Genomic DNA, 138,612 nt, shown 5'->3' with positions numbered 1-138,612 from the left:
CTCTGTGTGTGTGTGTGTGTGTGTTAGTTGATCAGAAGTGTCTAACTCTCTGAGACCCCCATGGACTGCAGCCCACCAGGCTCCTCTGTCCATGGAATTCTGCAGGCATGAATACCGGAGTGGGTTCCCATTCCTTTCTCCAGAGGATCTTCCTCACCCGGGGTTACTCTAAGGCGGGGGGGGGGTTTCATCTTGTGCCCTGTCTGGAGAAAGTCCTCAAGTGAAAATGCTTGTCAAGCAGGTGGACGTTTCTCTTTTCAGCTCATTTTGAGGATCTTACCTCAAGACGTCAAGAGGACGGAAATGATTTGCCAACAGGTTCCTAAGGGAGATCGGGGTGGCTGGCACTACGAGAGCCCACCTCAGAGGCTCCTAATCTAGCCATGTGTGTGCATGTGTGTGTGTGTGTGTATACAGGGTTGGGACATCAGAAAAGGGGACTGAGCTGAGCTGTGGAGGATGAGGACGGTTGAAGAAGTTGGGGAAAGGTATTTGTAGAAGAAGGACGAGCATGTTCAACTTCATGGAAGAAGGAAATGCGGTGGAGCAGTGGCTGTGTGGTTGGAGCAGAAGCTGGCTCAGGGGCTGCCAGCTAGGGTTTACCTAGCTGGAGGGTGCCAGACCCAGAGTACATGCTGCCTTGCACCCAAGAAGGACTCTGGAGTCCTGATTTAGCCTGCAGAGCTACTTCCCTAGCACCTCTGAGAAAAAAGATGACCCCCAGCATCACTGCTGGCCCAGTCACACCCACACTCCAAGGCCTTGCCTCCTCCTGAGCTGCCTGATCCCTCTTCCCTTCCTTTAAAACCATTGCCTTCAGGAATTTCCTGGCGTCCCAGTGGCCGAGACTCTAAGCTCCCAATGCAGGAGGCCCCGGTTCCATCCTGGTCAGTGACCTAGATCCCACATGCCGCTCCAAAGAGTTTGCATGCCCCAACTCAAGATCCCATGTGCCGCAACAAAGACAATCCCGCATGCTATAGCTGAGACCTGGTGCAGCCAAATGAATAAATATTAAAACAGAACAAAACAAAAAAACCTGTTGCCTTAGCCTTGATCCCATCCTTTTTATGGGACTCTCAGCACCAAGAACAGTGCCTGGCACATACTCACGGACTGTTGGCCTAAATCACGGTGAAGTTAGTCAAAGATCTAGTTTTTAGTCTCAGTTCTGCCACGAACACCTGAGACACTGAAAGACCCAAGCCAAGGCACGTAACTTCTCTGAGCTTCAGTTTACCCATCTGGAAAATGGGGATAATGTTCCCCCATCTCCCCTTCATTAGTGAGGATCATAAGACAGAAACGGGACTGGTCCTCTAGGGTGGTAGGAGATGCAAGCCCACTGCAGATCAAGACATCAGCCTGGGAGTCATCAATAACAATTGCTGATAGTTTTGCTGTTAATAATGACCTACTTACTTGAAGGAAATCCCCTCTCCCTTTCTCCAGGATGGTTGGTCTTGTCCTAACCCAGTTCCATGACCTGCCTGAAGATAAAGCCAGGCTTCCTCCTCCATACCCCCTTGTCTCAGAGGTTTCCTAAGACCTCAGAAGGTCCTTCAAAAGTCTGACCCACATTCTTCCTGTTGCAGCTCTGCCCCCTCCCCTCCTCATGTAAGAGCAAAGTCCTGCGTATGAATCTTCGACGAGCCTGAGGCCCCATCACATTATAAGGCTTATTCTTCTGAAGTTGATGTTCCCACTGCCACTGCCAATACAGAGCGAGAGACAAGAGAAAGGGTGAGGAAGGGAAGCCCCAGTCTGGAGTGAGGGCGTGGAGAAAGAATCAGGAGGGATGGAGATAAGACAGCAGCATACCCAGACACACAACGACACAAACACCACACCACCACCACCTTCAGCGCCTGGCTTCCGGGGGAGGGACAACTGTCTTACGGCTTTCCATGACGCGAGTCCTCCGCGAGGGCTAGGGCTGTGGGTGAGGCGACATTTCCTGCCCCAGGGGGCTGGGGTGAGAGGAGAGATGAGTTGCTGAGTATGCACACCTTTTGAGAGCCCATACACACACACACTGCTCCAGGGGCTCCTTTCTCAGGCTGCCCCCCATGGAGTTTCCCCTGGCCCAGATATGCCCCCAAGGTAAGTGTGAAGTTGGAGAACGTGGTGGGAGGGAACCTCAAGACCCCCACGACCCCTGCTCTACTCCCCTCTGGGCCTAAGCTCCCACCTCGGAGGTGAGGGGCCACAGCCTGGCCACACGCCTTGCCACACTCTGGCAAGGCTGACTGGCAGGAGGCCCACAGCCCCTGCTCCTCCACCTCGGGTGCCACTTCCACGCAGCCCTGAGGATAAAGGGGACAGGGTCTGCTGAGAGCTTCTTCGACAGGAGAGAGGAGGAAGCAGGAGAATGAAGTGGGGTGGGAGGCAGAGGACCCTGCTCCAGAAGAGGGGCCTTCACTGAAGCAATCTGCCTCCATTCCCGGATTCCGGAACTGCTGGGCCAGCTGGCTTCCCTGCGCTCCTCCCTGGGCCCAATTTCCCGGACAAGCGCCTCTGTCACCTCAGCCCTCTAGGCCTCCTGGGCTCCTTACTCCTCCTCCCTGAGAAACAATCTCCGCATCCCTCCTGCATTTCTCCTGCTGTCATGACTGTACCTATCCTTCAGGTTCCCCATGACTGGACTGCCGGGGCCGCAGGGGAAGTGGAGGGCCTGAGCCTGAGCCTGGGAGAGTGGTGGGAGGCAGAGAGAGACGCAGGCCCTGACCGAGAAACCTCTCTGTGTTAACAGGGAGCCGAGAAGCCCCGGCCATAACCTTCAGCACCTTCCAGCCCCTGGGCTTGAACCGCAGGAGCTGCCAGGGCCCGGGCTTGCTTCTGGGACCACGACTCCAGGCCCCTGAGGAAGCCTGGCCCAGCCCCAGGGGCCCAGCTGGCCAGGCTGTGGTGAGTGGAAATCTGCGGGGTGCAGCTCCCTCCTCTACTCCTGCCCTCCCCCGGGGGTGGGCTTGCAGGTGGACAGAGGCCAAAGCAGGAATGAGCAGGGGCTGCCACCATGGCCGGGGGCCCAGAGGAAGGGCAAGGAGATGAGGAGCACCTCCTCCAGGTGCTGAATGGCCCACTCGCTTCTCCTCTGTCCCTGGGAAGCTCAGGGTGAGTCCACAAGTGATGGGTACAGTGGACTCCAGAAGTAGGCGTCCACAGCTCGGTCTGCGGCCTTCATTTGCCCATCCTCATCTCAGTCCTCCTCACCCATCCGTCAGTAGGAAACCCTCCCTGTGAACTAGCTCGGTCCCTCCTACTGTATGTAGGGCGAGCCCTTCCTCATTCTGGCCTCTGGTGCTCCCTTCACCCCTCAGGCCAGGGAATGCTTTCTGTCCATCTGGAAGGCCCCACTCCCATTTAAGCACAGTTTAACAGCTCACTGCTACTGGAATAAAGACCCACAGGACCCAGAGGGAAGTGGAAGGAAATTCCCTGGAAACAAAAACAGCTTGAGCTAAACAAGTCAGGCGTTGGGAAGGACTTTCTGGGAAACGATACCCTAAAAGAGGCAACTGGAAAGGGGACAGGGAGCTTTCTCCACAAGTCGAAGAGCGAGTAGGTGTAAGGATAAGGAGGCAGCAGCTGCCTTAGAGTCAGAGGAAGGGCTACTGATCACAGCCACCTCTCCACTCCTTGAATTCTTCTCTCATGCAGGCACCTCTCCAGGCCCCAGGAGCTGCCTGCAATCCAAAGGATGTTGGGAAGGAGGAGGTGCCAAGGGAAGAAGCTCTGTTCCTACAGGCCGAGACTCGGGCTTGGTTCCAGAAGACCCAGGCCCATGAGCTCCTACAGCACGGGGCGGCCCCCATCTGGTTCCACGGTTTCATCACCCGGAGGTGAGTCACAGAGGAAGAAACAGGCTCAAAGCAGGGCAGGGGCCAGTCCTGGGTCCTGCCGTCAATCAGGAGTAGATTGAGGCTACAAGCCAGGTTATGACTCCTGGAGGTTCTGAGGCTACTTGCTAAGGCAGCTCTCCTGGGGAAGACCACCGAAGAGGCACAAGCCCAAAGCCCCTACCCCTCGCCTCCACTTTCCTCCTGTCTCTAAGGCTTCTAGTGCTCATTCTCCTCCTCAGCCTCCGTCTCTCTCCCTCCATGTCTCCCTCCATCTTTACCTCGGGCTTTCTCCAGCCCTCTTCTCTGTCTTCCCTCCCTTGCAGTTCCTCCCTTCTCCTCCACTTCTCAGCTTCACTTCTCCTATATCTATCTTTATGCTTACCTCCTCCATGCAACTTGTGACTTCTGAAGTCTAGAAATCTAATACCATCCCGGTTGCTGCTGCCACAGCGCTGACCCCCTGAACTCCCCACTCCAGGCTGCCCTTCCAGGATGGGGCCAGGAGGAGGATGCAGGGCTGGGAGGTCTCTTGAGTGGAACCCCTGGTCCGTGTCCACGCCCAGTCCCTGCAGCGCGAGTACTGGAGTACGGTGACCACATCCTCTCTCTCCCGCCTCCACCCTTCTCTGTCCACTTAAGCAGGCTTGGTTGGGCAGGGGTCCCCTATGAGAGCCGGGGAGACAGGAGGTGAGGCTGGAAAAGTCTGAGCAGCCCTCCGTGTCTTCTCCATCATCCTCAGAGAGGCCGAGAGGCTGCTGGAGACTAAGCCTCAGGGATGCTACTTGGTGCGTTTCAGCGAGAGCGCCGTGACCTTTGTGCTGACTTACAGGTGAGGGGCCCGCACTGCGCGAGGGGGGGGGGGGTGTGGGAGGCAACAAGGAGGCGGGACTTTGGGCTAATCAGGGGGCGGGACCTGGTGCTGAAGAACGTGTGAGGGGCAGAACTTCATGATGACCCCCAGCAGGGGCGGAGGGGTCTAAGCCCAGCCGCCGGGCTACTAAGGATGGGAGACCCCGCGCATTCGGGAGGATAGAGATCACGCCTCGTGCTGGTGTCCTGGCCAGAAAAAGGGAGCAGATCTGATCCTGCCTGGTGTCTCCAGGAGCCGGACTTGCTGCCGCCACTTCCTGCTGGCCCAGCTAGGGGACGGGCGCCACGTGGTGTTGGGCGAGGACAGCGCCCACGCGCGGCTGCAGGATCTACTGCTGCACTACACTGCGTGCCCGCTCAGCCCGTATGGGGAGACACTTACCGAACCCCTCGCCCGCCAGGTACGCCATCCCCACCCCTGGCCCCGACACTGACCCTGACCCGGGGACCCAGGCCAGGGCCCCCACCCCCACCCCACACAGCACTCAGGCCGCAGGACCTCGCCAGGCACTTTCCTATTCCCACGGAGGACGCAGACATCCCTTTTCCACACATCTCCGCTGGTTGCCCTTCCAGAAATATGCGTGCTGGTGGAGGGGTCCTTGAGAAACCAGCTCAGTCACACAAAGACTGGAGGGACTGGGAGTGGTCAGCTAGGCCCAGAAGTCATTTGTTTTTGTGGTTTTATTTTGGCCTTGCTGCCTGGTTTGTGAGATCTTGGTTCCCAGACCAGGGATTGAAGTCTGCAGTGAAAGCGCCAAGTCCTAACCATTGGACCAGCAGGGAATTCCCGGGGCCATTTGTTTTTTTAATTAAGAGATATTTACCGAGACAAGACAGATGGGTGTCAAACCCACAAAACTTACTTACCAGCGGCAAAGACAAATAATAGGAATCAAGTGTGAGAGTGTGATGAGAGAGGAAATGCAGAGTGGTGTGCCATTGGGCTCGCATGGTGGGGAGCCATGTCAGACAGTGCCTCCCCCAGGACGTTCAGGCAGTTCTGAGGGCCCACTCTGTGCCAGTCATTGGTCTGGACACTGGGAAATAGCGCCAAACAAAATTGGCCCAAATGTCCCTACCTTCATGGAGCTTTCAGTCTAGTGACAGGAGACAGACAATGAATGCATAATACAGATGACAAGCAGAGAATACAGAAACAAGGAGTGACGGAGTTGGGGTTATTTTACACAGGGACTTTAGGGAAGGCTACTCTGGTAAGAGGACATTTGAACAGAGGTCTGAATAAAGTGAGGGGGAAAGGCATGCAGATAACTAGAGAAAAAATTCTCGGTAGATGGCACAGCAGGTGCAAAGGCCCTAAGGTAGAAGGATCCTTGATGTGTGTGAATAAGAATAACAGCACTGAGGAAGCTAACATGAGCAGAGAGGTAGAAAATGAAATCACACGGGTGAAGGGCTGCCCGGTGGACTCTTGTAGGATTCGGGATTGTATTCTACATGAGATGCACTAGGCACTTACAAGCTAAAGAGTGACATGATCTGGAAGTTTGGGAGGGGCATAGATAATCAGATGGAGGCCACTACAATACTCCAGGAGAGAAGACAGCAGCCTAGACCATGTTGGTAGAGGTGAAGGGGTGGGGAGGTAGAACACTGGGTCTGTTTGAAAGGTGGACCTAAGAGGGTTTTTGCAGGATTGAGTGAGGGATGTTAAAAGATGGGGTTGTATTGACTGAGATGAGGAAGACTACAAGAAGACTAAGTCTGGGAGAGATGGGAGATCATGAGTTAGTTCAGTTTTGACATTCATGGTTTGAGACATTCATTCAGTATCCAAATGGAGATGTCAGTTAGGCAGTTGCAATAGATGGACTGGGATTTGAGGACAGAAGTCTAGTTTGGAAATCAACATTTGGGAGCCATCAGTATGTAGATGGATTGATTCTAAAGCCTTCAGGAGGAAAGAAATCTCAGAAATGAGCATAGATGGAAAAGAAAAGATACCAAGTCTCCAGCATTGAGAGTTTGCAGAAATGAGGGAGAACCTACAAAGAAAAACCACAAAGAAAATTGAGAAGGAGCAGCCAGAGAGAAAGGGGAAGAACCAGGAGTGTGATGCTCTAGACACCAAGCAAAAAAAAATCCATCAGGGAAGAGCAGATGCCAGAGGGTCTAGAATTAACCATTGGATTTGGCCAACAGAAGGTCATTGTTGACCTGGGCAAGAATAGTCTCCTGAAGCTTGGTTGGAATCCGTTCAAAGAAGTTGTTAAGGGACTGTGCCTAGCAATAACTACTGTATGGAATTTTGTGAGGAATAAGCAGAGACCTGAAGATTCCTAAGCAGTGGGAACAGGATGTAGGAAAGACTGGTGGACAGGGGAGCCAGCTGGAGTTGTGAGAACCAAGGGCACAGCTGTCAGAGACCAAGCTCTATGACCAGCCCTCAGAGGGTCTTGTCACTCACATTCTCTGGAGTTTGGGCTTTATCCTGGAGCAACGGGCAGCCATGGAAGGATTGCTAGAGGAACTTCTGCAGGTTCATTCTGCTCACGGAGTGGAGAATGGGTTGGCAGGGCAAGATAATGCAGGAGGAGGTGATGGACTTAGGAGGCCTGAACGGGATCAGCAGCTGTGGGCAGGGAGAACGTGGGCAGATGTGAAGATATTTAGGCAGTAGAAGGAGCAGGGCTTGTGCTCCATAAGATGTGGGGAGGAAGGGAGGGAGGTGTCCGGGTTGACTCCTAAGGTGCTGCTGTTTCAGCAGCAGGGTAGAGCTGCTTTTTTTTGGCTGTGCCAGGTCTTAGTTGCAACATGTTAGATCTAGTTCCCCGAATTAAACCCAGGTCTCCTGCATTAGGAGCGCAGAGTCTTAGCCACTGGACCACCAGGGAAGTCCCAGAGGTGCTACATTCATAAAGGGAATGCTAAGACCTCTTAGGGGGTTAGGGCAGGGAAAAAGAATTCTGATTTGAATCCATGCAGTAAGCGCCTGAACACCGTCAGATGGAGACACGCACTTGGCAGATTGCAGAAAAATTAGAAAAGCCCTATGGGCTGAGCCTCCCAAAACTATCACACATGTGGAGAACATTCGTGAACCCAGTGATAAATGCTGAGGTAAAAGCACACCTAACATGGGAAGGAACCCTATAAGGCTCATCTCCCCTGAGGCAGTGTCTCTGTCCCTAAAATATCTAGCTGTTAGCTGTATAATGTACTCCTCTTGCAGCTGCAGAAGTAAACATAGGCATGGAAGTCTTGGAGATCTATCCCCAAGCTGAAAAATTTTAGGCTAAAGACTTGTAAAGTCTGGTTGCAGTTTTACAACCAAATGGTGACTGGTCTGGGCCTGTGTTCCAGATGAAGTTAACTTAAATGCTAAATATAGCCTGTGATCAGAGCAACTGTCCCACCTCCCAGTCTCCTTGCCATCTCCATGCCCTCTGCCTCACTTAGAAACCCAGCGCCACCCAAATTTCCCTGCTGCACCCCCACCCCGACATTCTCCACATGGACCAGATTATTTTGCCCTCCTTGGATCACCTGTCCACTCCCACCAGCCATCCCTCCGGCACCACATCCCCAAGGCCTCTTTCTTCTCTCCACCCGTCCCCACCCCGTTCTCCCCCTCTTCCCTTCCCCCCCCCGCAGACTCCTGAGCCCGCAGGACTGTCCCTAAGGACCGAAGAATCAGACTTTGGAAGCAAAAGCCAGGACTCACCGTTTCAGTATAGCCCGATTCTCAAAAAGGAGCGAAGTATAGCCCCCACGCAGAGAGATGGATCTGGGGAGCCAAAGCAGGTATGTGACCCAAAGCGCTGGGAGAGAAGGCGGGGTCTGAGGGAGGGGCGGAGCCGGGGGACGAAAAGGAGGGCGCGGCCTGTGTGAGGGGGCGGGGCCAGTGGGGTAGGAAGACGGCCTGCAGGGGGCGGAGGCTCAGCCTGGGTTCCAGCTCTGGCACTGCCTGGGTTAGGGTGACCCACTCTCTGCCTTGGCATCACTAACTCAGTGGACATGAGTTTCACCAAACTCTGGGAGATAGTGAAGGACAGGGAAACCTGGCGTGCTGCAGTCCACGGGGTCGCAAAGAGTCGCGACTGAACAACAACAATTCTCCTCCCTGCTCGCCTTCTCTCCTAGCCCTCCCAGTCGCCCAGGCCCAAGCCGCCCATCCCCGCCAAACCTCAGCTGCAGCCCGAAGTCTACACAAGCCCTGCTCCGAGACCTCGCCCAGCCCTGCCGCCCAAGCCCTCCAACCCCATCTACAACGAACCTGATGAACCCATCGACTTCTACGCCATGGGCCGTGGCAGCCCTGGGGAAGCCCCCAGCAACATTTATGCCGAGGTGGAGGTGAGGGAGCCTGATTCAAGGAGTGAGGACCCGCAGTGCATCCTCAGGCATGAAGTCCTACGGAAATGCCAGTCCAGGCCTGTCCTAGGCAGCCAGGTAAATGGGGGTGCAGGGAAAAGTGAGACCCCTAAGAAAGACTTCCTGAAAGCTAGATTGAGAGGGTGGAGAACGTGTTCAGACTGGATGTCTAGGTCAGGGTGAATGAAGGTCAGAGATGGGAAGAACAGAGCATTGATACTGCCAACAACCCTCTTCCAGGCCCCTCTGTATTTGGAGTTACTGAGACCTGCCTCCCCTGTGTCAAGTTCCCACCCTCTCCACTTCTCAGAGAAAGCAGAGGGCCCTGCAGGTCCCCTCGGCCTTCGCCCACCTGCGCCTGTGTCCCTCTCACCAGGCTGGCCCTCTTCAGAACCCCCTGAGATTGACCCCACCCTATGGCGGGGATTTTGGCCTCCACCTTGCCTCTCCTCCCCAGTCTGAACTTGGGCCTCTCTCATTCTGGCCCCCTCCCCTCAGCCTTGAGGGCCCTGCCTTCCTGAAGAAGAGCACCTGAAGATGAGCTCAGGGGAACGGGTGCCTGCATGTCCCCTCCTGCACATGCCCCCTCTCCTGCAATCCTCACACCTGCCTGGTCTTCTCACTGATCAAGTGAGATCTTGTTTCTTTAGACTGTAGCTCCCACCCAGTCCCTCTGCCTCTGCCCCCTTCTTCCATTCCCCGTCCCAATGCTGGCACCTCAGGTTCCCCCTCAGCCCTTGTGCCTGCTCACACTTATCCACACCCCTGACTGCCATCCTAGAGCTGATGTCAGCAATCTACGTCTCTATGTGAATTTCTCTCCAGGCTTCTGCTTAGCTCCCCAACATCTCACAGCCTTCTGGACTCAGCACAGCCAAGTATCCTCACCTGCCTCCCCTGATTGTTCCCTCCTGTGTTCCCTCTCCCAGTTGGTATCTCATCCAACTATTCAAGCCGGGTTCACAGGGCTGCCTTGACATCTCCCCGCTCTTCACCCTCACTCCCCTATAAGTACTGATTCCTGCTGGGTCTTTTCCTAAATATATTTTTCCTTTCCTCAGTTTTAGCTCCCATCATCTCTCATCAGGACTTTCCAAGAGCTTCTTACGTGATCTCCTGGCCAACAATCTTGCCACTTCTGATCCACTGCTCCAAGAAAGTCAGAATGGTCTTTCTAAAACAGCTACCAGGCCCACAAAGCTCTCCATAATCAGGTGGGGTGGGGAGCCACCCCCTTGGTCTTACTACCAGCTACACCATCCACCCTGAACTGGTCACATTTCTCCAAACTCATCAAGTGATTTCAAACCTTGCAAGGTTTTACACACGCCATTCCCTCTGCCTATAGCTACTTCCTACAAACGTACCTTCCTACTGCCCAGCAACCTTCTAATCCTCCTCCAGCTTGCCCACCCTTCCCCGCTTCTGCAAAGACTTCCCAGACCTCACCACAGAAGCTTTCTACATACCTGTCACGTCATTGATTGTTGATACCCATCCCCCCCTCCCCCAGCAGAGTATTAGCTCCCTGAGGGCAGGGATGGGACTTGTTCATCTCGTTTCCAGAGCACCAGGCACAGTGCCTGGCAAACAGCAGGTGTTCAGGAAATGTTTGTTGAATGGATGAGAGAGGTTTAGACTTCCTCTTTGCAGGCCAATTTCTGTTAAGATCAGAGGCTGCAGGTTAAGTCTAGGAGGCAGAAGGTAGAGGGTGTGACCTGGGACCATCCTTCTCTCCACAGAATCCAGGTGGCCAACAACTGCATTCTGAGAACTCCGTGGCTGAACAAGGCCGTACTGTGCCCCACCAGCCCCTACCCCGCTGGGGGCACACTCTCCCCCACAACCTTTCTAGACAAGTGCTTCAGGACAGAGGACAGGCATGGCTCCCCCTGGGGCCTCCTCAGTAGCTGGTCTGAGCTGGGGAAGGATAACTTGGAACAGCGGGTCCAGAGACCTTCACACATACCCAGCCATCCTTCTCAGGAAATGTGAATGGAACAAACTGTAAGTGATCAAAGCTGGAAAGGACCTCAGCCATCATCTATTGCAAAGACGGCGAAAAAGTGTCACCTTGGATGCCAACTCCAATCCATTGATTGTGGCTGCCTAGAGCACTGCTTTGGAAAGGATGCTAAGGTCATATCTGAACTCAGCAGAAAAGAACGCCGTGATTGATTAGTGATGTCTGCCATGGGTGAGAGAAGAGGCGCAGCACCTCCTTTGCCCTTACTGATCAAGTCCAACTCCAGCTTTGTTTTTAGAAACAAACCCAGAGAGGGATGGTGGCTTAGTCAAGGTCAAGGACTAGAACCCAGGCTTCCTGATTCTTCTGTTTAGTGCTCTGTTCTGTACCCCACTCTACTAACTCTTCTCCATGGGAAATGTCTGAGATTTCCTCAGATAAGAAATCTGGCTGCTTTCCAGAGTTCTGCTGCATGGGGGCCTGGGTGCTGGTTCCCTTCCTCCAGATCCCAGCTTAGCCCTGTTCCCCTAACTGGTCTGGGCCCACACAAAGAAACCTGGAGGCAGGAGGAGCAAATGTGGGGTCTGCTTCCTTTCAGGGACATACCCTCTGGTTCCCTCCCAAGAATCTCCAAGAATCCAGTGGCCCAGTGCTTGCCTCTAAGGAAGAGGGCTAGGAGGGCCCTGCTGCCTCCCACTGCCCTGGTTTCCCCTCCTGGAGTCTGATTTCCTTGGCCCTCAAGCCTTTGAGTCTGGGCCCTGGTCCAGTGCTGCTGCTGTCTGAGGGATGGTTTGGCGAGAACAGATGTTAGAACTTGTTTGTTGATTCTTGTCTGGCTAATAAATCATCACCAACCACCTCCCCCAACAGGGATTCAAGTACTCCAGGCTCCTTCTGTTCTGACACTCTTATATTGTGGAAGGCAAGTTGTCAAACGGCCATCGCATTCGGGGGGCAAACGTCCGGTGGTTGAAAGATACCTGGGCAAGGGTCACAGATCTATGGGCTGGGGGTGGGAAGACACCAAGCAAGGGACACAGACTGCTCTCTGAAAAGTATTCCTTCCCTAACGGGTGGGCTAGGCAGCTAGCCAGGGGCAGAGGGGTGACTACATCGCCTGGGGGCTGCCAGGCAAGAAAGAGGGGCAGGGAGGGGAGTGGTTGAAAGGTAGCCCCCACACCTCCTTCCTCAACCCCCCTGCCAAGCACAGGACTGGAAGGGGGAGGGGGCATTCTTAACCTTTGTGTGTGAGCCCCTTAGAAGGATAGGGGGCCCCTTTGCAGCGGCTACCCCCTCCTGGGCTTAGGCCTCCCCCGTTCCTCTTATGAGGCTTCCTCTTCTCTCCCAGACCCACTTCAGGGCCTCTCGCCTCTGTGGCCAAGCTCCATACTCTAAGCTTCAACCACCTAGAAGAATCTGTCTTGGGTTGTCTTTTTGTCTCAGATGGAGGACTCTCTGAGGCAGGGCTGTGTCTGCCCCTGGATCGCCCTGAGGACTCAGAGCAGAGACTGCCCCCCACCCCCACCCCGGGAACCACTCACAAGGCTTCTGGTACTCCTGTGATCCCACCCTGTTCTTACCCTCATTTCTAGGACAGTTCAGTCAAGACTCTCAGTGTCCATCAGGGTCTCTCTCCCTCCCAAGGGCCGCTGTGAACTTGCCAGAATCACAGAAGTCCCCCAGACCCCTCCCTGAAGACACATTCCCTAGGTCTAGGTGCTGCCACCACCATGCCACCCCCAGCCTGGGGCAGGGCCAGCCCCAGTGACTAGTGAATTCCCCTCCTTTCCACTCAGTGCTAATCAGCTCAAGGAGAAATACAGTTGCTGAGTCAACAGAGTGGGGTTCCACTTCCTTCTGTCTATAGGTCTAAACTCCCTCCTGAGCAAGAGAAGAGGTGGGAGGGAAAACGGGGTGGGCGGGGGTGGGGGGAAGGTGGGGGGTGTGGAGGGGAGGGGAGGGGAGCAGATGGCTTTGGGGAGAGGCTCAAAGTGCAAGAAAGGTCTTAGACTCAGGGAGTCACCTGGTGGCTGATTCCTTGTGGCAGCAGAGGAGGTAGAAAAAGGAGAGGCTTGCTGTATAGCAAGAGCCGGGAATCAAAGTCAGCAGATGAGATTTCCTTAGACTTCATGACAGAACAGGATGGGCAGGCTTGGGGAGGGGACAGGAATGCCTAGTGACCCACTCAGTGTCTCTGAAGGAGCAGAGCCTGCTTTAGGAAGGGGTGAGTGCTCCTCTCCGCTAGGGGCAGCTCAGCAGCGCGGGTGGGGAGACCCTGACCACCAGCATTGCCAGGTTTCTGCCCTGCTTCTTTGCTAACACACTGCCCAACCTTTAACAGGGAAGCTTTTTTCTGCGCCACTGTTCCCTACATTCCTTTGAAATGGAAGGAATGTCATATTTGCCTATGGGGCTGCTGTACTGATCAGATGAGACCAGGCAAGCAAGGGGCTTGGCAGAGCAGGACTGTGGGGCTAGAAGGGACTTCGAATCCTTTGTGACTGACTTTTTGGTTCAACCAAATGAGAAAATGAGTTCTAGAGAGGGGAAATGACAGGGAACTGGAGGTAGTCAGGGCGGATCTTGTCATCCCAAGCACTTGCTTCCCCTTACACCGTAGGGCCTCTCCCAGGCCCTAGGATAAGGCCCGGGTCCTCTCCAGGGCTCCAGCTGCAGGCCCAGCCTTGATGACGCGGGCAGTGCAGCCTCCCTTCTCCCCGCTCCCCACAGCCATGGGCACCTCCACACCATCCTGCTGATTTCACTCCCTCGGAGGCCCAGGGCTACAGTGAGACCTCAGATGGAGAAGCTGAGTAACATACAGGAAAGGGAGCCTTGCAATTGTGCTGGGCAGGTTACTCTGCCCCAGTAGGGACCACTCAGGCCAGGAGGGGAAGGGCATTTCCCAGCTGACTCAATCTCCCCATGGTTATTCCATCCTGCCAGCCTCCTCTAGACAGGGCTCCCTCGGGCTCAAAACCCTCTTATATCAGAGAGGAGTCTCCTCCCCTGAGCCCCACATCCCCTTCAGAGCCCGCAGAAGGCCCTGTGGCAAGTGAAGTTTCCAGCTTTGTCCTCTGGTTCCAGTCCCTTGAGCACCATCGCCTCCGCTGATGCCTTTTTTTTTTTTCCAGCCCTTGTCTCCCTTAAGCTGTCCCCTTTATCAGGTCAGCTCCCTCAGCTAATGTAGTAGACAGTCTCAGTAAGGTGCCCTGTAACTCGGGCTCAGGGGACCAAGGGCAGGGGCAGGGGGCTGAACGATGTTAACCCCCCAACCCTAGCTATCCTAATTCTACAGCATGAACCCACTTAAGGAGGGCTAGGGGCAGTTACCACTTAGGCTCTACCCCTCAGCTACCCCTACTGGACTTAGAACATCTGCCCCACCTGAAATGAAGCTGAGCAGAGGAAGAGGGGGTACAAAAAAGGTTGGGAGCAGGCAGCAGAGCATTCTACCACCCTGCTGCTGCTGCTGCTAAGTTGCTTCAGTCGTGTCTGACTCCGTGCGACCCCATAGACGGCAGCCCACCAGGCTCCCCCGTCCCTGGGATTCTCCAGGCAAGAACACTGGAGTGGGTTGCCATTGTCTTCTCCAATGCATGAAAGTGAAAAGTGAAAGTGAAGTCGCTCAGTCATGTCCGACTCTTCGTGAACCCATGGACTGCAGCCTACCAGGCTCCCCCATCCATGGGATTTTCCAGGCAAGAGTACTGGAGTGGGGTGCCATTGCCTTCTCCATCTACCACCCTGCCACCCCTCAAAACTTCAGCCATCCCTTCAAAAGACTTCGGCTTCCTGGTCAGTAAGTTCAGCACCCAGCTGGAACAAAGATGTGGCAGGGTTCCTGCCCAGGGGTCAGAGCATTGGGGTAGGAGCTGAAATGCCCTCTTCTGTGACAGCTGAGCCATCTCCGTGTAGTTCCTAAGTCTGCTCCTGTGGATCCCAGCTTCCTGGTCAACTTGGGCTTTGCCCCAGGCCCATCCAACACCTTGCTGGGCCATTTGAATCCATTTCTGACCAGCAGCTCCACCACCCTTCCCCCCACCGCAGTCCCTCAGCTGTTGCTGCCATGCCAATTTTAGCCAAGTTATCCCTCTTGCCTCCTTTGGTCTCCCTCATCCCTGTCTTCTCTTTCCTATTTATGACGACTTGAGGTTATTACCTCAGGAAGCCCTCCCAAATAGAGTCTGTCCATTTTCTAACTTTTATTTCTCTCGGTGACCAGGAAATTCCAACCATCAAGTAAAATGTCATCTTATAGTAGGAATAAAAAGTCACTTGGAACTTCCCTGGTGGTAGGTATTCTGTGCTTCTACTGCAGGGGGCATGGGTTCAATCCCTGGTCGGGGAACTAGGATCCCCCATGCTGCTCTGCAGTTTAAAAAATAAAAAGGTTTACTACTTGTGGAGAACCAAAGGAGATGGGACACAGGAGGATGCTGAAAGACGTCTAGCTTAAATCTGTCCATTTGCAGAAGACACCAGGACTCTCCCTACCCACATGCCTCACCTCCCAACCCAGAGCACTGCCAGGTCCGTCATGACACAGCCCCTAAAGTGACAAAGTTGAACCACTGAATCCCAGGAGTATGGCAACTCGGGAAGGAGTGTGGCAACCCCATCTACAGAGCCCTGGATACAGGAAGAGCAGCTGACTCCTTGGGACCTCAGCCTTTGGGGCCCTGCTGAGCCTACCTCACCACCTCACTTCATTGTGACACCCCAGGGGTGACCTTAGTCCTCAGTGCCTCTGTGGATGGTGGGAGTGGTGGTACCGGCTGAAGGTTCCTTGCTGAAGGCTGGCTGGATGCAGTGACTTGGACAACTCCTGCCTGCGTGTCCCTGTGGGATGCAGGAGCCCTGTCTGGCTCCAACCCGAAGTAGGTCAGATTTCAGATAAGCGGGTGGTTTTCCTGTAAGTGATGAAACCCTCCTCTGTACTTAATGAGAAACAGACTCCTCAACTTACCCCAGCTCACAAGACCTGGTGAGATTCCTCACTTCCTTCTCATCCCCAAGTCCCTACCACACACTTCAAAACTGCCCCTCGGGTCTCAGCCTTCCTCTCTGTCACCAGGACTGTCAAACACCAATTTCTCCCAGTGTTTTTCCTGTCCAGAACCTGCATCTTCATTCAGTCAGCGTTCCTTGCCTGGCATCCAAGGCCTTTCTTTCCACAGGAGTTTAACACTCCGTTCCTGCGTGAAGTCACTGCAATTAAGTCCTACTGAAGTTCCAAGTCCCCTCAGTGTCTACAGTAGGATGTGCTTGCTGCTTTGTGACCAATATTCAGTATCTTCCATCTCTATCTGAACCGTGCTCTGAGGAGGAGGAATCATGACACTATCTTGAGGCTTGTGGGCACCTTGGTGCCCTACAACCAACTCAAGTCCACAGACCCTGCCACCTCCCTCCCTCATCCACCACTTTCCCCCAACCTACCCCATCCGCTCAAGCAAAAAGCTCAGAGTCCCAAGGGAGGCTTCAAGGATATCCGTCTAGCCCCCAATCTCCGTGCAAAGCTTCCAAACCAGTCCAGGCCAATAACAACCAGTAAAAATTTGAGTCATCTTTAGGGACAGGCATTTCACTACTTTTTCATGTCCAACAACTCTTTCACATCCCAGAAACAATCTCCTTGACTTCAAGATACCTGAGATCAGCAATACTTTCCATATTTGGGGTCACAGGCCCCTGTCCCAAACAAAACTGTACATACACTTCCTAGAGTCTTCAGTGGCCAGGACCCCAGTTAAGATGGTCAGAACTCAGAAAAAATACAAAGTAATCACAAGATAGCTCACAACAGTTTGGAGGCTGCTTTACCCAAGGTAAAAACTAAGATATAAGGACAGGACAACAAAAAAGAAGCGTCCAAACAAAAAAAAAAAAAAAGAGAGAGAGAGAGAGAGACCTCACTTAAAAGTAGGAAAAGGTTCAGGGCACACAGTGTCTGTTGGACTGAATATTTTATTTCAACAGACATCCCTGGTTTTAAAAAAAAAAAAAAATGGAGGGAGGGGGGGATATCATCACACCCAACAGGGAGCAAAACTCCCATCCAAGAACTCAGAGCCTCTTCTGAGGCATCACTTGAGTCTTTGCTAGCTCCAAGACAGAAAGGAGCTGAATTTTCTAACTTTTGTTAAGAAAAATCTATCAAATATGTTCATTCTCGCAGAGGCGAGGGCTGGGTCCTCAAGGAAAGAGATCCTGGGCTCGGATCAGCTGGGGTCCCAGAGATGAAGCTGGGGGCCGAGCCAGCTGGGCTGCAGGAGATCCAGAGGCAGTCAGGTCCAGAGCCCTAGAATCCGTATTTGGCTTGGGTCTGCCGGCGGCTGAGCTTGTTCTCCGACCAGGTGTTCTTCAGCTCCAGCTCCCGCTCCTTAGCCTGTGCAAGGGAGAGGGGGAAGGGGAGAGTCACACCAAGGCTCTAAGAAACGAGCTTCTCTTGCCTCTGTGTGCTTCCCAGTTTAAAGTCTTTCTGCCATCAAAACAATTATGAGGAAAAAGTAAATCCCTTGAAGGATTTAATTTTCTTATTCAAGCAGAAGGGGAGGACCCTCAGAAAGCAAAGGAATAGGGTTCAAGCAGAATTTCAAGAATGCTGGTCCTGGGACTTCCCTGGTGGCCCAGTGGCTAAGACTCCATGCTCTCAATGCAGGAGGCCAGAGTTCAATCCCTGGTCAAGGAACTAGACACCACATGCTGCAACCAAGAAGCTGCATGCCACAACTAAACCCTGCATGCGCAACGAAGGCCTGTTGTAGTCAAATACATAAATAAATATTAAAAAAAGAATGCTGGTCCTTCCTCAGCTAGATTTAAAACGGAAATGCTCAAATGGGAAATGGACAAATGAGAACTTGAATTTGGCGTCTGAAAGGAACACAATCCGCTGCCTTGGATACCTAACAAGCCACGTGGGGGAAGACAGCGTTGAAGACCTGGACAGGTCCAAATAGGACACCTACCAACAGTAACTTAGTCTGGAGCCGCTGTGTCGCTGTTGTGTTGAATACAGTATATATGGCACCCGAGAAATTCACACCACTTTAGAGCACAAATTGAAGCTGAAAAACTGACTGGAAGGTACAAGAATTGATGCTTTCCCCTCCTGACTGTGGCAGCTCCTAGCTCTAGACTGCATTCTGGGAATGTACAAACACCACCCTAGAAGAGGGGCTCCTCAACCCCACCCCCACCTACTCCCCTGGGTGGAGGAGGGTGCTGAGAGTTCAGATTTAAAAAAAGACCCTACAGGGGAACAGCAAGCAAAAAATAATTTAAAAATAAAAACAAAAAATTTAAAGACACTACCCTTAAATTCTTTCCCTACAAATAACAAGATAGGGTAAGGGTACAAAGGAGTCAATGAAAAAGAAGGTGAAAATATGGTAAGAACAATGAATGCAAGTTCTGGCACTGAAATCGCCAACCAGCATATACACTATCTGAAAATGACCAGGAAAGAGTCTCACTCCTTCTGTACTTTTGACAGCATTTAGTACACTAGATCTCAAAAAAATATTTAATGACACAATAAATATTTGAAAGCTGCCAGGTCCTATCAAATAAATACCAAGAAATATTCCAATTCCAAAAGATATTTTTAGATTATCTGTAAATCTGAATTACTTGCACTGATGTTTCCTGCCACAGAAATGAAGAACACAAAACCAACCTTACCTCCTCATGAGGTGTATGTTCTGCTAAAAGTCGCTGAACCAATTTTTCTTTCGTTTTTTAAATTATCAGATGAACTTGTATTTAAAAGAACCTTATAAGAAACATTTCACCCCCTCTCTTATGTTTTAAATACCTGAATGTTCATTTACAGTTTATTCCAAGCACCTGTACTTGAGTCTTACATGAAGTGAGCCTGAGGCAGAGTAGGATAATTCTGAAGGACACATCCCCACCTAGTGACCATGTGGAGAACTGCGGAGGGTGCCCGCTGGAAGCAGGTTGTCTGACAGGCTTCTAGCCAAGATCTCAGCCTTCAAATCCCCAGGTTTACAGGGATCCTGCCTAGCAGGCCAGGGCCCTCAGGCCTCTCACCTGATGAATCAGGTACGTAATCTGGTGTTTCCGCCGCTGCTGGCCTGTTGGCTGCTCACCTTTCTTCTGTAAGGGAAGAGAACAATCATTAACACATTGAAAGAAAAGTGGAAGTTTCTCACTTGCCCCAATGCAACAAGGACGGGTATTAAGAAAAAAACTACACAGCCCAAATCCCAGGGGGAAGAAGTCAGCTTGGAGCAGTTTTTAAGTCTGTATACTTACAAGATAGTTATTTTTACTAAAGTTATTATGCAAAAATCTCAAGCTCAGAATACTTGCCTACAAGAGTCTGCCAATATCCTCATTAGACTGGAAATACTTTGCGGTCAGGGCTGTCTTCTGTATCTTTGGTAACCCACCACCCTCAGCACCAAGAATGGGGCTCTGCCCACAGTGGACAGCTGACACCAGCTTTACTGCCTGCAGTCCATCTAAAGCAGTTTAAAGGTCCAGGAGACCTCCCTCCCTTCTTACCTCCCGCCACCTCCTCTGCCCTTAAGGGCCCCTTCATCTCTGTCCACTTCTCCCCAGTCAGGCCAGATGTCTAGCCTATCTCCTGCCTGCTGCTTACTAAGCTCTCTCCCATCCATCACCTTGGGCTGAAACCCTACTCCCTCATTCTAGTAAGTACCAACAAGCAGCTTCCCTGGAATTAGGTTTTCACAATCACCACACCTCTCCAATTCTCAGCCTTCACCCGTAACTGCGCTGAACCCCTACCCCAACTGTGATGCAAATGATTTACTGTCAAAGTCTGTATTGGTCTGGGCTTTCACTCTGCGGTTTTCCTGTCCTCTGCCAGTGCTAGTCTCAGACTAGAAGCTTCCCAATCAGCCCCACCCAACTCCCAAAACTCCTCTCTGGAGCCTCCTCGGCACTTATGTAATCAATTTGCACCATAATCATTTATACTCAAGTGTCCTTAAAACTCTTTTTCTCAACTACACTCTAAACCTGTCAAGGACAGGAACTGCATCCTTCTCTTCTTTTTTTAAAATCTAGCTCAACACAATGAGATAGTGGGGAAAATAATAAAAGACTTAAACCTGGGAAAACAGCAGACTCCAATTCCCTGATGCTGTTTAATGTCATTTAATATGACGGTTAAAGATGACAAACATAAATCGTCCAGCTCCATTCCTGGTCCACAGTGAGCACCAACAGCAGCTGTTACTATGTGAGGATGCCTCTCCACCCAGTTAGTGGAGCATGCTCTCCTAAGTGGCTTTTCCGGTAAACAGTGATGGATCTATGCTGATCTAACCACAATCCTTTGCTCTGTCCTGTACGACCGCCAGCACTCAGTTAAAACAAATGGCTGGGGCTCAGATGGCCATCTGTGGCCAAAAAACAAAGCAAAGAAAATGGGGGGAGAAGGGCATAAAATGCCCGACCTTGGCCTTGCTGGTGCTGGGCTAGAATCCAGGCTCCCCCACATCTTCCCCGCTGTGGCAGGCTCATCAATGTCCACATTTGCTGTACTCAGCTAGTAGGTGAAGAGATGTTCATCATACTGACTGAAGAAAACTAGCACAGAGAAGGTAGGAGTGTGGTGTGGGAACTGTGAGAAATAAAGCATCTGCAAAGACCACAGCTGGGTTCAATAAATAAGAGAAAGAAAGGGGAGAGAAAGGGATGCACACTCAGAACCCAGGACCCCAGGACTTCGGAGGCTCTGTTGTGCCCACACCTCAATGACGTGCTGCACCAGATCCCAACTTAACAGGCTGGAGAGGGGGTAGGACAGCAGGAAGGAGCCACACATACTGAGACCTTCCCAACTGCAGGACAGGAAATGGCTCCAGCCGTCCAGTCTCAGCAACCAGACTACCATCTAGATAGAGAGCGAAGTGCTGCAAAATTCTGGGAAGTAGAAGCTGTGTCTGGGAGGCTTGGTGTACACTCCAGTACCAAGGGGAACACGTGTTTGCTAAAGGTGTAGGGACAGTAACAATGAGGTGAGGGGTCAGATTCTGCTTTGGGGACTCCCAAGGGGGCCACCCAGCAGACCTTTCTTTCCCACTTACTTTGCTGAATGACTTCATGGTTTTCTCTTCTGTCAATGACTTGGTCATCCACTGCTGGGCCCCACTGAGCTGGTCGTCACCTTTGATCTCCACAAAGTTGATCTCCTCCCTCCCTCGGTTCCTTTTGCCCTGCAGCCGCTTAAACTGGAAAAGGGGGGAGAAATTCAGGAGTCGAGGGTCTGGGTAGGGGATCAGCAGATGTCACCAAGGACCCAGAGTTCAGGGAATGATTTTGGGGCTCCCCAATTCCACTGCACCCTTAATTCTCTCTGTGCAGTATGTCCTTTCACCATGCCACCTCCCAAGCTGACAGGTGAAAGGCTACTTCTCACAAGCTCTCCTGGCCTCAGGAAAAAGAAGGCCAAAATGTATTCCCAAACGTGAGTGCAGAGATTCACTGGTATGAATTTTACTCAAATTGTGTATAAATTGTATATGCCTAAAAGAACTGCACACTATTTTCAAATTAAGAATTAAAGGTACAAAAACAATCCTAGGATCTCTCTTCTAAAAATCAGTTCTTTTAACATGTCTGTTCTTTCTTATTGGTTCAGTATCACCAAATCAGCAGACCACACACCAGATTAGACATTAGAGGAGAAGGTAATTCGAGATGGAGAGAGAGGAAGCCTCAAAAAAGAGCCTGGCAAAATTTCCAGGAGACTGCTACTCTTTCCCCTTCCTCCGAAAGAAAGAAAAAGTATCACACTGTTAAGTCACCAGAAGATGTGCTGAGGAGTGTAGGGGAAGAGGAATTAAATTCAAGAACACTTGGAAATCTGCAGTGAAGCCTAGGTTGTGGTCTGAGCCATCAGCAAGGCCTCTCTCTACCCATAAGGAGCTGACTTTTGCCACTGGATAAGTTCCCTGCTGCCTCCTAGGCTTAGAACAAAAAGGGCCTAACTACTGAACTTGTCAAGGAGGACATACACAGGAAAGTGGACGAACACAGGACGAACCACAGGCAGAAGTTTGCAAAGTTTCTGTGAAAAGGTGAGGAGAATGTTATTTTTATAAGACCTTGCATCCCCTATTTCTCCAACCCACTCCTGGTAGGCTGCAGCCTCCCTACAGATGGAATACTTTATCTCCTGAACATGCCTGGACGGTCGCAGAACACGAGGTTTTTATCTTCCCTTGTGCCGAGTTGGGGAGAGGCTCAGCAATAGGGAATAATACAGTGATGTGAAACACAAGGTTATTTACTGTGGCTGCTGTTCCCTCCCCAAAATTCACTCTCCCCGTCTCTGTCAGTATGATTGAACCCAACATTTTGGCTGGGCATAGTACCACCCAATGAAAAGACTACTGCGTTCTCTTGCAACTAAATATGGCCATATGACAGGTTCTAGTCAGTAAGATAGAAGGAAAAGTATTCTCAGGAACTTTCAGGAAGTCTCCTAAAGGGGGAGGTGACTTTCTGTTTCCACTCTGCTGCCTGGTGTGCAATAATGATGGCAGTGGCCTTAGCTACATTCTTATTTTATCGAAGGGGGCTGGATCTTGACAACTTTTTGAAGCTGCCATACCAGCCTTGGCCTGCCTACCTCTAGCCTTCTTTTATAAAGAAAAAAGTTAACCTCCCTTACATATGCCATTATTACCTGAAGTTTCTCAATTATATGTTCAAACCGAATCCCAAATGAATACAGCTTTTTTGCTTTTTTTTAAAAAAAGAATTTCCTTTAGCTTCAGACTTGAAACCTGGTGTCTAGGGGTCAAAGATGGTCACTTTGGCTTTATTAACTTACTGCTTCGTCATCAATGAAGGACGCATCTGGGGCAATTTCCTGGGGGGGGACCAGAGCCGGGTCCTGTGCGGGATAGTAGCCACCACTGTAATAATCCTGTAGTCAAGGAGGAGAGAAAACACACCAGCTGAGGGCACAGTGCAGAGAACTGAGAAAACCTCATCCAAGAGGCAGTGGTGATACCCACACCACAGACCCCTCAAGCGGACCAGCCAAAGCACAGATCCTAAGGACCTACCCTACAACTCAAGAACCAGAGTTTTTTCTGATCTACACCATCCAGACAGATGGATTTTTTTTCTAGGGAAGAGATACAAGAAATAAAGACATTCTCTCCTGCTTCAATTCACAGCCTGCTCCCTTAGCTGCTTCCCCAGCATGACTCCTTCTGCTGACCTCTACCGTGCCTCAGCCGGGCTCCTCCTGCTCAGAAGACCCCAGGACGCTCCAGTGTGAGCAGAGAGGAGAAGGCATGAGGCATGCTTCCTGCTCCTCGTTGGATCTAGCAGCCCTGGGCATGGGGGACTCCCTCCCCTAGAAGGCAGGGAGGTTGCAGATCTCTGATAAAAATAAACCACCATAAGGGTGGTATGGAATTGACAAAACTGGGAACAAACCAGGTTTGCATTACCAGATTTTCAGTTCAGGAATTGATGACGCCCCTTTAGAGGTGAGCTGGCCAGATGTTGCTGTGGACCGTAGAGGAACAGGGGTGAAGGCAAGGGCAAGGCCCCTACTGTGGCCAACTCAGGCAACTGCAGGGCTGAGAAACTATTTCCTCCCTGCCTGCACTTTTTCCTAATTCTTCCACTTTTGCCCAAAACTCCAAGAAATGCTCCTCTAAGAACATTCATTTTATATATGAAAAATAAGGTTTAATATTAAATCAAAATAATACATTAAAAAACAGAATAATTAAAGCATTAATTTTCATTTAAAGTATTGACAAAAAACATACATTTAAATTGAAGGGCCCCCTAGAGTAATTAGAGTGCTTTAATTTGCACTGACTGCCTTCATGGTATCTGTAACTGCATACAAAATCCCAACTGTTATTCATTGGCTGGATATAAACTAGTGGTTTCTTACATTTTTCTCTTTCTTTGCTAATGAGGTCAAAACATTCATCTTCCTCCTTCCAACAACACTGAGGGGAGACACACTGTCCCTGGTCAGTCTACAGGACACAGCAAGGCTTAATGGCAAATAGTTTTCAAAGTCTTTGATCAGAACAGAGAGCCCTCAAAGTCCACCTACCATGGGTCCCTACGCAGGCCTAGATTGTAGATAAGAGTAACAATGACCACTCAGAGAATCACTGAAGTCTTGAAACCATCACACACTAGCAGGAAAACTTCCTAAGGCTGCCCAGCCACAGCTGCCTCTGATCAACAACCACCATGGCTGTGAGTCCCCGGACTCCTTCGAGCCCTCTCCATCTAAGCAAGCTCTGACCACTGGAAGTCTGTCTTAAACTACTCACAACCTGGCCTCATTATATTCTCACCCTCTGAAGCCCTGGAGAACAATTTAAACAGCTCTTCCACATAACATTTGAATAAAATTTCTCATAACCATTTACTGAGCATTTGCTATGTTACCAATATAACCCTTGTAGCAACCCTGAAGTTCTATCATTCTCCCCATCTTAGAGCTGAGAAATCTGAGATTCAGAGGGGCAGATAAGTAATTTGCTCCAACTCACACAGCTTGAGATTCAAAATCTAAACCCCACTTCCTGTCTCTGCCTAAACTATGGTCCCCCAGTGTCTTCTCTCCAGAGACTGACGTTAGTCCTTTGACTTCTCATGTCTCAGTCAAGGCCTCTCACCATTCTCCTATTCCCTTTGCATTCAACTCTCCAGACTCCCTCCTCTCCCTCCCCACTTGCTATGTTCTCAGCACTCCCCACCTCCAGAACTCTCCTTGGACTCACTGCTATCGAGTCGTCTATGCCAAAGCTCTCACATCCTCCTCACCCACATGTGCAGAAGTTACCCGGGATCTCTAGGATTAGAGACTGCTCTTCTTCCACTTTCTCCCTATACCTCTCATCAGCTCCTACAATGACATTTTGTGTTCAGAATAAAGGGATTAATTGTGTGGTTCAACCTGTCAGGCTTCGAGACTTCGGCAATTTTAGATCAGTATGGTTCAGCATAAAGGCATAATGTTTTGAGACCCGATAAGGAAAACCAAGACACCAGAAGACTCATTAATTCAGCCAAAGTGATGCCAGAGAGGCCGATCACAGGCTCAAAACTCTCCCGGACTGCCAAACTCCAATATTCCCTGGCCTGCCCTCCATGCCGCCTACCCACCTGATAGTAAGCACCAGCGGCATTGGCATCGCCATATGTGGAAAACTGATTGTAGCTGTAGTCATCCCCAGGCTTAGGCATCCAAGGGGCCCCACTTGAGCCTGCTGCCATCTTGAATTCCAAGGGGGCATTGGCTGCATCGTCCTGGAAGGCCGGCTCTGGTTCTGTGCCTGGAGGCAGCTCTTCGGGGACAGTGGGAACGGGGTAAGGGTATGGCTCAACTCCAGGCGGCTCGGCCTTCTCAGGGAGGGAGAAAAAGTTCTCAGGGGCTACTTCCTCATCACTGTCGTCCTCCTCCTGCGTGATCTGCTTTGTCACCTGCAGGGCAGCACTCTTGGCGGCAGCCTTGATAGCTGAGGGCGACGGAGTGGTGGTTGTGGTGCCCACAACGGGGGCAAGAGAAGAGGACTTGGTCTTAGAAGCTTGCCTGGAGGGCTTAGTGTCAGAGGAGCCATCCGAGGGTTTCCGGGAGAAGGCATGGGGCAGGAGCAACCTGTTAGTCTCTTTCACAGTCAGGTTTTTAGGTTGGGGAAGCAAGGCGGACAAGCCAGCCCCCTCACTGGATCCCTGGTGACCCAAGTTTGGGTAAGGAGGGAAGAAAGGTGGCAAGTGAGGTGTTATGATACATGCTACTGACATTAAGAACAAGCATTACAGTTACATGCTCCAGCCTAAAATCTTACCAGCCCTGTTCTGCCTGACCTTTGCCCACTAAGGTCATCCAAAGTGGACTGGACTCCTCCTACCTCAGGCCCTTCTACTGTCCACTTCTCCCAGCTCCTCTATCACAAAACCTTTCCTGATTTTTTTTTTTTTTTTTGCTAATATGATACGTTTAGTAAATACATTGTCTTTCTTCTCCAAAAGCCCAGGGCTCTCTCCAGCTTATCAATGAACATCTCTCAATATCTTGAAGGTTCCTCTTAAGCATGGCAACTCCCTGCTTCCTTTGGATTGCCACTCAAAGTCAATAGCAAGGCTCTGTCCTAAAAAGACATTCATACATCCCGCCCAAAGTTCCCTCCCTGCCCAAGGAAAGCCCTAGAGATGTGGTATATCCAGCTTGTTTATGCCAGAGTCAAGCATTTAACTTATCAATTTGTAAGCTAACTGGCTCAGTCCATCCAGAGTTGCTGTTACTCCTAAGAATCTTTCGGATTCTGCTTTATGTAAAACAAGGCCAGCTGGCCTACCTGTAGGGCTGAGGGAGGCACTGGTTTGAAAAAGGAGATGGAGTTGGTGTCACTTATGGACACTGTGTCACTGTCCTGGAGTAACCATGTACTTCAGCACTCTCGGCCAAGAAATGCCCAGAGTGAGTAAACTAGGGCTTCTGAATCAAGCAGTCCAGGCAGAACTGTTCACCCAGAAAATGGGCTCTTCTCCCTGCTGTCTGTGTTCACAGACTTAGGTCATTCTATCTTGGCAGACGCCAAAGGCTCAGGCTCATAAAAACCAGACTGAGATGGAAGATGGAGCACATACATCCTTCAGGCTCCCTTCGAAGCGTGTGACTTCTTAGCCACATCTGGGATCATGGCTACATCCCTCTGCAGTGCTTGGTCCACACTCTGCCTCATCAGCTCAGAGGTTCTCTATGCATGCATCTCTTCCTACCGTCTGGAAGGCTGCTCTTTACTCCTAGAGTGCGTTCTGAGCCAGAGTCCTCCACCTCTTTAGTTGCCAGTTCACTTCCTCCAGGAAGCCATTCTGACAACAGGCGACAACTGGCTTCATTCAGTCTCAGCAAGTGAGTGTCTTTCATGATTCTTCCTCCGTATCCCACTACAGACATGGACACGGCATCACTCTCATCAGTTATCTAACTTCCATGTGAATTTGTCCTTCCAGGACCTCCCAACATGGGATATGACGCCTTAACAGACTCAGGGAAGGGGCAACCTCAGGATCATGTACTGAATTAGGAGACAACGACCTTACAAAGCAAGAGCCGCTTTTGCTCTTCCTGAGACATACAATTGACATGAGGTCAGAGGGCGTGTAAATCACTGAGTGTGGAGCTGAATAGGAAGAAATTCCTGGGAGGCAGAATAGAGGCCCTGGGACAGGGGAAACAGGAAATGGCAGTGTGAGCATCTCCCAGCACTGTCTGGTTAAGGACTTCTGGTCTTTATGACAAAGCAGCGGCTGAAGGCTGCAGGCAAGAGCATGGACTCAACAGTCAGACCGCCTCAGCCTGACCTCAGCTCTGTCCCCATGAGTTGTCTGACCCTGGGCAAGTTCCTCAAGGTCTCATTCTCCTCATATACAATACAGGAATGACAGTAACACTCTGATTTAGGTACTATTAAGAGGATAAAATCAGTTAAACACTGGTATAGCACTTGGTACTATTTAAGTTTCTTTTCCAGGTTAAAAATAAGACTGGGAGAAGATGGATAATTTTAAAGTTCAGATGTCCCATAACACCATTTTGACCAATCCATTTATTCTACTGTTCCTAAATAATCCTTTTACCTGAAATGTAATAAATCAAACTGAGTTCCAATTCATCTCCCTACCACGCCTGTCCTCTAGGAGAGGCGACGCCAGCACACTAAAGTCAGTGAACAGTGAGGGGAGGGGAGAAAAGCACAAGGTCTGATGTTACCTGGAAAACAAAACTACACTCAAATAGGCAGTCCTCGGTATCAATATCTGCATTTGCTCAAGCTTGATTTGGAAACTTCCCATCTTCCAGGAAGCAATATGGGAAGAAATGGCTTCTGTCACAAAGCTTACCTGAAGGACAGTTTTCTTCTTTGTGGGTTCATCTTCCTCAGAATCTGACTAAGAGAAAAAGAAACAAAGTAAGGCCTCGCTGTTTAAGGACAATAGGGAAAGCACTCACCTTAAATGAAGCAGAAATAAAGGCCTGGACAACAGTGGCTATCATCTTGTCTGGGCCCTTCCTCTGTGTGAGGGATGTATCTCCCAGGACCAGCCAAACAGCTTCAGAGAATGAGGCAGGCATTGACCTCCCCTGGTCACTCATTCTCAAACCCCCAGACCTGCTCCAGAGCCTTTTGCATCAATTTTGTCCTTTAAATTAAGACTACTTCCTCTCATTCAGTCTTTGGTGGAAAGAAAAAGCTATACCCATTCTTCTTCCTATAAATCTGTCCACTAGAAGATAAATGGCATTTGGCCCACAATCTCACCCAATCTCAGCTTCACTTCTAAAACCACTTATATAGACTACATAACCACAGGGCCGGGGCACTCCTATGGGATTAAGTGGTGTGTTAACTACTCTTCTATGAGACATTAAAGGTCAAAGCCATTGGAGAAATCCATTCCTCTCCAAGTATGATCTATTGTTTAAGTATGCCAGACAGAGTCGTTCACGTCCAGGAAGAAGGCAAGTAAATGATGACTGTGAGAATTTGGGGCAAGAAGGGAGGTCCCTCTGTGTTATCCCTCTTGATTCATCAGGATTGTTTCTAAAACAAGCTCTCACACTGAAAAATGGCCAAACTTTTAGTTCAACATCAGCTCCTCAGCCATCTTCAACTATCAGAAAGATGCAAGGCATATGAAAAACGAGCTGTAACATTTTATTTTAAAAAATTAATATCCAAACTGAGAACTTTAAAAGTTTTGCATTTGTTGTTAAGACCCTGGTTTGGGGCACCTGTAAATAAAGGTGATTAGGCAGAAATCTAAGATCCTTTCCATCCCCAAGATTTTAAACAAGTAAAATTCTCTGCCTATTTTTTTCAACAGAACCTCATATGTCACAAGTTCCCCACAGGATTCATCTGCTACAAGGACCTTTTGGTCATCATTACTCAGAACCTACTGTATGCAAGACACTGTGCCAGGCACTATAGACACGGCTCCAACTGGTGTCCTGTGGCTGGGCTATACATATACTACGATGCTATTCATCCACTCAGGCAGCAGGACAGGACTTGCAGCAGGCGGAGTCCTGGCCCACTGATTTCCAGAGGCACAGCCTGGACTACTTTCTCCACTGTGCTTCAAAGAGTTTCTTATATACCAAGACATGGAAAAAGTACCAGCCCTCAAAAAACTTGAGTCCAGTAAGAAGAAAGACAAGTACCCAAATAATTGTAATAAAAGCAGTTAAGGATAAGGGCATCAACTGTGACTCCAAAATCTCCTCAAAGAACCAGCCAAGCCTCCATGTGTACTTCTTCCACGGAAGTCCCCCACCTTGTCACTCCTCCTGCAGGTTCCTGGATGACTGCCACCTCTCACTCTCCTGTCAGTCTGCACTCTGCTCCTCCTGACCTGAAACTCTGAAGTCTTCCTAAAGCAGCTCACCTTGCTCTCCTCACTGTGTCCCTGTGTTATTTATTGTCTGGGGTGGCATCAGGCTAACAATGATTCATCTGTGCTTGCTCTGTAAATCCTGCATTTTTCATGTGCATATATACTTGCCTTACTAGAACTAACACCCAAAAAAGAAGTCCTTTTCATTATGGGGCACTGGAATGCAAAAGTAGGAAGTCAAGAGACAGCTGGAGTAACAGGCAAATTTGGCCTTGGAGTACAAAATGAAGCAGGCCAAAGGCTAACAAAGTTTTGCCAAGAGAACATTCTGGTCATAGCAAACACCCTCTTCCGACAACACAAGAGAAGACTCTACACATGGACGTCACCAGATGGTCAACACCGAAATCAGATTGATTATATTCTTTGCAGCCAAAGATGGAGAAGCTCTATACAGACAGCAAAAACAAGACGGGGAGCTGACTGTGGCTCAGATCATGAACTCCTTATTGCCAAATTCAGACTTAAATTGAAAAAAGTAAGGAAAACCACTGGACCATTCAGGTATGACCTAAATCAAATCCCTTATGATTATACAGAGGAAGTGACAAATAGACTCAAGGGATTAGATCTGATAGACAGAGTGCCAGAAGAACTATGGATGGAGGTTCATGACATTGTATAGGAGGCAGTGATCAAGACCATTCCCAAGAAAAAGAAATACAAAAAGGCAAAATGGTTGTCTGAAGAGGCCTTACAAATAGCTGAGAAAAGGAAACAAGCAAAAGACAAAAGAGAAAAGGAAAGATATACCCATTTGAATGCAGAGTTCCAAAGAATAGCAAGGAGAGAGATAAAGCTTTCTTGGTGATCAATGCAAAGAAATAGAGGAAAGCAATAGAACGGGAATGACTAGAGATCTCTTCAAGAAAATTACAGATACCAAGGGAACATTTCATGCAAAAATGGGCACAATAAAGGACAGAAATGGTATGGACCTAACGGAAACAGAAGATATTAAGAAGAGGTGGCAAGAATACACAGAAGAACTATATAAAAAAGATCTTCATGACTCAGATAACTATCATGGTGTGATCACTCACCTAGAACCAGACTGCGCATCCTGGAATGCGCAGTCAAGTGGGCCTTAGGAAGGATCACTAGGAACAAAGCTAGTGGAGGTGATGGAATTCCAGTTGAGCTATTTCAAATCCTAAAAGATGATGCTGTTAAAGTGTACTCAATATGCCAGCAAATTTGGAAAACTCAGCAGTGGCCACAGGACTGGAAAAGGTCAGTTTTCATTCCAATCTCAAAGAAAGGCAATGCCAAAGAATGTTCAAACTACTGCACAACTGCACTCATCTCACACGCTAGCAAAGTAATACTCAAACCAAGTGAGGCTTCAACAGTACGTGAATCGAGAACTTCCAGATGTTCAAGCTGGATTTAGAAAAGGTAGAGGAACCAGAGATCAAACTGCCAACATCCACTGGATCATCAAAAAAGCAAGAGAGTTCCAGAAAAACATCTACTTCTGCTTTACTGACTACACCAAAGCCTTTGACTGTGTGGGTCACAACAAACTGTGGAAACTTCTTAAAGAGATGGGAATACCAGACCACCTTACCTGCCTCTTGAGAAATCTGTATGTAGGTCAAGAAGCAAATTAGAACTGGACATGGAACAACGGAAAATGAGGTTGGAAAATGAGTACAAGATTGTATATTGTCACCCTGCTTGTTTAACTTATATGCAGAGTACATCATGCAAAATCCTGGGCTGGGTGAAGCTCAAGCTAGAATCAAGACTGCAGGAAGAAATATCAATAACCTCAGATATGCACATGACACCACCCTTATGGCAGAAAGCGAAGCGGAACTAAAGTGGAGACTGAAAAAGTTGGCTTAAAACTCAATTCAAAAACCTAAGATCGTGGCATCCAGTCCCATCACTTCAAGGCAAACAGATGGGGAAACAATGGAAACAGTGAGAGACTTTATTTTCTTGGGCTCCAAAATCCCTGCAGATGGTGACTGCAGCCATGAAATTGAAAAGACGCTTGCTCCTTGGAAGAAAAGCTATGACCAACCTAGACAGCATTTTAGAAAGCAGAGACATTACTTTGCTGATAAAGGTCTGCCTAGTCAAAGCTATGGTTTTTCTAGTAGTCATGTATGGATGTGAGAGCTGGACCATAAAGAAAGCTGAGTGCCGAAGAATTGATGCTTTTGAACTATGGTGTTGGAAAAGACTCTTGAAAGAGTTCCTTTGACTGCAAGGAGATCCAACCAGTTCATCCTAAAGGAAATCAGTCCAGAATATTCATTGGAAGAACTGATGCTGAAGCTAAAGCTCCAATACTTTGGCCACCTGATGCAAAGAAATGACTCCTTAGAAAAGACCCTGATGCTGGGAAAGATTGAAGGCAGGAGAAGGGGATGACAGAGGATGAGATGGTTGGATGGCATCACTGACTTGATGGACATGAGTTTGAGCAAGCTCCAGGAGTTGGTGATAGATAGGGAAACCTGGCGTGCTGCAGTCCATGGAGTTGCAGAGTCAGACACGACTAAGCGACTGAACTGAACTGATCCGTGAAAATGCAAAAAATGTATACTAACTAAAATTTTTTAACAGAATTCAAGAATTATTATTCTCTCTGGTCTGCCACGAGGTCAAACACAATCCAAGAAAAGCCTTAAGCCCCAAACACCCAAGCATTTTTGACCTTTTCTCTCTGTTCCAAACTCCACTGCCTCAGGGTTTACTGACCATTTCCCTTTTCTTTTTTTTCCCCTCACTCCTCCTTCCCTTGTTTTTTGACTATGAAGACTTTCTCCTTTTCAGCAGACCACACAGAACCACCTTACTGTGGGGTACACAAGGCTGTCATGAAGTCCCCAAGGCATGTTTAAACTTTAACATCTTAGGCAATATGTCCAATGGAAACAATCTGAAAAGAAAATGTTATCAAGTTTAAGACGATTACATTCATAAAACCATACAAGCATATTTTTATTTTTCAGATCTGTGACAAACAAAAAGTGGCTACTCTGAAATTGTAGGCAAACTGTCCTATGGCTAATAGAATTGAAGGCCAGATCAGCTGGGGGAAGAAAATTCAATTTTTCCTTAAATGTCACAGACTGTTTCCATTATACTGTCAACCTAAGTTTAAAGCTTAAAAGCACACACACGAAAAACTGTACAAAGATTTTAAGAACACCTTATTAATTCCGGATTTAGAGGACTGCTACGGTTACTCACAATCATCCTTCTCTCTTTGAACATCCTGTACTAATCTACTGAGCCCCATTATAAATCATCTCATGATGGGCACAAATAGGACTCCCTAAAACAGAACACTAAGACCCTCAAAAAATGTGCTGAACCCCTAAGCCCTTCTTAAGACTATTCATCTTTGAGAGAGGGGCAGAAATAAATCTTTACCTCTTAAAGCTGACTAACAGGGCTCTGAGACATTCAGTACCACACCTGGGCCACAGAGGAAGTCCAGGGCCCTTGGGAGAGCAGGGAAGCAGAATGAGAACCACTCGCCCTCTGAGTTAACTTTAGCCAACCAAAGAGGCTGGAAACATGGAACTCACTGGTTCATTATGGGAAAGAGGCTGAGAGGCCACTCAAAGGACTTACGGGCATGTGTGGGCTTGGATGAAAACAGGAAACCAAAGAAAGCTCAGCAAGGAATTATCCAAATACCTCACACACAAAAATAAATTTCAGTTCAGAGTACTATAAAGGAGGAGATGAGTAATCCAAGATGTGCCATATATCTACCAGTCATGGGGTCAGGGGCTCTCTTAGAGAATTTAAAAGGAAAATTAATTCAGCTTCTATCAGGAACCAACTGGAGGCAACAGGATCAGCCTAAGCACAGTATTTAATTTAGACACAACGAGAACTTCCTTGATGGTGAAAGGTACATGACCACACTTGGGTTTTTTTCCCCTTTATCATGGTAAAGCATATATAACATAAAATGTATCATTTTAACCATTTATAAACATACAATTCAGTAGCATTAAGCACATTCATAATATTGTATAACCATCACCACTATCTGTCTCCAGAACTTCTCCTCATCCCAAACAGTAACTCTGTACCTATTAACAATAATTCCCCATTCCCCAGTAACCTCTATACTACTTTCAATCTCTTCATTTGCCTACTCTAGGTACCTCATACAAATGGAATCATATAATGTGTCCTTTTGTGTCGAGCTTATCTTACTGAGCATGTCTGCAAAGTCCATCCATATTGTAACATGTATCAGACTGCATTCCTTTTTAAGGTTGAGTAATATTCCACTGTATGTACATACCACTCTTTGTGTATCCACTCATCTGTTGCTGAAAATGTGGGTTATTGCCACCTTTTGGCTACTGTGAACAGGGCTGCTATGAACACTGCTGCTGCTGCTAAGTCGCTCTAGTCGTATCCGACTCTGTGCGACCCCATAGCCGGCAGCCCACCAGGCTCCCCCATCCCTGGGATTGTCCAGGCAAGAACACTGGAGTGGGTTGCCATTTCCTTCTCCAATGCATGAAAATGAAAAGTGAAAGTAGCATACAAGTATTTGTTTGAGTCCTGTTTTCAATTATTTTCACCTAGGAGTGAAACTGCTGGATCATTCTAATTAACTTTTTGAGAACCCACCAAACTGTCCTCCACAGGACTATATTAAAAGGTCAACTCCTAGAGTGCTGAAGACCAGCGAAAGGCGATCTAAGTGGGTCTGTGTCATCTGACCCAGAGAGGATGATGATGCTAGAGATACAGGAGCCCCCAGGGCTGGAAGAAGTAGGCTGGGCTAGAAAAGGCATTCCCAGGTTTTCGAGACACAAACTGGCCGTGTCTCTTAAGAAGGAAGTGCTGCATTTCTTTTTGGCCTCCTAAGAGCCTGCGCCTCAGTGGCCACCACTGTCCTCTCTGTTCCAGCTGCCAAGAGTGACAAGACACACACCGCCCGAGACTGCTGAGCAAGAACGGAAACAGACATTTCCCATTAGGCCAGGCCCAGCGGGATCTGCTCACTCCCCATGGCAGCTCCCTCTTATCTCCCAGGCTCTGGTTCTGACAGACTCCCTTTCCAAAAAGCAATCACTAGTTGCCAGGGCCAGAGGCCAAGAAGGAAATCTGAGCCCAAGCACAGACCACCGCCCCACCACCAACCCCCAGGCTCCAAACTCTAATCACTTACACACTCCTCTCTGCTATTATCCCAATTAGCTACATTGATCAACGGTTTTCCCCTTTGGTCTCAAATATGTTCTTACACCTGCCCGTTCAGTTAGGGCATCATTTTCGCTTCCACTTTTGCACTCCTCATAGTACCATTTTCCTAGTTCTGGTTGCTCAAGACTCTTCTATCTTTTGGTAGGAACTATGATAGAAAATGTGGAAAACTCAGCAGTGGCCACAGGACTGGAAAAGGTCAGTTTTCATTCCAATCCCAAAGAAAGGCAATGCCAAAGAATGCTCAAACTACCACACAATTGCACTCATCTCACACGCTAGTAAAGTAATGCTCAAAATTCTCCAAGCCAGGCTTCAGCAGTACGTGAACCATAAACTTCCAGATGTTCAAGCTGGTTTTAGAAGAGGCAGAGAAACCAGAGACCAAATTGCCAACATCCGCTGGATCATGGAAAAAGCAAGAAGAGTTCCAGAAAAACATCTATTTCTGTTTTACTGACTATGCCAAAGCCTTTGACCATGTAGATCACAAATGAACTGTGGAAAATTCCGAAAGAGATGGGAATACCAGACCACCTGATTTGCCTCTTGAGAAACCTATATGCAGGTCAGGAAGCAACAGTTAGAACTGGACATGGAACAACAGACTGGTTCCAAATAGGAAAAGGAGTACATCAAGGCTGTATATTGTCACCCTGCTTATTTAACTTATATGCAGAGTACATCATGAGAAACGCTGGGCTGGAAGAAGCACAAGCTGGAATCAAGATTGCCCGGAGAAATATCAATAACCTCAGATACGCAGATGACACCACCCTTATGGCAGAAAGTGAAGAGGAACTAAAAACCTCTTGTTGAAAGTGAAAGAGGAGAGTGAAAAAGTTGGCTTAAAGCTCAACATTCAGAAAACTAAGATCATGGCATCTGGTCCCATCCCTTCATGGGAAATAGATGGGGAAACAGTGGAAACAGTGGCTGATTTTATTTTTGGGGGCTCCAAAATCACTGCAGATGGTGATTGCAGCCATGAAATTAAAAGACGCTTACTCCTTGGAAGGAAAGTTGTGACCAACCTAGACAGCACATTAAAAAGCAAAGACATTACTTTGCCAACAAAGGTCCATCTAGTCAAGGCTAGGGTTTTTCCAGTGGTCACGTATGGATGTGAGAGTTGGACTGTGAAGAAGGCTGAGTGCCGAAGAATTAATGCTTTTGAACTGTGGTGTTGGAGAAGACTCTTGAGAGTCCCTTGGACTGCAAGGAGATCCAACCAGTCCATCCTAAAGGAGATCAGTCCTGGGTGTTCATTGGAAGGACTGATGCTGAGGTTGAAACTCCAATACTTTGGCCACCTCATGCAAAGAGTTGACCCATTGGAAAAGACCCTGATGCTGGGAGGAGGGATTGGGGGCAGGAGGAGAAGAGGACGACAGAGGATGAGATGGCTGGATGGCATCACCGACTCGATGGACATGAGTCTGAGTGAACTCCGGGAGTTGGTGATGGACAGGGAGGCCTGGCGTGCTGCAATTCATGGGGTCGCAAAGAGTCGGACACGACTGAGTGACTGAACTGAACTGATGATAGAAAGAAACACAACATACCTAGGAGCAAATACGACTTCTGCTCCTCTCAAACTATGTGATTTTAGCTCTGTTCTCTAAATTCCTATATCCTCACCTGTAAACCAGGGGTAAGGCTTAACTTAGAGAGTCACTGATGTGCCCAGCACAGTGTCAGACACTGCACAGGTGACCCACAGATGTTGGTGCATTCGTCTTTCCCTTTCTATCTAGGGCTAAATCCTAGTTAAATTCACCGCAGTCAACTCTTAACAGAAGTGACCAAAATCAGTGAAATTTCAATTTCACAGCTTCAAATCCTTCACTACCTGGGTAAGCAATTTGAAAGGACGCCTAACACTAATCCAAGTAACTCGGAAATTTCTATTTGTGTTGGAAGGCACATTACATGACAGAAAACCCTTAGAGCAAACGTATTCCTCTAATTTTGCTTTTTTGGTATCCTAATTTTAGAAGTCTGCATCTCCTAAGCCCACAAAATCAGCGGGCTGATTTTCTTAACAACTGTTCAGAAAAAGAACAGTAAGAAGGGAAAAGGAATGATGATTCCCCATTTTATGGATCACTCCTAATTTTTGACTCACATTAAGTCAAAAGCTGACTGAATTTGATATTGAAACGTACATGGAGAGAGAATTTCCTGTGTTCCCTGACTGTGGCTGATCGATGAGCCGACTCAAATCAAACCAATCATAGTCTCTCTCCCAGAAAACCAGACCAGAACTAAAACTATAGTTCAGTCTGGGCCAATCACTAAAAGGAAGGAATGAAAAACCAAGGAGGTATAGGTGGCCATCTTTCGTCCGCAACAAAAGTTAAGAAGTGGAGGAAACTGGTCTGCAGACAAAGAAGAATGAATTAAAGGTGCAAACAGAAGCTGTGTGGGTCCCTGACAGATCTCCAACTCCTGATTCCAGGCCCTTTCCAGGGTACCTCAGTATATTTATGATGTATTTCTACTTATGCTAGCTTGGAGCAGTTTCTGATACTTGTAACCAATTAAATCTAACTAATCCCCAACCTGCTCTACCTTTGTATTCCCCAAATAAATAGCACCACTACCCTCCCAGCTGCCTGAGCCAAAAGGTCAGCCTTGACCCCTCTCCTTCACCCACGCTGCTACTGCTAAGTCGCTTCAGTTGTGTCCGACTCTGTGCGACCCCATAGACGGCAGCCCACCAGGCTCCCCCGTCCCTGGGATTCTCCAGGCAAGAACACTGGAGTGGGTTGTCATTTCCTATTCCAATGCATGAAAGTGAAAAGTGAAAGTGAAGTCGCTCAGTCGTGTCTGACTCTTAGCGACCCCATGGACCACAGCCTACCAGGCTCCTCCATCCATGGGATTTTCCAGGCAAGAGTACTGGAGTGGGGTGCCATTGCCTTCTCTGCCTTCACCCACGACATCCAATCAATTCCCTGGTCTTACCACTTCTCCCTCCAAAAAAGACCTGGAACCTCCAATCCTCTCCATCCCCACCACTCCCTCGTCTCACACTGTCTCTACCAGTCTTGCTCCCTCCAGATCTTTTGGCACCCTGTGATCAGAGGGTTCTTGCTCAGACTTAAGGGCTTTTCACTACCCTAGAATTATGTACAAGGGCCTTGGCATCGTATCCAAGGCCCATTATCATCTGGCCTCAATCTCTTTCTCTCTAGCCTCTGCTCTCATCACTACCCCTGCCCACCACGCACTGCAGCCATGGTGCCTTGCTAAAGCTCCCCGCAAAGTGTTTGCATTCTCTCATCTCTGGGCTTTTGTACATTCCGTTCCCTCTGCCTGATGTCCTCCTCTTCATCACCCCTTTCTCTGGCTACCTTCTGCTCACTTGTCATATCTCTAAAGTGTAGACATCATCTCCTGAAAGCCTCCCCAACCTCTAAAGTTGATTAGTGCCCCAAAGGAGAGGTCCCGTGGCACCAGCTCTATCATGGTCCTCCTGATTTGACCTTGCCTGTCTCCCCCGACATAGACCATCAGGTCCTTTTACAATAGGGTCTATCATGCTCACTACTGTACTCAGCTCCTGGCACAGAGAATCAGCTCAACAGTGAATGAAGGAATGAACGAGAGTTCAGAGTTAATTGATCCTACTTCAGCACCAAATTCTAAAGGAAAATTATTTAAGGAAACCTAATTCATTCACTTGAAAAGCAGAGACATTACTTTGCCAACAAAGGTCCATCTAGTCAAGGCTAGGGTTTTTCCAGTGGTCATGTATGGATGTGAGAGTTGGACTGTGAAGAAAGCTGAGCGCCGAAGAATTGATGCTTTTGAACTGTGGTGTTGGAGAAGACTCTTGAGAGTCCCTTGGACTGTGAGGAGATCCAACCAGTCCATTCTGAAGGAGATCAGCCCTGGGATTTCTTTGGAAGGAATGATGCTCAAGCTGAAACTCCAGTACTTTGGCCACCTCATGCGAAGAGCTGACTCATTGGAAAAGACTCTGATGCTGGGAGGGATTGGGGGCAGGAGGAGAAGGGGAAGGCAGAGGATGAGATGGCTGGATGGCATCACTGACTCGATGGACGTGAGTCTGAGTGAACTCCGGGAGTTGGTGATGGGCAGGGAGGCCTGGCATGCTGCGATTCATGGGGTCGCAAAGAGTCAGACATGACTGAGCGACTGAACTGAACTGAACTGAACTGAATTCATTCACTCAGATGTTTACTGAAAGCCCAATAAGCACAGGACACAGAGCTTAGAGCCACAGGACCTTAGACCCACAGATATTTCAAAGGCTAAGGTCGCCCTTACCTATTCACCTTAGAACTTTCTTAGGCTACCTTTCCCAGGAATTACATGTTCAGAAAACAAAACACTAACTTGTACAGAACAAAAATGGGAAACTGAACCAGTTAAGGCCTAGGATTTGGTTTTATTCTAATTATCCATCTCACAATTTATCTCAGGAATTTAGCAAATTATACTTACAAAGGAGGGATAGTTAAAAGTCCTCAGAATTTTCCACCACTTCAGCCGGCCTAAATGGAAGATTCTACAGTCTCTACCAGCAACTTTTCCTGATGCTACCTCTGAGGACCTAAAAATGAGTCTTTCAACTGTCACTGTGGAGGGAAGCAAGCTGGCTCAAAGTGCCATCTTCCCCCATATATAGCAATTAGGCTGAAAGGAAATTTGGGAAGAAAACTGTGAAAACAGAATGCCCCCCAAAATGAACCTATTTTCCTCTGTCTTAGGAACTTTCCTTTGTTCCAGGTTAAATCAAGAGCAAACTTAAGTTCCAATGGAGCAAAAGAAGGCTTTTTGGAACCCTAGACTTAGAAATAACAGACTTGGGTAAAAAAGAAGGGGGAAATGATTTGGAAAAAGTTTGGAACAAGGTAGTAAGAGAGATTCTGGAAATACCTTCCATAAAGAATCCATATTCATTTGAATTCATTCACCCAAAATATTTAGATAGTACTCAGTATGTGCCAGGCATTGCTTTAACCACTAGGAATTCAGCAGTGAAAAAAATAAACAATAAGCCCTGTCTTCATGGAGCTTGTATACTAGCAAAAGAGAGAGGCTAATAAAATAAACAGCATGTGAGATGGTCAGTATGTCATCTCATACACAGCAAGGTAATGCTCAAAATCCTCCAAGCCAGGCTTCAATAGTATGTGAACTGTGAATTCCAGACATGCAAGCTGGATTTAGAAAAGGCAGAGGAACCAGAGACCAAATTGCCAACATCCCCTGGATCATCGAAAAAGCAAGAGAGTTCCAGAAAAACATCTACTTCTGCTTTATTGACTATGCCAAAGCCTTCGACTGTGTGGATCACAACAAACTGTGGAAAATTCTGAAAGAGACGGAAATACCAGACCACCTGACCTGCCTCTTGAGAAACCTGTATGCAGGTCAGGAAGCAACAGTTAGAACTGGACATGGAACAACAGACTGGTTCCAAATAGGAAAAGGAGTACGTCAAGGCTGTGTATTGTCATCCTGCTTATTTAACTTATATGCAGAGTACATCATGAGAAACGCTGGGCTGGAGGAAGCACAAGCTGGAATCAAGATTGCCGGGAGAATCCATGCGCCCTTTCTTGGTCCTACTTGAGCTTAGTCTCCGGTACCACTGTGCAGACTGGGTCAAGTAGAACCAAGAAAGAAAAAAAAAAAAAAAGATTGCCAGGAGAAATATCAATAACCTCAAATATGCAGATGACACCACCATTATGGCAGAAAGTGAAGAGGAACTAAAAAGCCTCTTGATGAAAGTGAGAGCAGAGTGAGAAAGTTGACTTAAAGCTCAACAGTGAGAAAACTAAGATCATGGCATCTGGTCCCATCACTTCATGGGAAATAGATGGGCAAACAGTGGAAACAGTGAGAGACTTTATTTTCGTGGGCTCCAAAATCCCTGCAGATGGTAACTGCAGCCATGAAATTAAAAGACACTTGCTCCTTGGAAGAAAAGTTATGACCAATCTGCTGCTGCTGCTGCTGCTGCTAAGTTGCTTCAGTCGGGTCCGACTCTGTGCGACCCCATAGACGGTAGCCCACCAGCCTCCCCTGTCCCTGGGATTCTCCAGGCAAGAACACTGGAGTGGGTTGCCATTTCCTTCTCCAATGCATGAAAGTGAAAAGTGAAAGTGAAGTCACTCAGTCGTGTCCGACTCTTATCAACCCCATGGACCACAGCCTACCAGGCTTCTCCGTCCATGGGATTTTCCAGGCAAGAGTACTGGAGTGGGGTGCCATTGCCTTCTCCATATGACCAACCTAGACAGCATATTAAAAAGCAGAGACATTACTTTGGCAACAAAAGTTTGTCTAGTCAAAGCTATGGTTTTCCCAGTACTCATGTATGGATGTGAGAGTTGGACTATAAAGAAAGCTGAGCGCCGAAGAATTGATGCTTTTGAACTGCGGCATTGAAGAAGACTCTTGACAATCCTGTGGACTGCAAGGAGATCCAACCAGTCAATCCTAAATGAGATCAGTCCTGAATATGCATTGGAAGGACTGATGATGAAGTGGAAGCTCCAATACTTTGGCCACCTGATGCAAAGAACTGACTCATCTGAAAAAACTCTGATGCTGGGAAAGATTGAAGGTGGGAGAAGGCGATGACAGACGATGAGATGATTGGATGGCATCACCAACTCTATGGACATGAATTTGAGTAAGCTCTGGGATTTGGTGATGGACAGGGAAGCCTGGCATGCTGCAGACCATGGGGTTGCAAAGAGTTGGACACGACTGAGCAACTGAACTGAACTAGATGGTGATAAAGTATCTTAGATGGTGGTGCTATGGAGAAAAATAAAAGAAGTGGGGTGGGGCGGAGTGGGTGACAAGTTACAACTGAAATAGGTCGGCTAGCAAGTCCTCACTGGGAACTTGTCTTTTAAACCCAGATTTGAAAGAGGTGAGGGAGAGAACATTCAGACATCTGTGGGGAAGAGAACAGAAATAGCCTCCAGGCCGATTTGGAAGTCTGAAAAAAAGCAAGGGCGAAAATAAGCTTCCCTCTGAGGGTTACCAGAGGTGAGCAAGGCATGGACCAACTGACCTTTTAGAAGTGAAAGAATGGGAAGAACTCCAGATAACTCTAAAGTATTACCTGCCCCTAGGATGTTCAAGCTGGTTTTAGAAAAGGCAGAGGAACCAGAGATCAAATTGCCAACATCCGCTGGATCACAGAAAAAGCAAGAGAGTTCCAAAAAAACATCTATTTCTGCTTTATTGACTATGCCAAAGCCTTTGACTGTGTGGATCACAATCAACTGTGGAAAATTCTGAAAGAGATGGGAATACCAGACCACCTGATCTGCCTCTTGAGAAATTTGTATGCAGGTCAGGAAGCAACAGTTAGAACTGGACATGGAACAACAGACTGGTTCCAAATAGGAAAAGGAGTACATCAAGGCTGTATACTGTCATCCTGCTTATTTAACTTCTATGCAGAGTACATCATGAGAAACGCTGGGCTGGAAGAAACACAAACTGGAATCAAGATTACTGGGAGAAATATCAATAACCTCAGATATGCAGATGACACCACCCTTATGGCAGAAAGTGAAGAGGAACTCAAAAGCCTCTTGATGAAAGTGAAAGTGGAGAGTGAAAAAGTTGGCTTAAAGCTCAACATTCAGAAAATGAAGATCATGGCATCCGGTCCCACCACTTCATGGGAAATAGATGGGGAAACAGGCGAAACAGTGTCAGACTTTATTTTTCTGGGCTCCGAAATCACTACAGATGGTGACTGCAGCCATGAAATTAAAAGACGCTTACTCCTTGGAAGGAAAGTTATGACCGACCTAGATAGCATATTCAAAAGCAGAGACATTACTTTGCCAACAAAGGTCCATCTAATCAAGGCTATGGTTTTTCCTGTGGTCATGTATGGATGTGAGAGTTGGACTGTGAAGAAGACTGAGCGCCGAAGAATTGATGCTTTTGAACTGTGGTGCTGGAGAAGACTCTTGAGAGTCCCTTGGACTGTGAGGAGATCAGCCCTAGGATTTCTTTGGAAGGAATGATGCTCAAGCTGAAACTCCAGTACTTTGGCCACCTCATGTGAAGAGTTGACTCATTGGAAAAGACTCTGATGCTGGGAGGGATTGGGGGCAGGAGGAGAAGGGGAAGGCAGAGGATGAGATGGCTGGATGGCATCACTGACTCGATGGACGTGAGTCTGAGTGAACTCCGGGAGTTGGTAATGGACAGGGAGGCCTGGCGGGCTGTGATTCATGAGGTCGAAAAGAGTCGGACACGACTGAGTGACTGATCTGATCTGATCTGATCTGAGGATGTCTCTTCTATCTCCCAAGTGCTCACTCCAAAAAAGGTCTTCAATTTTTCTGATCCAACATTCAGAAAACGACACAAGCTTGGTTGCCTCTTCTATATGTAAATGGTGAAACTGAAGCATAGGCCTGCAGTTCAGCTAAACTCTGCATCTTCACTCTGTCCTTCACCAGGTAAGATCTTACACATTGGACACCTGTTTCTCATCTGTAAAAATTAGAATGTTATCTCTCACAGTTCTGTGGCAATTCAAGGAAAGGGTCAATGCCTGGCAAATAATCTGTACTCAATAAATACTGAATTTCTTCCCTAACTTCGCTCAAAAATAGAATCCAGGATCCCTATCCTTTCTGCTCAGACCCTGATGCTTTTAAGTTCAGAGGCAAAGCAAAAGATTAGTTCTGAATGTTGGCCAAGGGCTCAGGAATTGTCTCCTGTTACCTCTTCTAATGCCATATTTTATGCTGTTGTGAGTACATCGGGGGTTTGGGGCGGGGGGCGGGGGGAACCTTCGATGAAGATGCAACAGAGGGAATGCAATCAAGGATTCCTGGGCCTGGCCCTGTCAGTGTCAGGGGATGGTATAAGGCCTTTCCGCGGGCGGGTCCAGTTTGGAGAAACACGCAAGGACAAGTACCCTAACTCCCCAAGCCGACAAACTTCAGCTGGACTAATCGCACAGTACCAGGGATCCAGTGGTCCGGAATCAACGGATGCATTTACAGGAGAGAGTCTCCGAGCCTCCACAAGTCCCTCCCACAGCTGAGCCCATGCCCAAACCCAATGGACAGTGGGTGCCCTCTCCGGATACTCACATCCCCTTTATGCAACTCTGGCGCCGCAATCTTCACCGGCTCTGTCCTCTTCTTTGGCTTCGGAAGCCCCAGGGGGGGCCCGGCACCGCCGATAGGGGGGGGCAGACTGAGGCCAGGGCCTCGGGGCGAGGGCAGCCCCAATCCGAGCCCCTCCCCAACTCCCGCCGCTTCAGCCGGGCTCACGCCTGGAGGTGGGGGGAAACCTCCCAGGCCGAAGGGCAAGGGGGGAGGAGGCTGGAGCCGGGGGTCGCCGGTGGGTGGGGGCAGCAACAGCGGCGGGGGAAAGGCTGGGGCCAGCATCTGGGGGGGCGGAGGCAGCAAGGCCGGACCCTTGGGTGCGGGAAGAGAAGCGAACAAGCCCCCTAAAGTGGGCCCAGGTGTAGGGGCCGCCGCCTCCTCCTCCTCCTCCGGCTCCGGCTCAGCCTCATCCGGCTCACTTTCATCGCTGCTGGCGTAAGCAACCAGCGACATGGCGCCGCCCGCCTTTGGGGCGCCCTTGCCGGCAGACGAGGCCTACTTGAGACCGGGGATGTCCGGAGGCCTAGTGTGCCCCCCCAACTCGGCGGGGAGGGGAACCAAAAAGCCCGCCTTCTCCGTACTCTAGGGCTAGCCCCGGCAGAAGCCCATGCCCATAGTTGATTTCTACCGAATAAGGCTTCCCTCTTCACTTAAGCTCCTAGTCCCGGGCAACTACACACAGCTAATGGCCGCCGAGTCACTCCGCCTCCTCCTCGCCTCACTAACATAAGAACTACAACTCCCAGAGAACACTTTGGCCACGGCACCATTCTCCGCCGCAGGGAGCGCGGCGCAAGGCACGGCGGGAGTTGGAGTCAGAGGAAGGATTGACGGGTCCGCAGAAAGACGGGTGCTAAATCCGCCTCTGATACTAGGACTCCTGGGATGAGTAGTTTTGGGTTTGTTGGTTGGTTTTTTTTTTTTTTTGGTCCCCTGACAATTCCTAGATAACTGCAAGCCCCATCGGTCACCGCGGTGGTTATGGAGACAGATAGGAAAGCATTTCGGTACTTGAAGTTCTCTAGGGCAGCTGCTTGGGCGCTAAGATTTATGGGAAACGTAGTGCTCTTAAAAACTGCAAGTAATGTCGGGAAGGAAAGGGCGTCTGGGAAGGTGGCGGTGGTGGGGGGAGGGTAGCTTAAAGAGAAAGTAATCTGTAAATGAGGCTGATGAAGTCTCCGAGTCCACTGAAACTCCAAGTTAGAATAAAACACCCCAAGAACAAACAGGGCTCGAGAAACCTGTACGAAATTGGGCTGCGAGCCAGAAAGATTCAAGACTTCAAGCCTAATTAAAAACATCTGAGAGCTGAAATAAATGTAACATAAGAAGGTGTAAGTGATCTCGCCTTTACCAAGGTGCACATCCAGGAGCACACCTCGCCCTTCCAGCCAGGGTCCTGACCTCACTCGTCAGTGAGACATAACGATGGGCAAGGGCCCTGGAAGGCAGAGCTTGGTCAGACCAGATCAGATCAGATCAGTCGCTCAGTCGTGTCCGACTCTTTTCGACCCCATGAATCGCAGCAGGCCAGGCCTCCCTGTCCATCACCAACTCCCGGAGTTCACCCAGACTCACATCCATTGAGTCAGTGATGCCATCCAGCCATCTCATCCTCTGTCGTCCCCTTCTCCTCTTGCTCCCAATCCCTCCCAGCATCAGAGTCTTTTCCAATGAGTCAACTCTTCACATGAGGTGGCCAAAGTACTGGAGTTTCAGCTTGAGCATCATTCCTTCCAAAGAAATCCCAGGGCTGATCTCCTTTAGAATGGACTGGTTGGATCTCCTTGCAGTCCAAGAGACTCTCAAGAGTCTTCTCCAACACCACAGTTCAAAAGGATCAGGTCTTCGGCGCTCAGTCTTCTTCACAGTCCAACTCTCACATCCATACATGACCACAGGAAAAACCATAGCCTTGACTAGACGAACCTTTGTTGGCAAAGTAATGTCTCTGCTTTTGAATATGCTATCTAGGTTGGTCATAACTTTCCTTCTAAGGAGTAAGCGTCTTTTAATTTCATGGCTGCAGTCACCATCAAGTCTGACACTGTTTCCACTGTTTCCCCATCTATTTCCCATGAAGTGATGGGACCAGATGCCATGATCTTCATTTTCTGAATGTTGAGCTTTAAGCCAACTTTTTCACTCTCCACTTTCACCTTCATCAAGAGGCTCTTTAGTTCCTCTTCACTTTCTGCCATAAGGGTGGTGTCATCTGCATATCTGAGGTTATTGATATTTCTCCCAGCAATCTTGATTCCGCTTGTGTTTCTTCCAGCCCAGCATTTCTCATGATGTACTCCGCATATAAGTTAAATAAGCAGGGTGACAATATACAGCCTTGATGTACTCCTTTTCCTATTTGGAACCAGTCTGTTGTTCCATGTCCAGTTCTAACTGTTGCTTCCTGACCTGCATACAGATTTCTCAAGAGGCAGATCAGGTGGTCTGGTATTCCCATCTCTTTCAGAATTTTCCACAGTTTATTGTGATCCACACAGTCAAAGGCTTTGGCATAGTCAATAAAGCAGAAGTGGATGTTTTTCTGGAATTCTCTTGTTTTTTTCCATGATCCAGCGGATGTTGGCAATTTGATCTGTGGTTCCTCTGCCTTTTCTAAAACCAGCTTGAACATCAGGAAGTTCACGGTTCACATATTGCTGAAGCCTGGCTTGGAGAATTTTGAGCATTACTTTACTAGCGTGTGAGATGAATGTAATTGTGCAGTAGTTTGAGCATTCTTTGGCATTGCCTTTCTTTGGGATTGGAATGAAAACTGACCTTTTCCAGTCCTGTGGCCACTGCTGAGTTTTCCAAATTTGCTGGCATATGAGTGCAGCACTTTCACAACATCATCTTTCAGGATTTGGAATAGCTCAACTGGAATTCTATCACCTCCACTAGCTTTGTTCGTAGTGATGCTTTCTAAGGCCCACTTGACTTCACATTCCAGGATGTCTGGCTCTAAGTCAGTGATCACACCATCGTAATTATCTGGGTCGTGAAGATCTTTTTTGTACAGTTCTTCTGTGTATTCTTGCCATCTCTTCTTAATATCCTCTGCTTCTGTTAGGTCCATACCATTTAAAAGGCAGAGCTAGGTACTTCAGGTTAATCCCTTCAACTCAGCCTAGTGGGGATGGGGGGCCAGCTACATCTCAGTCCCCTTCACAGATTTGAGGCCTCCCTTAGGTTCATCCTTATCTGCCTGTCCCCCAGCTATCTGCATATGTCCTCTGTGTTTGGTGTTCCTTGTGCCTTTTGGTATGACTTGTTCATTCGTCTCTATGAGTTCCTTTTATATCCACCCATGTTTACATGTATCCTTTCCCACCTTTCATGTGTCTGCTCGTGATTCTGCAGCTGTCCTCTGTCCACCGTAGTTTCGTGTCCTTTTCTTATATATTCATCTTTGCCCGTTTCTGCTGACTGTGACTGGGTGCCCTCTGTTTGTCAACTATGTGTGTGTCCTTTATATTCTAAACCACCTCTGTGTGGGCTCCATCTCCCTATTCCCAGAGCAGAAGGCTCTGCTAAGCTCAGCCCAGAGAGACTGTTAAGATTTAGGGAGGAGGCTAAAGAGGAAGATGGAAAGGATGACCAAGGTGGGTGATGATGATGGCAACAACAAAGCGGGCCAGTGACAGCCTAAGCATGACTTCTGCATTAGACAAGGCTGCTATGGTCCCCTCCTCCCCACCTTCTCCATGTGTCTAAATCTCACCCTGCCTTCACCAACAAACTCATATGCTGCTTTCTCCATTTGTTTGCTTAAATCTGTCTGCTCCCTGCTCTGGATCCCCAGAGCATTTTTCTGCCCACCAATTCTTAAACTTTAATGTGCCTGAGATCACTGAGAAACTTTTAAAAATGCAAATTTCTGAATTCCAGCCTAAGAGATTCCTCTTCAGTGGGTGGGGCCCGGAAGTGGAACCCAGAAGTCTGGATTTTTAAGCAACTCCTCTGTTGATTGCAAAGCAGGTGTAGTAAGGACCACACTGAGAAACTCACCTCTCCAGTGTTACCTTGCACCTGGAATGCTTTGGACACTGCTGCCTTATAATACCAGCTTTTCCAATCTAGGCTCCCCAACCTACTTTCTGGTGAATTTGGACAGTCACTTCTCTGAGTTTCATTTTCCTCCTCTGAAAAATGGATAGAGTATGACAGGAAAGAAAATGGGAAACTTTCAAAGGGAAATGATCATCCTTATTCCTGGTCAACACATCTTGCTGCCCTGCAGTAAAGAGACACCCCAAAAGGGCAGAGATCTGTTTTTTAAACAAATATTTTCTAAGCAGGGTCCTCTTACTGTAAACATTGATTTCCCTTAATAGGTAGATACCCTGCCCTCAAAAGGTTGTTTTCATGCAAGAAATTGATTAAAGAAATTTGAGGACGAGGATGGGAAGGAGATTTATTTCTCACTGCTTACTCCTTTATACCTTTCTAAATTTGTAACTTGTGCATGTATTACCTATTCAAAAGTAGTAATAACATTAATAAAGTCTTCCATACGATGCCTTAGAAAAATTCCTTTAATTGAAGTTTTAGTAGAATTTCAGGAGGGAACCAGATTAGGTATGTCTATTCAAATTACCCTCCTGAAATTCTACTGAAACTTCAATTAAAGAAATTTTTCTAAGGCATCCTCGACTCAATGGGCATGAGTTTGAGCAAGCTCTGGGAGTTGGAGATGGACAGGGAAGGCTGGCATGCTGCAGTCCATGGGGTCGCAAAGGGTGGGACATGACTGAGCAACTAAACTGAACTGAACTGAAAGATCATTTTGAAAATATTTGAACCCACAAAGATGGGGACATGAGAAGAGGAGAGCACAGTGACATTTTGGAAGGTAGAAAGCATCAGTGGTACTGACTTGACACATTCAAGAGAGCTGAGAAGAAAGCTGGCCTTGGAGAATGGTGAGACTCAGTCTCACCTGCAGAAACCTCAAAAGGCCCGGGAGTATGGCACCAAGTACCTCCAGAAGGGAAGGGAACAAAAGTGAGAGCTGGTTAAAAGCTGGTTAGCAAATATTAGATCCCTGAATCCCCTCCCCCACTTCATACTAAGGGAAGACTGCCTCTCTCCAAACCCAGGCAAAATAAAGGAAGGTTTGGGGGGTTTTGTTTTGTTTGTTTCCCAGAGGAATAAAACAGAGGGTTTCTGCTATGAAGAAAACTAGGCACAGTCAAAGGCATGGGTATTTTATAGACATCAAAGAAATTAAAGCAATATGCATATAGAATACTGAGACCCCAGATCTGTTTTTCCCAGAAGGTTGACCAGCAGCCTTTACCCTAAAGGCTAGATACTGAGGGAAATCTCCACAGGAAATGTGTTCAGCCCAAGAGGAAAGATCTATGGAATCCCATATCAGAGATTCCCCCTACAAATTTCCCATCCAGAAAACCCCCACACCAAGTTCTCAAATGAGAAGCTCCAACCACATGCCTATAGGTCCAAGATGCCTTTTTAGTCTCTCACTATTTTTTAAGTCCCTCACTCTTAAACATGAGTAGGCACTCTAACACGAATGATAGAGACAAGACAAACAAGTGAAAATAGAGAAACTGCAGGGAGAAGAAAACTTCCAAAATCTATCCTTTCTCAGATGAGAGAAAATATTGTATACATGAAACAAGAACAGGATGCCATAAAAAAAAGTAACAAGCAGAAAATACAATAGAATTCTCGAGAAATAAAAATATAAGAGCACAGATTAAATTCTCACTAGAAGAGTTGGAAAAGAAAAGTTCAGAAAATCAGAGAACCACCCAGAAGGTGTAGTATCTGAACAATAAGAGTTCCCCTACCTCAAAAATAAGAAGGAAGGAAATATCAAAGGAATAATTACAAAAAACCTCCCAGAACTGAGGGACAAGCATTTTTTTTTTCTTCTGATTGGAGGGGGCCACCCACTGCTCAACATAGTGGTTAGAAATGGGTCCCCACCAGTATGAAATTTCAGAACACTGAAAGAGAAGATCTTGAAAGTTCCCAAAGGAAAGAAACAGATTTCTTAAAATGGATCAGGACAGAATGTAACATACAAAATGGAACAAGAGCTTCAGAAATCCAAAAGAGGGACCTCTTTGGTGGTCCAGTGGGTAAGAATCCATCTTCCAATTCAGGGGATGAGGGTTTGAGCCCTGGTTGGGGAACTAAGATCCCACATGCTGCTCGATTGCAACTAGAGAAAGCCCACACTTTGCACCAAAGATCCAGCACAGCCAAAAAAAATTTTTTAAGAAAAAAAAGTAAAAAAAATAATCTGAAGGAAAGATTCCAATCTAGAATTCAACACCAAGCCAAACTATCAATCAAGTGGGAGGGTAGAATAAAGACATATTCAGACATGTAAGTTCTCCAAATTTTCCATTCTAAGTATTTCTATTCAGGAAGCCACCAGAGGATTTGCTCCATCAAAAAAAAAGGAGGGGCGGTGGTGATGTTTAACCATGAAAGGGTTTTCTAAACCTAGAGCTTAGAAAATACAGGAGAGGGGTGAAGGAAATCCCCAGGATGCTCAGAAAGGGAGATTCCAGGAGGAAAGTTAGAGACCAGACTACTCACTCCCAGCCACCTGTTCATCTTCAGACCTACCCCTTTCCCTCAACACTCCCCCAGGGCCTGGCACGGCACCTGCAAATGCCCTAGGGGTATATGTGGGAATGAATGAAAGAGGCTTCAGGCCCATGGCAATGTGGTGGCAGAAAAGGCCTTTCACTGCCTCCTCTGCCATCTATGCCCACAGAAGCCTTAATCAGCCTCCTCCAGCAGGGCCACAACTGTTACTCTCTCTCCCCCAAGGGGGAGGGTCAGAGAACCCACTGGGGCTCAATCTTATCGTTCCAGAAAAGGGTACTTGGCCCTTCCTCACCCATGCACTCCCCAGGTCTCCCCACTGTCTCAGCGCAATGCCCTTGATGGGAAGGGGCTGAAGAGAGCAGTCAGATGTGATCAGAGCCAGTTAATGTCAGCCTGACTCTGGTTCCCTTTAAGTCTCAGGGACCAAGGGAAAAGCAGACAGACCCGGGGGTTGTGGCCGTACGCAGTGGGGGCTCCTCATTCAACCTTAGATGCCTCTGTCTATAAGTAGCAAGGTTACTTCCAGCACTATTTGTCACCAAACTCCTGCAAATAATGTCACCGAATGACCTTTGTGTGTGTGCGCTAAGTCGCTTCAGTCGTGTCTGACTCCACGCGACCCCACGGACCAGAGCCCACCAGGCTCCTTTGTCCATGGGATTCTCCAGGCAAGAATACTGGAGTGGGTTGCCATGCCCTCTTCAGGGGATCTTCCCGACCCAGGGATCGAACTGGTTTCTCTTAGATCTTCTGCATTGGCAGGTGGGTTCATTACCACTAGCGCCGCCACCAAACGACCTTTTTCATCTTGCAAATTGGAAATTGTGAGGATCCTCACTGCTGAAAGAGATGAAATGGTACAGTATTATTCACTACAGTACTGTTGGTATTATCCAAAGAAAGGAAAAAACCTAAAAGCCCATCAACAGGGGCTACATACATCATTTCTGACACAGAAATGTCACGAACTATTATGCAGTCATAAAAATGAAGGTGGACTGGCAAGTCTTTGTGGACTGAAATGGAAGGAGTTAAGATACATGTTAAGTAAAAGGTAGTAAAGTGTGGAACAGTATATATGGGATTCTACAATTTGCTTAAAGGAAACAGCTCTATACTTGCTTGAAAATTATATACAGAGAATATTACCAGAAGACGTATAAAGTTGGTAATTTTTTGATTCTAAGAAGAAAATTGGGGTGGCAGGGGATGGGGAGGGTAACATGAGATAACTTTTCACTAAATTATCTTCTTGACTTTCTAAATTTCGTATCATATGCACATATTAATTCCATATACAAAAATAAGCTGAATTTTAATTTTTTATCTTATTTTTTGGCTTCACTTTTTTTTTTTTAATTAAGCTGAACTTTTTAAATGGCATCTACAACTCATGGGGATCTTGAGGTGTTTTGTTTGACCCATGCCTCTTGGAATGCAGAATCTTAGTTCCCCAACCAGGGATTGCTTCCCTGCAGTGGAATCGTAGAGTTTTAACAAATGGATCGCCAGAAAATCCCTCCTTCCTGTTCTATGAAGGCTGAAGTTCTCTCCCCTGAGGGCTAAGGAGCTACTGCCACCATAATTCTTGGAAGAGTGGAGAAGAGAATCCAGGAATGCAGCTGCCAAGCCCCTTCCACATGTGGGGTCATACGTCCCTCAGCAGGGACCACTGCAGAACCTTTCTGTGACCTGGCAAGTCTAAGCCCCTCCACATCCATGCTGCCTTCAGATGAAGCTTCTGGAAGTTCACCTCTGCTCATGCGTCTCTCCTACCTAAACCCTTTAGTAGCTTCCACTGTCAACCAATTAAACTCTGAGGAGTTGGGCCCAGGGATTAGTATTTTTTAATTCTTCAAGTGACGCTAATGTACAGCTCAAGTGGGAAGCCATGGCCTTGGAACAGTGCTGTCCTTGGACTGCTGTGATAATGAAAATGTTCTATATTTGTGTTGTCCGGTACAGCCAGCAATAGCCATATGAGGCCACTGAACACTTAAAGAGTGCCTCATATGACTGAGGAAGGGAACATTTAATTTTAATCAAAGTTTAAATAGATATGTTAGAAGAATAGAGAATGAATAGAGAATAGAGAATGAATCCAATGATTTTCACTTTTGAAAAATAGAATCTAAGAGTTCCCCGGTGGTCTAGTGGTTAGGATCTGGGCTTTCACTGCCATGGCCAGTTCAATCCCTGGTTGCGACACTGAGATCCTGCAAACTGCATGATGGCCAAAAAAATAAAAATAAACAACAACAAAAAACAGAATTCTTTTTTAAAAATATTTTTATTATTCAAGATATTATAAGTACAGAAGAGTTATACAACATAAGCATTTTTTAAAAAATAGCTAATATAATTTAATATAAATATATTAACAGCTAATATCTGAGATACCTGAATATTCATTGGAAGGACTGATGCTGAAGCTGAAACTCCAATACTTTGGCCACCTGATGGGAAGAACTGACTCATTGGCAAAGACCTTGACCCTGGGAAAGATTAAAGGTGGGAGGAGAAGGGGACGACAGAGGATGAGATGGTTGGATGGCATCACTGACTCAACGACATGAGTTTAAGTAAACTCCGGGATTTGGTGATGGACAGGGAGGTCTGGCGTGCTGCAGTCCATGGGGTTGCAAAGAGTTGGACACGACTGAGCGACTGAACTGACTGAACTGAATACCTGCGAATTCCCTGGTGGTTCAGCAGTTAGGACTCTGCACTGTCCCTGTTGAGGGCAAGGCTTCAATCCCTGGTCGGGGAACTAAGATCCCCGACTTAAGCACTTATGAATATCAACATATTAATTGATTTATCAACATCCCCCTTTACAGATGTGAAAACTGAGACACAGAAGGGTTGAGTAACTTGTGGCAGGTCACGCAGTGAGTGAATGATGGAGTGGGACTCAAATCCAGGTAAACGGGTTTCCAAGCCCACGTGAACACCCACACCCAGGTAGAAGTGCCAGTTTTACCAGCCCATAAGGCTGGTACCTAGGAGCTCACTGCAAAGGAACCCATTTTCTTGAACTAAATATTATTCAAAATCTAAATACAGTGATAAGTGATTTTATCAAGCACTTACCGTGTTCCTGGGCTCGATTCAAAGCACTTTAAAATACATTAAATTCATTCACTCTTCACCACAACTCCTTTTTACAGACCATTTTACAGAGATGCAAACTGAGACTGGGGAGAGTTAAGCAGTTTTCCTAAAGAGACACAGTGTGTCACAGTGGTGAAGCAGGTACTTAGACTTTGTTATCTCAGACTCTTTTTTTTTTTAAATCTCAGACTCTTAACCGCTCTGACTCATTGTAAAATGCATAAAAGCATGGATTCTTTTTTTTTTTTTTACTTTGGGTGGCACCAGTGAGAAGGGGCAACGGAGGCAGTTTTGAAAACTATTGGTCTAAACTATTCATCCTCCTCTCCTCCATTTTCCAGAAGAGGGTAACCAGGGCCAAGAAGAGGTAATGGGAGCAGGTCACACGGTGTTGAGGACTGGGACAGAAGCCAAACCCCTCGACTCTCTTTTAGGAGTTAAAGGGAAGGAAACTGACATTTCCTTTGAACCTAATGAGCATGTAAGGTTTTCACTCAGATGATCTCCGTTTCTTTTGACAACCACCCCATAAGGGTAGCTATTTGTACTAGTATTTTTGCAGTAGAAGAACATTTTGTTTAGAAATTCTAGTTAAGTCATTTGTTAAAAGCCAATCTCAAACCCAGGTCCCTTGACATGCAAACACAGTTTCCCCTAGACCACATTACCTTCCTCTAGTATTCTAAGCTTCACAACCCCACTGCTGTGCCAGTTCCTCCTTCTGACATGGTCAGAAATAAGTCCCCCACCATCTCCCTGACCTTGCCCCTCCAGATTCACTTCAGAACTCTAGAGCCAGATCAGCACCCACAAGTCTTCTCTGCCCTAGGGCCCCAAGTCCACTGACTTCTTTCTTGACCTTCCTCCCACAAAAATGTAGAACCAACACCAGCGTCAAAGGAACCATTTCACGGAGACATCTGTGAACTAGCTCCAAGCTGAGCTAGCCACCTGGGGGCCGTGACCCTGTGTTTCGGACCTTACTAATCAAACGGAGGTTTAAACCAGCAGCAGCACCTGGGGTGATGAAACAGAAATGCAGGTGACACCAAACCTGAGCTAGAATCTGCTTTTTAAGAGGCTCCCCAGGTGATTCATTTGCACACTGAATTCTGCAAAGCACTAAGTTAGACCTGAGTCCCAGGGGATGCAGGCTTACACCCGCCCCTGTAACTGACCCTCTTCAGCTCTTGGCTTGGTTGTTAGAGGCAGCTGTGAATTGGTTGATGATGTTATTGTAAGGAGAACTTGGATATTAAATTGCAACCAAGGCCTGGGAGATTACTGCAACAAAGGGAACTCTGGTTGTTTTATTTCAACCAGCATCTGCATGGTGGGCTGAATAACAGGCCCAAGAGATTTGCTGCAAAATAAGAATTTAAGAAGCCTTATTGCCATCTCCACGCAATAAAGTGGAGAAATGGATAGGAGTCTGGCTTGAACTAAATTGGGGTGTGCCAAATTGGAAAATAGTTTAAAAATGCATTGGTTGCACTGAAACAGCATATTTATAATACTGGCTTGGACACTAAAAGGAAACCAACTGTGACACTGGATTTACTGAAATATCTCTAAGAACTTGTGACAAGATTCTCTCCTAATAACAATAAGAACAACAAAGAAAGGTATTAGACTGACAGAATCTGGACTATCACACTGACTGCATTTCAAACTGGAATGCACGGTAGAGTAAACACTAACTGGGACCTAGCAGCTCTGTTGCAACAAGTTTGGATTTGCTATTGAAACAAATCGACAAGTCTGTGGCTGAGTGCATGCATGAGGACCTTACAGAGTGTCCTGCTGTGCCAGCAGCCTGAGCCCTGGAATGCCTGTGGACAGGGCCAGAGGGACTCCTATCACAAGGTTGGATTATGCTGAGAGGCCATACTGTATAAAGGCAAAACTTGTGAAATGCACTGCCATGGACATAAGGACAACCAACTGATATGAAGGACCATAGGAAACAAGCTCAGGCCTTGGCTAGATAAGCAGCCATTCCATGTCTGTGATGTTGGCAGGAAAGTAATGTGATCCCATCTCAGGTTGAGGAAACTGAGGCTCAGGGAGATGTTCAGAGGGTAGCACAATTCTCACTGCTAGTGAACAGCATGATAGGATGTGGCCCTGGACCTGGGCCTTTTGGCTTCATCTTGCAGTTCTTTGTCAGGGAGACTCTGCATATGCTTTGAAGTAGGATCAGGAAATTGTGGGAAGAAAAACACATATTTTCTCTCTTCAAACCTAGAATATTTTGTTGCAAAATTTTAAGAATCTAGACAATACTATAACATAAAATCCAAATATCTTATTTCTAAGTTACCACAGGTGTCTGGAATTTCGGCAAATCCAAGACCAATACAGTGACAGCAAATTGTAATTATGGCAAAGTTTTGTTTGGTTTAATGGTAAAACCCGAATTCAAGTTTTGGCTCTATCATTTCTTAATATATAACTTAAGCTGAAATGTAGTCTCTGGAATCCAGCAAAATCACACTCTTGTCCTTTAAGACCCAACTCAAAGTCAACACCTTTGTAAAACCTTCGCAGATTCTCCCAGACTCTCACCTCCACCTGTGCCTCCCCAAGACAGGTAGTGACTTCATGCTACATCGAAGTGGGATTGGGATTTATTGGCATTCTACTGTCTATTCTCACTAGAACGGAGCTCATCTTTGCAGGTTTAGCTGGTGGTGAAGCCCAGATCTCTTTTGCCAGAAAGTACATAAAGAACAGTTCTATCTAATGCACACAGAACGTGGCCACTTTGTGCCACAAGCACTCCGAAATCTCCTTGCTAACAAATTCCACAAAGGCCGTCGTAGGGCGCAATGCCCGGCATTTTAGGGAACACCCCGCTGACTGTAAGCACGTCGAGGCCCAGGCCGAACCTGTGTGCTCAGTGGCGCCGTACCTAGCCCTCGCCCCAGCGCCCAGCACGCAGCCACGCACCGGGAACGGAGCTAACATTCACCGATAGGGATGGAGCCGAGGGCAGAGGCACGACGCCTAAACTTCGACACTTGGCTGCGCTGAAGTCGCGGTTGGGAGCGCCCCGTGGGTCCGGGGGAGGGGCGCCAGGCCGCTCCGTCCAGCCGGGCGCCAGCTCCTCCCGGGCGCGCGGGCGGGCCGGCACCCACCGACAGCGGGCACACAAAGCCTACTCGGCTTGCTCGGCGATCGGCTCCTCACGCCTGTGTCGCCGCGCGCCGCCAGGCGGCTCCAGGTTGGGCGACGGGCAGTGGCAGGCACAGGGCGTCAAGAAGCTGCACGCATCAAACCGCCGCGGGAGGGAGCGCGGAGGGGGGAGGAGGAGGAGGAGTGGGAAAAGGAGGAGGGAGGAGTGGGGACCGGGCGGGGGGTGGAGGAAGAGGCCTCGCGCAGCGGAGGGAGCAATTGAATTTCAAACACAAACAACTGCACAAGCGCGCACCCATCGTACCGGAGCGTTGCCCCAGATCCGCGCCCGCCCCGTCCGTGCGGCGCGCGGGCGGAGTCGCCGTGGCAGCGCCGGAGCCCGGGCCGGGGGCCACCATCGAGGCGGGGGCCGCGCGAGGGCCGGAGCGGAGCGGCGCCGCTACCGCCGCACGCGCAAACTTGGGCTCGCGCTTTCCGGCCCGGCGCGGAGCCCGGGGCGCCCGGAGCCCCGCCATGTCGCGATCCAACCGGCAGAAGGAGTACAAATGCGGGGACCTGGTGTTCGCCAAGATGAAGGGCTACCCACACTGGCCGGCCCGGGTGAGCAGCGCGGCCCGCCGCCTCCTATCCACCTCCAGGCTTGGGTTGCATAACAGCCGGGAGGGCACGAGCGCTCCGCGCGGAGGGGTTGGGAGTGGGGGCGGGGGGCGTCTGAGTCCCCGAGTCTTAGCCAAGCGACTCCAAACCCACCCGCCGGTTATATAATGGTGGAGGCGGGGTGGTGGGGCGGCGGCGGCGGCGGCGAACACCTGGCCACACGGCGTCCGCGCGTAGTGGCGTGTGCGCGGCGTGGGGAACCGAGAGCGCCGGTCACTTTCCGGCCCCCGGCTCCGCGTGCTCAGTTCCGCCCCCAGCCCCCATACTCCCAGCGGTTTCGGGCGCGCTACACGGGCACGGGCCAGTCGTGTAACTCCTCCCACCCCCCAAGCGCCACTGCTACCCCCCTCAGGGACCCCCTTAGAGACCCCCAGTTTCTTCACTGATTGTTACCCCTGGTTCAAACTCTCCTCTTCTAGATGAGATGGTTAAGCAGGATCTCAGCCCAGAAAGAGATAAACGGAGGCGGAGTTCGCTTCTACAAAACTTTGGTTTGGGGCATCCGTAAGAGATCTGAAGCTGGGAGGGTCGAGGAATCGTTGTTGGGAGGTGGGGGCGGAAGAAGAGGGAATCTGCCTGGTTTGGAAATCACCCGCTAGTACCCTTCACTCCTCAACCCCACAAAAATACTGCTTCGTGTGCTGCCAACTCAGACTTGGGGCTGAGGGTGGCAGGGCCCTTGTTGGATTGAGAAGTCCAGTCCAGGCTGCCCTCCCTGTAAGTGGAGGTGGAGGGAACCCGAGTTGCTTCTCCTCCCCATTTCTTAAGCCTCTCCCGCCAGAACGGTCCAGTCTGCCATGTGGTTGATTCAGCCCGCCAATATGAGGCGCCCCACCACCACCTCTGCCCAGCACCTGGCCAGGTGGGAGGGTGGGGCCCAAAAGCCCAGCCTGGAGCATTCATCGTGTTTCCCCTAGAACTGAGACAGGTGAAGTAACTGTATGGGAGGTTGCCAGAGGTTGTTGGAGGAGGTTGGGGTGTCACAAGGGACAGTGCCTCCGGCAACTTATTTCAAAGATGGTGTAGGGCCTTTGGGTTTGGCCCTCGAGTATAGAGTGAAATCCAAGGGCAGAGAGAAGTAGAGGGAAGGAGTCTTCTGGGCGAGGGGGCCAAGTGTAGAACTGCGTTATTGGCTGTGGGTTGCTCTTTTCCACGTGAGTCTGTGTCTTCATCTGGGCCAGACCCTGCCCTGAGGAAAGTTGGTCCAGGCCCCCCTGGGTCCTGCTCAGAGTGTGCAGACCAACTTTGGGGCCAGCCTGAGAAAATCCAGGAGATCCTCACTCTGTACCCTCTCCTCAGGAATGTGCCTAATCCCATATGCCTTGAGCTCCTTGTTCCTGGAAACTTCTAGATGTCTGGCCTCTGGAGTGGGAGTGAAGTCTAGAGTGAAGCAGGGCTCTCCCAACTTCCAAGGCCTCCTAGGGGACTTGGGTGGTGGTGGCGGCTGGGGGCAGTGTGAGCAAGCAGCCACGGTCAGCTGTGTGTGTGTATGTCTGTGTGTGGTGTGTGGACACTCGTGTACTTTACCCTGCACCTTTGATCCATCTGGCTTCTTGGTTCAGATGCCAAGGTCCTGGTGGGCAGGGCAAGAACTGAACCGAGGTCTCTACTGCTCCTACCTCCTGGGGGTGGGAGAAAGCCCAGAGACTGGGGAAGGGGCTCAGCTGGAATGTGGGTTGCAGAGGACCCCTTAGGGCTGCAGAGAAGGGAGGGCCCCATATGGATGCATACTGGCCCATATGAAGAAGACCTTCGGGTTTCTGGTGGCCTTGGAGTAAGGGCAGCACTGGGGCTGGGAATAATGTCTATTTCTTCTTCATCCCGGGCCTCTAGGACAGGGGGCAGTCTGTTGCTCGGTTGAGGGCTGGACCCTTTAGATAAAGTTAGAGTTGGGGGAGGGGGACCAGACTGGATCCCAAAGAGATAGGACCCCACCCTTTGCCTGCGCTCTGGGTCTTGATTATGAAAATTAGAGGGAGTGGTACACCCAAGGTAGTTATGTTCCGAATACATTCTGCTTGAATGCCAAAAGAGCAGACAAATTGGGGTCTCCTTACCACCCTTGGATGCTGTCTTAGTCTATAGAGTGGCAGAGTCTGAAGAGACTCTGGCTCTTCCTGAGATGGAGGAGGAATGGAGGAGCCTTGCTAACTGTTCCATATAATAGGCAACCAGAGCCCTCAGCCATGGTGAAGGCAAATGTGTGGACTTTTCTTCCTTAGGCCCTACTTCTGGGGAGGGTGACTGACTCTGGGTGAGACTGGAACAGCCCAGTGTTTGCAGAGTCCAGCCAGAGGGACCACGTGGTAGGCAAGACCTGCCTGGAAGGACAGTGTGACTCCATCTTAATCTTTTCCTTTCCTCTTCCTTCTGCCTAACTTCCCCGGGGGATCTCCAAGCACTTAACAATTAACCTGCAAGACTCAGGGATTTTTCCCCTTCTGTTCCTTCCTCCTTTCTTCACTTCCTGTTTCACAGTCCCAGAAAACCTGCACAGCCCGAGGGCCTCACCCATCTTTTCTCTCTCTGCCCCTCCCCCACACCCAGGCACCACCTTTTCTGCCTCTCCAGCTTGCCACACTTTCCTGGCCCCAACTGTCTCCTGCCCCAGATTTTCCGGTTCCTGGGTCAGGTCAGGCCTGGGCCCTGGGTGTGGTGGTCAGAACCCTGGCTGGCAGTCAGTGTGGGTTTAGCCTTCTGGGCTGCCTTCCGGTGTGCTGAGCCAGGCGCCCCTGGGCCTGGATTGGGTATGAGGCTGGGGGAGAGGTGTTTAATTTTCTCTCACCACTCCTCACCTGGGAACTTCAGACCTTAGAAGGTGTCCCATGGGCTCTGGCAGGATGGAATTTCCTATGCTCCGGCCTGTCTGAAGGAGCCAGGCAAAGGCAGTAGGCAGGTGTGGGAGTGGAAGAGCCCCAGCCAGGGGGAAGTAACTTGCCAGGATTCCTAAAATGGCTGGGAAGGAGCAGAGCCCCCTCCCCTGTTGGCCAGTGGAGGACGTGCAGTGGGGGGTCTCCAGCACTTCTCTGGCCCCACCCTGACTCACTAAGCCTTGACTCACTTGTTCTGAGTCACAGTCTGGATATAAAGGCACCGCCTGGGAGACACATGTCTGTACTGGGGACACAGGCCTCCCCTGAGACCTCATATCCTCTATGTTGTCGATGAAGAACCGCCTTTCACTTCCAAATGCAAGATAAGACATTTCCTTTGTGGCTTGAAGGATGAAGGATCCACTGAAGAAGGAATGTCTCCCCTTTTTGGGGTGAGGGATTGGGAATTCCATTAAGTGAAAAGCACTTGCTCTCCTGGCCCTTCCCCCACAGGTGCCTACTCTCAAGGTCAGATGGGGTGGGGGTGGCATTACCCTTTTGGGGGTAGATGCCCATCTGCCCAGGTCCTTGGCCTCCCTCTTTCCTCTCGACCCACCCTTTATTTTGCTAGAAGTCAGCAGGGTGGGTATATCTGGTGTGTCTCGTTCTATTTTTAATTCCCATCCATTCTTTTGTTTCTTCCCCGCCCCTGAGGCTGGGCAGCTGGTGGCCTCCTGGATCCCATCACAGTGTTGAGCCACCTCTCTCTTTGAGTTTGTTTCCCACGGGAAGGAGACTAAAGGTCGGAGCGCCGCTTGCCTGGTCTCAGCTCCTTGAGAGCACCTCGAGCGTGTTTCCTGTTTCTGACTCCTTTGCTCACCCTAGCCCCTTTCCTGGGCCTCAGTTTCTCCCCTTGCATCACATTTCCTACAAGCCTGTTACTGCCTGGCTCAAGTGTGGCACTGAAAACATGGAGCCCAGATGAGTTCCTAACTGGGACCCTTAGATACTCCCCCACCCCCCACCCCCAGTTCTCTTTCCTGATGCACAAAGATCCACCGAAAGAGGCCTAGGAAAGGGCTTCTGCTATTATTGTCTTATGCCTGCCTGTCTCCTGGGATTTCTGAGCCCTGGAGCCTCTCATTTTATTTTTCGTTACCCCCTCTGAGAGGAGGGTGGGGAACTAGCTGGCAACAGGACCCAGGTGTCCTGGTGGAGGCGGCTCCTCCTCCGCCCACACCCCAGCTCTGGCTTCCTGAGCAGGGCCTGGCCCTCAGCCCTGGCTGGGGTTTCAGGCACAGCCAGGGACCCAGGTGCCAGACTCCAGGCTTGGGGGTGGGGTGTCAGTTAGTGTCCCCTCCTCCCTAATCTGGAGAGAGGGCCTGGGGAGGGGGGGGGGAGGAGCAGTCACATTCCTGGTTGCTGAGTGGCCCTGGGGGCGGGGTTGGGTTGTCATGGCGATGGGGATTGAGCTGGGGTGGGGGGACAGCATGCCTTTCCACCCCCTGCTCTCACACCCGTGTCTCTGGGTGGTGGGGAGGGCATAGTTTGTGCTGGGCCTTCCTGGGGAGGAGGGGCTGGACCTCTGTCCCCAGAGGCCACAGGGCAAGGGGGGAGGTGCTCAGGAGCCTGAAGACTCCATGTCTGGAGCAAGATGCCCCTCAGATTCTTGCCCAGGTTCCACCCCCTCTCCTGGGTGTGTGTCAGTTTATTTCCAGCCTCCCTGTCTCCCAGGTCCCTAGTCAGACACACTGTTCTACTCTGTGTGTGTGTTTAATCACTGCTTTGGCCTGTCTCTCTTTCCTATCTGCGCCTGGGGCCCCAGTCAACATGGCCACCTGGCCTCTGTCCGGCGGGAAGCCAGGCCGCTGGGGCTGCTGCAAGTGTTGCTGGGAGTTGTAGTTCTCCCCTAACTCAGCTTGGCCTGGGCTTCTAGGGCCTGATCCGGGAGAAGCTGTGTAGGCCACTGCATCTCACTATTTCCCTGGCCTCAGACCTCTGCGCCTTCTCCATCACAGCATCCCTCACCCGCTAGGGACATTTGAGGCAGAGAATCAAGTCAGGAGCTGTTTCTGACATCTGGCCCTCTCTAACTTGTCCTGTCATTTTGGGAAAATCACTTTTCTGAGCTTCAGTTTCCTTGTCTGTAAAATGAGAGTGTATGTCACGTGACTTTCAAAAAGAGTTCCCCAAAATTCTTTGGGGGAGCTGCTACTGCTGGGTAATACTAAATAGGCAGCCCCTTGGCCTCACCTCTTCACTTTCAGTCAGAGCAGTCTGTTTCATAGTCATCTAGTGACTATTGTGTACCCACTGTGTGCTAGGCAGTGTGCTGGACATATAAACAGACTTCTCTGATCTTGGGGAAGGTATAGTCAACATAGACATTAATATTGGAATTGTAAAAAGCACTGTGAAGGAGACGTGCTGAGAGTTTTATCTGGGAAGCCGATCAGATTGGGAGAGGTGGGGAAGCTTTCTGGAGGAAGTGATGATGGGCCTGAGGTCGGAAGGCTGATCAGGAGTTAGTGAGTATAGAAGACTGAGATCAGTGTGGCTGGAGCAGAGCGCAGAAGGACAGTGTACTGGGAGAAGACGACAATAGCGAACATTTATGTGGGACGGACCACGTTATGGTCATTTAAGCCTTACAACCCTTGGACTGTGACACTCTCCATTTTACAGATGAGGAAACTGAGGTTCTGTAAGTTGCCCAAGGTCATACAAATATTAGTGGCAGCACTGGAATTCAGACCTTGACATTATGGATAATGGTGAATGGGTGGTCCCTAGAATCCTGAAAAGCCACTAGCAGGGAGAAAGAATGCTCAGACCCGCACTTGGAAAGGCTCCCCCTGGTGGCAGCTTGGAGAATGGGTTGTAGTGAAGCAAGAACGGAGGCTGTGGTTTCAGTCCGGGCAAGAGGCGTGGCAGTGGGTGGACCCGCCAGGGTGATGGCGGAGACATGGAGCCTTGTGGACGGGATCTGTTTAGGGATGCTGTTTGGTTTGTGAAGGAGAGGGAGGATTTCTGCTGGGCTTTTGTGTCTGACTTCCTTTGAACAAAGTCCTACTGCTAAAAATGGTTTAGAAACCCCCTTGGTGAACTGCTGGGTCCCTCTCAGTCTGATTTTCCACGTGTGTGCCTTAGAGGTCAGCCCCACAGCACCTGTCCTCTGGCCTCCAGTTCATGACCTTAGGGCTCCAGCTCATGCTCCCTTTCCTCATTTTGCTCTCAGATTGACGAGATGCCGGAGGCTGCCGTGAAATCAACAGCCAACAAATACCAAGTCTTTTTTTTCGGGACCCACGAGACGTGAGTGAGGGAGCAGAAGTGGGAGGGAGGGCCGGCTGGGGGGAAGAGCGGTGGTGCCAGCACCCCTCGCCTGTGGGGCTGCGCAGCTCAGATGCAGTGAGGGGCTCGAGAGCACAGTCTCCCATCTCTCACCAGGGCATTCCTGGGCCCCAAAGACCTCTTCCCTTACGAAGAGTCCAAGGAGAAGTTTGGCAAGCCCAACAAGAGGAAAGGGTTCAGCGAGGGGCTGTGGGAGATCGAGAACAACCCCACCGTCAAGGCTTCTGGCTACCAGGTGAGCTGCCGGCCGCCCCCAGAGACCACCCCCCCCCCACACTTTGGAAAGCAGGTGTGGCCATAGGTGTGATCACACAGGGCCCACCTGTGGCGCTTAGTCTTCATGAACAGGGTGGGGCTCAGAAACCAACACCAGGGCTTTCAGAGTAGGAACTCATGGGGTGAGGGGTGGGGGGCTTCCTGCAAGAGGGCATGGGGCTCTGGGTGTGCGATGTAGCTGTGGTGAGGGGCCACTTGTTAGACAGCGCCTGGGAGGGGCAAGAACAGGACTGAGGCGGTAAGTGGGGGCAGGCCTTTGGCGGGCCCAGAGTGAATAGAAGATGTGGCCTCAACTCTTTCCACAAAGGCTTCCAGGAGGAGGTGCTCGTGAGCCGGGCAGGATGAGGCGGGAGGGTGGGGGGCGGGGGTTGGCGGGGAAAGGGTCCCAGCTCCCTTTGGGAGAAGTTGACCCGAGGTTTTGCCTCCTGCTCCAGCCCTCCCCCCTCCTGCACAGAGCCCTGCCTGCCCGGCCAGTGGGTTTACCCCGGGGCTAATCCGACAGAGGTGGGTCTCAAATCACTTGTGAGACTGGGCACCTGGGTGGGGGCGGGGGAGAGGCGGGCAAAGGAAGGAGTGAGTGGCCGAGGGAGGGATCTGGGGAGGGGGCCCTGCGTGGCAGCTGCTGGTGCCACTCAGCCTCCACTGTCTCCACCACAGTCCTCCCAGAAAAAGAGCTGTGTGGAAGAGCCCGAACCGGAGCCCGAAGCCACTGAGGGTGATGGCGACAAGAAGGGGAATGCCGAGGGAAGCAGTGATGAGGAAGGGAAGCTAGTCATTGACGAGCCAACCAAGGAGAAGAATGAGAAGGGAGCGCTGAAGAGGAGAGCGGGGGACCTACTGGAGGTAACTGCCCCCTGCCTGGGCTCCCAGAAGCAGGGCTCCTAGTCTTGAGGAGAGAAGTTACTACTTTTTTAGGGAGTGTCCAGTCTGAGAGGCTCAACCCCTAGTCTTGGCGGGGGGTCCCTCCTTAGAAGATGGGCCACAGGAGACAGCTGAGCTGGCAGAGGGCTGGAAGAGCGCTGGTCTGCCCAGGAAGGAGCCTCTGGGGAAAGCAGGGGGAGGCGGGCGTTCTCCCCGTCCCGCCTCAGCCGTGCCTTATCTCTGCCCAACCGCCGCAGGACTCCCCCAAACGCCCCAAGGAAGCTGAAGACCTTGAAGGGGAGGAGAAAGAGGGGGCCACCTTGGAGGGTGAGAGGCCCCTTCCAGTGGAGGCGGAGAAGAACAGTACCCCGTCTGAGCCCGGCTCTGGCCGGGGGCCTCCTCAGGAGGAAGAAGAGGAGGAAGAAGAGGAAGAGGCTGCCAAGGAAGACGCCGAGGCCCCGGGCCTGAGAGATCACGAGAGGTGAGTGAGCCCCCTGCCCCTTGGCAGTTGGGCTGGGAGGGCTGGGCCCTCTGCTGAGAGGAGGAGGAGGGCCTGCAGCAGTCAGCCTCTCGGGAGGCAGGGGGGCTCTCCCAGGAGAACGGCGCTGGCTGGGGCCTGGCCAGGCCAAGGCCACACCATTAACCCTTCTCCCCTCCAACCCTCCCCCGCAGCCTGTAGCCACCAATGTTTCAAGAGGAGCCCCTGCCCCGTTCCTGCTGCTGTCTGGGTGCTACTGGGGAAACTGGCCATGGCCTCCAAACTGGGAACCCCTTCCCCACCCCAACCCATTCTCCTTTTCCCACTCTCCCCCCTTCTGAGCTCAGACCCTGGAGATTGACCCCGATGGGGCAGGCCACGTGGCCCTCACCTCCGTGTCCCCACACACCTGTGACCTGAGTCAGGTCCGTGTCTTCTGCTCTGTGGGATGAGATGACGCCATTGTGTCCCTCCCTGCCTGGAGTTGTTTCCCAGTGTACTTGTTAGGGCCTGGACCGGCTATTTCCATCTCCTGACACCCCTCGCCCCCTTCCCCGGGCATTCTAGACGTCTAGGTTGGCTGGGATCAGGGCTATGAATGGAGGGGATGGAGAATGAATAGCAGGGTGGGCTTCTGGGGTCTGGGAGGGGCAAACTTCAAATGGGGGGATGGGTAAGAGAATGACATCTCCCTGAGCTCCTGTCCCTTCCTCCCACACCTATTATCCCAGCTGCCTGGATTCAGGGAAAGTGGGACAGCTGGGGTAGGGGGTGGGGGGGGCGAGGAGGGGGCGAGGCGCTCCCTTCCATAAATCCTTGATGATTGACAGTGCGCAATTGTCTCACTTAATGCAGACCCCAGGTGTTATGGGAGTTACAGTTTATTATCAAAAGATTTGGGTTCTTTGGGTCAAGGACCTGAGATCTGAAGGGCTGACTTCACCCAGCTTGGGTGGGAGTGTTGAGGAGTATCCATCCCCCTTTAGATCTCAGGCCAGAGATGGGATGCCCTGGGGAGACCCTTAGCTACCCTTTTCCCTCTTCTCCCAGTGCTCAAGGCCAGCCTACAGTCACACACATCACCCAGACATAAAGGAAAAGACACATTTTTTAGGAAATGTTTTTAATAAAAGAAAATTACAAAAAAAAATTTTAAAGAACCCCCCCCATCCCTTTGTGTGCCCCCCACTCTTGCCCCCATTTCTGAGGTGCACTGGGAGGCTCCCCTTCTGTTTGGGGCTTGATGACTTTTGTTGTAGTTGGAGCTTTGGTGTTCCTGCTGATGTCATTTCCATCCACATACCCCCGACCTGATCCACTCAGTGTTGTCACCAGATCCGATTTGTAACCCACTGAGAGGCCAGAGGGAAATCATCGCCCTCTCCCAACCTCTTTCTAGTGGTCTATTTGCCTCTTCGGTTTCTTGTCTCTTTCACCCTTGCCCCTCTCCCTTGGGCTCTGATGAAAAATTGCTGACTGTAGCTTTGGAAGTTTAGCTCTGAAAACCGTAGATGATTTCAGTTCTAGGAAAATAAAACCCATTGATTACTACATTGGATTTTGACTGATTCTTTGGAGGTGTGTTGGTTAACTGATGGTGCAGGGGAGTGGGAAAAGAGACTACAAATGATTTCCAAATTCACTTCTCAGATTCAGGTAAGGTGTGCCAGCTTCCTCCATTCTCAGTCTGTTGAAATACCTACAATTCCACATAGAATTTCACTCTTAAGAGTCTGGAGATCAAACCAGTCAATCATCAACCCTGAATATTCATTGGAAAAGACCCTGATGCTGGGAAAGATTGAAGGCAAAAGGAGAAGGGCACTGCAGAGTATGAGATGGTCAGGTAGCATCACTGACTCAATGAACGTGTGTTTGAGCAAACTCTGGGAGAAAGTGGAGGATAGAGGATCCTGGCGTGCTACAGTCCATGGGGGTCGCAGAGTCATACATGACAGACGCTGAACAACAACGAAATTTCCACATGAGGGCGAAGTCACAGAATACTGCACCTAGTACTCTGGTTCTGCCCAGCCAGTTTAACATAGCTTCCCCCTAAGCACCTGGGAAAGTTCTTTTTAAGTTTGCACAAGAAGTAGGTTCACAATGGCCAAGAAAGAGAGGGTTGAGTCTGTTGTAGAAACAACTTGGAGGCTCAAGGGCAAAGCTAGGGATGCCTGCTACCGATAACTGTTGAAGGGTGAGGCGGTCCATAGCATGGAATCCTCTCAATACTCCCGAATTAAGTGGAATTGTTGGATTTCATCCTCTCTGAGGTTTCTTCCAGTCTGACATTTTGTGACTAGTTCATCCACTGGAACCGAAAGGCCAGGTTTCATCCTTTTAGAAAGCTGTGACACTTTGGTCATCTGCCTTGGCCCCCTCCAGCAGAGAAGGGCGGGCGGGGAGAGTACTGACTGTGGTCTCACTAAAAGGGAAGGCCCTCTGCTTTGAAGAAGCCGCAATCACGTAGAAAATGGAGCCATGGTCCCTGGTAACTACAATTCCCAGCGGCCTTCACGTAGAGCACGCGCAGGAATGTCCCTGGCACCGCAGCCTATCCGACTTTGCCTTCAACTCCCGACGTGCTTCACGGTGCTCTAAAGCTTCCTCGATTTCCTACCCGGTCAGATTTCCTGCTTCCCTCTTGCTTCGTAGCGGCGGACTACAACTCCCAGCATGCAGAGAGGCTAGATTCGTTGTTGAGCGTCCCTTGTACAATTAGACTACATTTCCCAGAAATCTGGGTGATGGGATTGGGCGGGGCCTGGGTCCCACGTGCCTATGGGACCCGCGGAGGCCAGCGGATCAGCGGGAAGCTGAGGTGAGAATATCGTGAACCAGAGATTTCGGGATCTCTGGGTTGGTCGGGGAGGTGGGGACGGTAAGGTCCTTTGCCCCGGCATGGCTCAATTGCTTCGTCTGGGGTCTCCAAGCATCGGAAGTTCGGAGCGGCTGGGTACTGAAGACCGCTGGGGGCTGATCATTACCCGCACCTAGGATGGGACTGGCGGTGGAAGCAGCCTTTGGAGCCGGGGCCTGAGGGATCACTACCTACACAACAGTTCCCCTAGAGCGTGCAATGGAAGCCCCACTGCGGAAGGTCACCAGCCTCTCCAGGGCTGGTAGAGAAAGAAGAGAAAGATCTAAGGCGGGAGAGCTTCTGGGATCGCCTGTCTGAGCTTCAGATCTAGAATGGCTGAGGTTAAGGGACGTCTTATGGCAATCAACGCAGGAGACTCAGGTCTTGAGATTCGTGCTGCTACTATCAAGCTGTATGAACTAGGGCAAGTCACCAGCTCTCCGGGCCTTGGTTTCCTCATCTCTTGTCAACCTCCCCCCAAACAGCAGTGTGATGATCAAATGCCGGGAATAGTAAGGTTCCTAACCGTAGATCTGTCCCATAGTAGTGCTCCCTAAGCATTTTTAAATTCTGAATGAAGGAACACTGAGGCCCTAAACTTCAGTTCAGTCGCTCAGTCGTGTCCAACTCTTTGCGATGCCATGAACACCAGGCACACCAGGCCTCCCTGTCCATCACCAACTCTTGGAGTTTACTCAAACTCATGTCCATCAAGTTGGTTATGCCATCTAACCGTCTCATCCTCTGTCGTCCCCTTCTCCTCCTGCCTTCAATCTTTCCCAACACCAGGGTCTTTTCAAATGAGTCAGCTCTTCGCATCAGTTGGCCAAAATATTGGAGTTTCAGCTTCAACATCAGTCCTTCCAATGAACACCCAGGACTGATTTCCTTTAGGATGTACTGGTTGGATCTCCTTGCAGTCCAAGGGACTCACTCTCAAGAGTCTTCTCCAACACCACAGTTCAAAAGCATCAATTCTTCTGCACTCAGCTTCCTTTATAGTGCAACTCTCACATCCATGAGAGTTTTTCCATGACCACTGGAAAAACCATAGCCTTGATTAGACAGACTTTTGTTGACAAAGTAATGTCTCTGCTTTTTAATATGCTGTCTAGGTTGGTCATAACTTGCCTTCCAAGGAGTAAGCGTCTTTTCATTTCATGGCTACAATCACCATCTGCAGTGATTTTGGAGCCCCCCAAAATAAAGTCAGCCACTGTTTCCACTGTTTCCCCATCTAATTGCCATGAAGTGATGGGACCGGATACCATGATCTTCGTTTTCTGAATGTTGAGCTTTAAGCCAACTTTTTCACTCTCCTCTTTTCACTTTCATCAAGAGGCTCTTTAGTTCTTCACTTTCTGCAATAAGGGTGGTGTCATCTGCATACTGAGGTTATTGATATTTCTCCCAGCAAGCTTGATTCCAGCTTGTGCTTCATCCAGCCCAGCGTTTCTCATGATGTACTCTGCATAGAAGTTAAATAAGCAGGGTGACAATATACAGCCTTGACGTACTCCTTTCCCTATTTGGAACCAGTCTGTTGTTCCATGTCCAGTTCTAACTGTTGCTTCCTGACCTGCATACAGGTTTCTCAAGAGGCAGATCAGGTGGTCTGGTATTCCCATCTCTTTCAGAATTTTCCACAGTTGATTGTGATCCACACAGTCAAAGGCTTTGGCATAGTCAATAAAGCAGAAATAGATGTTTTTCTGGAACTCTCTTGCTTTTTCAGTGATCCAACGAATGTTGGCAATTTGGTCTCTGGTTCCTTTGCCTCTTCTAAAACCATCTTGAACACCTGGAAGTTCATGGTTCACGTATTGCTGAAGCCTGGCTTGGAGAATTTTGAGCGTTACTTTACTAGCGTGTGAGATGAGTGCAGTTGTGCGGTAGTTTGAGCATTCTTTGGCATTGCCTTTCTTTGGGATTGGAATGAAAACTGACCTTTTCCAGTCCTGTGGCCATATCTTCATCCAGCATTAATTAAAAATAGTACTAGGTCTTTTGTTTACCATATTGAGAAGTATAGAGAAGAAAAATGACCCAATATCTCAGTATTCAGATAAACCAGTTGGTATATATTTTTAAATGTATGTAGTTAGAAAACGCAAAAGTTATGGCAAGGAACAGCCCTCCCAAACTTCGTCTTCCCCAAAACAAGTACTTTAGTTGGTCCCTGTTTCCTTCTGGTAGATATTTATGCCTATGACAGAATATGTATTTTTAAATTTACCCCGAAAGGATAGTACTATCCACATGATTCTGTCTTGCTTTGTTAAAATCTTAGAAATAACTTGAATGACAGAAACAGCTCTGTAAAATTTTATGGATAATGGAACTGAGCTCAGAAGACAAGGGTCACAGAATGAGTTGATGGTGGAGCAGAGACTAGATCTCAGGTCCTCTGACTACCCAGTCCAGAGCTTTTAATGTCATCATAGTGAACTTTAATTGTTCTTTGAATTAGGCTTCATTTTTACTATGGAGCAAGGTTAATGGTACCTCCTTCGTCAGTTATCCTTGGGGTTAAATGAGATGACACAGGAACGCACTTAGCATGGCCACTGGAAGGTAGCACGTGCCCGTTGGGTTAGTCCATTTTCCTTCAAGAACTGGGAAGCTTAGAGTACATACTTAGTTTGGAATTGTAGGTCTCTGTAATCCGACAGTCTTGCTCTGGATCTTTTTCCTTTAGAAAAGAAACTATCTCAGGGGGAAGTGATTGTTTCCTGATTGAGATTAGGAATTGGAAGTCTTATAGGCCCAGGGGAGTCCAGCAGGCTATGGGGTTGCAAAGAGTTTGGACATGACTGAGCAACTGTGCATGCACATGGGGACATCTTAATCCCAGTTTTTATCTCTGCCGCCTGTTTGTCTTAACCTATAATTGCCTGGTTTTCGGACTTATGCCAGTGTTTTCTTTACATCTTGCTGTTGGTGTATTTATTGAAAGATTTTTTATTGAGTACTTAATACTTGCCAAGGGTTTCCCAGGTGGTTCAGGGGTAAAGAATCTAGATTCAGGATGGATCTAGATAACATGGTCCTGGCCTCAATGAACTTTTTTGGACTTTGAAGTCAGGTGTCTGTGGGTTTGAATGCTGATTCTCCCACATAGTAACATTATGACCGTTGACAAGTCACTTAAATTATCTGAGTCTATATCATCATCTGTAACAGTGAAGATAGTATCTTATGAGGATTCAGTAGGATGGAGTCCATTGAGCCATGGAGTAGGTGCTTAAAAAGATGTTTCTTCTCTTGTTTCTTTGCCCTCTTGTTTCTGTCTACCTCAGAGCTGACTAGGAAGATTTCTGGGTCTTTTGCTGGCCAGGGGACTTCTCACATCCTCCAGCCATGCGGCTCTCTGCTCTGCTGGCCTTGGCATCTAAGGTCACCCTGCCTCCCAACTACCGCTATGGGATGAGCCGCCCAGGCTCCTTGGCAGATAAGAAGAAGAACCCTCCAGGGACCAGGCGGCGCCGGGTGGCTGTGGAACCCATCCCTGAGGAAGACTGGCATCTGTTCTGTGGGGACAGGGTGAGAGTTTCAGACAGGTTGGGTGGTGGAGTGCTCCCGGGCAAGGATCGCCCTCCCTGACCCTCGCTATCTTCCCACAGGTAGAGATCCTAGAAGGCAAGGATGCCGGGAAGCAAGGCAAAGTGGTTCAAGTTATCCGGCAGCGAAACTGGGTGGTTGTCGAGGGACTGAATACAGTAAGTAAAGAGTGAGGGTGGTGATGCTCAGGAAGCCTGTGCCATCCGTCCCTGTCTATGAAGAGCGGCACAGGGAGGAAGGAGGCTGGCTGAGGGGATGGTGCGACAGCTGAACCTCCGAACCTTTCACTGTTCAGCATGGACTGAATGCTCTGAGTTGCAGTAGACAAGCCGCCTTCACACCCCTTGGTTTCTGATAGCCACCCTCCCCCCTTCTTTTGGACAGCATTACCGCTATGTTGGCAAGACTGTGGATTTCCGGGGAACCATGGTCCCCAGCGAAGCACCCTTGCTCCACAACCAAGTCAAACTTGTGGATCCTATGGACAGGCAAGCCTAAAGGGCTCTGGTCAGAGGGTTTCCTGCCTTCTGTTGGAAGGTTGTTGACCATATTTATCCAAAGGGAATGGTGGGTTGGATGTGCTGGATATTGAGAGGGGCCATCTCATGGACATGTCCTCCTGTAGGAAGCCCCAATCCAGGGGTAGCAGAGAAATAAGATGGTGACTTTGGGGCTGGAAGATAGCAGGGAGACCTGCTCCCTGGAGGTCTCACTTCTTCTTTCTACTAGGAAACCCACTGAAGTGGAGTGGAGATTCACCGAGGCAGGAGAGCGAGTACGAGTGTCCACAAGATCAGGAAGGATCATCCCAAAACCTGATGTTCCCAGAGCTGATGGCATCGTCCCTGAAACATGGATTGGTGAGGCTGGGTGAGGGGCAGGAACAAAAGTGGGAGTGGGAGTAAGAGATGTTAAGAAGCCCTCCCACCCGTCTTCCTTCCTCTGGTTCAATAGATGGCCCCAAAGACACATCAGTGGAAGATGCTCTAGAAAAAACCTATGTGCCTCGTCTAAAGACATTGGAGGAGGAAGTGATGGAGGCGATGGGGATCCAGGAGACTCGGAGACACAAGAAAGTCTATTGGTATTGAGTCTGGGGGAGCCACTTCTCTCCTCGTCTTAGCCTTGAAGGTTGCGGCCACCTCTTCTTCAGACACTAATAAAGAGCCTTGGGTCCTCTGTCTTCTGGTAAGACTTGCACCCTGACCCCTGTTTCAGGGGCTGAGGGAGGGAGCATCTGTCCTGATGTTATGACAAAACCTGGATGGAAGTTAACAATCTTAAGGGGGTCCTCCCACAGGGCAGGGCCTGCAGATTTCTCAGATGGAGGTCGAAGGGAGAGAGCTTCCCCTCACAGAGACCTCTGAATAACAGGGCACTGCCTGTTAGGAAGACTTCGGGGACTGGGAGTATGAGACCTAAATTAGAACCTCAGCAGGATTCAGTAGGGAGGATGCTGGTCTGTCCTTTATACCTAATAGAAATGGTAGACGAGTAAAGATTTCAATTTTTTAATAAATTGAAAATAAACTGCATAATATTATATAACATATACAGGGAGAGAAAGAGTATGACGCTGGTTTGTAGGGAACCCAGATGCCAGGGAGGATGCAGGATGCTGGTTCTCTGGCTGAGGAGGCAAAGACTGCCTCCCAGCGTGGTGCCTGGCAGTTTCAGATGGGGTCTGAGATGCGCCCTTCCTCTGGCTGCGTCAGTTGTCTTCAGTCTCCAGAAGAGAGAAGGCCTCACCCAGAGGCCCTTTGGTGGCCACCAGAACCAGGTTTCTTGGAGAGAGTTCGGGACTGAAGATGGGTAGGAGCTCAGCGTGGAAGCCTGTGAGAAAGGCAAGGCTACTCAGGAGAGAAATGAAACAAACTCGTACCCACTTCCTGCCTGACCTGTAGGCATAGCTCCTCTCCGCATAGGAGAGGCCCAAGGGGATCTAAGGAAACCCCGCTTTTACCAGAACATGAGTGCCCGAGATGCTGACTTGGGAGGAGGCAAGCCTCAACACACTGTAGGGATGCTGGCTTAAGATGCGCCTCAGGGATGTTTCACCTATCCTATGGTGACAGGCATCCAGATTCAGCAGGAATTTGCATTAACAGCAACCCCCCAACCCCTGTCTGATGCTGAAACAGCTACTGGTCCTAGAATCACCATGGTGATGGGCCAAGTCCCAGCAGGTGTAGGGGCGGGGACCTGAAGGAGACCCCTAGAGCTCTAGCCCCTCTAGCCCTGGGTCCCTGGTGTGGCCCCCCTCACCCTGCTCCTGAAGGTAGAGCAGCCGGTCCAGTAGAATCAGCGTCTCCACCAGTGGGGCCAGCAGCAGGGCCAGGCTGAAGAAGGCCACCACACGGTTCTCCTGGGCCTGGTGAGCTCGAAGGGCAGCCACATTCAGTGGCAGGTGGGGGTCCAGCCCCACCCGCTGTAGCCCCCGCTGCACATATCTGTTGGGTCAGTCATAGACAGTACTCAGCTTAGAAAGTCACTTCTCCATTCAAACTGTCTGTTTCTAATTCAATTCCAGCTCTGCTTTTCTAGCTTAAGATGCATTTAAAATATATATATATTTATTTGGCTGTGCTGGGTCTTGGTTGTGCCATGTGGGATCTAGTTTCCTGACCAGGGGTCGAACCTGGGGCCCCTGCATTGGGAGTGCCACTGGAACACCAAAGAAGTCCCTTAAGATGCATTTTTATTTAAAGAGTTTTCTGGCCGTGAACTGTCCATTCAATAGCAAATCAATCCAAAAATTTATTTTTAGACAAACCAATTATTTGGGCTTCCCAGGTGGTGCTAATGGTAAAGAACCGCCTGCCAATGCAGGAGACTAAGAGATGTGGGGTTCGATCCCTGAGTCAGGAAGATCCCCTGGAGGATGGCATGGCAACCCACTCCAGTATTCTTGCCTGGAGAATCCCATGGACAGAGGAGCCTGGGGGCTACAGTCCATAGCGTTGCAAAAAGTCAGACACGAGGTGACTTAGCATGCACACATGTCCAATTATTTAGCCATATTTTTATCATTTCAAAAATTTGATAAAAGAGTGACAACTGCCTTTTAAAGAACATTTGAAGCTGTCTCAGAACTCAGTCACTACCCCCTCCCCCAACCCAGCACATCTAGATTTTCTTTAGGACACGCTAACAAGTCAGGGTGGGAGGGGAATCATACCCCAAGTAGGTGATGCCCCCCATCTTACCCCCCCGCCCCGTCCCCCAGCCTCACTCTTCGATCTTGAGCTCGTGGACCCTGGGAATCCCCTGCACGCCTGGCCGCCGGAGCTCAGGCTGGGCACACCGGATGACGGTCTCCAGTGCCGCGCGGTAGCAGTGGGTTCGGAGGCTGGGGCCTGCTTTCTGTAGCCGCTCAGCATACTCCTCCAGGGCATGGCAGGCCCCCTCCCGAAGCCTGTAGGGCAGTTCATAGCCGGGCAGCCCAGCCACCCACTGACTCAGTGGGTAACCACCAGGGTCACTCAGCTTCATGTAGCAGCAGCCCACTGAAGCCAGGGCCACCACCTCAGGGCAGCAGCAGAAGTGCCTCAGCAAGGCAACACTCAGATCCCCACAGGCGTGGAGGCCCGTCAGCAGCAGGCGGGCCCTGCTCTGAGGTGAGGTCTCCAGCGGAAGCAGGAGCTCCTCACACAGGGTCGTGGGGTCCACCCACCTAACCACGTGGTGTGGGGGGTGACGAGGGCCAGTTTGGACCACCTGTGGAGGTAGGACAGAACAAAGGCAGATATGAGGCCTGTTTCCTGTCCATACACCACCTCGGGCCACAGGAAGGGATCTGTCCTGAGTTCCTTCCCAAGGAGGAAGGTGGGAGAGCAACTGGCGCAGAGGAAATGGGATAGATACTGCGTCTGTCATTACTAACTGCAAATCTTTTCATCTCTGAGTACCAGCTTCCTCATTTGTAATGAGGCTGATACCTGATTGGCCACTTTGTACAGCTGGCTATGAGGAGGATGTATCGGTGTAGAAAGCACTTTTTAACTAGAAAGTGCCTTTAAGATGAGGCTTTGGTGAGGAGGTAGCAGAAACAGGGACACACCGTCTCGAGCTGAGACATTTAAGAGAGAATTCAGCGTTGGTGCCTAGTTTCAGCCAAGTCAGTCCTGGTCTCGTGGTCCTGGCTGCAGGAAGAGCTGGTCTACCTTTGGGTTCCTCTTCTCCTCTTTCTCCAGAGTCTGTAGGAGCTCCTGGTCTAGGCGCTGGGCTCTCTCCACCAGTCTCTGATCCCCTTCAATGCTCTTTACCATCAGCCCCAGCCCCAGCGACATGAAGCGGGAGAGATGGCCCTGGAGTCAAAAGAAGGGGGGTAAAGACAGCCCTGTTCAGGGTCCCCTACATAGTCCCCATCCCTGTCTATGGTTTGGACACCTGGGTACCAGGCCCCCAGAGACTTAAATTCTGCCCAGCTTACTTCCTGCATTCCTTATTACTTGCCCTTCTGGGCCTGACAACCTGCCTTCTAGTTGTTCTATCCCCATGACAAAAAAAAACACAAAAAAGCAGACTATTATGGGTCTGGCTCACCTGGCCTGAGCCTACATCCACAACCTGGGTGCAGCCTGTGAGGTCACTCAGCTTCTTCACCAGCTGAAAGAAAAGGGAACAAAGGCCCCCTGGCCATTGGTTGTTGGCTCCCAGGGCAAACACTCATAAGGAGAGCAGAGAGGAGCTGAGGATGGCAGAGGAAGACGGGTAGGGGGTGCCATGGAAGAGACAAGAGACATGGAAACCAAAATAGGGTGTGCTGACCCCGGCTCAGGCTACTATCTTTGCTCCTCTCAGGACAGTGATTCAGTCCCCATAGAACAAGAGTCCTGCTGTGATGCCATCAGCAGACTGAAGATTATCAGAACAAGAATAAGACAGTGATTCAACTATAGCCACCAATCAACCCAGCAAAAGGATGAAGATAGGCTTACAGTATACCTGCCAAGGAAGGGACCTTCTAGGGCCTCTGGTCCTATAGGTGATAAAAGGTGCCCAAACCTTTGTAATCCATAGGCTTAAGGAGTCCCCAAGGCCCCCAGATACTACCTGTACCCCAGCCATCTCCTCACCTCTCCCAGCCTCCGAATCTCATGCTGCTTCTTGGGCCTGACATGTTTCCGGAATGGAGCTGTCAGTCGGGAACTCTGGCTGGGATTCTCCAGGAACTCTGAGGGGGTCTGAAACCCAGGCGTCCGGGTAAAGGCCAGGGCATAGGCTGTGGACTTCAGGGCCAGCAGGGTGAGTGGCCACACCGACCTGTACCTGAGATAGCCCGCCCAGGCCCCCAGTGAATAGTCCCATTGCATCCTGAGTGTGCCAGCTTACAACCCAGGAAGCCCCTGTGAGACTGAGCAATGGCTCCCTGCAGGGCTCAGCTCCGAGTCCCCCAGCACAGGGTCCCTCTTGCCCATACCTGGCCACTTCCCCTTCTCTGGGCATCCCCAGCAGCAGCGTGGCCAGCTGTGGCGGGTTCAGTCCATCCAGTGCTTCCTGCCATGAGCAAGGGAGTGTGCCCCACAGGTTGTCTGTGAAAAATTCCTGCAGGGAAAAGGGAGAAGCAATCAACAGGCTACTTCCCCTCCCATTCTTCCCTACCCACACAACACATGGCCACCAGCTGCAACTAGCAGGAACCTCTCCTCATTGGAGTCACTTCTCTGAAGTCTGCTCTAGCCTTCCCCTCCTTCCTGAGCCCAAATTGCATTCTGGACACACTTCTCCTTCTAGCAAAGTCCCCCTTGTTTATATGTGTGTCCGCCACTCAGCTGAACTTAAGGGCATGTGTGGTGGCTTTGCACCTGCCTCCTTAACACAGCAGTGACTAACACACACTATCAGTATGTTACCATCTAGTAACCTACTGTTACATGTGCCAGACACCACAGACGCCAGACATTATATATGCCAAAATGTTTGTTTTTATTTTTGGTCATCACATGTGACATGTGGGATCCTAGGTCCCTGACCAGGGGCTGAACCTGGGCTCTCTGCAGTGAAAACGCCAAGTCCTAACCACTGGACCACCAGGGATTCCCTGCCAGAATGTATTTTTATTCATTTATTTGTTCAACACAAATTCTGGAGCTTTGCTTAGGCATCAAGTTCTATCCTAAGCTCAGGGGATACAAACAACAAAACAAACAGACAAGATCGCTGCTCTTGCAGAGTTAACATTTAAAGAAATTATTTCAAGTAACATCAAGAGCCACATAGACAATAAAACACTAATGAGACAGTAACATAATGGAGAGTTTGAGAGTGTACTCTTAGAGTAATACAGTACATGTGAAACACTGCATGCCTTGGTTGCCCAGAGGCAGGGGCGGAGGTAAGTAAAATAGGTGAGGAGGGTCAAAAAGTACAAACCTCCAGTTACAATGTAAACGTCATGGAGATGTATAATATGGTGACTGTTGTAAATACTACTATATTCTATGTCTGAAAGTTGCTGACAGTAGATCTTAAAAGTTCTCATCGTAAGAAAAAAATTAACTATGTACAGCGATGGATATTAACTGATGCAAGAGATGGTTAGATAGCATCACTGATGCAGTGGACATGAATTCATTTAATGGACATGAATTTGAACAAACTCTGGGAGACAGTGGTGGACAGGGAAGCCTGGGTGTGTTGCAGTCCATGGGGTCACATAGAGTCAGACACAACTTAGCTACTGAACAATTATTTCATAATATATACAAATAGGAATCATTACATTACACGCCTGAAACTAAAATGTTACATGTCAATTCTATCTCAACTTTTAAAAATTCAGGTAGTAGCAAATACAGAATAATATGCCAGATACTGTCTGTAACATTTTATATATGTTAATGCATTTCATTAATCTGTCCAAGTCAAGAAGCTAGTAAGTAGTACAGCTAGAATATGAAACCAATTCAACCCTAGAGTTTTGCCCTTAACCACCCTACTCAATTGCCTTTCTGTTGAGGAAAAACATTCCAGGAAGATCAGTAAGTGCAAAGGCCCTGATCAAGCCAGTGTATATGCAGTATAGTGAATGTGGGAGAGAATGAAATGTGATCAGGTTTAAAAGGGAGCTTGTAGGGTTTTATAGGTAATGGTAACTATAATTAGGATCCAGGCAAGAATACTGGAGTGGGTTGCCATTTCCTACTCCAGGGGATCTTGTCAACCCAGGAATTGAACCCACATCTCTTGGGTCTCCTGCATTGGCAGACGAATTCTTTACCCCTAGCGCCACCTGTGAAATCTCAGAGTACCTAGGAAGCAAGAAATGTCACGATCAGATTTACATTTTTAGAACAGTCTGTTTTGTGAAGAAATGGGTATGGAAGGGAAGAAGCAAATACAGAAATCAGTTAGGAAGTAGTCCAGAAGAGAGATGATGTTGGCTTGACCTAGGGTGGTAGCAGTGTCAATGGAGGCATATGGGTGAATTTGGTGAATTCTGTTGAATCAACAGACTTGTTGAAAGAGCTGAATCAGAAAAGAGCTGAATCAAGGATGGCTTCTGGGTTTGGGAAATGAATAATTCCGTGGATGCTGGTGGCATTTATACATCATCTCATTTATTCTTCTCAATGATCCTTCAAAATGGGATCCATTTTACAGCTGAGGATCTGGGGCTAGGAGGAATTTTTATGCCTAATGTTAACAGGATAGGGAAGGCTGGATTCTAGTCCGATTCTGTTAACTTCAAAGTTAGAATTGTCCGTTACATGGCAAAACAGGAATTTATTCAAAACCTGAATGAACGAACATGTGTGTTCTTGAAAACACCTCACATGTTGCTGGGATAGTTCAACATTGCCGCAGCAGCGTGGCTCAAATGCCCATGCGCTTTATTACTCTGGACACGAGGAGATTAGAAAAACAACCCACATGCTAGAAATATTAATATTTAGGTCATCAGGAAAAAAAAAGAATCGGGGGTTTTGCCCCAGCTTTAACCCTTTCTTGTACAGACAAAAGACTGAAAAAAAACTATTAGAAAAAAAGATCAGACGCTAACTCTCCAGATTCTCCCCTAGTCGTGGCTAGGTAGCCAATCACACAAGCAGGAGCACCCCACCCACATCCCTGTGGCCTCACGATGATGTAGGCGTCCAGGATGGAACGGTAGAGCTTCACGACCCGGGTGAGGTTCACCGCTAGCTGTCTCCTCTCTTCATGAGAGAGGCGCCGGGCGGAGACCCCGGGCATTCCGGGGCCCAGACGGTGGCGCGGGGAGCGAGAAAGCAATGAGGAGAGAACCAGGGTCAGGACCACGCGGGTCCGGGACCCGGGCTGGGCTCAGCACTTCAGGTGGTCTCAGAAGAAAAAGTGTCCGGTCCCCGATGTTGCCTTTCCGGGATTCCAGGCTGGGGGTGAAGACTTCAGGCGCACTCCTGACGTCACAAGTCGCGACGTCCCACAGCACCAAGGTTTCTACGTCTGAGACTAGCGGGGCGGGGGTGCCAGCGCAGTGACGTCACAGTGGTGTCGCGCAGTGCCCAGCTCACGAATAGGGGCGGGCCAAGAACCAGGTCTCGCCTCCAGATCCCGCCCCTTCCCGTACACTACTCTCCTCTCCGGAAGTGAGGCCGGGGGGTGTCCCGCGCATTTCAGTTCCCGTTTGTCGCGGCTTCCCCACACCTTCGAGTTGTACCTCCACGGGGCTAGAGGGGCCGGGGAGCGCATCCCGCCCCCGCCCCCACCCACACCACCCCCGCCGCCGCCGCCGCCGCCGCCGCTGCCCACACACTCGGAATCCCTGGCCTCGCTCCCGGAGACAGGGGCCGTGTGGGTACGCGGGCGCCGGCCTCCGGCGCGTTCCAACCCGCGGGCCTGCCGGCCTGGGCACCGCCGACGCGCGCCAATTTCCGCATCCGGCTCCTGGCGCTTCCGGTCTTAGCGGGTCCATCTAGGAGGTAAGTGAGTGAGCGTGCGAGGCTGGCTCCGCGGCGTGGATGGCAGCTGATCCTTAGACTCGGTTCCTTCCCCCACCAGTGTGTGTTGTCAAAGGTCCTTTCGTGGGACAGAGACTTGAGTGAGATGCATGTGGAGATTTCCCCCACCTGGAAACGAGGGAGATGAGTGCCTGAATTTGTATCTCTACTCGTGGGACCCGCGTGGGGATGCTAGGGTAATCCAGAGGTCAACTTTGCCAAACCTGTCACTGCCTTTGAGCATACTTAGACGTTCCCTCCATGGGCAGATGATAGAGTTCACCTATTCTGGCGTTGTAGATCGCAGTTTCAGCTAGTTGGTTTTGCAACCCCCTAAGTTTACAAATGAGACTGAGATCTAGAGAGGGGACATGGCCTTCCTAATACCATACAGCTGGTGAATTGTGGAGCTTTCTAGAATCCAGGCTTCCTGGTTCAGAATGAAGTTCTCCTTCTGCCATTTCACATTATTTGAGAGGTTATTCTGATGTCTTTCCTCTCTCTTAAGTCCTGCAAAGATGGGTCTTATTGATTCCCAAGCCTATGGGCTCCGTTATCAGGATCGCTTTCTTCCCTAGGGTATGCTGCAAACCTCCAAATGCTGGTCTGTGGGATTCAGCAGATGAGTCTTCTATCTTCCTCTCATCTGTAAGCTGTTCTTCCCAACTGTTCTCTCAACCATCCAGTGTCATCATGTCTACCTTACTCCTCAATCTGGATTTTGGCGAGCCTCCCCCCAAAAAGGCATTAGAGGGAAATGCCAAGCACCGAAAATTCGTCAAGAAGAGGCGACTGTTGGAACGGAAAGGCTTCCTCAATAAGAAGAAGCAGCCCCCTAGCAAGGTGCCTAAGTTGCACTCAGAACCTTCACAGAAAGGGGAAACTCCCAGGGTAGATGGCACTTGGAAGGCCACTCCCCTTCCAAAGAAGAAGACAACAGCTGCCTCCAGCAGTGGGTCAGAGCAGTCCCTGGACAAGAAAGCTGCAGTGCCTTGGCTGACTCCTGCCCCTTCACAGAAGGCTGGTTCTGTTGTGGCTAAAGTAGATTTGCTGGGGGAGTTCCAGAGCGCCCTACCAAAGATTAAGAGCCACCCAACTCGCCCCCAGAAGAAGGGATCCCAGAAGAATCCTCCACCCAAGAATGGCCCACAGAACTCCACCCATACACATTCAGAGAATAAATACTCTGGGGTATCCCAGAAGATACCGGGGAAGATGGTGGCAATTGACTGTGAGATGGTGGGTACTGGACCCAAGGGGCATGTCAGTTCCTTGGCTCGATGTAGCATTGTCAACTACGACGGAGATGTGCTCTATGATGAGTACATCCTCCCCCCCTGCCACATTGTGGACTACCGGACCAGATGGAGTGGTATCCGGAAGCAGCACATGGTGAATGCTACACCCTTCAAGATTGCTCGGAACCAGGTAGGAGGCATGAGGGATGGTGGTAGCAGCGAAGCAGATAGGGCAAGGTCCAAATCATTTTTCAGCAAAGGATATCACTCTGGGAAGGCACCAAAGGATTGTGGAGGGATGGTTGGAGTGGATGGGAGTAGCAGATAAAGAAGGCTTTTCTTTTGGGATGAAGAGTGGTAAGAACCTGGAAACTTACAAATAGCTGGTGTAATAAACTGTATTAGATCTGTTTTAGATCCCAAGTGGAATCCTCATCTGGCTAATTGGGACTCTGCTAGAAAAACAGCAACCTGTGATGGACAGAGTAGCAGGCATGAGTGCCAGGGGGAAAGGGCTCAATTTGAGAATACCTTGTAGAGGTGGGGCTGGGGTTGAGAACAGAGAGGTGGAGGGCGCTTCCCAAGCAAGAAGTGGCCTGTGGCAGTGTGGAAAGTTGGTGGATAACTGGAACAGGCAGCCTGCAGTGAAGGGGGTAAAAGACACAGGCCTGATATGCTGGGGTTCTCATCTCATTCACTGAACAATCCTAGCCACTGTAAGCTCTATGCTGAAAACTGGAGGCACGCTGAATGAACAGGAAAGGAGGATGAGCTGGTAGAGGGGAAGCGGAAAGGAGCTGCTGGTCTTGGAAGGCCTCCAGAGGGCACCCTTGATCCACTGTGTAATTTCAGCTCCACATTCTTTGTCTTGTCTAGACACACTGTTCCAGTAATTTCTCATATGCCAGAGCAGTAAGTTGAAGGAATTTCATCAGCTAGATTTTAGAAAGAACATGAAGAGTTAAAGAACATCCTGTGCACCCTCAAGTGTGAGCAAAGGCTCGGGAGAGTCAGAAGATCGGGTGGGTCTGAAACAGCACATCCACTTAGCTTTAATGAAGGCTGTGTGTTAAAATTAATGCAAAGTAAAGGTGTTAGTGGTCAGTAAACTGTAGGGGCGACTAAATACCAAGTTGATTAGACTATATCTGGTTTTCATCATAAAAATCAGTGCCCAAGCTGGGGTATGAGACCAAGGTACATTCAAATGAGTCTGTACCCTTCCAAGGGGGTCCCATTGAGAGGCCAGGCATTGATTCCAGGCCTGTTAACTCTTTCGCGGTCTGTTTGGAACCCCATTTTGGTAACAGCCCTCAGAGTTCATGGCATATTCTTTCGACATCCTCATTGGAAATGAATCTTTTTTTTTAGGGGGTGGGGCATACCTTGAGGCTTGTGAGATCTTTGTTCTGTAACTGGGGATCAAACCTGGTCCCCCTGGCAGTGAGAGTGCTGAGTCCTAACCACTGGACTGCCAATTCTTAATTCCCAATTTTTAATTTTTTATAGCTTGTAGGCCCTTTGAGAGTCTGATGAAAGCCATAGATTCCCTCCCAAAACAAACACAGAAACATACGCATATCAATTTGCATATAATTGGGGGCTTCCATTACCTCCCTGGAGCCCATCTTTACAGTAATTGTCCCAGCCTGTATCTAAGGCCAACGTAACAATTATCATGGTTAAAGAACTTCAAGTATCAAGCCAGGACTGAACTAGGTAATTACATGAACATCACATTGAGGTAGAAATTAATGCGACAATAAGGAACCACTGGCTAGGCATCCAAACAGGGTTACACCATGAAAGATGCCTACTTTTACCTCGGGGAGAGGAGATGGATTTCAGGTAAAAGAAAACTTGTGGGAGAAGGCATTTCAAGGATGAGACAGGTGAGCAAGTGGTGAAAAGAGCCTAGGAGGACTTAGAGCTGTGTTGGACTTTTAGAATGCAGAGGCTGCATCTGTGAGTCGTGCTTCTTACCACCTCCTCTTCCATGTCTGTTTCAGATCTTGAAGATTCTGGCAGGGAAGATAGTGGTGGGGCATGCCATCCACAACGACTTCAAAGCCCTTCAGTACATTCATCCCAAGTCCCTCACACGAGACACCTCTCATATCCCCCTCCTCAACCGTAAGGCTGACTGCCCAGAGAATGCCACCATGTCTCTGAAGAGTCTCACCAAGAAGCTGTTGAACCGGGACATCCAGGTAGCGTCTCCCCAAAGGCTGCCAGACCCCTGGCTTGGACGGGAAAGGCTCACCTGGTGCCTCTCTCCAGGCTCTGACACTCAGATTCCTCTGACTGTAGAAAGATCCAGGGGGAGATGCTCTGATGGGAAGAACTTTGGGCAGAGAGGTCCATCTCTACTTAGGCATAACAGTTCTTGTTTCCTACTTCCCAGAGTGTTCCCCAGGGTACTTGGAAAAGGAAAAAAGCCTAAAAGTGGGACTAAAACCCTAAGTAAGAAAAATGGGAAGCAGGTAGTTGTGGTGGCCTCACTGACCATAAAGTGGCTTCAGGGGCCTCTTAGTATTTCATATGTTTGGCAGTCAAAGAGGGGGTGGTCTGCCTGGCATGAGAGTATAGACATGTCATACATAGATTAGTTAAGAAACTAGGGAACATGGAAGACTCAGAAGGTCTGTCTATGATCAGGTCTGTTCTGCTTCTACAGAAGAATGTAGAACAATATGGTGTGTACTTGTTGCCACAGAAAGGACTGAGGCACACCATAGTATAGGAGTTGAACCCCTGAAATCAGGTGATGAGTGGGGCCCCACCAGAGGTCTGCCTTTGCAGCCCGCTAACTGCACAAGCAGCAGCATCACTGAGGTTGGAGAGAACCAGTTGGGAAGGGAGGAAACGGCCTCTTGTAGCCTCATGCTCTTTTCTTCCTCCCTTGTTCAGGCTGGGAAAAGTGGACATTCCTCAGTGGAAGATGCTCAGGCCACCATGGAGCTGTACAAGTTGGTTGAAGTTGAATGGGAACAGCACCTGGCCCAGAATCCCCCTAAAGACTAGGGGTCACTGGCGATGCGGCAGGCGGAAGCAGCAACACAGCCAGGGCGGGGCAGTGGGCCATGGACAGCCCCACCAGCGCCGCACCTTGGAAGCCAGGGGTTCTGGGAGAGGGAGGCTGCACCCCAGGCTTAGCATCCATTGAAATTCACTTCAGGTGTTGTGTGTCTGGTTAATGTTACTTGGAAGGAGGACGCCTCCATGTCAGAACCCACCCCTGGGCCGTTTACCTCTTAAATGGTGCTAACCATGTGTCCCAAGGTGCTTTGCTTCTGGGAAAGTCTTTTGACTTTCAAAGGGCACGGCAAACTGGGAAATGTCTTTTCCCAAACTGCCTTATCACTAGGGTGGCCATGTGTCTCATTATGCCTTTCCTCTCAAGCAATTAACAGCACCCTCTTTCACTCTCAGAAGTATCCTGTTGGATGATAACTTGTATGATCACAATGCATCTCTCAGACTCTGCTTTCTGCTCAGAGTCTACATCTGGTTTGTGTTGGGATATCACCTGTTCTTTCCACCTTGAATTCCGGAGGAGCCATTCCTGGTGAGGTTTACTTCTCCTTAGGGTTATGGGCAGTAGAGGTAAGAGAGTGACTTGGAAATCAATTTTTCTGATTTAGGAAAGCAGTCTCCTAAAGTGATAGAGAATTTATTTAATTTAAATCCCACTTGCTAGGTTAAAGAAGAATTTTAAAGTGTTTCAATGAGTTTTAGTCTTTTACTTTGCTAAACCAAGCCTCTGAAAATGCAAATTATTCCCTTGATAAATTTTTTATAAAGGAAAAACAGTTGTGTGGTGTTTTCTTTATAACTTCACATTAAATAGCTTTGCCACAGACTCCTTAGCGCTGTAGCTCTGCCAGGGGGGCTGGGTCTCTGGACGACACTGATGGACCCTGGTTTGCTGGAAGTCATCGGGAAGCGCTGACCAAGCCTTTGTCTGTCGCCCGTGTGCTCTGCTGCCTTCTCGGCCCTACCACAGATCAACAAGCACACCTGAGACGACGCTTCAAGCCGCACGAACACCCTCACACAGGGTATGTGACCAGGAGAGTGACTCAGAGTGGGCATGTGGGAGGGATGGAGCGGGGGAGAAAGGTGCTCGGTGACGCCAGCCTGGTTGCTCCTGCCAGCTCTTCCTTGGTGGTACACACCCTGATGTTGGGAAAGTGAGTCACAGGTCTGACCTTGTGGCTGGGATCACTGTCTGCGCTCTGTCTTGAGAGAATGCAGACTCCGTGTATACACCGAGACTCTTGCCCTCTTGAGTGGCTATTTTGGCTCCAGAGGCCAGAGTCGCAGTTGCGGCTGCCTATAGAAGAATTTGCTGCAGCCAAATGAGACCTTGGACATGGTCTTGCTGCTGTGTGCCGCACTACAGCATCTGCTTGAACAGGCAGCTGTTGAGCTCTGAGCAAGTTGGTTCCTGTTGAACCCAACATAAGCAATGTCCATGACACTTCACAAAGAAGCGCTAGGCGCTCTTACACATCTCTTAAGTGGGAATAATGTAGGAAGGTCACACCAAAAACGGGTTACAAGTCTTAAATGAATGTGAGTCTTAATTACATTGCAATCAGGAAACTAGAAGCTAAGTGGAAAATTCTCCTTTGAGTTCAGGTTTTAGGGTACCTGGCTGGGTAATTTATTTTATGAAGTATACTGTTGATTTACAATATTGTTTCTGATGTACAACAAAGTGACTCAGTTATATATAACAATCATATAGTCTTTTTCATGTTATTTTCCACTGTGTTACCATACGATGTTGAATATAGTTCCCTGTGCTCTGCAGTAGGACCTTGTTCATTCTGTATCTAACAGTTTACAGCTGCTAACCCCACACTCCCGATCCATCCCCCCCACCTCCCTCCTTGGCAACCATGCGTCTGTTCTCTGTGCGTCTGTTTCTGTTTCACAGACAAGTTCGTTTGTGTCATGTTTTAGATTCCACATATAAGTGATATCATATGGTATTCGTCTTTCTCTTATTCACTTACTTCACTTAGTATGGTAATCTCTAGTTGCACTTGGCTTTTATGCTCTACTTCACCCCCCGGCTCAGGCGCCCTCCGTCCAGCATTGGGAAGGGCTAAGTCTCACTTTTGCTCACCAAAAAGAACCTGGAGACCAGAGGACCTTGCAACCATTTTCTTGCTCTTTTCTCATATCATACTTCCTGGTCCGAGCCCAGCTCACCCTGCAGGGTGCCTGGGGATCCCTGTACTTTAATCCCCTTCTTTCTCTGCCCCTTTGTTCTCAGGCTTCATCCAGTTGATGACAGATAAGCCCCATTGCAGATTTCTACCTAAATACCAATCAGCAAGTCCTGGTTTGCCTTAAGTTTGAGGCCCTTTGGAGCATATGCACAAGAAAACAAATGTTCTTCCGACAATACTCTTTCCATGTCTTGATATTTCCTAATGCTGAGCCCCCTTCTGCAGGTGAGAACGATAAAGGGCAAAAGAGTGGGAGAAGTATATGCTGCCAAACACACTGATCTTTTGAAATGTCATATAGTAAAGTGATTCTTGGGAGGGGAAGTGTATTTTGAAATTTCAGGTCATAATGCTGCCATTCTCTCTACCCTTAAAAGCCACTGGTTGAGGGAATTCCTTGGGAATCCAGTGGTTAGGACTCCACAGTCTCACTGTAGAGGGCCCAGGTTCAATCCCGGGTCAGGGAACTAAGATCCCACAAACCACGTGGTACAGCCAAAAAAAAAACCCACTGATTGAATCAAGACTCTAACAAGGAATCACTTGATTCCTAGTTTAACAGATGATTACAGCTGACAGAAGGAAAGATGAACAGTACTGTAATTATGAACTTGCCCCAAGGCACACTAGCCTAAGTCCAAGTTTAGAGACACAGATTCCCATGTGTGCAACTGTACCTTGCCAAGGGCATTTATGAATATCCTGCATTACAGGCTGTGTATTGTTCACAATGCACTTTTCATTTACCCTGTAACTTAGGGCAAGTCCACCAAACAGTTGATAGCAGAACAGCATTTTATTGCTATGTAGACACTAGGCATCAATTTTGATTTTGCTACTTACTCAGTTTGTGCTGGTAAATCAGTTTGCTTCCTAGGAGCCTCAGTGGTTCTGGCATTAAAATCCTGGGATTTTCTTCTAACTTTGAAGTCTAGCTAATGGTTGCTATCATTAATAATAATAATGGCAGCCATTTGTTGAGTGCTTCTCTGAGTCAGGTACTGTGCTGAGTCTTTAGGAGCGTGGTCCTACTCTCTGTAAGGGAGATGGTAGTATTCCAATTGAACAGTTGAGGAAACTGAGGCTGACGAAAAGTAAGACATCTTCCCTAGGCTAAACAGCTGGAAGTTGGCAGTGCTGGCACGCAGACCTGCCAGGTCTGTCTGTCTGGAGCCTCAGCTCTTAACCACTCTCCGACTGGGTTGGTAACACAGCCAGGCAGCATCTGATGAGGTTGGCATCCTGCCACTCAAATGTTTATTATTAAACACTTGCTATGTGCCAGGCATTTGCTAGGCACACAGAGATGGCATGTGCCCCCAGTTGCTTATAGTAACCTGAAGCAGAGAAACCAGTAAATTGATATCAATGCCCCGTGGCAAGCACTGTCTAGAGTCGCCGAAGAATTTAAAATAGGGGAGTGATGTGATCAGATTTCGGTTTTAGGAAGACAATGCTGGCAGCCAAACGGAAGCAAGATTGAGTAGGGCCAGAACATGAGTTCTTCTGTTTGAGTAATCTGATGAGCAATGATGTAGTCCTGAATTAATAAATTGGGAAGGTGCATATGAGCATCACTGAGAAGGTAGAATCAATAAGATTTAGAGATCAGAGCAAGGGGATTAAAGGTTGCCTTGATATTTCTGAACTACAGTGGATAGACAGCAGTGGTGCCATTAACAAAGACAGAGTGTATGGTGGGCAGGAGAGCAGGTTTTTGAGGAAGATGACTTGGGTATTGATTGGGTTGACTTTGAGCTTCTTGAAGATACCCAAGTGTAGATATCCAGCCAGCAGCTGGATGTACCAGACTGGAGTTTAGCAGAGTAAATGAGATCTGGGGCTGGAAACTAGGAGACAAGAGCACAATAGTAAGATAAAAGCCTTGGCTTGGAATGAAGCCTTTATATAAAGGCATATAAATAGCAGGTCAAAATCAGAGTCTCAGGAAGTACCCGTCCTTAGAAGCTGCTGGAGGAAGAGAGGTCTGAGAGAGGACCATCAGGTAAGAGGACAGCTAAGGAGACTCCTCCCAGGACGGGGGAGGTAGCATTAACAGCATGGACAGCCAGTCCGCTGAGAGCCAACAAAAGGGTCTGTTTTGTAGCAATTCAGTGCCCTTTATCTGAGCAGCGTCTGAGAGGGGCGGCAGCAGCTCAGCCCAGACGGGCTGGAGAATAAACGAGGCGAGGAAGGAGTGGCTGTGAGCTGTTCTTTGTTGGCTCTGAAGGGAAGCAGATGAGGGTTGCTGTGGGAGTGTGAGGGCTGAGGGCGCCAATAGACAAAGCCAGCAGAGCATAACTTGGCTCGTGAGAGGGCAGGTGAATTAAGCTACAGTGGATCCTGAAAGAGTAGAGGGGAGGGATGCCAAGCTTAGCCTTGGCCAGCAATCAGGATCCCTTGTCTGCTGGGTCAGAAAGAAAAGAGGAAACGGTAAGGCAGATGGCAGATGGAGATGGTTGGGTTTTGTTTTGTTTTGGGGGTGCTTTTTGGCCACGTGGCAGCTTGTGTAGTCCTAGTTCCCTGAGCAGGGATTGAACCCAGGCCCTTGGTGTTAAGAGCGCAGAGTCCTAACCACTTTACTGCAAGGTAATTCTTGGAGCTGGCTTGGGATGATGGTGGAATAAAGTGATTAGGGTCTGGTGACCTTGCTTGCTCATTAAATTGGAGGCAGAATGGTCAGCTGAGTATGAGGGGGAAGCCAAGGGACAGAAACTTGGAAAGAATAAAGACAGTGTGGAGCAGCCACCAAGAAGACAGGAGAGTGAGCTGACTGAGAACACAAGAAAGGGCCTCTGAGCAACGGCAGAGCTCCTGATTGAGGTCAGAAAGTGAATTTGCAGGACCCCTGCAAACTGCTTGTCACATTTTTTTTTTCTAGCATCATTCAGCAACCCAAACAGAAAAGTGAAGAGTTTAAATGCTCACAGCTGACAGTGTGTGGTCCCCGAGGCAAGTGCCTAAACCTAGATGGAGACGAGGTTGATGAAGTCTGTGGAATCAAGGACCTGAGAGGCTGACCTGTTGAGTAAGTGCTGGAAGCCCCCAGGGGGCCACAGGATTTCATATATATATATATGAATATATATATATTGTGGGGGGCAAAGTTGGGGGGTTGTGCCACGCAGTGTGTGGGGATCTTAGTTCCCTGATTAGGGATGGAACCCATGTGCCCTGCAGTGGAAGCCCAGAGTCTTAACCACTGGACCATCAGGTAATTCCCCAGGACTAGAAACAGGAGGATGGGGAGCTTGAGCTAGATCCTCAGGGACCTGAGGTGGACAGATGCTGCAAACAAGGAGTTGAAGATGCATAAACACATTCTCTGAGCCTTAATGAGCTGGGTTGGGATTTCTAAGAGGGCAGCTGGGGCATCATGGAGAGTTCTGAACTCTCCCAGCCAGTGGGCATGGCCTCCACCATGGCTGTATGGCTGTATCCCTCTCATTTTCAGACCTGATTTTTATCAGAGTACCTCTTTCATGCACCTATCAGTTCAGTTCAGTCGCTCAGTCTTGTCCGACTCTTTCGATCCCATGAACCACAGCACGCCAGGCCTCCCTGTCCATCACCAACTCCCAGAGTTTACCCAAACTCATGTCCATTGAGTCGGTGATGCCATCCAACCATCTCATCCTCTGTCGTCCCCTTCTCCTCCTGCCTTCAATCTTCAAGGACAGTTAAATAAATGATTAAATCAAGAACAAGTGTACTAATGAAAGATATTTTTTTCAGCCTTAGTAGTCATTGATTTTGGCTGAAGTCATTCACTTTTCATCCATTTGTTCAAGAAATATTTACTGAGCACAAACCAGGTGCTATCGTAGGCCAGTGGAGTCTGCACAGACCTCCCTTGTAGTGGGGATGATGAGTGATATGAAGAAAAGTAAGGGGATAAGGCAGATATGTGTACATAAGATTCTAGACCGTTTGTTTAGAGAAGGCATTTTTGAGGAAGTGACATTTGAGCAGAACTGAAAGACGTGAAGGAGCAAGTCAAGTAAATATCTGGGGGAAGAATATTCCAGAGAAAGAGGTCAGTGCAAAGGCAGGAGTAATGCTTGATATATTTAGGTAGCAGCATGGCTGGAACAGGGGAAGCCAAGGGGAGGGGGGTAGGGGCTGGGGGGTCAGTGAGCAGGGGGAGACGTAGGCCCATGATATAGACCCTTGTAGGCCATTGTAAGCCCTGGGACTTACTATCTGCATGAAACGGGCACCAGTGCAGGGTTTTGAACAATGGTGTGAACTGACTCAGGATTTAAAGGACTCCCCGTGGGTGCTGTGACTGGAAGAGAGTGGGAACAGAAAACCAAAGCGGAGGTTCTTGCTGTAATCTAGGCCAGAGATGACAGGAGTTGAGGCGGAGGAGCTGGTAAGTAGCCTTATCTGAAACTGATTAACTTTGCACACATAGATGATCTCTTGTGCGGTTGATGCTGAACAGATGTGTAAGCCAAGACTGGCATCTTTGGTCTTTCAACTCTCACCCAAGTTCCTGTACATACTAGCCCACCAGATAGCTCAGGAAGTACACGCACCCTCACCAGTAGGGGACCCAGTGTGTGGTCAGGGGTGGAGGTTTGCCACCGTTTCTGGGTGGACAGTCAGGGTTGCACCATTTCCTCCAGGCAGTGACTAAATGGGTAAGTGACATCTAGTGGCACTGCTGAGCTCGGGGAGGGGTCCTGGTGAGCCCTTGCCACCCCAGCCCCTGGTCTTTTAGAATTGCTGCACAGGTTTTTTTCCTGCTCTGCTCTCTGCCCTCCTACCGCTTCACTGTGCTGACTTTGCTGGTTTTGTTTTTTTAATATGTGAGCTCCTAGCCTTATTTAGGGATACCATCAACTCCGTGCTTTCTTTGAAAGAGTGTATATAATGCATAGGATTTTGAGAGATGTAGGGGTGGAGGGAGAGGCAGAGAAAGAAGATATTTTTAAGAATTTGGCATGGAAAGACAAGCACATCTTAATCCTCTCCCAGGCTTAACCAGATTCCATTCTGAAGTGTTTAAGAGCGAGCTTTGGGATCAGACCCCAGGCAGCATAGGAAGTTCTCGCACAGTGGCGGGCTCAGAGCCACTCTTCTCCCAGACCTGGGCACTGAGGGTTGGGCCCTCGCCCGGGACCCTGACCCTCCTGTCCGTTGCAGCACCAGGAACCCAAACTGTCTGGCATCCCCAGACCAGAGGCAGCTTCACCGAAAGGCCAGGTCCTTCACTCCCTTCTATCTTGTGGAATCCTACTCAGTCCCTTCTTTGGAAAGACTCCATGAGATGGATCCAAACCATAACCAAAGGAGGAAGAAGGCAGACTGCCCCTGCCCTCAGAGCTGAGGAGGGCGATGGAGCCTACACCCATGACCAACGGGAAGTCAGAGGCAGATAATCCAACCTTGGCAGCTTGAGACCTCAGGCTGGGGCAGGGATGCTGGGCTGGGCTGGCAGAGTGGGTGGGTCTGGGAAGCTTTCCTGAAGGGTGGGAGGGTGGATCTGGGGTCGGATCAAAGAAGCCTGGGCTAGAGCAAGGGAAGAGGGTTCTGTTGCTTTCCTGCGAGGTTAGCCACCCCCATGCCCACTCTCCACTCCAAGGCAGGAACTGCCTCCTCCCAGCTTTGGAATCAATTCCCTGGGACTCCTAGGAACCTAGTACCAGGGGGTCTGGGAGCTCATCAGAGGAGAGACTTGGCCCGTGGAGACCACACTGCCCCCAGGCAGGGAGAAAGGCACACCCTGTGTGTCCTTGACTCAGGATGGCACCCTCTCTGTGCTAGCTGCTGCAAGCTCAGCTGGAAGGCTAACAAGAAATCCGGATCATCTGGAAACCTGGAAATGTGTAGCCGACAGTCCCAGAGCACTGGGATTCAAGAGGCGTGAGACCGTGGCGAGGAGGTTGGCAATTGTGAAATCCAGGATCTACTGGCTCTTTTGACCCCCCAGGGACATGTTCCTGAGGATCCCCAAGTGCCAAAGCTCCCGTCTGAATGTCTTTCTCAGGCTGGTGGAGAAGATGCAGGCAGGGAGAGATGGGGGCTTCGTCCAGACAGTGTGCATCCGCAGCCTAGTGAACTGAAATTCACAGGCACTAGCCAGCCCGGTGCCCCCTGGGAATCTGGGCAGGCAGTGGGAGGGGGGTGCTGGTGGATGGGGAGGGGTGAAGGGGTACTGGGTTGAGGGAGGCAGGGGGACTATACAGTCTGTCTTTGACAGCTAACATTTTCCAGAGCTGGCGCCCGCAGGGGAAAGGAAATCAGAGCTTCCCACCTCACACATCTTTTTCCCATTTTGTTCATGCTGCCCAGGGAAAGCCATTAGGGCTAGGTCAGTCTGGGGCCTCCCCTACCCGCCCATGTCTCCAGCCCTACTATAAGGAGGGGTAGGTTGGTGGGGTCACTGGAAGGACAAGGCCCTAGCCTGGTGAAGGGGCCAGACTCTGAACTCTTGCATCCCTTAATTCCCTCCCTGCTCAAGATGGGAGGATGGGGGCAGGGACCAGGAATCTGGGCTCCTGGAGCCCACCCTTACTCTGCTCAAATCCCCCTGTAGCTCTGATTCTGTCTCTGGGGAGTCTGGCCCACTGTTCTGGGCCTGGTCTGCAGCAAGAAGGGCCCTGGGGTTGGGGAAGCTGGTCCTTATTACCCAGCTCCTGGGGTTCCAGCCTCCTCCCTGGAGCCATTAGCACAGCCAGCTTCCTTAGGAGCCCGGCTGGGGGCCAAACTACCAGGTCTTATCTGGAGACAGTAGCTGCATTTTGGGGGTTCGAGAAGGAGGGAAATGGGAGTGCTAAGGAGCTTTGAAGAGGTGTCCCTCCGCCCCCGAGCTGGCCAATGTTCCTGAATCTGATCTGTCAGTCCCACTTACCCTGCGCCCCAGGGACAGTGGGTCCAATACTGTCTTTCTATCTCCATACAGAACCTCAAAGCCTAGGCCTAGGGCCCCCTCAGTCTCTTCTCTGGGATCTCACCCTTCTCTCCCACCACCCCATACTTCTTTCCTCTTCAGTCTCAGAGTCTGATTATCTGGCCCAGTGCCCACCTTCTGCAGTTCAGGCCAGAGGAGGAATGTAGCCCCGAATCAGCCTGCAGCCCTGTCGACTTCTTTCTTCCTCCAAAAACTCCAGATTGTCTCAATGGACAGAGGGGTTCTGTGGAGCCCTGGCTCTTCTTCCATTTCTCATCCCCAGAAAGTGGGAGAAGAGATATCTGGGAGGGGGCTTGAGCTCCCCAGAAAATGTCTTGGGCTGGACCGCAGGCTGTTCATCTTTTCCCGGGTCTGTTCATCTTTTCACTGTCCCCAGGTACCATGCAAACCCAATGTCCACTCTGCCAAGCTTTTCATAGCTGCAGCCTTGGGCTGCCAGGGGTTAAGGGGTCAGTGCCAAGAGTGGAAATGGCACAGGGGTCTGGCCCTAGTCACTGCATCATAAAAGCCAGGAGTTTTACAGCAGGTCACAGGGCTGACTGGCTTCTTCATCCAGCAGTGTTGCCCTGGGGGGATTCCTTCCGAGTGGGGAAGGGGCCACGGCTGGCCAGAGTCAGGCCCAGGGCCATGTGGCTTCAGATGTTGGCAGCTGCCACCAACAATCCGTGCCACACTGAATCCCCACCTCAGCCTGGAGGTTCTCTTGAGAAGCGAGGAGGCTCTAGAGGAAGGGGGGTCAAATTTGGTGTTTTTCACTGCAGTAGGAGAGAAAGTGAAAGAAAATGGCAACCCACTCCAGTATTCTTGCCTGGAGAATCCCAGGGATGGGGGAGCCTGGTGGGCTTCCGTCTACAGGGTCACACAGAGTCGGACACGACTGGAGTGACTTAGCAGCAGGAGAGAAAACGGAGCAGGGCCTACGTGGGGGAAGGGATTGAGCTACCACGGCAGACTGGCAAGAAGCAGTCTGGGTGGTGGAGGCAGGGTAGAGGAGCAGAAGAACAAAGAGCCCAGGCCTTGTGCAGGGGTTCTCCAGGCTCTTCGATGACTGCCCACACCTCTGCGCCTGCCCCTGAAGAGGTGAACAGAGCCAGGGGCCTCTCTCAGGGAACAGAGATTTGATCTCCGGACATGTCTTCTGCCAGTGCACCCCCAGCTCCTCCTTCCCCCCTCCACTGCTCAGCCTGCCCGGCTCAGTGCACCCAGCCCAGCCCTGAGGAGAGCGTTGGCAGATGGAGCTGGGAACCAGGTAGCAGAGCCAAAAACAACAGAGGAGCCGCCTGGCTGCCCGGGTGCCTGCAGATTCCCCTGGTCTAACTGTGATCCCTCCTGTCACAGGCAGCTCCCTCCTCGCATTCTGCGCTTCTGACCCCACCTGCCTCCCCCTTTGCCAGGGCCCCAGGGCTGGCTCCGGAGGCCGTTGTCATACCTTCCTTTGAGTCTGGCTGCCCCTTCCCCCATCACTCAGATTCTCTGACCATACCTTCCCTAGTTCCTAGGATCTCTCTCCTGTGCCCAGATGTTCCTGGGAATGAGTTGCCTCCTTTCTACTCTCTGACTCCCAGCTTGCACTTTAGCTTGCTGGAAGCTCTTTTTTTGGTCTTGCATCTATCCTGTTGCAATGGCAATTTCATTTGGGGAGGATCAGAGCCGGGCCTTAACAGATTTCAAAAATGCTGGGTCCTTAAGCCCAGGGAGACACAAGAACAGAACATTTCCTTCAATGTTGAGGATTAGAGCAGACCTGGAGGCAGGATGCTTAAGTCTATGCTCCGTGCTGCACGGAATCCTGAGGGCTCAGGGAGGCCAGGATATACAGCTGTCCTGCCCAGGGGAAGGCCCAGCTCCCCTCTTCTACTCTCCCACTTCCCACCCTCTATAGAATTCCTGCTTCCTTCGTGGCCCCTACCCTGTATGGCAGAGACCCAGGTGTCCAGCCCCACCTGGGTTTAATTTCTACATGACTCTCCGCCAACAAACTCTCTGATCCAGCAGATGCAATAACACTGCGCAGGGTGAGGCCCTTCTACAAGTGCTGCATTTGGCTGGGAATCTCCCGGTCCCCGTTGGGGGTGAGGGTGAGGGGTTCACAACACTCCCGCTCTTGCCATCAATCCTCCCCGACTCAGCCTCAAGGGAATGGTGGAGAGAGGTGGGGCAGCCTCCTCTTCCCAAGCCCCCAGACCCCTTAATTGTGCATACATCTACATCCACTCACACCCTACTCTTGAAACCATTCAGGAGCCTGCCCATCTGCATTCCTTCTGCAAAACCAGCCACTTTCCACATAGCCACACTGCAATGGGAACAAAGCTCCAGAATGTTTCTTTCCTAACTCTAGCTTGTCTGTTTCTTCCTCACCCCTATCCTGCCTCTGCTCCCCCACCTTTTCTCACCAATCTGGCACCCCCCCACCCGACTTGAGTCTCCAAATTCCTGGGGGAGCCCCAAGAGAGGTATGACCCAGGCTCCTAGAAAGGGGAACGCATTGCCCCAGGCAGATCTGCAGCAGATTTGGTAATAATTAAAAGGCCAGCGACACTAGGAAATTCCTTCTCCTTATGGATCCCGGCGGGAAATTAAAGCCAGTTGTTTGTGACTGAGTGACTGATGCTGGCTAAGCTCCTCCCCATCACCTGGTTCCAGGGCTCTAGCCACTGCCCCTTGCCCCTGGGTTCCCCCAGCCTCCTCTGTTAGCCCCCTTTCCCTGTCCCCCAGCCCTCTCATCCACTACTCCCCAGCCTCATGCCCCCCAACCCCCTTCCCCTGCATTTTTTCCTAAGTACCCCTTACACACGTGCCTCCATGCTCCTATGGTAACAGGGCTGCTGGAGGCTGAAACCTCCAGCCTGGCTGTTCAGCACCATGCTCTGGACCCTCTGCCCAAACTCTCTCAGCCAGGGTTGGGGTGCAGAGGCTGGAGCTCAGGCCCAGAGCTGCCAAACCACAAACACTCACATCTGGAAAAAATTCTCCTCCCAGCCCAACTTCCCTTTGTCTTACTTCTGTCTCTTTGGTAATTCTGGCTGCCTGGCCAGTGGGGGGTGGGGGTGGGGGTGGGGTGGGGGGAGTGAGGAAGTGGAGGGAGGGGAGTGGGCCCAGGCTGGCCTGCCTCCACCCCAGGGAGCCCCCACCTCCAGCCCCTCTAGTTCCCTCAGCCAGACCACATCCCTCCTCTGTGCTCCTGTAGGTCCAGGCCCCCCTCATCCTGGTGACCATCTTTTGGGTGAGGTTTCTACATCCTTAGTCACAAGCTTGTGGAGGAGAGGGTCAGCCCTGGCCCTTCTTTTTTGCAGTAGGAGAGACGCCTACTGAGGAGGAGACTGGACTCTTCTGCCTGGGGGCTCAAGAAGGCTGGAGCGGAGAGGGACAGGAGACCTGGATGTAAGAGGCAGGGGGCAGCGAGGGGGCAGGAGAGGCAGCGGGAGTCTGGTTTCTGCCCGGTTCCCTCCCCCAGCGTCTCCTCATCCCCTTGGCTGGGAGCCTGATTTCACTGTCAAAACCTAATCCCCCTCCCTTTACCTACAGCGAAGCTGCAGCCAAATGATGGGGGAGGAGCAGTGCCTCAACCCCAAGCCCTAAGCACCCCCCAGGGACCACCCCTTCCCTCCACCGTCTCTGCTTTTGTCTATCCATCTTCCCAGAGCCCTTCGACCCGCTGCCCCCTCACTTGCAGAAGACCAGGCCAACCCCTACCCTGCTCCCCGCAATTAAAGTCCCCTACACAAAACCTGGAACCCTAAAACCAGGCTGAAGCCTTCAGCTCCTTTTTCAGAATTGACATTTTATTGGTTTTTGAGGGGGGTGGGGGGCGTCAAAAGCCCTTTCTACAGTCTAATCTCCATCCTTCCTGTGCCAGAGTCACCCTAGTTGCATTATCTTCCCCTACACACCCATTATTCAGAGGTTTTCCTCTTTACAGCACGGAGGCTGGACCTCCAGCGTGTTCTCCAGTCTTTGGTAAATCCTCCAGCCCCTTTCCGTTGGCTCTCCTCCACGGGGGTCCTCCCCAACTAAGGCCCCTAACCTCCTAGACTGTTCCAGGCTCTAAAGGCCCAGAATCTCGCAGAGCTGGTCCTCTGCTCCACCCTTGGCCACGCTGGCAGGGTGGGGCCAGGGCTGGGACCAGATGTGGGGATTTTTCTCCCCGCCTCGGAAGAAGCTGGAAGGACAGCTCCGGGAGGGTGGTGGGGCTGGGGGTGCGTTAAGGGCATCCGGACCACGTGCACCGATCGGCCGAGGGCAGCGGGGCCGCAGCGTCCCTCAACGCGGAACGGGCCCCCGGGTTCCGCTCGCTCAGGAGTACCTTATTCCCCGTGCCCGACCCTGCTCCTCTGCGGTCGGCGGTCTACGGCCTCCTGGCCTGTCTCCGAAGCTCCCTGCCTGACTTCCATTTCTGTTTGTCTCCCGGCCCTCTCCCTCAGAGTCTCGCCCACTCCCACTTGGGTCTCCGCGTGGAGCCGTGCCCTACCCCCGTCCTTTGATCTCCCACTTCAAAGACGCTTGCCGAGGGGCGGCCGCTCCTTCCGCCGTTTTACGGCTCAGAATGGTGACACCTGAGACCCTGCTCCTCCCCTTCCCCGGGCACCCAGCCCGCGCTCCCCCGCCCCCACCCCCACCCGGAGGTGGCAGCTCTGCGCGCCGGGGGCTCAGCGCCTCTGTCCCCGCCTCCCCTCCCTGCCACGTACTGCGATCCCCTCGGGGGTCTGGGGAGCAGAGTGACAGAGAAAGCGCCTAAATAAAGAGCTCGTGTCAAGTGATTGGCTGTGACCTCTGCCCTCCGCAGGCTCGCGCTCAAGGCTCCTGTTTAACCCTTCGACGCCCGCCCAATTCTTAAAGAGGAATGAGTCTCCCTACTCCAACTTTCAGCCCATCAGGCACTACTGGAGCCCGAAACCTGGGTGGGGAGTCTCGGGCGGGGGGCGAGGGTGAACCCCCTCCCAGCGTCTTCGAGTTGTTCCAGCAGGGGGTGCCGTTGCCTCACTTAGGTGCCTGGTCCCTGAACCCCAGGACCCCCCAGCCTCTCTCGAGTTCGGAGCAGTCACCCTGGATCCAGCTCCAGCTTCAGCGGAGCGGAGCTCGGCCTCCCCAGCTCCGACTCGCAAGGAGTGGTTCACCAGCTGGTGGTGTCGCCGGGTCCGGCGCCGAGGAGCAGAGTGCACAGTGTCAGGTTGGGGAGGGATGGGGAACAGGCGAGATGCGACCCTGTGCCTCGGACTGCAGATGTGAGACCCCAGCCTCTGTGCCCCGGACCCGGCGCCCTCCCTTCTCGGTTGAGAGCCCAATCCTGGGGCTCGCCCCCCGTCCGCCTCCTCATCCACCCACTGGCGCGGGAGCCAGCAATCTCCGGCCCCCTCGGCGAATTTTGGACCCGCCCATGGGTCTAGATCCAGAGGCCTTAGTGGGGGTGGGGGTGGGACGGTAATGCAGGGACCGGGCTCAAGGCCCCCACAGGTGGGGAGGGGGGCGGGACGGAAGGCGGGGCCACCTCGTTCTTGGGCTAGGGCGGGTCCGCGAAGGGTATAAAAGCTGTCCGCGCAGGAGCCCAGGCCGGCTTTTGGGTTGTCCTCGGACGTTCCCGGTTTCCTGAGTCCTGCAAGGCGGCGGAGACATCTCTTTTGAGTAAACGACTCAGCGTCCAGTGCTCCAGTGGAAAGATCTAAGGGGCCCGCCACTAGCGCCGCCACCATGCCCAACTTCTCTGGTAACTGGAAAATCATCCGATCGGAGAACTTCGAGGATTTGCTCAAAGTGCTGGGTAAGGAGATTTTTGATCGCTGGGGAGAGAAGAGGGGGTGCCGAGGCATCGGAGGTGGGTATGAGAAAGAAAGGGAAGCTGGAACCAAGGCGTGGGAAGCTGGGCGCCTACATCCCCAAGAATAGGGGCCAGACGCCTGGGTCCTGGGGCGCTGGGCCGGAATACCTAAATCCTTCTTTCTCCGGCGGGGCGCCCACCGGTGCCAGCTGCTGCGGTGACTCAGCCTCTGAATCAAGTAGAAACCAGAAGCACGAGGTCGGTATCTCTTGGGGTGAGGCAAGGGGGTTCTCCGCTGTTCAGAAGCTGCACACACTGCGTCCAGGCTGAGTGCCTGGGTCTCTACCCAGCCGAACCCCCCGGAGGCATTCCTGCCTCCTTCCCCTTTGCCCCCTGCAGGTAACCCAATCTCCGGGGGCAGATTCCTTACCTCTTTGCCTCGGGTTCCGCCCACTAGGTGATCCATCACAGCAGGGCCCCCAGATTCCCTTTTCTTCCCCTTTCAGAACTTTTCCACTGTGCTCCCCCCACCCTCCATCTGTGAGACAAATATTTTCCTACAGCAAGCAACTAGAGTCCTAAAATCGCTCTGGATAATTATCACTTTCTTAGATTTCAACAAATGGCTTCGTGTGAAACCCCAGCCACCCCCTCCTTTTCGGAAAATCCAAGTTCTCCTCTGCCTCCCTCCCTCCCTGGAGAGCCGGGCTGCAGCCCAGCTGGTTAAAGGTGGAAGAAGTTGAACCTACCTAGACTGCCTGTCCCAACTCCTGTGTGCCCTCCGGTGTCTGAGGGGCCGGGGTGGGGGTGAGGGGGTTGGGGGGTGGGTAGAGAAAGCCTGGGCTGGCTGGGGAGAGGGTTTTGAAGAGAGATGGAGATTAGTCAAGAATTCAGCGACTCGGAAGCCACCTGGAAACCCTGGAGCCCTCCATTTCTGGCTTGAACAGACTCTGGCTGGACTGGGCAGAGGGCACCCTGTGTGGGGCAGGGAGCTGTAGAAATGAGTTAGGAATGAGGAAAGGTCTGGAATGCTGCGAGGAAAGCGAGGATTTCCACACCCTTCCTCACTGTTAGTTCTTCTTGCAATCTGACTGCAGTATTTCTCGGAGTCCTGTCAGCCTTTCTTGCTCTACCCTTGTTGAAATGAAAGGAGAAAAGTTTTCCCTTCGGAAAGCCTGGATGCCGTTCCTCCCCCATCATCTCTGGATGCTGGCCCCTCTCCCTAGTGAACGAAGCAGTGGCCTGGAGCACCCGCAGGCCCCGGCTGGAGGATTAGATCCCAAGCCCAACCCTGTTGTCTGTCTGTCTTCAGTCTGTTTGTCCTCCCTGTGGGGTCTCTCAGCGCCACGTGCCCTCCTCAGGGCTTGCTGAGGGGACAGATTGAAAACAGACCCGTTAGACAAACACAGTCCTGAATCAGCCAAGGTCAGCTGAGCCTGGCCCCAGCACCACAGTCACCAGAGGCCACGGGAGGGGTGTCCTCTCTGAACCTAGCCTTGCTTCCGCAGGAACCTCAGTCCCTTCTCACTCCTCTTTGTCCTATTCAAGGGTCTCTCTCCTGGGGAGGGATGCTCAGGTATTTGGAGGATACCGGTACCTTCCCTTGTGGCTCAGCTGGTAAAGAATCTGCCTGCAATGCAGGAGACCCCGGTTCAATTCCTGGATCAAGAAGATCCTCTGGAGAAGGGATAGGCTACCCACTCCAGTATTCTTGGGCTTCCCTTGTGGCTCAGCTGGTAAAGAATCCTCCTGCAATTCAGGAGACCTGGGTTCAATCCCTGGGTTGGGAAGATTCCCCTGGAGAAGGGAAAGGCTACCCACTCCAGTATTCTGGCCTGGAGAATTCCATGGACTGTATAGTCCATGGGGTCACAAAGAGTCTGACACAACTGAGCGACTTTCACTTCTAACTCACTTCACTTCTTCATCCCATCCAATATGATGGTCATGGCACATAGCTTCCCAGGTGGCGCTAGTGGTAAAGAACCTGACTGCCAATGCAAGAGGTGTAAGAGACGCAGGTTCAATCCCTGGGTTGGGAGGATCCCTGGAGGAGGGCATGGCAACCCACTCCAGTGTTCTTGCCTAGAGAATCTTGTGGCCAGAGGAGCCTGTGGGTTATGATCCATAGTGTCACAAAGAGTTGGACACGACTGAAGCGACTTAGCACACATGCACAGCACGTAGCTAGCCACTCCTGTTTCTGTAATGGGAAAGCTAATTGTTAGATAGCAGGATGGATTTCCCAGGTAGCACCAGAGAGTGAAGCAGTCTGTTTGTTCAAGGAGTTGGAGCAGGATGTGTTTCTTTTACCAGGTCAATTTGTCTTAGGAACCTCAGTCATTGCTCCCTGGTCCCAAGAGATCAGCAACCAAGAAATGGGCCCCTGGGCTCCTGAGGGACAGGCCTTCCTCCTACTCCCTTCTGCCTGCAGGAGAGTGGGTCTGTGCTGGTGCCAAGGGGAAAGGGGATTTGTTTCTCTAGGGATCCAAGTCTGGAGGAGAGCCGGGGGTCTGGCCCACATCAGGGGAATCCCAGGCCACTCACCTGGCCCAGCCCAGTTTGGCCCCTCATCCTCATCCATTGTTTCCCGGAATGGTTCTGCTCCAGTTCAGGGCCGGAGGCCAGGCCAGGTGAAGCGGTGCAGGGCTTGGACCTGGGCCCTAACTAGAGATGCCTCCCGGCCTGCTTGACTTCCTGGCAGAGGGCTGCTCTCTCCGGCTACCCCATTCCTTTTAAATAACTAGGGAGAGGAGAGAAGGGGTCCAGTCTGGGAAAGGACAGGGGGACAGTCACAGGGACTCTGAACCCACAGAACCTGAATGAGAAGACCTGGGCCCTGAAGTAGGGTGGGTGATCCTGGAGTCGGGGTACATCACAGGAGGGGAGGGGAGTGTCCCTTTCTGTCCCTTGAGGGGAGAGGGACGTAGATGTCTTCCAGGAGGGCAGGTGAACAGGAGTCTGATGCATGGAACTTTGAGCCCCAATTCTGGCTTTTTCTTTGCCTTCCTTTAATCAGTAAAAACAACAACATTAAGAGTAGCTACTGTTTGAAAACTTACAGATGTGCCCGGCACTGTGTGTGCTCCAGCCTAAACACACATTGTCCCATTTGATAGGCTCTTGAAGAAGCTATTGTTTCCACTTTACAATTGAGAAATCTAAGGTTCAGAGAGGTTAAGCCATTAGCCCAGGCTCACCCAGCCTGAAAGGGAGGGTGAGCCAGATGGAAATCATGGCCTAATGGATCTTATTTCACAGCCTGTGGCTTCCCCAGGCTACAGACCATTCTGTAGGGGGACACAGCTGTCACACCCCCTCCCCTGTTGAGAATCCCTGTTCCTTCTCATTCTGGGAGGGACAGAGACTCAGCAAATCAAGGCCACCAGACAGGGGAGGTGAGTAGGCAAAGAGGGAAGTGGCCGCTACTTCAGGACATGAGTAGTGAGCGCTGGCTCAGGAGAGTCTGCCCTGCACATGAGTGGGGGTGTGGACACAGTGACTCTGATGAGCCCACCCCAGCAGATGGTCTCAAGCAAGGTGGACAAAGGACCAAAAGTGAGGTGAATGGAGCCAAGGGGAGTTGTAGCAGGATGAAGGGACCAGGGAGAACTGACTGCAAAGCTGAGACGTGGGATCCCAGTGCAGGGCTGCTGATGCATCCAGGTGGAAGCTAGAAACAGAAATCCCAAGGGAGGCACTGCCTCTCTGCCCCTCCTCCCTGAACCCACCAGCCATCAGGGCTGCACCACCTGCCCTCCCTTCAAGGTGCTTTTTGGACACGCAGGAAGCCTCCCTCTCTTCCCAGTCGACTCACAGTTCAGCTTGCTCCTGCTGTTTCCTGGGGAGGGTGTGAGGCAGGTGCCTGGAGTGTCCATCCTCTACCCTCCCTACAGGGGTGAATGTGATGCTGAGGAAGATCGCAGTGGCTGCAGCATCCAAGCCAGCAGTGGAGATCAAACAGGAGGGGGACACTTTCTACATCAAAACCTCCACCACCGTGCGTACCACAGAGATCAACTTCAAGATCGGAGAGGAGTTTGAAGAGCAGACTGTGGATGGGAGACCCTGTAAGGTGCGTGCAGGGATGGGGTCCCTCGGGGTCATGGGATCCATTGCCTGGTGTCTCACCATGACATTTTCCAATCTTTCCCTTGACTCTTTCCTCCAGTTCCAGCGGGGAGAGTAGTGTTGGTGGATAGAAAGGTGGCACTTCCTCTGTCCCTCTGTTGGGCCCCCTTGTCCCGGCTGTGGGCCCAACTCACCTGGCCACCCTCTCACACAGAGCCTGGTGAAATGGGAGAGCGAGAACAAAATGGTCTGCGAGCAGAGGCTGTTGAAGGGAGAGGGTCCCAAGACCTCCTGGACCAGAGAACTGACCAACGATGGAGAGCTGATCCTGGTAAGGCTTCTTCCTGCTTTTCTCCTAGCTCAGACAGAGCAAGCCCAGTGCTACCTTCAGAGATTTTCCAGGACATTCCACAGTACAGGAAATTTAAGAACAACGGTGGCTGGTCTCTCTGTCTCCTGATGGAGCTGCTGGGGCAGAACTAGGCTGTCTGTGTCCCAGGCAGTACCCTTGTGCAAATGCAAAAGGGTGTCCCTTCCACGTGGAGCAAAGGACTTGCTCTGAAAGGCCCCAGCAGTTCTCTGGGGGGATCTTCCTGGCTTGGGGAGGGAGGCGTAGAATGGACCCTGGGCCTCTATTGTCCTCCATCACATGATGCCCAGGCATTTTGTGAACCGTCCTGAGCCAAGAAGTAGGTTTGGACCTGGAGGCCAAGCAGAGTACTTCCAAGCAACCCTCCTGCTCCCAAGCACAGGAACCAGGGGCCTCCCAGGCTAACAATGACTTCTCTCCCTTTAGACCATGACGGCGGATGACATCGTGTGCACCAGGGTCTACATCCGGGAGTAAGCGGCTGCGACCCCAGAGCCACCAGAGCTGCCCCCCGCCCATGCTCCCTGCCTCCTGCCCCACCTCTTCCTCTAGGCTAGCTCTCCCCTCATCCCGGTCACTTCTGGGGCTTCTGGGTTGCCTTCTGCAGGGGCTCTCCTTTTATTGACCCCTCCTCTCCTCCCCATATATCAACACGATGGATGGAGCCCAGATCACTGATTCCAGGATCACTCCCCCGACCCCGCCCTGGTCCTAGCCCCAAACCAGCCCGTAGCACCATCTCTCTCCTTTTCTGCAAGGGGACCCGAGGGCCTAAGTAGGAAAGACGGGCCCTCGGTCTTCCACTCTTTGTCCCTGTAGCCCATACGGTGTAGAATATTTATTGGTTAATTTTATTAAAATGTTTTAGGAAATAAAACCTGTCTCTGGCTCATTGGGAAGGGGCTGGGTAAGTCACCTGGGTCCAGCTTTGCCTTTGAAAGGCAGTGTGAGAGAGTCTGATGTTTCAGCAGCACTGGTGCAAGGTTCACAAGGCGGAGGGAACCACCTGGCCTTCACCCTCCTCATCACCGGCCCTTCCTTTGCTGTGGAATCCATGACCATCACCTTCACTCCCCCTCCTCCAGCCTCCTTTGTCCCCAGCTCTGGCTTCCAAAGTTACTAAGGCCTCATCCTCTGACTCTCAGCAGGTGCTGAGCAACTGACTCCCACCTTCTCCTGTGATGGTGACATAGCTCCCTCCTCCTCCTCCGATTGTTCCTTCTCTCTCCTCCAACCGCAACGTGTGGGCGACCCCAGGCCTGGCCTTGGCCTCCCACGTGGCTCCAGATGACTCATCACCGCCCACAGGATGGCCTTGCTCTTGCCCATGTCTCTCTGTGTCTGAGACAAGCCTATCTCTGCCTTGAAATCTCTCACTCTGCCCCGTCTGCCACGTCTGCCCCGTCTCTTGGATCTTCCAAGCCCCTTAGGTCCTCCTCCCACGCACCTCCCTGAGCCTCCACACTCAGTTCCGTGTCTTCCCAAATTCCATCACGATCTCTTTCACACGCCACTGCACTAGACCCAGCTTTCTCATTGCTCACCTGGTTTATCCAGCAGCAGCTCCTAACTGGTTTGCCTGTTTGCAATTCACGTTATCACGATGTGATTGGGGCCAAGTGAGCACAAGTGATAAGCGAGGTTCAAATCCTGGTTCTTCCACGTGCTAGTTGTGACTTCAGAAAAGTTACCAGGTTTCCCTGGGCCTCAGTTATCTGGGTCATTGTTTTTAATTGACATATAGTTGATTTTGGCACTGGCAGGCAGATTCTTTACCACTGCGCTAGGGAAGATCCCCTGAAGTAGGAAGTGACAACCCACTCCAGTATTTCTTGCCTGGAAAATTCTGTGGACAGAGGAGCCTGGTGGGCTACAGTTCATGGGGTCGCAAAGAGTTGGACGCAACTTTGTACACACACGTAGTTGATTTACAATATTGTGTTAGTTTCAGGTATATAGCAAAGTTATTTTTTTCAATTCTTTTCCATTACATGCTATTACAAGATAGTGAATACACAGTAAATCCTTGTTTATTTTATATATATTAGTGTGTATCTATTAACATCATTGGAGAAGGAAATGGCAACCCACTCCAGTATTCTTGCCTGGAGAATCCCATGCACAGAAGAGCCTGGTGGGCTACAATCCGTGGGGTCACAAAGAGTCGGACACGACTGAGCGACTAACACACATTAATATCATACTCGTAATTTATCCCTCCCCCACGCCTTTCCCCTTTGGTGACCATAAATTTGTTTTCCATGTCTGTGAGTCTATTTCTGTTTTGTAAACAAGTTCGCTTGCTTTTGTCTGTTTGTTGCCACACTTTGTGGCTTACGGATCTTAGTTCCCCAACCAACCAGGGATCTAACTCTGGCCCCCTGCAGTAGAAGTGCCGAGTCCTAACCACTGGACCGCCAGGAAATTTCTTATATTACTGTTTAAATTCCACATATAAGTGATATATAATATTTGTCTTTGTCTGGCTTACTTCACTTAGAATGATAATCTCCATCCATGTTGCTGCAAATAATCATACTTCATTTTTTTTTGTGGCTGAGTAATATCCCATGGATGGAGGAGCCTGGTGGGCTGCAGTCCATGGGGTCACTAAGAGTCGGACATGACTGAGCGACTTCACTTTCACTTTTCACTTTTCTGCATTGGAGAAGGAAACGGCAACCCACTCTAGTGTTCTTGCCTGGAGAATCCCAGGGACCAGGGAGCCTGGTGGGCTGCCGTCTATGGGGTCGCACAGAGTCGGACACTACTGAAGCGACTTAGCAGCAACAGCAGTATTCCACATCTTCTTAGGCCAGTTGTCTGTTAATGGGTACTTGGCTTTTTTCCATGTCTTGGCTATTGTAAATAGTGCTGCTCTGAACACAGGGGCAGAGTACATGTATATTTTTGAAATGTGTATATTTTCAAACTAGAGTTTTCATCTTTTCTGGATATATGGGATTGTGGAATCAGTTATTTGGCTTTTTTAAAACACAAAACAATGTAATTGAAAGGCTTATGTACTGGGACTGGGAAGTTTCAGTCGGGTCTAACTTCAGGTGTGGCTAAATCCAGCGACTCAAACGCATACGTCAACCTCTCCCTTTGCATCCACATCCTGCTCATCTGTTCCTTTGTGCATTGTTCACCTTCAATCCTGTCACAGAGAAATGATCTCTACGTCATAGGAAATGGGTTTCATATGCCTCCGGCTAACACGGTAACAGCTTGAGATCCACAAAGAAGCGGGACTCTCCCCCAGAGTCTTTATCTTGAACATCCCGGGATTCAGTTTGCTTCTGCTCATACCACATGACCATCCCTTGGCCCCTGGGACTAGTCGCTGTCGTCAGGGCAAGGGGCCCACTGATTGGCCGGGCCTGGACCTCACACCACACCCATGGCCAAGGAACAGGTCTGGCAAGGTGATTAACAATCCCATCAGGATCCCATGGGATGGGAAGGAGCACTTATCCAGGGAAGAGCGCTGCTATGAGTCTTAGGCTTCTAATCTAGAAAACAGCAATTATATATAACATCTACCTCACAAGGATGTTGTAATAGTTAAATAAAATAAATCTCATTAAGTATATAGCACTTAGCAATAGTAAACTCTTGGCGTCTCTGATCTATCCTTCACAATGCTGCCAGGGGATGCTTCAAAACATATTGGGGCACTTCCCTGGGGGTCTAGTGGTTAAGAATCCACCTGCCAGTGCAGGGGACATGGCTTCAATCCCTGGCCTAGGAAGATAGAACCCGCAGTGGGGCAACAAAGCTTGTGCATTGTTGTAGCCACGCGTTTCGGGAAACAAACTCACTCAAAGGACAATGCAGATAGTGGAGTGCAGTTTATTACACCGGCGGGCCCAAGGCAGAGTCTCCTCTTAGCCAAGGACCCCAACCAGTTTTTGTGAAAACCTTATATACCCTAAGTGTACTTGCTCAAACCCACCTCCCCAAATTCCTTGAAACTAGTCTGGACAAGGTAAAAGAGAGATATGATCAAAGTTAACCCATGATTCATGTGTCACAAGACTAGATAAACAGTGGACGTTTATCAATAGGCCTGTGGTCATATCCCGATAAACATAATGGAATTTACCACTTTGTTCCGTTACAGAGATAATTAGCATATTCTTTTAGGAAACGGAGGAGAGTCCAAGTACAAGTCCTGAGGCTCTTTTATCCGGGGATCTGGTTTTCCATTGCTATGCCATTTCTATAGACACCGGGCACCAAGTTCAGAGTCCACTGGGAGGGTGACCATGCGTGTAGCCTAATGTTCGCAGCCTGGCCTAAGATGGAGTCCAGCTCCGTCTGTTTCCTCCTTCAGCGCTACTGCACCTGCACTCTAGAGCCTGCACTCTGCAACAAGGGGAGCTACAGAAAAAAGAGAAGCCAGCACATTGCACCTAGAGAGTAGCTCCTGCTCTCCGCAACCAGAGAAAGCTTGTGCACAGCAACGAAGACTCAACACACCATAAATAAATAAACTTTAAAAACCCCACTAAAAAAAAAAATAAAATAAAATAAAAACCCCACTGCCCATCCCCCAACCAAAAAAACATTGAGATGGCCAAAAAGTCCATTTGCGTTTCCTCCAACATTGAACGAACTCTTTGGTCAACCCAATATGTTTTCTGTCAGTCTCCTGTTAAAAGGGCTTCCCAGGTGGCGCCTGTGGTAAAGAACCCGCCTTCCAATGCAGGAGACGTAAGAGACACAGGTTTGGTTCCTGGATGGGAAAGATCCCCTGGAGGAGGGCATGGTAGCCCGCTCCAGTATTCTTGCCTGCAGAATCCCATAGACAGAGAAGCCTGGTGGACTACAGTCCATAGAGTCACAAAGATCGGACACGACTTAAGTGACTCAGCACACACGACCTGTTTAAAAAACAATAAAACAAGGTACAAAATCCCCTTAGCTGCTGCCCCTCATTTTGTCCAAAATAAAGTCCAAACAGGTATTAGAAGCCTTTCAAGATGTGGCCTCTGCTTTTCCTGCGCTGCTCTTCGGGGCAGGCGTCTGCTTCCACCTCCCCTGCACGGCATGCTGCCCTCTCTGTTGACACCCAGATGCTTCTTCAAAGCCTAGCACCTCACATAGCCTGAAGGAGCCTCTCGCATCAGTGCTGACACTCAGTGGCCACGCTTCAGAGACTCTGTGTTGGGTGGGGAGCCTCCTCTGTCTACAAGACCAGGGTGCCCCGGGGCCAGGGCCTCCAGCTGCAGCCCTGTGAGAGGCCACAGGCTGTGGCTGAGGGCAGAGGGTCAGAACCAGGGGGCAGGGAAACAGAGTCCCCGGGCAAGTGAGGCCCCTCTCTGAGTGTGGGGTGGGGCAGGGGAGGGGCCCTTTCATTTATTCATCCAACTATTGTTTCCTGAGAGTCTCCTGGGTGCTGGGCACTCCACTAGATGATGAGAACACCGAAATGAATAAAATGGGCAAGATTTCTGCCTTTATGGGGCATGTGGGGGGGGTAGGGGGAATAGATCTCAAGTAGGAAAAGATGATTCAAAATAAATGCACCAATAAATATATACAAATGCACCAATAAATATATATAAATGCACCAGTAAATATGCAATCACCTGTTGTGGTAAGTGCTATGAAGGAGAAGGGGAGAGGAGGAAGAGAGTGCAATAAAGACCTCACTCCAAATGGGAGTGGGTGGAGTGTCAGAAGAGCAGGTGTTTTGGAGGACAAAGCGCTTAGGGATTCCCTGGAGGCCTCAGTCAGGTAGAGCAGAGAAGAAGGTGCTCTAGGCAGAGAGAATTACAGGGTAAAGGCCCTACGGACAGTTCGAGCAGTTCAAGGTCCTATAATTGGAGTGCAGAGCAGCTGGGGGTCATCAGTGACTGGATTATGAAGAGTCTGAAGGACATGAGGGCCACAGTATGTTTTTCTTTTTCTTTTTTTTGGCCTGAGACTTGCGGCTTGTGGGATCTTAGTTCCTGACCAGGGATTGAACTCCGGCCCTCAGAAGTGAGAACTTGGAGTCCTAACCACTGGACAGCCAGGGAATTCCCAGCATTTCTTATTTTAAGAGCCATGAGAAGTCACTGAAGGATTTTTTTAAAGGGAGTGGCATTCCATTTCTGTTTTAAGGAGCTTCTTCTAGCAGCCAGGTAGATAGATCAGAGAAACAGGGGAGCGAAGGAAAGCCATCAGGAAACTGATGAGATGCTCAGGCAGAAGGTGGAGAGAAATTCGGTGGAGGGTGCAGACTGTGATGCATTAGAAAGGGGGGAAGAAAAAGGAAGGTGTCAAGAATGGCTGTCTGGGGACTTCCCTAGTGATCCAGTGGCTAAGACTCTGCACTCCCAAGGCAAGGGTTCAATCCCCGGTCAAGGAACTAGACCCCACTTGCTGCAACCAAGAGTTCCCATGCTGAAACTAAAACCCAGTACACAGCCAAATAAATAACTTCTTTTTTTAAGATACTGCTAAGAAAACAACAAGAATGGCTGTCTGGCTTTGGTTGCTGCTTGTGCTGGTTTCGGAAATGGAAAAACGAGGGACTTCTCTGGTAGTACAGTGGATAAGAATCCACCTGCCAATGCAGGGGTCATAGGTTCGATCCCTGGTATGGGAAGATGCCACATGCCCCAGAGCAACTAAGCCTGTGCACCACAAATACTGAAGCCAGTGTGCGCTAGGGCCTGAGAGCTGCAGCTGCTGCGCCTGCGTGCCACAGGGGAAGCCACTGCGATGAAAACCCCGCATACCAAAACGAAGAGCAGCCCCCACTCACCACAACTAGAGAAAGCCCACACAAAGCAACAAAGCCCCCGAGCCGCCAAAAATTAAAAGAAGAAGAAATAGAAATTGAATCAGGCTGGGCCTTCTGGATACTAGTTTTGTGTTTGGTTTAATCCAGAAGAGCCCTAATTCATCAGCCTGAGCTCTTCCTTTATCTTCTTTCTGCATCGCCTCCTCCCCTCCCACCCCATCCTTGACTCTGGCTCTGTCTGACCTGCATCCAGTTGCTGGCTCCCCAGCCTACCCATCCCCCCTCAACCTGACTGCTCATTCCCACCCTGGAGAGACCTTTCTTCAAGCCTTTCCTGCACCTTCCCAGGCCCTTGTGGCTGGAGCTCTGTCTGTCTGTCTGGGGCATCTGCTCTTGTTTCTCTGCCTCGTGTGTCTCTGAATACAGCTGTTGAACATGGCAGGGAGAAGACACACTTCTTTTTCCCAGATCTCAGAGGGCAGGGACTGGGTCTCCCCCCTCAGAATGGGGGTTCTCTGAAAACAGTAGCTATTTGTCTACCCTGAGACGGGGGCCCCACTTTGGGCGGGCCCTTCCTCCTGGCTCTGCTTCTCCAGCACTTCCCTGCCTGCCAGCCTGAGATGACAAGGAAGTTACAGCCCTGGACACAGGAGATTGGATCAGGGAGTGGCCACCTCACCCATCTGGCCCAGCCCAACCTGTGAGAAAATCCCTCTAGCTTCCCCTCCCACCCCAAGGCCTCTTGGGCTCCTCTTCCGTTACCTGCCCGTATTACTCAGTGGTGCATTTGAGGGAAAAGGCATAGGAGCCCCCACCTCCTGCCTGTATCCTGAAAATTCTGTGAAATCTCTGTGGGCAGAGTCTTCTTGAGAGTCCAAGCTTCTCAGAGGGGAAGGAGAGGGTGAAACCTCTGAGGCAGGAACAGAGGGGCCTGCCAGGGTCACCGAGCCCCCGCAAAGGTCAGGACAAGCAGAGCCCAAGCGGAGAGGAAGGCAAAGACAAGGGAGGGTGTGTGTGTGATTCTCTCCTGGAGTTGGGGCTGCGCTCAACCCACAGGGGCACTGATGGGCACTGAGACAGTTTACACCAACATCTCAGGGAAACTGAGGTACACGCACACACAGACACACATGCACACACCAAGAAACAGGAGCATGGAGCTGAGAGAAAGGCCTAGAAAGGCCTCAAAACCAAGAGAGGCAGGGCACAGCTGAGACCAGAGAGGAGAAAGCTCTGGGGAAGCCAGGGCCCGGGGTGCCACTGAGGCCCCCAGAACCTAAGGGCAACTCTGTGCCCATGTGTGGCAGGAGGAGCCAAGTTACTCCATATGGGAGGGACTGGCAGAAGTGGGGCCACAGACAGGAAGCCCTGAGAGAGGAGCAGGGAGGAGGGGAGAGAGAGAGAAAGAGAGGGAGAGAGAGGGAGGGAAGGGAGGAGACCAAGGGAGGGGAAGACGGAAGAAGGCAGCGGGCAGGGATAGGAGGAGATCTAGGCTGGAGAGGGCTGAGATACTCAGGAGGAGGGGGAGAGGCTGGGAAGAAAGGGCCCCAGGGCTGGGGGTCAGAGGAGAGGAGGCACGCTGGTCAGGGCCTCTGACCCCAGGTCCCAACAAAGGTCTGCATTAGGACCACCACAGGCACAAGATGGATGGGACTGGGGCCTCCAGGCCCTTTGTGGCAGAGGATTAAAGGGAGCAGGCTCTGAGGAGGGTCCTCCAGAGTCCCCCACCTCTTGTGGGCTCCCCTACCCCTCTCCACAGTGACCTCAGGACCCTTCAAGTGTCAGCGGAAAGGGAGAGACTACTGGGGTGGCAAGGTGGGTTGGGGAGGGGGCGGGGAGAGGAGTCCAACCAGGTGTTTCTCTTGGCTGGGCCAGTCATACCTGAAAAAGATGAGGGACAGGGTAGCCGGACAGCCAGGGGACCTGGGAAAGTCCTTCGGCCCATCTAGAATCTCCCTGGGCCAGGTAACGAACCTGGGTCTCCCGCATTGCAGGCAGATTCTTTACCGTCTGAGCCACCAGGGAAGCCCAGAAAGTGATTCCATCATGTGCAAATAAGATGCAAAAGCGATGCCTACGGAGGCTCCAGGAGGCGTCTGGAGGTTAAGGCTGCTGCTGTAGTGAAGGTCAAGGGTCCCCGGGTCAGGTCTTCCCACCTCTCCTTCAGACCTGCCGCTGCCCTCCTGACCTCTTGGCTTCTTCCTGTCCTTGTACCCCTTGGCGCTGTCAGTCGAGAAACCAGTTCTGTTCCTGCCCTGGATAAAGATCTCTGGGCTGGGCTCTTCCCAGGCAGAGGTAGAAACCTGCCCAGCTGACAGCACCCCTACTCCTAGCCCGGGCTGTTAAGAGCTCCCCACCCCAGGCCCACCTGAGGTCGGCCTGACCCTTTCCTCACCATCCTTCCCACAGGCCCATACCCACTCAAAGAAAAATTCTCAGAGTGGGAGCTTGTAGGGAGCAGGGTCCCTCCTTTGCCTTCTTCCTTGGGTCTCCCAGGAGCCCTCAGGTTCCTCTCCTCCCATCCATACTCCCCATTCCGTTTGGGCTGGTGGGGTTTGTATCTACCCACCGCCCCCCGCCCCCGGCCCCCGTCTTCCTCCACGACCCACCCGCTCCCCACTGGACTGACAATAGTTTCCAGACCGCAGGGTTAGCCCCTTGCCCGGTCACCGGCACCAAAGGAGGTAGGGTGAGATAGGGTTGACCCCACTTAACCGCAGCCCCTGGTCTCCTCTTGAGCCATCATTCATGTCCCATGACATTCTCGTCCTTTTCTCATCCCCTGGAGTGGCATGTCCCCACTCCTCCAACTGGAAGGGACTTTAAAGGTCATCTCCTCCACTCTTACGCCTCCTCATCAAACGTCTGCCTGACCTCTGCCCCTACCCAGCACTCTAGAAACCCTATTCCTCCCGTCCCAGCCCTCCACAGTTGGCCAGACTCTCTCAGCTTCCCCCAGGGCACTTGTAGGGGAGGGGAAGATCAAAAAGTAGAGAAGGCAGTATTGGCAGTCATTGGGGGGATCTGGGGACGTCTGGAGGAGCCTGGACTCAGGTCTCAGCTCCCACCCCCACTCCTCGAGGTGAGCAGGTTGCCAGGCCAGGCTGGGATTCAAGCTGGTGACTCAAGCTGGAGCGGCCTGACAGCTGCACGGTCCTCGGCGTGAGGCCCTCCCTTCCGGCCGCCCTGAGGTGGAATCTTAGAAGGTGGGAATTCAAGAACCAGAGAACAGAGTCCCGGAAGGAAGGGCCTTCGGGGATCATGCCTCTCCTTTGTTCAGAAAGAAACTGAGGACCAGAAAGTGGTGTGGCCTGCTTGGAGGGTCACTCAGGCAGCAGGGGAATTGTTGGTCCCAGTAAGAGGGGATGCCTGATCCCCACAGATGTCAGCTCGACCCCTCCACACCCTCTTTCTCCACAGCTGGGAAGGTGGGTGCTCCAGGGTGGAGAGGTGTTAGGCTTCCCCTATGGCTCTCCTCCATCTCTCACCCAGGAGGGGGACAAGCCTCTGCTCCTTGCTGGGCCTCTCCTCTCCTTCCGGACTGAAGATTACGAGGCCAGGACAGGTGTGGCAGGCCATGGGCCTCAGGTGGGGGATTACGGGCTAAAGTTGCAGCAGGAGCCTAAGGGGAGGGGACCCTTCCTGGGCTCAGCTTAGAGCTGCCCGGGGAGAGACAGTCTCCTTCCCTTGGCGGGGCTCTGGCGTGGGACACTGGAGTTTCCTCAGAGCTCTGATCATCCAGCTCCAATACATCTCATGCCACCCACGGGGCTGCACCAAAGTGTAAGGAGACCCAAGGGCCAGACGGTCGTCCTGTTGGGTCAACTATGGCACGGGTGTCATCACTGTTTCCACAGATGCTGACAAAGGCAGGGCCCCGGCCCGGCCTTGGGAAGATGGGCGGCATTTATTTTCTTGATAAACATGTATGGAGCATTAGCTATGTGCCGGAGAAGGCAATGGCACCCCACTCCGGTACTCTTGCCTGGAAAATCCCATGGACGGAGAAGCCTGGTAGGCTGCAGTCCTTGGGGTCGCTAAGAGTCAAGACACGACTGAGCGACTTCACTTTCACTTTTCACTTCCATGCATTGGAGAAGGCAATGGCACCCACTCCAGTGTTCTTGCCTGGAGAGTCCCAGGGACGGGGGAGCCTGGTGGGCTGCCGTCTATGGGGTCGCACAGAGTCGGACACGACTGAAGCGACTTGGCAGCAGCAGCAGCAACTATGTACCAGACCCTGTGCTGAGCAGGGTCAGTGCAGTCCTGGATTTTCAACCATCCTCTCATCAACTGAGGAAATATTCTCTGACCTTCCCGTAGGTTCCAAGCACATCATTCTGGCTGCTTGTCCTCAGTTCCCCAGCCAGGATGGAACCCCCACAGCAAACTCTGGGGGACAAGGTGTCACAAGGGAGGGCCCTCTCTTCCCATAGCCAGCCTCTGCCATCCTCAGGCTGCCTGGGCCTCAGCGCCAGCCCCTTTCCTCGAAGCTGTGTCTAGAAGCTAAATCACGAAGTAAAACTTTCCTGCAATTGTCCTTCTGTCGTCACATCCCCGACTCAGGAATCAGACGAGGAAACAGAGACAGAAAGTGAGGTCATCCTTCCAGTAACCTGTTAAGTCAAGAACATGGATCACAACCCAGCTGAGTCCCAGGACTTAACAGAACAGGAGGGAGTCCCCCCTCCCACAATCCTCTTTGGCTCACTCCTTCTCTTGCCCCATTCCTCCAGGGAAGTCCTTCCTGGAGGCTAACTGGAGTGCCTCCTGCTGTAGCTCCGACTCCTCACTGGGAGCTGGAACCCAGAGGACAGGCTCCTTCCCTCAAGTGGGCTCAGGGACTGGCAAGAGGAGCAGTGTGGGCACTCCCCCGTGGGCACACTTTCTCCACCTCTCGCTTTCTCTCTCTTCTCCACCCTGATCCTCTCCCCTTCCCTCCTCTCTCCTCAGTTCCCGACTCCAGCTCCTGGCTGCGCGCCAGCATTGTTCCTGCCTGGCTCCCCGCTCCCCTCTCCCCTCCTCCATCCCTCCCTGCTCCCTCCAGCCAGCCCAAGGGGCACCAGCCTGCCCATTCCCTGCCCCCCGCACCCCCACCCCCGTAGTCCCAGGCTAGAGGGTGGGGGTGAGATGACACCTTTCTGGTTCCATCCTCTGCTTCCTCGTTGCTCTGTCCTTCTAGTCCCCACTGATGGCTTCTACTCTGCCATAGAAGCCTGGAGAGCTTGGATTACTCAGGGGCCCTGGTTATTTTTAATGCCCTGGGCTTGGAAGATAAATATACCTCCCCTCCCCCCAGCTGCCCGAGACAGACCGACACCTCCTCCAGATTCCCTCCTTCTCCCACCATTTATCCAGTCTCCTCAGACTTGATAAATGCCTTTCCCTGACAGTCCCTCTTAGTGGGTCTCCCCACCCTAGACTCCCAGCAGGAAGACAAGTTGACCCCCAAACCCCACAGATGAGGTGGGAGGTGTCCTGGTGTCCTGGCTCCACCTAGTGGCTTCTTGAGACATCACACCCAGCGCGCCCTCAGGAGGCTGCCTCAGGCCTCAGAAAGCCCTGGGAAGGAGGCTCTGGCCAGGAGTCACTCCTTGGCCCCAGCCTCGGCCCTGGGACCCCTCTTCTACTCCGCCAGGGAAGGGGCCGGTGGCCAAGAGCCCAATTCTTCTTCCTCTCCCTTCTCCCACTTCATTTCTGCTTGATCCCACAAGGCAGAAAAGTTCTTCCTGGAATTAATATCCAGGCCTCTTGCTTTGGCTCAAAGAACCGAACTCTGGCAGGGAGTTCTGTGGTGGTCCAGTGGTTAGGACTCAGCGCCACAACCTTAGCTCAATCCCTGTTTGGGGAACTGAGATCCCACAAGCTGCTCAGCTCACCCAGGAAAAAAAAAGAAAAGAAAAAAATAAACACACAAAAACCCACTGACAATTGTTCCTGGCTGGAACTGCAGCTTTCCAGAGATGACATGGGGGGGCGCCCTGGGGTCAAGACAGATTGTTTTTCATTCTTGGAGTGTTGGAATCCCCGGGGTTGAAGAAGCCACCAAGGTCCTCTAGGACAGAGCCCAGAATGGATCACCCTAGAGTGTCCTGTCCCCCAATAACGGGGCTCACACTCCATCTGGTGGCAACTTCCTCCAGGACAGAAACAAGTCCTATGGTCACCTCCTTTGTCTGGGCTGGCATCTGGGACCATAGCTTCTACCCATCAGGTCTGGTTCTCATTTCTGGGCCCCCTAAGAAAAGTCTGGGCCCTTTTACCCAAGAGCCCCTCAGCCCCTCACGTACTCCATCAATAAAGAATTACCTTATACACAGAGACATACCTCTCTATTCCCCTTACATCTCCTCCCTCCTCCCCAGAGGGAACTCCTATCCTCTCCTTTTTTATTTAAACCATTATTTTGCCTTTCAAAAATATTTTTACTACATATGTGCATGTCTCTAAATAGCACATGGTTTACTGTGCAGGTTTTACTGCTGTTTGCTTTTTTCTCTTAACAAGATGTTCGCGAGGTTCATCCACGTTTATGCGTTTCCACAGTTGCATTGAATGAACACACCTCACAACTGTGGAACATTTAAAAACCCTGATAGTACCGAGACAACGCGGAGCAATGGGAATTCTGTGCACTGTTGATGGAGAGTAAGCTAGTATGCCCACTGTAAGAAATGGTGTGGCGGGAATTCCCTGGTGGTCCAGGGTTAACCCTCCATGCTTAGTCAGGATCAGATAAGCCTCACTACCAACACAAAACAAAATGAAAATCCACGGATGTGACTGTGTCCAGTGGAGGTGAAGACGTGCCTTCCCTCCCAGCAGCGATTTCCTTCCAGTTGGCTCCCAAGAGAACACTAGGAGGCCCAGCAAAGAGTGTTTGCAGCAGCATGGGGGTAACAACCCAAACACCCCTCGGCTTATTCACTCATTTATTCATTTCACAAACATACATTGAACGCCTGTTGAGGATCAGGCGCTTGGACAGACAGGTGACCTCTTTGTGCTCAGGTAGGGTGGGTTATTATTGCCCCCATTTTATAGATGAGGAAGCTGAGAACCAGAGGTTAAGTGTCTCTCCAGGACTCAGGTCTGCCACCAGAGCCTGCACTCTTTTTTACAATTAACTAATTAATTTGTCTGCATTGGGTCTTAGTTACAGAAAATGGAATCTTTCATTACAGTGCATGGATTCTCTAGTGGTGGTGCCTAACCCTAACCCTAGCCTTAACCCTAACCCTTGCGCTGTGTTTACTGAAGCCCACACACTCTCTGCTTCTGGCAAGCGGGTTTAGTTGCTCGGGGACATGTGGGGTCTCAGTTCCCTGACCAGGGATCCAACCGGCGTCCCCTGCACTGCAAGGCGGCTTCTTAACCACTGAACCACCAGGGAAGTCCACAGAGCCTGTGCTGTTAGCAGTCTTGCCACTCAATGGGTACCTTAGGAGTGTCTGTGCCCCCTTCAGAGGGGTGCCCAGAGCCAAACTCAGCTATGGAATGTGGCCAGACCAACGTGGGTTTAGACAATCAGTCCGCAAACACCGGAGGGGACCTCAGTGCAGGTAGGGCATCGGGTACCACCAAACACAGATGGCACCTTCCGTGTCTGTTCTGGGACTCCAGCTCAGTCCCAACCCTGGCCCCCAATTCCAGCTCCAGTCCAGCCCCAGATGGCTTTCTCTGTCCACTTCTCAAACCGGGTAGGTGGGTTGTGGTAGGGTGAAGACTGGATGACTTTAACCAGGGGAGAGAGGTTTGAGTCTAAAGTTAATCGTCTCCCAGCTCCATGTGGCCCAGGGTGGCTCCGAATGAGATGCCAGAAGAAGCATGAGGGATGGTAGAGATGAAAGACTTCCATTTAACACATAGCCAGGACATGGAGACAGCCTGAGTGTCCATCAACAGAGGAAAGGATAAAGAAGATGTGGTGTATGCACACACACACACCGGATATTAATCAGCCATAAAAAGGAACGAAATTTGGTCATTTGTAAAGACGTGGATGGACCTAGAGACTGTCACACAGAGTGAAGTAAGTCAGAAAGAGAAAAACAGGACTTCCCTGGGGGTACCGTGGATAAGAATCCATCTGCCAATGCAGGGGACACAGGTTCCATCTCTGGTCTGAAAAGATTCCACGTGCCTTGGAGCAACTAAGCCCGTGTGCCACAGCCACTGAGCCCATGTGCTGCAACTACTGAAGCCCATGTGCCGAGAGCCTGTGGCCTCCACTAGGCAAGGAGAAGCCCCCATAGTGAAAAGCCCGTGCACCGAAACAAAGAGAAGCTGTGGATTGCCGCAACTAGACAAAGCCCTCGTGCAGCAATGAAGACCCAGCGCAACCAATAAGTAAATAATTTTCTAAAAAGAGAAAAACAAGTACCATATATTAATGCATATATGTGGAATATGAAAATAAATTGGTATAGATGATCTTATTTAGAAAGCAGAAATAGAGACACAGACAGAGAGAGAACAAACAGATGCCAAGGGGGGATGGGATGAATTGGGAGATTCGGGTTGACATATATACACTGTCAACTACAAATCGGCACTTGCCATGTACCTCGACAAGGATTAATTCATGTGCTACTGCAGCTGCTGACCTTCACCTTCAACACCCCTGGAAAGAGTTCAGGGTAGAGAGCACTCCGGGGGGAGATCGGCATGACAGGTCTTCAGATAGTCAGGTATTTTCAGGAGGTATTTTATGAGTCCAATTGTTGTATCTCCCCATATCTAGAAAAGCACTAAAGTCCTTCATGTTCATGACTGTTCCTCGTGACTAGCAAAGCTTCACAAGATGACCAGAAACCTTCTGGAAAAATACATGCTTGATGGCATGTATTCCTTCTTCGCCAGAATCACATGTATACTGACATTTCCCTCTCTGCCTCACTGGAGCAGTTTCTCAGAGCTAATCTGAAGTGCTGTCTCCCAGGCTGCAGTCCTCATTCTGCCCCCAATAAAACTTAACTTGCAGCTCTCCTGTAGTGCATGTTTAAAAAGCTGACAACACTGTTGACAGTATGTATAAAATAGATAGCTAACGAGAAACTGGGGGCTTCTCTGGTGGCTCAGATGGTAGAGAATCCACCTGCAATGCAGAAGACCTAGGTTCAATCCCTGAGTTGGGAAGATCCCTGGAGGAGGGAATGGCTACTCACTCTAGTATTCTTGCCTAGAAAACCCCAGGGACAGAGGAGCCTGGCGCGTCCATAGGATCACAGAGTCGGGCATGACTGAGTGACAACGCTTTCACTTTCAATGAGAACCTGCTGTGTAGCACAGGGAACTCTACTCGGTGCTCAGCGGTGCCCTATAATTAAAGGGAAGGAAGTGCAAAAAAGGGGACATATGTAAATGTTTAGCTGATTCACTTTGCTGTACAGCAGAAACGAACACAACATTGTAAAGCAACTACAATAAAAATTTGAAAAAATACTCATTCTAGCTGATGAGATTTTACCATGGAAGCAGTATGGTTGAAGTTTTGTTATCAAATTTATTTTATCGTGTATATTAAAAAAAATAAAGGAATCACAAATTTGTCTGTGAAAAAAAATAGTCTTCCCCACGTGGTCCTCTCTGATTCATCTTCTGCCCCACGTGCACCCCCCCACCCCACTCCCCTGCTCGCATCATCACCTTTTTCCCCATAGGGAGGTACAGGCTGAGTCAGAACTCTGAGTTCAATTTCTATTCGTGTGGTCTTGGATAGGTTACTTATGTTCTCTGGGTTGTTTCCTTTGTTGGAAATCATGAATGACAATGATAATATTACCGGCCTCACTACCTAGATATTATAATTTTTAAAAGAAACCTTGCGCGCACTCGCAGGATTTCCCCAGGAATGTGGCTTTTCTTGAGGCAATAGCGCCCCCTGGTGGCTGTACCCCACTGCAGCCCCTTTTCTTAATATTTTGCGGGGGTGGACATCTGAGCTGAGCCTGAGTCAGGTGACTGCTTCTTTGCAAGTTGCTCATCGAACCACAGACCCAGAGAGTCAGAAGGGAACAGCTCATTATTCTGTCCTCTATCTTCTCTCCCTGAATGACCTAGTCCATGCTCACAGTCCCCCTTATCCACTCCATTCAGGCATCCTGTTTCTAAATGTGATCCCCAGCCTTGCACATTAAGCATCTCTTCCTGGGCCACCATCCCTCCCTGCCCTAGGGCCACGCCACGTGTATGGGAATCTTCCCTGCCCCTCCTTCCTCTCACATCTAGCTCTCCCTGGAATGGATACACCCTAAGTATTCTCATACTCTTCCCTCCTCTCCACTAGGTTCCAGTCTCATCACCTCTGAGGTGGCAATTGCCTCCCCATCGGCCATTAGGTCATGACTGACTGTCTCCTCTCCACCCCACCTGAATTCTATCTTTCTAAGATGCAGAGCTGGTCAGGTTACCATAGGTTAAGTTTAAAACCTTTTCAAGGCTCCTTGCTGCCTGGAGAACAAAGGCCCAAATTTAAACATGCTACAGTTTCCTTTGTCCCCTCCCCCCAGCTTATCACGTCAGACTCTTTGTGATCTCATGGACTGCAGCAAACCAGGCCTCCCTGTCCATCACCAACTCCTGGAGTTTACTCAAACTCATGTCCATTGAGTCAGCGATGCCATCCAGCCATCTCATCCTCTGTTGTCCCCTTCTCCTGCCGTCAATCTTTCCCAGCATCAGGGTCTTTTCCAATGAGTCAGTTCTTCTCACCAGGTGGCCAAAGTATTGGGCTTTCAGCTTCAGCATCTGTCCTTCCAATGAATATTCAAGACTGATTTCCTTTAGGATTGACTGGTTGTATCTTCTTGCTGTCCAAGGGACTCTCAAGAGTCTTCTCCAACATCTCAGTTCAAAAGCATTAATTCTTCAGTGCTCAGCTTTCTTTATAGTCCAAATTCAAATCCATAGACGACTACTGGAAAAACCATAGCTTTGACTAGACGGACCTTTGTTGGCAAAATAATGTCTCTGCTTTTTAATACGCCATCTAGGTTGGTCATAACTTTTCTTCCAAGGAGTAAGCGTCTTAATGTCATGGCTGCAGTCACCATCTGCAGTGATTTTGGAGCCCCCCAAAATAAAGTCTGACACTGTTTCCACTGTTTCCCCATCTATTTCCCATGAAGTGATGGGACCGGATGCCATGATCTTCGTTTTCTGAATGTTGAGTTTTAAGCCAACTTTTTCACTCTCCTCTTTCACCTTCATCAAGAGACTTTTTAGTTCCTCTTCACCTTCTGCTATAAGGGTGGTGTCATCTGCACATCTTAGGTTATTGATATTTCTCCCGGCAATCTTGATTCCAGCTTGTGCTTCATCCAGCCCAGCGTTTCTCATGATGTACTCTGCATAGAAGTTAAATAAGCAGGGTGACAATATACAGCCTTGACGTACTCCTTTCCCAATTTGGAACCAGTTCCAAATCAAGTCTCTCTACCCAATTGCATTCTATGGTTTCCACCTCTGTCTTCCAACATGCCCATTGGCTCCCTGAGGATGGGGCTCCCCCATAGTCATTTTTTTATCCCTTCATAATATTTATTTAGTGCCTCTGGTGCACCTGGCACACAATATGTGTTTTATAAATATTATTTGAATAAATTAATATGGAAACCAAGACCCAAAGACGTGAACTGACTAGTCCAAGGTTGCCTAGAGAGACAAGACTCTTTTTTTTCCTGCTCCGTTTTATTTTTTAAATTTTTATTGGAGCATAGTTGCTTTACTATGTTGTGTTAGTTTCTGCTACAGAACAAAGTGAATCAGTTGTACATATACCTATATCCTCTCGTGTTTAGATTTCTTTCCCTTTTAGGTCACCACGTAACATTGAGTAGAGTTCCCTGTGCTGTACACTAGGCTCTCATCAGTTATCCATTTTATACGTGTGTGTGTGTGCTCAGTCGTGTTGGACTCATTGCGATCCCACGGACTGTAGCCCACCAGGCTCCTCTGTGTATGGGATTTTCCAGGAAAGAATCCTGGAGTGGGTTGCCATTTCCTACTCCAGGGGATCTTCCCCAACCGGGGATTGAACCCATGTCTCCTGCATTGGCAGGGGATTCTTTACCACTGTGCCACCTGGGAAGCCCATTTTATATATTATATATCTCCCCTAGAGAAGGAACTAGCAACCTATGCTAGTATTCTTGCCTGGGAATTCCTGTGGACAGAGGAGTCTGGCGTGTTACAGTCCTTGGAGTCATAAAAGAATCAGACACGACTTAGCAACTAAATAACAACAGAGTGTATGTATGTCAATCCCAATCTCTGAATTCATCCCACCTTCGCTTCCCACCTTGATATTCATGTTTGTTCTCAATATCTGTGTCTCTAATTTCTGCTTTTCAAATAAGTTCATCTGTACCATTTTTCTAGATTCCACGTATTATTAGATGATATATGCTTTTCTCGTTCCGACTTCACCTGTATGACAGTCTCTAGGCCCATCCGTGTCTCAGCAAATGGCACTATTTTGTCCCTTTTCACGACTAAGTGGCATTCCATTGTATATATGTACCACATCTTCTTTATCCATTCCTCTGTTAATGGACATTTAGGTTGCTTCCTTGTCTTGGCTCCTATAAATAGTGCTGCAATAAACATTGGGGTACATAAAAATATTTCTGTATTTGGCCTTACTTATAGCATGTGGGATCTTAGTTCCCCAACCAGGAATCAAACCCAGGCCCCCTGCACTGGGAGCAGGGGAAGTCTTAGCCATGGTACCACAAGGGAAGTCCCCTAGATGTGTTTTTGAATTATGGTTTTCTCCAGGTATATGCCCAGGAGTGGGATTGCTGGCTCATGTGGTAGTTCTGGTTTTAGTTTTTTGAGGAAACTCGGTTATGTTCTTCATAGTGGCTGTGTCAACTTACATTCCCACCAACGGTGTAAGAGGGTTCCCTCTTCTCCACACTCGCTGCAGCATTTATTGTCTGTAGATGTTTTGATGATGCCCATTCCATCCGGTGTGAGGTGCCACCTTACCCTTGTCATAGATTAGGCGAACATGGGTGTGTGGGTTTATCCCTGGGCTTCCCATCATGTTCCACTGATCTCTATTTCTATTTTTGTGCCAGGACCACAGGAGAGATAAGGCTCTGTGTGCAATGCTTTTCCCGTCCCGCTTGCAGCCCCTCGGTCCCTCCCCCAGCATGGAGGATGGGGAGGCCATCTGGACTGTTGTGGAGACTTAGCGAAAGGAGAAGGGTGCCAAGCCATGCCAGCCCCATCACCCCTCCAGCTGGGAAAGGAGCAAATGAAGAGAGAAGGAACATTTCTCTCTCCTGACTCCAGCTCCAGCTCTAAGCCTCCCTCATGTGATGGGGAAGAGCAGGATGGAAAGGCAGGGTCCAGCCAGGACCCAAGGCTCTCAGGCCAAAGCCAGACTTCCCCTGAGGGGCCCTGGGCTAGCTCTCTGCTCTGCTGATCACTTCCTCAGCACCAGCTGTCTTTCCCTCTTTAGTTCTCCAGGTCTCTTGGTACAGAGGTTCCCAAAGTTGTCGTCTCTCTTACCATCTGGTCTCCATCCCGCTCACTTCCTTCTTCCCATCTCCTGTTGCCAAAAGACTTATGACTCCTTGCTGATGTTACGCCTGCCACATATGTCCAGCAGGACCCATCTAGTCCTGCAAGTGGAGGGGAAGAGAGAAGGGGGATAGGGGGATAAGAAGGAGGGGCCAAGTTAGGAGTGAGGCAAGAGTGACTTCTTGGGACGTCTCTGGCAGTGCAGTGGCTGAGACCCCACGCGTACAATGCAGCGGGTACAGATTCCATCTCTGGGTGGGAACTAAGATCCCATGCTGCATGGCCAAAAAAAAGAAAAAAATGGGTGACTTCCCACCCCTGCCTTAGCCTCTGCATTAAAAGCAAAGAAGTGGGAGGCAGGGGAGGTAACAAAACGAACAGCTTTAGACCTTTCTGACCACTGCCTGAAATGACATTCTGTTGTGTCTCCCTCTCCTGTCCCTTAAGGACACTTTGGCAGGCCTCCTTCTGAGGCTTCCTTCTCTGAAGGAGGGAGGAAGAGGCAGGAGTGACTGACACTTATCCAGTGCTACAGCCAGACCCCCTCAGCTTCCCTTGGGAGTGGTGACTCCCGAAGCTTGCTGCCCATCGGCGAGCTTCTTACAGAGTCCTCTAGGCACACAGAACCTCACCTGTCCTTCTTGGTGGTCCCCTCTATTCCTACCCACCTCTCTTCAGTGTCTGTATATCTTTTACTCAGTAAGGCCCAGGGAGCAGATGAACCAGGCCCCTGCCCTAAAAGACAGCTACCCAGAAGTGGGACCCCAGTGTGCCTCCAGCGGGATGCCCAGTCCTGAGGAGTCATCCCCTTGAAAGGCCTCACTGACTTGCCTCGGTGGGTGTCACCTTCCCCTCTGAGCAGGAGAGGGGAACCCACAGCTGCCCTCCACGGCTGGCCACCCTGCACTCCAGTCCTGCTGCATACAGCCTCTTTACCCTCTGTCTCTCTCTCTCCTGGAGACTGGGACACGGGTAAGCCCTTCCATGTGGGTCTGCCAACTTTCATTAGGATACGTATGATGCTCAGAGCCTGTTATGCTTTAGTTTGAGAATGTACCTTTAATCCTGAGACATGAGTAGATTCAGAAAGTCTTCATCGGGGACTTCCCTGGTGGCCCAATGGCTAAGACTCTGAGCTCCCAATGAAGGGGGGGCCCAGGTTCAATCCCTGGTCAGGGAACTGGATTCCACATCCTGAAACTAGAAGATTATACATGCTTCTACTAAGACCTAATAAAAAAAAAAGGAGAAAATCTTCATCAAACAGTATTCCAAGTTGGCTTAATAACTGCTCATCTTCCTCTGGGATCAATTCCAACCTGCCAAGTTCCCTCTTAAAATACTGTGTCCAGAACAATATTCCAGATGTGGAGGGCAAAAGGAATGTCACCACTCCTGATCTGGAGCTTCACATCTATTACTTACTTGTATCCTTTTTACTTTTTCAGGTAGCTTCATCATGGTCCTTGGTTGATAATGAGTTTGTGGTCTGCTAAAATCCCCAGGTTTTCTTTACTAGATAGACTTTACTCTTTCCTTATGCTGTTGATTTTTTTTTTGAAATCTAAATCAGATTTTACATTTATCCTAATTAAAATTCATCTGGTTCATTTTTTTCTCCTATTCTATCAAAGCCTAACTCCCATTTCCTGAATAATATGTAGATTTAATCAATACAGTTTCTGTGATTTCATCCATCTTTATTAAAAGTTTGTGATCTACAGGACCAAGGACAGAAACCTGAGGGCCCAGGGAGCCCCTCAGCTTTGTCATAGATGTCTCTGGGGATGGCTACTGAACTGTTTTTTGTTTGTTTGTTTAAATTTATTTATTTTAAATTATTATTTTTAAAAATATCTATTTATTTATTTGGCTGTGCCAGGTCTTAGTTGAGGCATGTGGGATCTAGTTCCCTGACCAGGGATCGAACCCGGGACCCATGCATTGGCATTTTGGAGTCTTAGCCACTGAACCACCACAGAAGTCCCTTAAATTACTTTTTATTGAAGTATAGTTGCTTTGCAATGTGTGTTAGTTTCTGCTGTACAGCAAAGTGAACCAGCTATACATACATCAGATATACATAACCCCTCTTTTTGGGACTTCCTTCTCATTTAGGTCACCACAGAGCACTGAATAGGGTTCCCTGTGCTGTATAGTAGGCTCTCGTTAGTCATCTGTTTTGACGACTACATAGTAGATAGTCTGAATTTGGCAATAAGGAGTTCATGATCTGAGCCACAGTCAGCTCCTGGTCTTGTTTTTGTTGACTGTATAGAGCTTCTCCATCTTTGGCTGAAAAGAATATAATCAATCTGATTTTGGTGTTGACCATCTGGTGATGTCCATGCATAGAGTTTTCTCTTGTGTTGTTGGAAGAGGGTGTTTCCTATGATCAATGCATTTTCTTGGCAAAACTCTATTAGTCTTTGCCCCACTTCATTCCGTATTCCAAGGCCAAATTTGCCTGTTACTCCAGGTGTTTCTTGACTTCCTACTTTTGCATTCCAGTCCCCTATAATGAAAAGGACATCTTTTTTGGGTGTTAGTTCTAAAAGGTCTTGTAGGTCTTCATAGAACCGTTCAACTTCAGCTTCTTCAGCGTTACTGGTTGGGGCATAGACTTGGATTACTGTGATACTGAATGGTTTGCCTTGGAAACGAACAGAGATCATTCTGTCGTTTTTGAGATTGCATCCAAGTACCGCATTTCGGACTCTTGTTGACCATGATGGCTACTGCATTTCTTCTAAGGGATTCCTGCCCGCAGTAGTAGATATAATGGTCATCTGAGTTAAATTCACCTATTCCAGTCCATTCTAGTTCGCTGATTCCTAGAATGTCGATGTTCACTCTTGCCATCTCCTGTTTGACCACTTCCAATTTGCCTTGATACATGGACCTGACATTCCAGATTCCTATGCAATATTGCTCTTTACAGCATCGGACCTTGCTTCTATCACCAGTCACATCCACAACTGGGTATTGTTTTTGCTTTGGCTCCATCCCTTCATTCTTTCTGGAGTTATTTCTCCACTGATCTCCAGTAGCATATTGGGCACCTACTGACCTAGGGAGTTCCTCTTTCAGTATCCTATCAGTTTGCCTTTTCATACTGTTCATGGGGTTCTCAAGGCAAGAATACTGAAGTGGTTCACCATTCCCTTCTCCAGTGGACCACATTCTGTCAGACCTCTCCACCATGACCCACCCATCTTGGGTTGCCCCATGGGCATGGCTTAGTTTCATTGAGTTAGACAAGGCTGTGGTCCTAGTGTGATTAGATTGACTAGTTTTCTGTGATTATGGTTTCAATGTGTCTGCCCTCTGATGCCCTCTTGCAACACCTACTGTCTTACTTGGGTTTCTCTTACCTTGGACGTGGGGTAAATTCAGACTTAAATTGAAGAAAGTAGGGAAACCCACTAGACCATTCAGGTATGACCTCAATCAAATTCCTTATGATTATACAGTGGAAGTGGGAAATAGATTTAAAGGACTAGATCTGATAGATAGAGTGCCTGATGAACTATGGACAGAAGTTCATGACTTTGTACAGGAGACAGGGATCAAGACCATCCCCAAGGAAAAGAAATGCAAAACAGAAAAATGGCTGCTGAGGAGGCCTTACAGATAGCTGTGAAAAGAAAAGAAGCAAAAAGCAAAGGAGAAAAGGAAAGATATATGCATCTGAATGCAGAGTTCCAAAGAATAGCAAGAAGAGATAAGAAAGCCTTCCTCAGTGATCAATGCAAAGAAATAGAGGAAAACAACAGAAAGGGAAAGACTAGAGATCTCTTCAAGAAAATTAGAGATATTAGGGGAACATTTCATGCAAAGATGGGCTTGATAAAGGACAGAAGTGGTATGGACCTAACAGAAGCAGAATATATTAAGAAGAGATGGCAAGAATACAGAGAAGAACTGTACAAAAAAGATCTTCATGACCCAGATAATCATGATGGTATAATCACTGACCTAGAGCCAGACATCCTGGAATGTGAAGTCAAGTGGGCCTTAGAAAGCATCACTACGAACAAAGCTAGTAGAGGTGATGGAATTCCAGTTGAGCTCTTTCAAATCCTAAAAGATGATGCTGTGAAAGTGCTGCACTCAATATGCCGGCAAATTTGGAAAACTCAGCAGTGGTCACAGGACTGGAAAAGGTCAGTTTTCATTCCAGTCCCAAAGAAAGGCAATGCCAAAGAATACTCAAACTACTGCACAATTGCACTCATCTCACACGCTAGTAAAGTAATGCTCAAAATTCTCCAAGCCAGGCTTCAGCAGTACGTGAACTGTGAACTTCCAGATGTTCCAGCTGGTTTTAGAAAAGGCAGAGGAACCAGAGATCAAATTGCCAACATCTGCTGGATCATGGAAAAAGCAAGAGAGTTCCAGAAAAACATCTATTTCTGCTTTATTGACTATGCCAAAGCCTTTGACTGTGTGGATCACAATCAACTGTGGAAATACTGAAAGAGATGGGAATACCAGACCACCTGACCTGCCTCTTGAGAAACCTCTATGCAAGTCAGGAAGCAACGGTTAGAACTGGACATGGAACAACAGACTGGTTCCAAATAGGAAAGGGAGTATGTCAAGGCTGTATATTGTCACCCTGCTTATTTAACTTCTATGCAGAGTACATCATGAGAAACGCTGGGCTGGAAGAAGCACAAGCTAGAATCAAGATTGCTGGAAGAAATATCAATAACCTCAGATATGCAGATGACACCACCCTTATAGCAGAAAGTGAAGAGGAACTAAAAAGCCTCTTGATGAAAGTGAAAGTGGAGAGTGAAAAAGTTGGCTTAAAGCTCAACATTCAGAAGACGAAGATCATGGCATCTAGTCCCATCACTTCATGGGAAATAGATGGGGAAACAATGGAAACAGTGTCAGACTTTATTTTTTTAGGCTCCAAAATCACTGCAGATGGTGATTGCAGCCATGAAATTAAAAGACACTTACTCCTTGGAAGGAACGTTATGAGCAACCTAGACAGCATATTCAAAAGCAGAGACATTACTTTGCCACCAAAGTCTGTCTAATCAGGGCTATGGTTTTTCCAGTAGTCATGTATGGATGTGAGAGTTGGACTGTGAAGAAAGCTGAGTGCCGAAGAATTGATGCTTTTGAACTGTGGTGTTGGAGAAGACTCTTGAGAGTCTCTTGGACTGCAAGGAGACCCAACCAGTCCATTCTGAAGGAGATCAGCCCTGGGTGTTCTTTGAAAGGAATGATGCTGAAGCTGAAACTCCAGTACTTTGGCCACCTCATGTGAAGAGCTGACTCATTGGAAAAGACTCTGATGCTGGGAGGGATTGGGGGCAGATCCCAATCTGGGGACGACAGAGGATGAGATGGCTGGATGGCATCACCAACTCGATGGACAGGAGTCTGGGTGAACTCCGGGAGTTGGTGATGGACAGGGAGGCCTGGCGTGCTGCGATTCATGGGGTCGCAAAGGGTCGGACACGACTGAGCGACTGAACTGAACTGAACTAGTAGATAGTACTGTACGTATGCCAACCCCAACCTCCCAATTCATCCCCCCTTTTCCCCCTTTGATATCCATAAATTTGCTCTCTGTAGCTGTGTCTCTATTTCTGCTTTGCAGATAAGTTCATCTGTATCATTTCTCTAGATTCCACGTATAAGTGATATTAAACAATATTTGTTTTTCTCTTTCTGACTTACTTCACTCAGTGTGAGTCTCTAGATCCTTCCATGTCTCTGCAAACGGTGTAACTTCAGTCCTTTTTATGGCTGAGTAGTATTCTATTGTATATATGTACCACATCCAGGTGTCCTGCATTGCAGGCAGATTCTTTACCATCTGAACCACCGGGGAAGCCCTCAACATTCCATTGTATATATGTACCACATCCTCTTTATCCATTCCTCTGTTGATAGACATATTAGTGAAGTGAAGTGAAGTGAAGTCACTCAGTCGTGTCTGACTCTTTGCGACCCCAGGGACTGTAGCCTACTAGGCTCCTCCGTCTGTGGGATTTTCCAGGCAAGAATACTGGAGTGGGTTGCCATTGCCTTCTCCAGATAGACATATAGGTTGCTTCCAAGTCCTGGCTATTGTAAACAGTGCTGCAGTGAACACTGGGGTTCATGTATATTTTTACAATTTTTATTTATTTATTTACTTTTGGGTGGGCTGGGTCTTCACCGCTGCGTGTGGACTTTCTCCTGTTCCAGGGAGCAGGGCCTACTCTTTCTTATGGGCTTCTTACTGTGGTGGCTTCTCTTGTTGCGGAGTATGGGCTCCAGAGTGTGGTCTCAGTATTTGTGGCTTAATTGCTCTGCGGCATGTGGAATCTTCCCCAACCAGGGATGGAATCCATGTCCCCTACATTGGCAGGTGGACCACCAGGGGAGTCCCCTCCATGTGTCTTTTTGAATTATGGTTTTCTCCAGGTATAGCCCCAGGAGTGGAATTGCTGGCTGATGTGGGAGTTCTGTTTTTAGGTTTTTGAGGAACCTCCATACTGTTCTCCATAACGGTGGTACCAATTTACATTTCCACCAACAGTTTAAGAGGGTTCCCCTTTCTTCACACTCTCTCCGGCACTTATTTGTTCTGTAGATTTTTTGATGATGCCCATTCTGACCACTGTGAGGTGATACCTCATGGTAGTTTTGATTTGCGTTTCTCTAATAATTAGTGATGTTGAGCATCTTGTCACATGTGTTTTGGGCCATGTAGATGTCTTCTTTGGAGAAATATCTATTCACATCTTCCACCCATTTTTTCATCGGGTCATTTGCTTTTGATATTGAGCTGCATGAGCTGTTTGCATATTTTGGAGATTAATCTCTTGTCAGTTGCTTCACTTGCAAATATTTTCTCCCATTCTGAGGGTCTTTTCATCTTGTTTATGGTTTACTGTGCAAAAGCTTTTAAGTTTAATTAGGTCCCATTTGTTCGACTAATGAACTTTGTATCCACTCACTGTAGAATCAGGTAGCCTGTGTGTCCTGGGCCCAGGGACATAAAAAGTGCAGGCAAAGGCCTCACAAAAGTCACAGTAACAGTGCAACCCTGCCTCCCAGCCCCGGGGAAGGAGAAGACACCTGGCCCACCTTGCATCCATTGAGCGTCTCCTGGCCCATGCTGCTGCTGCTGCTGCTAAGTTGCTTCAGTTGTGTCCGACTCTGTGCGACCCCATAGACGGCAGCCCACCAGGCTCCCCCGTCCCTGGGGTTCTCCAGGTAAGAACACTGGAGTGGGTTGCCATTTCCTTCTCCAATGCATGAAAGTGAAAAGTGAAAGTGAAGTCGCTCAGTCGTGTCCGGCTCTATCGACCCCATGGACTGCAGCCTACCAGGCTCCTCCGTCCATGGGATTTTCCAGGCAAAAGTACTGGAGTGGAGTGCCATTGCCTTCTCTGCTCCTGGCCCATAGAGGGCCTCATTTTCCTCAGCTTCTCATCACATCAAGTAGTAGTTCTCTGTTTAGAACTGGCTGGGTCTTGGTGTCAGCTCCACCAGCTGTGGTTGTGGGACCCACCTTCTCCTGCCTCGGGAAAATCAACATCCCGCTCATCTCCAGCATTTCAGATCATCTCTGGTTCCCAAGACTCTCCAAACTCACAAGAGTGGCTCACGGGAAAGGTATGCTCTAGCTTGATGGCTTTCAAGGCTTTTTGTACAAAGACCTCCCTGTACCTGATCTTGTTTGATCCTCAGAACAAACACCTGGATATGGATAAATATTAACCTCCTTTATAACATAGGTGAACTGAGGCTCAGTTGGAGAACCTACGTGATTTGCCTAAGGTCAATCAGCTAGAAAGTGTAAAAGTCAGACCCAGGGCTCTCTGCATGAGACACAGTGCCAAACATCTCGCCTGTGGGTGACAGTGAGGGGCCCAGGAGAGAAAGTCTCCACAGCCCTGCCACTCCAATGTCTCCAGGGGACCCCTTCATGGATCCCAGGGATCTCAAGTATCATCTCTCCCTGAATAGCCAAGAAGTGAAAAGGGAAGGAGAGACTCCAAGTCAGCATTCCTGGGTACAACCCTCGGGAGGCCTCAGCCCAAACCGAACGGCAGGATTGGTGAGGTAATGTGGGGGTGGAGATGCCTCAGCCCCCCACACCATGTCCGCTGCCCTCTGCATTCCAGTGGACCAGTGAATTCAAACTCCACTTGGCCTAATGGGATAGCCTCCAGGTCATTGATCCTGCTGTGCTCCCTTCTCAGAAAACCTTCTCCACCCTCTGTGCTCCCCTGGGTCTCCGTGGACTCCTCGGATGCTAAGTATTATGACAACCTTATTGGTTACCCCCACCACCATTGTTGCCCTCCCGTTAGCAAATCATGAGCTCCTCCAGGGGTGGAACAGACTGCTGACACAGAGTAGGTTTCGAGCTAAATTGGATGCACATGAGCAGAAATTCCTTCCCCCTTCAAGGAATCTCATTATTCTCCGCTCTCCCCCTCTGACGCTGGTTCCCCTTTACAAGCCCCAAATCCCACCTCCTTCACTACCCAGTTCAAGGACCTCCCCTCCTCCAGAAGGCCTTCCCAGCTACTCCCGCCCTCAGTGAGCTCTTTGTCTCCTGAACTGTGGAGCTCTCAAAGGGATGTTTTGAGGATTCAGTCAGATAACGTAAATAAAATGTTAGAACATGATTTGGCACATTCCAAAGGCTGGATAAATTTGGACGCCTTGTGACTAAGAGATGCCTCTTTCTGCTTCTTCGTCTTGGCACAGTCTGAGAGCCACCAGGGGGCGCCCTCTGCACAAAAATTCCTGTCACCGAGGACGGGCTGGAGTGTCCTTCCCACTACCCCCCCCCCCCACCGACCCCGAGAACTGAGAGTGAGAGGTGGGGTTTCATTACCAAAAAGGTGGGTATATGAACTTCAGGTTATATGAAAGAGGAGTAGAAAGGATGAGGTGAATAATGGAAAGAACACCCTTTTGCCTGCTCCTTCGTTTCCTGATGGAGACTGAGGAAATGGGGTGTGCGTGCATCCGCGGTGCCTCCCAATAGCACATACTTGGTGCTTTCCAGGCAATGTGTTTTCTGACCTCTGTCTTCAATGCAGCCTTCTTCCAGTATTTCAGGAGGGTGAGTCTTTGCTATTTAGGAAAAACATGGCCACATCTATCCTTTCAGCCGTCCCATGAGAGTTCCATCAGCGCTCCCATTTTATGGATCAAGAAACTGAGTCCGAGAAGAATTCAGTGACACTTTTCTTGGATGCCCTGAGTAACAGACTCGCACCCCCTCGCAGGCCTAAATCCCTGGCATCCCTTCCACAGGCTCAGTTCTGTGTATTATCTCCTTTTATCTGGGTTGATGACCTTGTCTCACGCCCTCCTTCGCCTGAAAGCCACCGCCATCGGATCGGATTTTCCCGGCATGGATTTTCCCTTGGTTCCGCTCTACAGTACCCCGGGGCGGCAGGGACAGAGGCTGCCGCCGTCGCTCTGAACCCTAAGGGGTTAAGAGCTGTGTCCCGCCCCTTTTCCCGCCAGGCTGGCGGGAGTATGAATAGGCTCGCTCCCACTCCCGACTCCCAGTCGCTCCGGTTGCTCCTCGCCCCGCCCCGTCATTGTCCCCATCCGCGTCTTTTCCCTTCCGTCCCCAAAGCTTTGAGAGCTGCTGGCTTCTCCTGGTGCTCCGAGTCTCTCCACCTTCGGTGGGTCAGACGAGCAGGATGGAGGGCTGCCTGGGGGAGGAATCTTTTCAGATGTGGGAGCTCAACCGGCGCCTGGAGGCCTACCTGGCCCGGGTCAAGGCGCTAGAAGAGCAGAATGAGCTGCTCAGCGCGGAGCTCGGGGGTCTCCGGGCACAGGCCGGGGACACCTCCTGGAGGGCTCGTGCCGACGACGAGCTGGCGGCCCTACGGGCCCTCGTCGACCAGCGCTGGCGGGAGAAGCACGCGGCCGAGGTGGCGCGCGACAACCTGGCAGAAGAGGTGGAGGGCGTGGCGAGTCGGTGCCAGCAGCTGCGGCTGGCCCGGGAGCGGACCGCGGAGGAGGTGGCCCGCAGCCGGCGTGCGGTCGAGGCCGAGAAATGCGCCCAGGCCTGGCTGAGCACCCAGGCTGCGGAGCTGGAGCGCGAGCTGGAGGCTCTGCGCGTGGCGCACGAGGAGGAGCGCGCCGGCCTGAACGCGCAGGCTGCCTGCGCCCCCCGCGGCCCCGCTCCGCCCCGGGGTCCCCCCGCGCCAGCCCCCGAGGTGGAGGAGCTGGCTCAGCGGCTGGGCGAGGCGTGGCGTGGGGCAGTGCGCGGCTACCAGGAACGCGTGGCGCACATGGAGACGTCGCTGGGCCAGGCCCGCGAGCGGCTGGGCCACGCGATGCAGGGCGCCCGCGAGGGTCGCCTGGAGCTGCAGCAACTCCAGGCAGAGCGCAGCGGCCTTCAGGAGCGCAGGGCCGCGCTGGAGCAGAGGCTGGAGGGCCGCTGGCAGGAGCGGCTGCGGACCACTGAGCAGTTCCAGGTGAGGAAGCCGGGGGCGGGGACTGGGCAAGACAAGGCTTCAGGAAGTCCTTTTGGGGTTCAGAGACCTGGGAAGGGGAGTGGGCAGTGGGGGTGGCTGTAGATTTAGGGGCCACTTTTTAGAAAACCATGCCTGGTGCCGCCAGCCTGGACTCTCACAACTCTGGCTAGTGCAGGGTTGGAGGTTCAGATTCCTCTCAAAGCACACCTCGAAGGGCCGAAAGGCCCAAGACGTTGTAGCAGTCTCCTCCCTGTCTGAATGGCACCCTCCCACCCTGATGGCCCCTGGGCCCCTCCCTAGGCTCTGCTATCACTCAGAAGATGCTCAGGATTTGGCCTCTCAGTCTCCAAGTTCTCAACAGCCCTCCTCCCCCTGGCAGGAGAGGGTGAGGGGCCCTGGATGAGGGGCCACCAGCCCCTTCTCCCTTGTCAGGGCTCTTCAGCTCCTGAGTACATTCCAGAGGCCTGGGACAGCTGCTCCCCCTCACACTGCGCAGATGTGACCAGCAGCTGAGAAAACAGCCTCCTGCCTGGCCCAGACAGAGGTCTCACTATCCCCCACTCCCCCTTCAGAGGAGAAAGATTCCAGAACATGAGAACGTGTGGGAAGTGGAGGGGGCGGGGCCGAGGGTGGGGAGCGGGAGACAGTGGCTGGGACCCCGGCGGTTTGGCTTCCAGTCCTGCAGGCTCCAGGCCTGTTGATTAATCGTTTTTCCTTCTGCTTCCACTTTTCCCCCTTCTCCTACTCTCTGTAACCCATCTCCTCTCCTCCCTCACCTCCCCCTTCCTGTGGGAGTTGAATTCTGAGCCGCATGTGCTACCATTTAATCAGCATCCTCAGAGGAGGAGCCAGGCCGTGGGATAGGACTGAGAGGGGCCCTTTGCAGAGGCTCCAGAAGGGGGTTTTCTGGGCAGGGAGTGGGGTAGGGGAGGCAGGAATCTGCTCTGCGGAGAAGTTAATCAGGAAGCGAAGCTGCTGCTGCAGCAGCCAAGGGGGATGGAGGTGAGTGAGGGGGAAGGAGCCCTCCCCTTCACTGACTACCTCTGGGTTGCTCTGCAGCTGGCCGTGGAGGCCCTGGAGCAGGAGAAACAAGGCCTCCAGAGCCAAATCGCCCAGGTCCTGGAAGGTCGGCAGCAGCTGGCACACCTCAAGATGTCCCTCAGCCTGGAGGTGGCCACATACAGGTAGAGCCTGACCCTGACCCATGGGGATGCACAGATGCACAAGTCTATGTGGGGGCAGACTCCTCGCCTGAAGGGGCCCAGAGCCATGGGTGGGGTGGGGGCTCTGCCACCACTTGGTCCTGTGACCCTAGGCTGATCCCTTCCACCTAAGCCCACCTGCTCTCCTGTGGGTTTAAGACCAGAGAAGTATCCTGTGCCCAGGAGACCCTCCAAGGAGCGGTGATATAGCTGAGTGGGACAGCCTCGAAAGAGAAGGCTGGACACCTAGAGGTCATCTGCATCCAGAACATTACCCCCAAGGGGCTGAAAAGCCCAGTCCCTGTGTGTGCACACTCACACCAAGAGGGTGATGTCCTTGAGCAGCCTCAGGAAGGAGGAACCGCAGGTGTGGGCTGGTGGCACCGACTTGCCACCTGACCTGGGCCTCAGTCTCCCGGTCTGGAGGATGGGAGATGGGCTAGGTGACAACCAAAGTCCCTTCCATCCTGAATGTCCAGGGGCCTGACTCCTATCAAGCCTTGGTGCCCTTGGCCTTGGCCTTGCCCAGCCCATCTACTGACCATACCCTGTTGGCTCAGGAAAGGTTGAGACCAAGGAAGTGCTGCTTCTCTGGCTCTGTGGCCTTGGGCAAACCCACAGTCTCGCCTGGGAAACTGATCTGGTTAGCCAAGGCCCCACTGATGGAACCTGAGGAAGGAAGGGGCTTTGCCATGGTGAAGGATTGCGTACTGCAAGCCCGAAGGGTGGGGCCAGGGCTGGAGAGCCTATGAAGACAATGCCCCGAGAATCCACTGACGAACAAAAGCAGGGGCCCCGGAAAAAGCTCAGGAGGGGAGGGGAGGCAGGGTCCAGAGGAGGAAAGTCAGTGAGGCTCCAAGGATGAGAAGGAAGGGGCTCCACCTCCACAGAGATCAGAGAGCAGCTCGGTGCTACAGCAGGAAGAACCGAGAAAATGCTAACCAGACTCAGAGATGATGAAGAAGAGCACAGAGCCGATAGATGTTCGGATAACTTGTTGATTTGATCAGTCCTCCTTCCCTGCAACTGGTCCCCGCCTTCTTAGTCCCCATGGGACACTAAGGCAGGGGCGTGGACACAAAGACCTTCATTGCCCTGAAAGGCTTGGGATCCAGACTACTTAGAGATCCCCAGATAAGAGCCTTGACCCCTTGTCAAACCACTGAGGGGAAAGGTCTGGGCAGGCTTAACCTGGGTTTTGAGGCATGAAAAGGATTTGGAGAGAGGGAGCTGAATTCTTTTGTTTTTGTCTGTAACCAGCTCTGGGGGCCCTGGGGGAGGAGGAGGAGGAGGAGGGGGGAGCCTATCCCATGGGAACGGCCTGAGAATTCCCACTTCCCCAGGGAAGCCCCCTCCTCAGACCCTCCAGATGGCGGTGTGGACAAAGGCAGCAATTAGCATGAGAATCGGCCCCCCACCCGGAGGATGAGGTCATAGGCCTGGGATGGGGAGGGGACTAGTCTAAGCGCTGTGTGGGGGTGTGTGTACACTGTGTCAACTGTGTGGGAACCGCTTGTGTGTCTGTGAGTCCAGCTGTGTGTTCAAATAAGTGTGTGACTCTGTGTGAGCAAGTGTGTGCTATCTGTGGGTGTGACCATGTGATTTCATGGGCAGAGCCAAGCACAACCCCATTGTGGCTTTTGTGTGATAGTGGTGAAAGTGAGGAGGAGGCCTGCCAGGCGGGGCCTGTGACTTCCCCCTGGCTGGCTGGCCTGCTGGCCTGTGGGCAGAGGGCTGACCCGGCTTTTCTTCCTTCGTCCCCAGGACCCTCCTAGAGGCTGAGAACTCACGGCTGCAGACACCTGCAAGCGGTTCCAAGGCTTCCCTCAGCTTTCTGGGTAAGAGGAGGGGCCAGGTTTCCCCCAGAACTTTACCTTTGCTTCCTCTTCATACCCCAGAGCGATTTATTTTTTGAGATGAGAAGCAGGAAAGCCTAATTCTTGACCCCATGGCCCCTAACATCAATGAGCATGCTCTTAGCCCAGCCCAAAAAAGGCAGGAGCAGGGTCAGGGTACTCCTCCCCATCCCAGCTGATCTGTCCTGACACCATTTCCCCCTCTTTGCCTTTCCAGACCCTAAGCTGGAGCTACATTTCCCTGGGACCCCAGAGGGCCGGCGTCCGGGACCTCTGCTTTCTGTCCTGAGCCCTACTCCCCTCTCCTCACCTTTGCCTGGTACCCTTGAAACACCTGTGCCAACCTTTCTGAAGAGCCAGGAATTCCTTCAGGCTCGCACCCCGACCTCAGCCAGCACCCCCATCCCACCCACCCCTCAGGCTCCCTGCCCTGCTGTAGATGCCGAGATCAGAGCCCAGGATGCCCCTGTGTCTCTGCCCCAACCACGAGTTGGGAGGCAACAGGTGCCAGAAGTCATGTGGGCTGAAGCCAAGGTGGCCATCCCCGCCAGCGTCCTGCCAGGACCAGAGGAGCCTGGGGGCCAGCAACAAGAGCCCAGTCCAAGCCAGTCCCCTGAAGATCATGCCTCCCTGGCTCCAGCCCTCAGCCCTGACCACTCCAGTCTAGAGACCAAAGATGGAGAACCCAGTGCATCTAGAGAGTCCAGCAGATCCCAGGAGGAAGATGAAGGCCAACTCTGGGGCTGACAGAGAAAGAAACAGTG

General features: G+C 50.4%; 8 protein-coding genes across 13 annotated transcripts in view; 6 read left to right on the top strand and 2 right to left on the bottom strand.

The window, feature by feature from the left end:
- The first annotated feature begins 1,687 nt into the window (after nt 1-1,687).
- SH2D2A (SH2 domain containing 2A) lies at nt 1,688-11,523 on the top strand. The gene is made up of 8 exons (XM_005898749.3): nt 1,688-2,103; nt 2,753-2,907; nt 3,661-3,842; nt 4,582-4,671; nt 4,945-5,113; nt 8,331-8,480; nt 8,820-9,128; nt 10,793-11,523. Exons 1-8 carry the CDS (start codon nt 2,070-2,072, stop codon nt 10,958-10,960), a joined length of 1,257 nt encoding a protein of 418 aa, XP_005898811.2. The 5' UTR covers nt 1,688-2,069; the 3' UTR covers nt 10,961-11,523.
- Nucleotides 11,524-16,968: 5,445 nt separating this feature from the next.
- Nucleotides 16,969-44,545, bottom strand: PRCC (proline rich mitotic checkpoint control factor). The gene is made up of 7 exons (XM_005898748.3): nt 43,803-44,545; nt 27,922-27,969; nt 25,180-25,746; nt 22,859-22,954; nt 21,108-21,251; nt 19,078-19,143; nt 16,969-17,407 (listed from the first exon to the last, which is right to left on the bottom strand). Exons 1-7 carry the CDS (start codon nt 44,271-44,273, stop codon nt 17,321-17,323), a joined length of 1,479 nt encoding a protein of 492 aa, XP_005898810.2. The 5' UTR covers nt 44,274-44,545; the 3' UTR covers nt 16,969-17,320.
- Nucleotides 44,546-56,882: 12,337 nt separating this feature from the next.
- On the top strand, nt 56,883-71,406 carry HDGF (heparin binding growth factor). Of its 3 annotated transcripts, none has more exons than XM_070367366.1 (6): nt 56,883-57,266; nt 63,375-63,451; nt 63,587-63,725; nt 64,424-64,609; nt 64,885-65,108; nt 71,268-71,406. In XM_070367366.1, exons 1-6 carry the CDS (start codon nt 57,180-57,182, stop codon nt 71,275-71,277), a joined length of 723 nt encoding a protein of 240 aa, XP_070223467.1. In that variant the 5' UTR covers nt 56,883-57,179; the 3' UTR covers nt 71,278-71,406. The 3 variants fall into 3 exon arrangements, with proteins under 3 accessions (XP_070223467.1, XP_070223468.1, XP_070223469.1); XM_070367367.1 differs by lacking the exon at nt 71,268-71,406 and adding an exon at nt 65,300-66,656 and having other exon boundaries at nt 56,885-57,266; XM_070367368.1 differs by lacking the exon at nt 56,883-57,266 and adding an exon at nt 63,267-63,288.
- On the top strand, nt 71,329-72,710 carry MRPL24 (mitochondrial ribosomal protein L24). Its single transcript, XM_005898747.3, has 5 exons — nt 71,329-71,511; nt 71,592-71,687; nt 71,914-72,017; nt 72,259-72,389; nt 72,484-72,710. Exons 1-5 carry the CDS (start codon nt 71,329-71,331, stop codon nt 72,618-72,620), a joined length of 651 nt encoding a protein of 216 aa, XP_005898809.1. The 3' UTR covers nt 72,621-72,710.
- A 314-nt stretch (nt 72,711-73,024) lies between these two features.
- METTL25B (methyltransferase like 25B) lies at nt 73,025-80,189 on the bottom strand. Of its 4 annotated transcripts, none has more exons than XM_005898746.2 (8): nt 79,615-80,189; nt 76,952-77,076; nt 76,608-76,800; nt 76,075-76,137; nt 75,693-75,836; nt 74,762-75,246; nt 73,795-73,979; nt 73,025-73,362 (listed from the first exon to the last, which is right to left on the bottom strand). In XM_005898746.2, exons 1-8 carry the CDS (start codon nt 79,723-79,725, stop codon nt 73,241-73,243), a joined length of 1,428 nt encoding a protein of 475 aa, XP_005898808.1. In that variant the 5' UTR covers nt 79,726-80,189; the 3' UTR covers nt 73,025-73,240. The 4 variants fall into 4 exon arrangements, with proteins under 4 accessions (XP_005898808.1, XP_070223465.1, XP_070223466.1 ...); XM_070367364.1 differs by having other exon boundaries at nt 76,608-76,760; XM_070367365.1 differs by having other exon boundaries at nt 76,608-76,715.
- Nucleotides 80,190-80,283: 94 nt separating this feature from the next.
- On the top strand, nt 80,284-85,496 carry ISG20L2 (interferon stimulated exonuclease gene 20 like 2). Its single transcript, XM_005898745.3, has 4 exons — nt 80,284-80,432; nt 81,029-81,878; nt 83,698-83,898; nt 84,599-85,496. The coding sequence occupies exons 2-4, from the start codon at nt 81,144-81,146 to the stop codon at nt 84,710-84,712; spliced, it is 1,050 nt and encodes a 349-aa protein (XP_005898807.1). The 5' UTR covers nt 80,284-80,432; nt 81,029-81,143; the 3' UTR covers nt 84,713-85,496.
- A 13,889-nt stretch (nt 85,497-99,385) lies between these two features.
- Nucleotides 99,386-104,923, top strand: CRABP2 (cellular retinoic acid binding protein 2). Its single transcript, XM_005898744.3, has 4 exons — nt 99,386-99,608; nt 103,502-103,680; nt 103,891-104,007; nt 104,473-104,923. Exons 1-4 carry the CDS (start codon nt 99,539-99,541, stop codon nt 104,521-104,523), a joined length of 417 nt encoding a protein of 138 aa, XP_005898806.1. The 5' UTR covers nt 99,386-99,538; the 3' UTR covers nt 104,524-104,923.
- Nucleotides 104,924-133,857: 28,934 nt separating this feature from the next.
- Nucleotides 133,858-138,612, top strand: part of NES (nestin) — a 9,147-nt gene continuing 4,392 nt past the window's right edge. The window contains 5 exon segments of the mRNA XM_070367362.1: nt 133,858-134,790; nt 135,850-135,974; nt 137,757-137,830; nt 138,066-138,590; nt 138,593-138,612. The exon segment at nt 138,593-138,612 is cut by the window's right edge and continues 1,004 nt beyond it. Coding sequence (XP_070223463.1) covers nt 134,008-134,790; nt 135,850-135,974; nt 137,757-137,830; nt 138,066-138,590; nt 138,593-138,612 — 1,527 coding nt within the window. The 5' untranslated portion in view covers nt 133,858-134,007.

Source organism: Bos mutus, chromosome 3, assembly GCF_027580195.1.
Source record: "Bos mutus isolate GX-2022 chromosome 3, NWIPB_WYAK_1.1, whole genome shotgun sequence".
Classification (NCBI taxonomy): domain Eukaryota; kingdom Metazoa; phylum Chordata; class Mammalia; order Artiodactyla; family Bovidae; genus Bos; species Bos mutus.
Note: the sequence above shows the minus strand (reverse complement) of the source record. Positions and strands in the feature narration are given on the sequence as shown.

Excerpts from the sequence above, each read along its gene's own strand:
- PRCC (XM_005898748.3), bottom strand. The coding sequence starts at position 44,273 with ATGTCGCTGGTTGCTTACGCCAGCAGCGATGAAAGTGAGCCGGATGAG. Across the intron at positions 22,955-25,179 it reads CCGCTGGTGCTTACTATCAG|GATTATTACAGTGGTGGCTA; the intron begins GTGGGTAGGCGG and ends CCTTGACTACAG. Across the intron at positions 19,144-21,107 it reads CCATGAAGTCATTCAGCAAA|AAGAAAGGTGAGCAGCCAAC; the intron begins GTAAGTGGGAAA and ends CTTCCCTTACAG.
- MRPL24 (XM_005898747.3), top strand. The coding sequence starts at position 71,329 with ATGCGGCTCTCTGCTCTGCTGGCCTTGGCATCTAAGGTCACCCTGCCT. Across the intron at positions 71,512-71,591 it reads ATCTGTTCTGTGGGGACAGG|GTAGAGATCCTAGAAGGCAA; the intron begins GTGAGAGTTTCA and ends ATCTTCCCACAG. Across the intron at positions 72,018-72,258 it reads CTTGTGGATCCTATGGACAG|GAAACCCACTGAAGTGGAGT; the intron begins GCAAGCCTAAAG and ends TCTTTCTACTAG.
- HDGF (XM_070367366.1), top strand. The coding sequence starts at position 57,180 with ATGTCGCGATCCAACCGGCAGAAGGAGTACAAATGCGGGGACCTGGTG. Across the intron at positions 57,267-63,374 it reads ACCCACACTGGCCGGCCCGG|ATTGACGAGATGCCGGAGGC; the intron begins GTGAGCAGCGCG and ends TTTTGCTCTCAG. Across the intron at positions 63,452-63,586 it reads TTTTTCGGGACCCACGAGAC|GGCATTCCTGGGCCCCAAAG; the intron begins GTGAGTGAGGGA and ends ATCTCTCACCAG.
- SH2D2A (XM_005898749.3), top strand. The coding sequence starts at position 2,070 with ATGGAGTTTCCCCTGGCCCAGATATGCCCCCAAG. Across the intron at positions 2,104-2,752 it reads GGCCCAGATATGCCCCCAAG|GGAGCCGAGAAGCCCCGGCC; the intron begins GTAAGTGTGAAG and ends CTGTGTTAACAG. Across the intron at positions 9,129-10,792 it reads GGCCTGTCCTAGGCAGCCAG|AATCCAGGTGGCCAACAACT; the intron begins GTAAATGGGGGT and ends TTCTCTCCACAG.
- CRABP2 (XM_005898744.3), top strand. The coding sequence starts at position 99,539 with ATGCCCAACTTCTCTGGTAACTGGAAAATCATCCGATCGGAGAACTTC. Across the intron at positions 99,609-103,501 it reads GGATTTGCTCAAAGTGCTGG|GGGTGAATGTGATGCTGAGG; the intron begins GTAAGGAGATTT and ends CCCTCCCTACAG. Across the intron at positions 104,008-104,472 it reads ACGATGGAGAGCTGATCCTG|ACCATGACGGCGGATGACAT; the intron begins GTAAGGCTTCTT and ends CTCTCCCTTTAG.
- ISG20L2 (XM_005898745.3), top strand. The coding sequence starts at position 81,144 with ATGTCTACCTTACTCCTCAATCTGGATTTTGGCGAGCCTCCCCCCAAA. Across the intron at positions 81,879-83,697 it reads TCAAGATTGCTCGGAACCAG|ATCTTGAAGATTCTGGCAGG; the intron begins GTAGGAGGCATG and ends TGTCTGTTTCAG. Across the intron at positions 83,899-84,598 it reads TGTTGAACCGGGACATCCAG|GCTGGGAAAAGTGGACATTC; the intron begins GTAGCGTCTCCC and ends TCCCTTGTTCAG.
- METTL25B (XM_005898746.2), bottom strand. The coding sequence starts at position 79,725 with ATGCCCGGGGTCTCCGCCCGGCGCCTCTCTCATGAAGAGAGGAGACAG. Across the intron at positions 76,801-76,951 it reads AGAGAAGGGGAAGTGGCCAG|GTACAGGTCGGTGTGGCCAC; the intron begins GTATGGGCAAGA and ends GGGCTATCTCAG. Across the intron at positions 75,247-75,692 it reads AGGAGAAGAGGAACCCAAAG|GTGGTCCAAACTGGCCCTCG; the intron begins GTAGACCAGCTC and ends CTACCTCCACAG.